General features: G+C 39.4%; 4 protein-coding genes and 1 long non-coding RNA gene across 8 annotated transcripts; 1 reads left to right on the top strand and 4 right to left on the bottom strand.

Annotated features, from left to right (window-relative positions):
• Positions 1 to 11837: 11837 nt before the first annotated feature.
• Positions 11838 to 35280, bottom strand: nt5c1aa (5'-nucleotidase, cytosolic IAa). Its single transcript, XM_067611504.1, has 7 exons — positions 34637 to 35280; positions 29679 to 29723; positions 23842 to 24009; positions 23597 to 23726; positions 18832 to 18954; positions 15263 to 15447; positions 11838 to 14384 (listed from the first exon to the last, which is right to left on the bottom strand). The coding sequence occupies exons 1-7, from the start codon at positions 34790 to 34792 to the stop codon at positions 14028 to 14030; spliced, it is 1164 nt and encodes a 387-aa protein (XP_067467605.1). The 5' UTR covers positions 34793 to 35280; the 3' UTR covers positions 11838 to 14027.
• A 3794-nt stretch (positions 35281 to 39074) lies between these two features.
• On the bottom strand, positions 39075 to 62659 carry LOC137197958 (hippocalcin-like protein 4). 2 transcript variants are annotated; one of them, XM_067611506.1, is made up of 4 exons: positions 62579 to 62659; positions 47601 to 47776; positions 45906 to 46121; positions 39075 to 45768 (listed from the first exon to the last, which is right to left on the bottom strand). In XM_067611506.1, exons 2-4 carry the CDS (start codon positions 47760 to 47762, stop codon positions 45571 to 45573), a joined length of 576 nt encoding a protein of 191 aa, XP_067467607.1. In that variant the 5' UTR covers positions 47763 to 47776; positions 62579 to 62659; the 3' UTR covers positions 39075 to 45570. The 2 variants fall into 2 exon arrangements, with proteins under 2 accessions (XP_067467607.1, XP_067467606.1); XM_067611505.1 differs by having other exon boundaries at positions 62439 to 62627.
• A 1567-nt stretch (positions 62660 to 64226) lies between these two features.
• LOC137198326 (uncharacterized) lies at positions 64227 to 75405 on the bottom strand. The gene is made up of 3 exons (XR_010931623.1): positions 75150 to 75405; positions 72011 to 72131; positions 64227 to 66750 (listed from the first exon to the last, which is right to left on the bottom strand). It is a non-coding gene; the product is annotated as an uncharacterized lncRNA (long non-coding RNA).
• Positions 75406 to 79085: 3680 nt separating this feature from the next.
• LOC137197959 (heat shock factor-binding protein 1-like protein 1) lies at positions 79086 to 81864 on the bottom strand. Its single transcript, XM_067611507.1, has 3 exons — positions 81621 to 81864; positions 81475 to 81541; positions 79086 to 80299 (listed from the first exon to the last, which is right to left on the bottom strand). Exons 1-3 carry the CDS (start codon positions 81663 to 81665, stop codon positions 80205 to 80207), a joined length of 207 nt encoding a protein of 68 aa, XP_067467608.1. The 5' UTR covers positions 81666 to 81864; the 3' UTR covers positions 79086 to 80204.
• Positions 81865 to 83778: 1914 nt separating this feature from the next.
• Positions 83779 to 118577, top strand: LOC137197960 (solute carrier family 66 member 2). Of its 3 annotated transcripts, none has more exons than XM_067611508.1 (6): positions 83779 to 84113; positions 84262 to 84511; positions 86412 to 86545; positions 89560 to 89610; positions 99736 to 99952; positions 115252 to 118577. In XM_067611508.1, exons 2-6 carry the CDS (start codon positions 84309 to 84311, stop codon positions 115460 to 115462), a joined length of 816 nt encoding a protein of 271 aa, XP_067467609.1. In that variant the 5' UTR covers positions 83779 to 84113; positions 84262 to 84308; the 3' UTR covers positions 115463 to 118577. The 3 variants fall into 3 exon arrangements, with proteins under 3 accessions (XP_067467609.1, XP_067467610.1, XP_067467611.1); XM_067611509.1 differs by having other exon boundaries at positions 83779 to 84035; XM_067611510.1 differs by lacking the exon at positions 89560 to 89610 and having other exon boundaries at positions 83782 to 84511.
• The last annotated feature ends 723 nt before the right edge of the window (positions 118578 to 119300 follow it).

The following is a 119300-nucleotide window of genomic DNA, read 5'->3' on the forward strand; positions in this document are numbered from 1 at the left end:
AAAAAATACATTTCTAACATTTGCACATATGTCCTATTTACAACTTTTGTGTCTGGCTTTTCAGTTAACATCTATGTGAGGAAGCTTAGCCAGAGCATCACAGAAGGTGATAGGAGGCAGACTCAGAGACTTGTTGAATGGCTTAAAGAAAAGTGATTTATTCGAACCTGTTTATCCACACAAACACATTTCTCCAAAAAAAAAAAAAGAAAAGAAAACAAACCAAACTTATCTTAACTCAGGAAAACTCAACAAACGTAGGCGTACTCACATGCATACAGCTGCAGAGACATCCCCTTGTTTCTCCTCTCCCAAACTAACAGCTCTCCCCTTAAATGGGCCCTCCAATCTGTGTTAGCAGAACCATATTTCTCTCATCATCCACAGCATACTCCTCACCATAAGCCAAAATAAGTACAAATTACATAATACTAAATATTTAACTCAACACAATTAATCCCCTCCATACTTGGTCCAACCCATGACATCACGAGTGATGTCAGCAAGAGCTTAAAAACAGGAAGTGGCTGGGTGACCCCTTTTATCTACTGGGAAGCATGGTGGATATGATAAGTAACAGAACAAACTAATATATAACTCAAGAAACTTTGCACATAAAATTAATAAATAACTGAACTTAAACAATACTTGTCTGGAATGTAGATGTACAACAAAACAATGCTAAACACTTGTGATTGCCAAACATGGCTTTCCTGAAGCAATGAAGCCTTGCAGCCAGTTGTATCACCAAAAGATTCATTACTTTAAGTCTCATTTAACAGTGTTCACTAGTGACATCTACTGGTTAAAATTAATTAAGAGCAGCCAAATTATAAATAGCTGCTGCTATTATTGACATGTTGCTGCACTTCATGCATCTTCTTACATCTCTTTATACTTTATTATTACTTGGTATTACTACTAGAAATGCACTTTTTGGCTTCATATTTCTCATTATGATGGATGGATGGATGGATGGATGGAGTATAAAGTTATGTGTATTTGAATGACTATGTTGTAGGTTTGGGGGACAACAGGAGATTGAAATAGTTAATTTAGGAAAGTGCTTATGTGACTGGGGATTGAGAGTGCTTGTGTAACAAAGAGGAAAGGGAAACTTTCATTGATTTTTATTTAGAAACAGAACATGATGTAAAAAAACCTCCACCTCCACCAACTACTCAATATTTAAATTCAGCACACTGTCAAGCTCTTGGCACTTTCCACAAAGCAACCACCTCATGGGACATACACCTACGAAAGATTCAGGTTTCACAATCCTTATATCAAAAAATCAAATCTCAAACTGAAACTTCACCTGCATCTGCCGAAACCAAGGCCTCGTTCGTCATAAGTCACATGATTCTCTGAAAATTAAACAAGCCTCGGTATGAGGCATCAGCGGAAACTGTCAGACGCACTGAACACACGCTTCAGAGCCTCAGTATCAAAAGTAATATCACTACTAAACACAAACAAAACCCAGGGTAGTGTGTGAAAGCAATGGCTAAACAAACAAATTACAAGTATGGTAAGAAATACATTAGAGTGTAACCGGGACAAATGGTGTGGTCACAATCTACATAAAGAAATGTAAAAATTGTAAAATTGAGGGAAGATTGATTGACCTGAAATTGTCAGTCCTCACAATGATAGAAAAACAAACGTGTGTCAGTGTGTCTATGGGTGTATGCATGTGTCACACAGTGCTGAATGGCTGTGTCGTCTTATTGCTAAAACAGGAAATCCATTCTGGCAGTCTCCCTAATTGTCAGGCTTCACACACACACACACACACACACAGACACACACGGAGTACAGGCTTACAAAACTGCGTAAATTGCCATGTAAAAAACAGACACATCTACAATACTGTTGTGTGCCCCTGTGTACACGCACACATACACACACACACACACACACACACACACACATATAGATCTCTTTGGCTAATTTGTGCACATTAAGGCCATTAGAAGCAACATCATCTCTTTGATCAGTGATGATAGCAGCCATATACCAGAGCTGTGGTGAGGCCTTTTACAAATTCAGAGTGCTTTAGATCATCTGAGGGCAGCTGACCTTTTTCACTACCATTAGAGGAAAAGTTTTGATTTAATTGACAATACACTGAACGAGCAAGGAAATCCATTGCTCTCTAAAACCCAGCACAGACAGTGAAAAGCAAAGTCGCACTACCCACTTAAGCTTAATTAGCCCGACTTATATGGCAACGTTTCAGCAGACAACACCAGATGGTAAATTTCTTTTTTTTTTCACACAGTTGAAGGTGTTGATTGACTCCATACCATGTTATCCTACTCATTTCTCCAAAGGGTTCTCAGCCCTTAACACTGAGCATTTTTTCTACATTGCTATAATTTCTGATATCCAACTTTTGGAGGTTCAAACCTGGAGGGCTGAAACCCTTATGTTTTTGTGATGGTTTATTATTATTTTTCTTCAGAAATGTTCATGCAAATTCCACTGAGATGGTAAATGGTGGAGACATGAGATTTTGCCCATTGATTGGAAATTGTGGGTAAGTGCTGCCCAAGAATCAGCCAGATGGTGGCGCTATAACAGCAAGCTTTACACTCTGGCCTATAACTTTTGAACTGTAAGTCTCACAAACAATTTTTTTTCCCCTTGGATTCTGTTGGTCCAGACGAATCTATTCTTATAAGCCATGGCCATTTCCATCATTATTGGACCAAGCTTCTTAAAAGTTACGTAAAGCTTGTTGATATATTATTATTTTTTTTTATAAGACATTGACCAATGAACTTCAAAAGGGCATGGTTCAGCACATAAATAGACCAAAGTCAACAACTGTCGGGCCAATCATCACAAAACTTGGAGGATATGTCCACATAAACATACCCTGAACGTTTAATTCAAATCAACCACTAGGGACACTACAAATGCAAAAAATGCGCGTGGCATTACACAAATTAGACTATAAATCAGTGTAAAACTATTTTGAAATTGCTCAATAGGGGGCGCCACCAGTTACAAACACAGGCATCGGCCTGGTGCAAATTTGGCCATAAATCAATGACAGTTTGTCCAAGCATCACCAAACTCAGTAAGTATTTTTAATTAAGCTGTAGAATCTTTCAGTCTTTCAGCCAACAGTTTATGTTGGCTTGAAACCCTGGAATAGCCACTTGTGGCTATATTTTAGAATTTGTAGCTTAAATTACAAATATGGCTGCAATGAACAAGGATTTACTTGAGCCACTTTAGGTTCATCCCATTTAACCAGATTAATTTGTGGGGTTGCTATGGCAATTTGGAGGAGAATTTCAGTGCACAAAGTGATAAACCAAAATGTCAGAGTGAACTATACAGTAGTAATAAACAAATTAATATGTGTTCAAATGACATAACAAAATGTACAGTATGGAAGCAATCATTTTCTCTCCACTGACAAGTCAGAGGAAGAATGCAAACACAAACTGTAGCCTCCTCCATAAAAACTTTATTACAGCATGTATAAAATATAACACATACTGTGACATTGAGGTACATTAGTGATACTCATGGTATTACAGATAAAGTCAAAAGTCTAATAGCAGCATTATTTGGCCATGTTGTCATAAGGCTGGGGTAAAATTAATGAGAGAGGTAGAGAGTGGACCCAGACAGAAACACACCACAGAGGCTTTTTGTTTAGAAATGCATTTCTTCGCATATCAATCATGCTGGTAGCAAAAAGGTGATGGATTGAGCTCCTTTGCTTGCTGTGGGTCTAAAAGGTGGTAAATCTATGTATTAGAGGAGGTCTGGGTCTGTATTTACCTATTTCCTTTTTCCAGGCAAAACCTTTGAGATTAAAAGTATCACATGTATCTCCTTTATGATATAAGAATACAAGGTATGTTTTAAAATTATTTGTGTATGTCCAGTTTGGTGCTTTGTAATGAAAACCCAACCTTAGATTTTTCTTTTAGCTTTTAGTCTTTCTTAGTATTTCAGTTGTGGCAGAAAGATTGTAATTAGCTGCTCTTTCTATTTGTTTTCCAACACAAATTACATGCAAATGATGGAGAAAAAAAGATTAGTGTTGATTCACAGGTACTCCCCCAGACCTATGAAAATACTTTGCTTTGAATAATTTGTGTCTCATGTGTTTTTTCCACAAAACAAGTTCAATTCCCTTGTTGAAATTCTGAAAATAACATCTACTGATGTCACAAATCATACTCGTTGGTACACCCCTTTCGGAAAACACAGACTTTCCTTCTTCGGTAGGTGAATGTGAAAACAGCCTTTTGGTGACAAACTCTGCACATACATCAATCTGCACAGTGAAGCTCAAACATCTAACTGAAATAACAATAAGCAAAACACAGAGGATTATTAGTTGTAGATTAGTAGTATTTGAGATGCTTGTTGTTCCTATATTCATTCTGTGTGACAAAAACATGCTTTAACTGAACGCACTGCTTTAAACACCATGCTAAAACTCATTTGAATTTGCATGATAGGTTAAAACTGATGTTAAAGGGGACATCCAAAGAAAATATTGCTTACTGCTAGTGAACTGCTTTCAAGTTCAATTGTCAAGCTTATCTCTGTCTGGCTAATTACTGTAGCTGTTGGGTGCAAAAAGCCTTCTATTTATGTCCTGAAGTCACATGTTGCATCAGAGGTTTTGATGCAACATCCTGGCATGAAACAAAGGCGCAGGGAAAAACGATACTTGATTCTGATGTATGACTCACAATTGCCTCAAACTATCAGCTATTCAGTGTTATACTCCAAATTGCTTTCAAAAACTTGTACTTGTCAAGCCCTATGGTCTTTATACATCCTGATAGAAGAAAATGAAACATAACAATCACACACCTGAAAGTGTGGTGCACATTCCATCTTACAGTGGTTGATGAAATTCTTACGCTGAGACAGCCAGAGGCCTTTCTTCCTTACATTTCAATGAATATTCTTCAAATCTGTCATCAGCTATGGCTTTGGCTGCTGGTATAGTGGAGAGGTGTCTAAAGATAGACCAGAGTTTGTCACTTTTTCCAATCACTTTTCTTCACTGAGTCTCAGTGAAGGCTCTGGTTAAAAAAAAACTTTCTATTACTGTGAGTCAGTTCACACATTACCATTATCACCCCCTGCTGCCTCCACAGTGGCTCTGGACATACTGTTCATCTGGAAAACCTCCAGTCTCTCATATTGTCAATGCTTTAAATTTAACCATTAAGTATAATCCACACTTCTCTACAACTTCTTCTGCAAGAATGTACTGAAACAGAGGCCAAACATGGTTAGTAGTTACTACTGAAAATTGGAATCTTGGATTTCTTTTTCCCTGTGCAATGTTTGCCTGTTACTACATCTTGAGTCAAAGTTTCCCAACACAGCTACAGTACAACTGCTGCCGTCACAGCCATATAAAGTCATGTAATGTATAGTAATTAGGAAAGTGACTGCTGTGCTGCACACATACATCACACTGTAATTTATTCATGTTTCATTCATTTATCAAAGACATTGAATCATGAATATCTAGCTCTGCTTGGCTCACTCGTGTTCTACTCCAACGCCTTTGAAGTCTGACAAATATAGCTATTATAACTGAAGAAATTGCGGTCTGATACTGTGCATGTGGAACACTGCTCCTTTCTTTGAGTGGACTTTTTCTGCTGTTACCAGCACCTCTGTGATTCAGCTTTACTCAGAGCACACATTAATAAGAGGACACATTCCTTTTTCAGTTCTGCTATGCATAATGCATGCACAGTTGGAGAGTAAAGCAATAATTATAATGCATATACAAATGACACTATTTTCACTTCCAGGTGGTCACATTTAATTTGCTTTGTGTGCATCAGAGAGGAATAATAAAGAACCATATTGTTAATATGTCTTTGTATTCATGACATCCGCTTATTTAATTATAACTGGTCATTACTGTTTGTTCCATATACAGTTAATGTCACTGTAGCCTCTTTGTTCACCTTGTCGGCCTATTTATAGTTTCAAGGAATAGAAAATAGGCATATTTGCTTCTTTGCTGATGGTTATATGACAAGACAGAAACAACTCTCTTTCTCTGTACGTGAAATAATGGAGCTGGACCAGGCAGATGATTAGCTTAGCTTAGCATAAAGTTGAAACAGGAAAACAGCTAGCCTGGCTCACTCCAAAGCTAAAAAAATAAGACAACCACAGTACCTCTAAAGCTCACTAAATGAGATGTTGTATCTCATTTATTAAAACTGCGATTTGTGATTTGTGGTTTCAGGAAGTGTGTGCGAGAAGTAGGCTTGTAAAACCACAACTTTTCATTTTTACATTTTGGTTTGTGTACAGATTAAACAAACAAGATTAAACAATCAAGATACGAAATAAGAGAGCTTTAGAGGTGCTGGTGAGTGCATTTTTTAAACCTTTAGTCAAGCTAGCTGTCTCCCTCTGCTTCCAGTCTTTGTGCTAAGCAAGGCTAGTTTTCACCACTAGCTCCTTAATCCACAGACATAAGTGGCATTGATAACTCTCAACAAAACAGTGAACATGCTTATTTACCAAAATGCCAAACTACATTCCATGAATAATTTTTATGTTTTTTTTGGTCATTTGTAGAATGGTTGTGCTCTTTATTTGTGTTAATAAGTTGGTATAAAATTTACATCCAGCAAATGTTGAAATAGCTTTCTGAAACCTTGAATGTGAGTTTTTGCGAATGGCATTTACGCAGTCTTACCCAGTCCAATTCAGACTACAATACAGAGCTGATCTAGTGGAGTTATATGGATATTGTTTAAGCTGGTTTAGCTAAACTCTCTTCATATGTTGAGTTAGAGAAAATCAATCCATCTGATGAAGCCCTGTGAAGTAAAACAGCTTTGCCAGCCGTCTGCTCACTGTCTCACTTTCCAACTGTCTTTCTTTCCTTCATCTCTTCAGTCCCTCTTTTTGCCCACACTTCGATCTCCTTTATCTCTGAGGATCTTCCCGTGCTTAGCAACATGCCTCACCACTCTCTTAGTGACGTGTTCCCTACTGGATATGTGTGTGTGTGTGTAAGGGCACACACACTTTATGTCACACTTCTGTTGTATGCACTGTGTTGTATGTTTGAATTGCCTCAAGTGGGTGCAGGCAGTCTTGCGAATGCCTTAAATCTACATTTATTGTACTGTAAATCAATGCTTCTTCTTAATTTGTACTTTTTCCTTCCTTTTGTATTCTTATTCTACTCCTCTTGATATTTTCTCTCCTCTGTACCCTTTCCCCTTTTCTTGCTTTCCTCTACCCTCCTCTGTCTTCTTCCTTTCCCCTTTTCACCTCCATGTATACATTCATCCTCTTTCCCTCCTTTCTCCACATCCTGGAAAAGGTAGCCATGGAAACACAGTTGAAGTGTGTTGGTGACAAAATAGATTTTGAAAAGGCCAATCCATGGATTACTTACCTACCTGAGACACACACAAACTAGAACTTTTGAGCTTCCAGCTCTCCTCTTATCTCTCTCGAAGGATAACCTTAATCTGTTGCTATGGATACCGGCATAAGGGCTAAATCCTTCTAGAATCAACTATGAAGCACTTAAAGGAAGATAAGTATGACAGAGTGAACATTTATAGGAAATTGTCCTGTACCCGTTCATTCAGTTAACCTATCACTATTAGTATTTACTGTCAGACTGAGGAGCTCCTGCATGCATTACTGCAGGTTTGTGTAACAATCCAATACACACAATTCAGAGACATACTGCTGCACTGACCAACAGACCCAGTTATTTTAAAAGACATGCTGTAGATTTGCTAAGGTTACTGTACAAAGCCTGAGGCATGGCAGCAGCAATCATATCAAAAGCAGTTCGACCTTGACAGTGCTGAATGTGAAAAGGTCAATACACAACTGCAGCCATATAAGTATTATATATGGAGATAGGTGTTGTTTGGTACCAGGTGGTATACTATGATTTTTAAAATGGGACAGGAGGCATTTACAAATTAGGGATTATGGGTTGTTTTGTTTTTTTTTGCCTGGATGTGTGTATGTTTCTATCTTCATGATTAGTCTATAGAGCCAGGTGTTCCCTCAGTTTAACAGTAGGGATTTGATTAAAATGCCTAAAATAAAGTCTGAAGTTGGTTTCTAGAGTTTTTATGTGCCTTAATAAAGAAAAAAAACAGTTAATGGCACACTGTTTTAGAAAATGCTCTATCCTCTGGTGGGTTTTGTCAATAAATCCTATCATTCCATTGTTTTCAATTTAATGATACTGAATCCAGCTGCAATCACAACTCAGTTTATCAATTTATTTTGACGGTGTAGCAGTTTCATTTATGAATATTATCTTAAGTAATGACAAAAAAGAAAAAGATAGAAGAAAATACTGCAAGTCTGCAGTTCAGTTCTAACTGACTTTGTTGAATGTCAAACCTCTTTCTCTACCCTTGTTTCCTGTCTGTCTGCACTTACAGCTGTCAGATAAAAACAAAAATAATCTTAAAAATCCTCCCAAAACATTAAAACATATCATGAGCTTTGTGTAAAGGAAAAGCCTGGCAATGGGATTTGTCAACAACTCCTATGAAAGGATCAAAACCAACTATATATGTCAGTTTGTCTCTCAATTCTTTTCATCTTCCCACCCTGTCTGTGGCACTAAGCCTCAAGCCCTTTGGTTCCTACTGAAGAAAAAATCCTTAAAATCCAGTTATAAATATACAGTATACTTTGATTTTGAAAGGACGCTGAGTAATTACTTTAAAAAAACTGGATGGACACGTGTTGTTGTTTTTTTGTTTTTTGTTATGACTAAATATGCATTTGGTGGAGTCTAAAAAGAAACCACAGTGCCCATGTTCATCATAATAACAGAGTGCAACGGTTTGGCTCACTTATTATGTTATTAGTAGTTTTTGGACAATGATGGAGCTCTATGTGCACAGAGAAATAAGTGATCAGGCTTTGGATAAACAGGAAATACTTTTGGTCATTTAATAGCATTTATTGACAAGAAGGAAAATATAGAATATCATCAGATAGAGTCCTGGAAGATATAAATGAAATACAATATTTGCGTTCCAAGAATTTATTTCACAATACAATATTGTTTTTCTTTCACTTCAGATTGAGGTCAGTTTATTAGGCCCATAATTTCCTTGGAGGTCAGCCGTGAAAAACGTCTAATAATGAACTGATTTAGGGTTCCCCTAAAGGAATATACCTATCTTTATGACCAGCTTTCATCACATAAAGCATCTTGAACTGCAGAAATGAAAGCGCCAGACAGAGAATCGTCTCTACTAAGGAGAGAATTGGACTGGATACAATTTGGCTTAATATATCTGGTGCCTCCAAGAACCCAAACCACCAATATGAAATTTTGTGGTAGGGCTTACCTGACTCCTGTGATGAGACATAAGATGAGACTAACACTCAACCAATATTGAACCATCTGCAACCATGGAACATTGGGATAATTTTTGGATTCTGTTTGGAGGTTTTCAGGAGTACATTTTGGACAAAAGTGGTCAGCACTGTCTCCCAACTGACAAACACGCACTTTCCAATGGACCCTGCTTTACATTAGCTCAATGATGACTTATTATGATGTTCTTCTGTAATAAAGTTATGAAGTTACGAAGTTCAATAAAAAAATGAGTGATAAAAAATTAGATATATCACCAGAGCTTTCATCAACTGCAGCTGTTATTTTTCGCTTGATACGATAATGGAAATGTATTTCTTGCTTGTGATAACGCCAGTTATGTTTCTGTCAGGTATAGGATGATAAGATAACAATCCAGACACCACTGACATAGAATCATAGAACAAACAAACACAGACACAGATACACACTTGTTTGTGAGATGAAATTGGTATTTTTACTCATCTCAACTGTACAATGCTATGCTTGATGAACTCTCACACACAGGTTATATTCCCAATCCCAGCTGCTTCTCAACCAGGCAACTGCAGAATCTCCGTAAAACTGCCTGTGATGAATTCATGGATACTCACTTACTGAGGCCAAATACTTCTACACACACAGATGCACGTTTTGAAGCAGCTGTGTATTGATTTCACAGAGGATACTGCACATTACAAATCTGATAGAGAGTTCAGCAAATTAGCTCAACATCCACGAGCCAGATTATTAACTCCACTGACCTCCTTTTCATTTTGATAAAGTAACACTGTACAAAGAGACCTTTCTAAAAGCTGTCCTAAGCTCAGTTCCTAATTAAATTCTTTGCAAGGAGCAGAGTGTGTCGACTTTAAGAAGTCAAAAGACTACAAAGTGTAGCAGATAAAAAGTGTGCTGGAACAGATCGAAAACATTTTGTGGATTGGCCTCCCACTGCAGGGTTGCAGACTCCCTGTAAGTCTGACCAGCAATCTCTGCCAAGACAGAGTGAGTCACCCATCTTTTCCCTCCATGGGTGCCACTCTGCTTTGTGACCTAGCAGAAGGAAAACAACGCTCTTCACATCTGTGTCTTTGGGGCAAGTGCTGCTTTCATCTCTCCATCTGTCTCTCTCTTTATCCTGATCTTTTTTTCTCGCTGTCTTTCTTGCAGTGTATTGTGTTGTTATCCGGTGCCGATAAAGGCAGACTGCACCCCCCCCCCACTTCACCACCCCACCACCCAGCTCAGACTCTCCTCTGTAGGTCACATCTGGCAGTGAAACAGCTTATGGTCTGCTATGTAATGTCCCGCGTTTGGTCATCAATTGCAGTCAGTGGAATGTATAACTAATCTATAGAATAACTCCACTTCCCACCATGTTCTATTTCTTTTCTTTGCACTTGTGTCATTGTCCTCCTATCACAGGAGTGCTCAACCAAACTATGATCTCTGCCACCCTAATTTTCAAAGAAAATCCCCAGCTATAACACCTGAAATGAGAATCTATCACAACAAAAATCAACTTGATCCACAATTTATTTTTTCACTACTTCACACTTCATGCCTTCAAGCATTTATCTATTAAGCAGGATGGTGGGATATTGTGGTCATTTCTGTCCCTAGGCACCATCTCATTTTGGCATAGTGAAGCACAGAGCCATCGTGTTGCACTCTTCTCCATTCATACTGATAGTTATTGTCTGTTTATGGATACAGCTGGCAGCCTGCGTATGTGTGCCATTATGTGCACAGGGTTTGTAGAGTTCACCAGCTGGCCATATCTTATCTATCTAGCCTTTGCTCTCTATGTTGCTAGCAAATCTACATGAATGTCAATCCATCAGCATTTACCAGCAGGGCCGTCCCTGTGGTGTTATTAGCAATATGGCGCCAGATAGACCAGTGCTGGATGTTTGCGCTTTCTGGCTTTTATCACACAGACTCTGCTAGGAAGATCCAATTCAGCTGGGAATGATTGGGAATATTAACACATTTATCAAAGAAATGTGAAGGGGGTGAGGAGGGCTGAAGTGTAGGTAGTAATATGATATTGCTCATTCTGAAGAGTGACAAATTAGAGTAAAGGGGGGATTAAGATGAGAAGATGTGTGACACAAGAAGGAAATAGAGAGACATTAGGAGGGCAGGAGAGAAGAGAAGAGGCTAAGCTAAACCTTTGCAACATCAAAGTTTAATTTACTCTGAGTTTTTAAATCAGTGTCAAGTGATATTTTTTTCATCCCAAATAAAAACAAAATGTGATGAATGAAGACCACATGCTGCAGAAGATCATTTATCATTCCAGTGCTGCCACTCCATGGTTGACTGAAGGAGTGCATCACTGACTGTGTAAGAGTTACAATATGTGGTGGTTTTGCAGGTCTTCTTCTCACTGTATGTTAGTCTATGGCTGGTTTCACTGCAGTAATGTATTTAATGACTAAGACAAGTATGATAATTTACATCTTTATTTATTGTTCATGTACATTTTCTTTGCAAAGCCATTAAAATCAAAGATCAATAAAGTCATCATGAACTGATGAAATTAAAATAGTCCAACCTTCCCTGAATGGCACCTTGCAGATTAGCTCATCCTGTTTAAACTTTTTTGTCTTATAACTCAACCATCATTTTAGGGCTAATATCTGCCAAAAGAAACATCTGTTTAATTATGTGTTCTGTGAAATTATTGGGGGATTGCTTGTCATCTTTGGGGCCCTCAGAAGGCTGATGAGCTGTAATGAACCATCGCTAAATATAGGTGGAAGATATCTGAAGACTTGCCGGTGGAGACAAAGTGATGTGAAGTGGATTGGCATTTTCAAAAGGCCACTGCGGCCTTTTTGTCAGTGAAAGACAGATTCAGGTTTTTCAATCAAACATAATTCATAACTTAAATAAGGTATTCAGTGCCAATTAGGTATTGATTGCCAGACAGTTCAATTGGTAACATTTTAAAATATCAATCAGTGCCACCTAGCATTTGTACTAGCCTTGATGTACAGGAGATGGCAGTAAAATCAAGATAGCTGCTTATTGCACATCAGTTTATGTGACTTCACTTCAGGAGCCACAACACCTTCAGCCAGCAGGTTGACTTACAAACAAGACTAGCCATGCTAGCTAGCAGCCCTGTGAGACTATAATCATTTAGAAAGCTTAATTGTTGGATGGATTAAAAATAGCTAAAAAAAGAGCTAAAACATGACAGTTTTTATATTCATACCACTAATGCGGCAAAACATGTAGCCTAACATTTGACCTCATTGAGGCACAGCCATGTTTTTTTACTGTACATCAAACAGCCATTTTACGTAATCTCAGACCAACATGTGAGACTTAGCTTTCATGCCAATTCCACCTTCACTGCCATGAACCTAAGTTTTGTACAATTTTGACCTGTTCCTGGTGGTACATGAAAAGTAATGGACACCAAATTCCAAATTATCAACATATTGAGATAGTTTCAATGAATACACTATTTACAGCCATGCTAGCAGCATGGCCATAAATAGTGTATTCATTGAAACTAAAGGCACCCACTGAAATGTTTGGCTGTCTATATTTGTTTTGGACTGACATAAGAGTAAAATAAGATGCTATCTTCATAAATATGAAATACATTTAACATGCTAATAGAAGAATATGTAGCATATTAATGGTATTGTGTACAGCTTAGGCTAGGGGGGGTTTGGCCATTAACTTTAGCTTTAGAGATGTGAAGCTACATGAAAAGTGAGGGAGCACAGAAATGCATTAGGTTTCATTCTCTGTATTGAATTTTATGGTAATTTATCCAATAATTGCCAAAATATTTCACTCTGGACAAAGAGTTGGGGCAACCACACTGCTATCATGGCTAAAACAGTGTATTCATTGAAACTAAGGCACAAACTGAAACTTATAGCTTTCTATTATTTGTTTTGGACTAACAGAATAATAAAATAATATTATGTTGTTATCTTCAGTAATATGAAATACATTTAGTATACTAGCAAACAAACAGTTTTACATTCCTGTGAAGTCAAACTGATTGACATATAATTTCAATTATAACTCTCTACAATACATCACTATAACTTTTACCTTATTATGTCTCTACATTGTGCTTATGGCTCATTTATTGACGACATACAGTGTAGTCTCTGTGCTTTACTTAAAACAGAAATCAGTGAGACCATTCATTCGGTATCCTCAAGCATTTGCTAAAGAGGTGTCTTCTTAATCAACACGAGTAGTGGTGAGAGTTATAGAGTCAGGTCACCATGGAAACCAAGCACCTTTAAAGTCCCATACAAAGCGAAATTTGATAAAAACACTTTAGTATTCAGTAGATTGTGGCATCCAGGTCATCTTGGGTTCCAGACCTCTACTTGACCTCTACCCAGACCTGTATCTAACCCCTAACATGATAGCATTAAGCTGAGACAGTTTACATTGTGATAAAACAAACTTATAATAGAATTGCTACAATATGGAAATGATGCATTTCCACATACTTTACAGTACAAGTTCATCTTTCCTCGCTTCCTGAAACCCCTCTTTTCACAACTTGTTCCTCTCCAAGATGTTTCTGCATCCCCCTTCTCCTGCTGTGTTTCTTTCTGGATGTCTGTGCCATTAGCATCTGAAGTCCTTCCGTCTACTTCCCCACACTAGTACTCTGTTTGGGGTTATGTTTCTGTGCAATGCCGTAGGGCACATGGGCAGCAATGGTACCCATCTCTGCCGCTCCCTCCACATGAAACATCTGATCGTCAAAGTAGATGTGAGGTCTTATCTTTTCAAGCATGGGGCCCTTTGCTGCCCCTGCTAGGAACAAGGCCTCGTCGATCTCCAAACCCCAGGCCCTAAGTGTCTTCAGTGCCCGAATCCCGGAGCTGGCTGCGCTACGAGCTGTAACCAAGTAGGTCCGGATTGGACAATTCAGGCGCTGGCCTTTAGCGTAGAACTTTTTCTGGAGCTTCCCAAGTGCCTCCAGGAAGCCCTTCAGGGGACCCTGCAAGACAGGAAGAGGAGAGATTGTGATAGAACGAGGAGGCAGAAAAGGTGAGACTGTGTTTTCATGGGCTTCATTGTTTTGTCTTGTGTATATTATGCCTTGAATTATCAATTGTTGTTGCCTTGTCATGCCACATCTTAATGTGTATGCAGAAACACACATTATTGAAGTAGCACCATTTTACTTTAATGTAGCACAGTTAGAAGCAAGCACAGCTTACCGCTAATTTTTATAAATTGTCGGCTGTCTGAAATAATGCACCAATTGATAGTCTGAATCCTGGTGCCTTTTGAAACCATTAATCACATCATTTTGCATAATTTATTCATAGAATAATCACTTAATCAAATGCATTTAATATCGAGAACATCTGCATAATAATTTACAGGTGATTAGGGCTGCATGGAAATGATGGAAATGGCAGCATAATGTTACAAAAGGATATGAGGGTAAATTTTGTTGCCTCAGTTTCTGTTATAGGCAGGCTTTTTTCTGTTTATTTACAAATGACACAAAAACCAAACCTTACCCATTCTGTGATGCACTGAAATGCACTGATTCCATCCTTTAGCCTTGGGTATTAAAATATGAGATATTAAGAGGATATGAGACATCCAACCACACATTTCTGTGCTTTCCTTTGAAAACCACGTCAAATATCTCCAATATGTCAAGAAAAACAGCACTGATGTACAATACATTTTTCAGATGATCCAATGAGTTTTAAATGTCTTATTTAGCTGAAGAAGTCGAATAATTCCTTCAGTTTATCTGAAAATGTCAAAATCACAAAAATTGGAGATACATGGTTTTCACTGGACGACGACGGTTTGTTGCTAAAGTGAAAATGTACAGATTTTGTGAAAACTACATACATGATCCAGTAGTGTGTCCTCATGTTCCCTCTCATGTTCAAAGAACTTGTCCAGCCCATGGGCCTTGAAGATGCGCTCGGACTCATCAGAGAAGAGAACAGCATCACCATCGAACGCCACCCTCAGCTGGGACTCTGATACCTCCGTCATCTTCTCTGGCATGAACATCGTGGCTGCTGCAATGCCTGAACACAAACACAGACAGAGAAACCAATAATAATTGGTTCATTAATGCATGAGTCCAAGGCAGTTAAAGACAGTATGTGGTTGTACAACCCCAAGAACTCCAAAGGAAACCTAATTTAATTGTGCTTCACTTCTCTTCACTTCGTTTTATTTCATTTGACTTCACTTCACTTCATCTCACTTAATTTTACTGTACTTCACTCACTATTTTACTTTACTTCGCTTAACTTCATTCATTTCACTTTCACTTGACTTCATTTGACTTCACTTTATTCAACTTTGACTCTTCTTTACTTTATTTCACTTCACTTTACTTCACTTTATTTGACTCAGCTTCATTCACTTCATTTGACTTGACTTCATTCATTTCATTTCACTTCACTTAAACTAACTGATACTTTGATACCCGCAGAATCAAGAATACAAAGATATTACTTTGTCTTTTTTTTTTTTTTTTTACCAGTTTACCACTTAATTTGCTTTCATCTTGAAGAAACAGAAAAATAACCAATCAAGAAGGTTTTGATCAAAAATGTTACAGCTGTAGTGCTAATAGAAACACTCTCAGACAAGACACTTGTCTCAGCTTACAAGAAGTATTAACAAATGGCTATAAATGGCTAATTAAAACCCTTCAAGTAAAATGTCAAGGACACTTGTGTTGCGTGTGTGTATGTGTGCGTTTGTGTGTGTGGGAGTGGGCTTGTTGGTGTGTGTGGGCTTCCAATAGCGTCACTGCATTAGTGACATTAAGCCTGTAAGTCACATGAGGACTGTCCCAGGGGTCACGTTGAGAGGTATGTGGCTGCGATCAGTCAGCATTGCAGTTAATTTTCCCTCAGACCTCTACCCACAGAGATGGCGAGACAGTCACGGTATTGTTTTCTGCTTCTGATCACTTGAAAATGAAGATTGAGGGAATCTCAAACATTCTGCATCAAGTAAGTTAATTCAAATCTTGTCTTAAAAGCAGTTTGAAACTAGTTTTACCTTCCATCATGTTTTCATACATATGGCTCTGGATGAGTTTAGGTTCACCCCTCTCTGTCTCGCATTGGTCTGCTCTATTTTCGTATGTGTTCTCCCCCTTTGACAGCAATGATAACACAGCATGACATGTGCTGCGCTGAACAAATTTAAACCTTCAGAGGGGGTTATCACCTCGGGTCCCACAAATTTCACATCAATATGTTCCGTTTTCAGCTCCTTGTCAGCACAGCATATTACTGTACCAATTTATATTTATTTGGCAGAGACTGGTGTGTATTTTCAAATACTGATATTTATTCAGAGCCACGCGGTTGCCGCCTGCCGGTAATCCCTTCAGTGTAAGTCTTGATATGCTATGACACGCAGGAATCCATGAAGGAAATACAAAGAGAGGAAATAATCAATATGCTGATTTATGGTAATGTCACTACAGCACTGGAGAAGATGTCAGTCATTGCTACTCATTATGCAAACGGCACAGAAAAAAAATCAGAACATATTCTCGCAACTCAGCATTCTCTGTATGTGTGTGTAAGCGTGTAAGAATTTCAGTAGCTTCATTAATTTTTCATTTAAATTGAACTTTAAAGGCAGAACTAAGTTTCTGCAAGTTTAATTCCATTTATTAGAACTCACATCCCAAGAAATCATTCTTCACAGCTGCACTCATAAGTACAATGACAACAATAAAAACCAAACACGCACTATGTTTCGAGTCTCTGCAGATAGATTTTTTTGCTATGATAAAAGGAGTCAAAATCCATGTGTGCCTGGAAGGTAGAAAAGACATTTAAAACTGGCCAGCAGTAATGTCAAGTGTATGTGTAGTAAATGGACCAAAGCATGTAAAACACTGTATGTTTAGATGCACACTAATACAATGGTTATATTTAGGTTTGTGTCAAACACACACCTGCACCACCACAGATATCCAGAAGCCCATGTATGTATCAAACTGTTAAGAAATTCATTTTTGACTTAAGTGACATATAAAAGTAAGAGTGAGGTGCTCTTATTTGCAAACCTAATAATAAAAGCTATTTATCAAAATTCTCTTGACATGAAAATAAAAAGAGGTTTCTTGTTTGGTTAAGAGCAGCCTGTCAGGGTCTCACTGTAGATGGATGAAGTACAGAGAAAGAGGCAAACACACACCTTCTCAGACATTTTTGGCATCACTGTACAATAGATCTTTCTTTAGATAGAAGCTTCTTCATTGTCTGCACTTGTCATTGTGATACTAAATTCCCCTTATTATATGTTCAGATGTAGAAGCAGATTTTCCTCCCTGCTACAGTTTCCATTTAATTTAACTTCTTATTATTTCACCTCTATTCATATACCATTACTATATATGTTGTAAATATATAGTTGTTTATTTATGGTTGTGTCTGTGTGTTAATTGCATGATATTAAAGATAAAATAAACATGGAAATGATCTAATTCCTTCTCTTGCTGCTCACTTCTCCTGCAGTGAATTTGTATTCAGAGATGTAATGTGTCACAATGTTGTTTGCACTAATGCACATCTAGGCTAGTTTTGTGACTGACAATAATCAACAGACATTAAGAAGATTAAATTCATGTCATGTTGGATTTACTCTTCTTAATGACACTGATAAAAAATAATAGCATATATTGCCAACTTAAATATTAAATATCATATCCTTTCATACATTTCTTCCTTAAAAATGTTACCAGACATAAACCACTCAAAATGTAAATCATGAATTATCTACCCTCTTGGCTCCTGAATGTCTGTCTTTTACTGTAACCTAAATGTAACTGTAACACTGCATGATTGATCCTACTTATTTGTTCACTATGTGGAAATTAAATAAAACTAATAAGACATCTGAGCTCGACTGAGCCATGTATTTGCATAGCCTCATTAATCGAGCATCTCCCAGTGATCTCTGATAACCATTGGCTCAATATCGCGACATACTGCCTGTGTCTGATTGGTATCATTTACAGTATGTGATCAATCATATGATCATCTTAGAGGTTCCTCCAACACTTTGCTGTAAGCAGTAAGTTGATTCATATATATGTCAACATTTTCTTCACTTTTAGCAAAGAACGTTTTTACTCCTAAATTGGCTCTTTCAGGTATTCTCAAGTGTAATTCTTAGAAGTCTGATAAATACGAGCCGTATGACGAGATGAATGACATGTATCTTGTGTTCCATATAAATGTTGTATCTTATATATGATAAAAAAAACATCATGATTCTGGGTTTGTTTTTTTGCATTTATACTGTCTGATGATGTGGCTTTCTTGTTCCATACTATACATCTTTCATTCTGTGGCAAAAGATATCCAAAACTACTCTTTACCCTAGTGTGTGTGTGTGTGTGTGTGTGTGTGTGTGTGTGTGTATTTGCGCACCTTCAGACAGCGCCTCCCTGACCTTTTCGGCGTCAGCAGACAGGTAGAGGTCAGTGAGCCAGGCCTTCAGGTAGCCGATAGGACTGCTTCCCCCTGTCATACAAAACCTCTCGATGAACAAGTCTGGGGGCAAAGGGAACAAACAGCAACAAGAGATTTAGTTTCAGTGTTGAACATCAACATACAGCACTTTAGCCGCGTTACAGATCCATTGCAGTAATGTTATGAGCATACATTTTTCATGCTCACGGTGGTGCTGTGGCTTTGAATCTGTCATGGGGCTTATGATTAGAAATGTGGGGAGTCATGGGAGGTGAAGTGGAGGGGACATGGGGGTAGGAACGGGGTGAGAGGATAAACTTACAAATGCTTAAAAGATGGAGAGGGTTCCAAAGAGGGGATTATAGAAGGGAGACACAGGAGGCCAGGGGAAGTAGGGAGGATGAGACAGAGAATGAATTAAGACTGGTGGGAAAGTTTCTGTTTGCATTTTGGCTGAGGGAGGCTCTGGCCTGATCCGAAGAGCAGAGGAGAGATGCTAAATGGAGAACGAAAGGAGGCTGATATAAGGTAATTAGATCCATGATTACAGAGCTGTGGATCATATCTGTTCCTTCAGGTAAAATAGCTGATATTATGAGGGAAGAGAGAAAAGAGGAGGCGAGGGAGCTTTAGAAAGGGCACACGAGTAATGTAATAGACGAATGTTGGAAGGAGATGTGATAAAATGAGTTTGAATTGAAGGTTATAGTACAATGAGAACGGGCGGATGACACCCAAGATAGATGGAGATATAGTAAAAGTGAAGGTTAGTGTGGATGGGAGAGTGATAATGTGGGGAGAGACTTCAATGTTATGGCATTTATTTAAAGCTGCACCAGGCAAAACAAACTTATCTTGTCTCAGGCGACATCAACATTAAAGTGGCACTGCAGCAATTTCTTACTTTTATACAGTTTGGTGACTCATAAGCGATAAAAAAACAGCATCTTTTCATCAGACCCTCCCTCCCTGGTAAGCATCCTCTCAACTGTGCACTTCCAATTTGTAATGCAAACTTTCTGTCATAAATTTCTTGTGTCCACACCCAAGTTGAGGTAACCCTGATGACATCACTATGACACCACCATAGTTATTTTCTTCTTACAAAGCTCCGCCAGAGCCACTGAAGACATTATACAAATGTGTTTTCTTCCCACACAAGAAGACCCTGAAGATTCACACCACCTGTCCAAATGAAATTCTTAAGTCAGTGATTAAACAAGATGAGAAATTTGTGGAATGTGTAGAAAAATAATAAAGTTGATAATAACTCATATTTAAAGTCTAAAATCATTTATGAAATTTTTCTCAACACAAAAGTCTGCCATTTTTTCTGCAGATACTACACAGAAGTGCTTTAGCCTATGATTAATTGTTGTTTTGGCCACTTAACAGCATAAAGGAATAGTTTTGGATAAAACAAAATAGATACATGTTAATTAGTGAGCTTTAAAGTGCTGGTAGGTGGATTTTGTTACATTAACTATGTTCAGACAGAATGTGAAGTGAATATTAGAGGCGGTGCAACAGCATACACAGTCAATGGAAAGACACAGTTAGAGTCATGAGTTGGTGTTTCAACTTGAGCAAAAAATTGCACATATCCTGGAGCTTTATCAATCTGCCACATAAACATAGAGAGGCAAGAGGAAAAAATCTGAGACTGGAGGGAAATACCAGAAAGATCTGGAGTTTCTGAGTTCAGGCAGAGGCTGAGCTGAACACAAACACACAGAAACATTTCCACAGAAAAAGTCAGTTTGTCCAACGGTAGCTAGCTTGTAGCTAATGCAGAGTTGGTTCATTGGCTGTTTGATTTGAATAAATACAAAGAGTCCAGTAGTCACATTTGTGTGAATGACACAAGGTAAAAATTCTCTTTACTTTCTGTCTGAACACACAGTAAGACAGAAGCTTGCTGTTTACAGTCTTTGTGCCAATCCAAGCTAACTGGCTGCAGCGGGAGCCTTATATTTACCAGACAGACATGAGAGTGACTCTTTGCAAGAAAGCAAATAAGTGTATTTCCCAAACGTTTCCTGTAATTAAATGCAAGAAAACCCCGGGCCGTTAACAAATCATTTGGAGTAACACAGCCACCATGGAGGAACAGACAAAACAAAAGAGTGCCATCATCAAAAACTCAAACTTCATCAAACACACACAAGTCAGAAAGTATTCTGAGAACATGAACACAATGAACATTGAGTACGAGTCTCACCACACACGCACACGAAAATAACTGTGATCATGTGCAGTGGTTCCCAACCTCTTCAGCTGATGAACTATGAGAATGACACAACGTCCACTTGTGATCCCTTGTCATATGTTGAGTATGTCTATGAGTTGTAAGCAGTTCAACCAAACCTCTCAGACTGTTTCATTTGAATAACTGTTAGTGGTCTGAAGAAGTTAAACAACCTAATATTTTACAAGGAAAAAGCAAAGATTTGAGAAAATCTGTACAAATCTGAATTTGAAAAGTAGAATAATATTGGTGTTCCTGTCCCATTAATCAACTTATGAGTCCTCAGATTTATCCAAAGTAGCATAAGTTAGTGCCCCATCAAGAAGTCAAACAATTCATACTGTTGACTCTTGCTTGTAGCTGTGTAGTGCAGTTTTAAAGAAGAAGACAGTGAAACACATGGAAACAATACTCATAAACAGGCCGAAGGCAGATGGAGACAGAAACTAAATGAAACAGGGGGGCAGTGTTGCTTTAAGCCCCCTGAGTGATCTCTCCACCATTCAAAGAACCAACTGTCCTCAACACATTTCCTAACTGGTTTATTTAGCTTTGTAGTCGGGCCCTGGTGAGTTCGACCGGCACTATGCTGTAACTCATCATTTCAAACTTCCCAAGCTTTCCCTGCCTTTAAGACCGGTGCCGAGGAGTGGGAGTCACTGGAGGGAACATGTCCTTACCATTGATGTCTTTTTTTTTTTGCCCCCTTGCATAAATATTATTTTATAATCTATCTCTGTATGATGTATTTGCTTGTTCAGAAGATCTGAAACATGGTAATAGGAAAGCAGGAAATCAGCGGGACTGCAAGGATGCTGTTTTCACATCAAAGAATGAGCGGCTTCATTGTGCAGTTGAACATTTTACTCTCATATCGGCAAGGTGTATGTCCATGCAGGATATGTTATGCATGTTGCATGCATATATGAGGTCCTGTAATGGCTTCAGTTCTCATTTCCATAAAGAATGATAATGTCATCGTAAGAAATCTCAATTTGCTGCATATAGATCACAAGGATCTGCCAGTCAACTTGGCCCTTGGGTCCTACGATGCCCTTGGGTCCTGTCAGGCAAAGTAGTTGCATGAAATTGCTGACGGGCACCTATGCTTGTCACTCACAGCTATGTGTTAACTGTATAGTTGTCCCCAGTCATCCAAATGCAAGGAGTGAAACTTTATACTTCATCCTGCAGCTGTTCAAAATAGCTGCAGTGTTAGCAGATGATAAGGCATAAATAAGTGTTTAAATGTTTCATGAGGTGTCCATATTCAGTTTCAAATGTTACATGCTCAGGAACAAATAAATGTTTGTGACTTAATCATTTGTTAAAACTGTGTTACCCATGGCGACCTGCAGGTATGATGTTCAACAAATTCTTATCTCTGTGACATCAGATAAACTGTAGGAAAGGTCAGAGTTCAGGGGACTGTTTGAATGCATTGGGCCCCTCATGCAGAGGGCCACCAGAGAGATCTAACATGTACATGCTGTGTGTTGCTTTGGTGGCTCCGCTCAGGCTTGTTTTTGTTTCGGACTTCTTGGATTATTCTTGCATCCCACAGGACGTAATCTTGAACTCTTGAATCTTGAAGCTCTGAGAATTTGACAAACGTTTGAAGCACTGAGCAGGAAGTGGTCTGTGATGAAAATGTCATTACAGGGTCGCAGATTTTCCTGGGAAGGGATACTATCAGTCAGCTGTTCATACACTTTGTTGTTTGTGTCTCAGCTGAGCTTGCATCAGCTTCAGTGTCCTGACCGACCGGGATTATCTCATCCCATCAACTCTTGCGTCTTAAAAAGTTATTTATTCTACTATTTTTTTCCTTAAAGCTACATGCGGACACATTACATAACACCTCATTAATTGACCATGGGAAATGCTGAGCTCACAATACAAAACAGCGATGAAGAACTGCTCCATTAAGAAAAAGCTGGATTCACTGGAAATGAGCTTGCTGTCACAAGTTCGTTTTCCTTTTTGGCATTCCACCACTTCGGTCTGACAGACCATATCTGAACAAGTACAATATGAATTGCCATGAAAGTCTGTAAAGACATTCACGGTCCCCGGAGGATACATCCTAATGACTTTAATGATTCGTTGACCTTTCCTTTAGTGCCACAATGTGGTTGACATTTGTTGTTTTAGGTGAAATATCTTGGCAACCATTGGATGGATTATCTTTCAATAAAATACCACTTGATTGCTGTAGACTCTTGTCTTTAGAGTCTTGTTAACCTATCAATGGACTGTCCCATTGATATGGCCCATAGGAGAAGGTATTTAAAGTCACTATTGCTGTATACTACATTGTTTTGTTTGTTATTTTATATAAGGGGTGCCATAGTTGGAAGTTCTAAAGTATGATTTAACAAGTATTTCCCAATACTCCCAACCAAAGCCTGCATTTTCTCTACTGGGAGCAACTGAAGCTCATCTACTTTTTAATTAGATCTTGATGAGACTTACTGTGATGGTTGATGGTGTTGATGAGCCGGATCCCTACGTGCGCATGGTTGTATGTCACCAAAACAATGTCGAACAGTTCTTCACTTTGTGGATACAGCTCCCGCAGGCGAGTGTTGACCGCCTCCAGAGCCTGTCAGGATAAAAAGGGTTAGGTAAAAACATGTACCATGCAAGTCTACAAGTGCTGCACTGGATTTGCTCTGTCTGTAAGTCTGTGTTTGCATGCATTATGGGGTGACTTTGACCTTGACAAAGGCGAATGCGGGTCCAGGGGCAAAGGGTTCGTTCTCATGTTCGATTTGGTATCTCAGATACTCCTCCACGCCTTGCTGCTCGAACACCCTCTGCTCCCGCTCAGTTCGAAACAGGACCCGAGAAGAAACAGCAATGGTCACTGCGTTTTCTGGCTTAGGCTGCGGACAGGGAGGGAAGGACAACACAGAATGATATAAAAGACATGAAAAGAAAAGAGGGGAGTATAAGTGAAGAAATGAACAGTGATGAGCCACTCAGGATGAATACAAGGAAAAGAGGTGAAAGGAGAGAATGATGACACTGTGGTGCCAGATTTACACCTGTTAGAAGGTTTCCTTGTAACTACTGTATACAAGTGCTGCTGTAACATCTTTTACAAGAGACTTCACAGGCAACATCGTAAAAACTTTATTTGGATGCAGTAAAGGGATATTTACAGTCTTCTCACATCACAATTCATGCTACATGCAAAAACATTTAAAACATTTCATGCCTACTTTCTGCTGTGATGTCATCACATTATCTTGCAGTTGCAACATACAGTATAAATGGGGATCTGTTATTAGTAGAATGGTGTCATGTCTAATCATAAGATAAATAGACTACGTATGTTCAGCCACATGACCATGCATTCCCAATGCTTCACTCATAGAGGCAGGAAGAATATAATAGAGTACAGCTGCAACTACAACTACCTGAGTACAATTTACAAAAGTTTGCAAGTACTTCTGGCAGTTATCTAGAAAACCATTTTTACAATACTTCATGACATGGTTTTGGTTTTGGTCATAGCCAAGCACAAGCTGTTACTTTGCAACTATTGCATATTAATGAAATGTGATTCCACTATTTTGTCAACCCCACGTGTGTCAAGTGGTGCACAGTGGACTGTGACTTATCAAGGGGACATGGAGAGGGAATGTCAGAGCCCTGACGACAGACTGATGATTTTAGAGCTCAGTGTGTGTGTGTGTGTGTGTGTGTGTGTGTGTGTGTGTGTGTGTGTGTGTGTGTGTGTGCGTGTTTGTTTGAGTGTGATTTTTATTCAAGACTCTTCCACTATGGGGTCAAATGGTTAGTACTAGATGGCACTGTGTGGCTTCATGTTGGGCTCATGTTGCCTAATGTGTCTGTTTACAGTCGGGTGCCGGTGTTTGAAGGGGGAGGGCAGCATTCCGACTGGGGCAGCCAGCATTAGTGCCCACAGTGGGCAGCTCAGATGATGCCTGGATGGTGGGATATGGGGGGAGGGAGGAGGGGGTGATGGGGCAGAAGAGGCTAACTAATTTAAAGTACAATAATGTGCTTGTTCTCAGAAACTTGCCTACAGTACGTGTGTGAATGTGCTGCATATGTAGCATATGTTCAAAAGAAACTCTATTCCATGCATGGTGTCTGTAATAATATGATGATAAAACGGATCTAATGATAATCTAATAAATTGAACTGTAGAGATAATAATCATCATTATCACTGTTAGTACAATATTAGTGCAAAGAGGAAATGTAGGCAACTTTACTGGAAAAATAAACATCTTTGTGATATAAAAGGGCAAAGGCATAAAATAATAATAAATAATGCATGCTTTCGAGTCAATATAAGTCTATATTCATGTGTGTTTGCAGTGGGGGCAAGAGTCTGTGTATTAGGACACATGCATGTTTGTATCCAAGCCCCAGTGGATATGGGTTGGTAAATAGGCCACAGGCTGACAGGAGCACTGAGCGATTGTCTCTCTATTTGGCTTAGTTTTGTTCCATCACAACATCGCTTCCTGCTGACATGTCACCTACTTACCTGTTACCAAAAACACACATAAACACACATCACCTAGTCAGGATTAATCCTTGCCCACAACAAAGTCAGATTAAAAGGAGAATTTGAAAGAATAATTCAAAATATAATCCAACCTCAACGATTTTCTCTAGAACTCAGAGTTCTCTTTTTTAAATGTCTATTGAGTTGAAGTACAATTTCACACATATAGATACATGGATACATGCCATACAACATGTGATCTTTTTCTCAGTACATATGAGACACAGTATGTGATATATGTGATACAAAAAGTCTTGAAGAATGCACAACATACTTGACCCACCTGCAGGCTTTACCTACATGCAGTATGGCAATGTACACAAATACAGGCGTGGGTAAAGGTGGTGTTTGTACCGCACACTGATGTGGACTGGTTTTATTTTGTCACCAGAGGGAAAGCTCCTCAGGGTGTGAAGGTTGCAATTTGTCATGACACAATTAAACTAACATATATGACATTCACCATTACAAGATTAATACATATTCTGAAAAAAGGGCAAATTGTTGAACTTTTTGTAACTAACCATCCGATCATCAATGGTCAGGATAGTTTGTTTTGACAACTTGCCAAAAAGAAGAAATTTTAGTTTAATTTATATTTCTGCAGCAATAGCTGGAGGGCTGATGTTAGCGGTTGCTAGTCCCATCTGTGATTTGAGCACTCTGTACATTAGTTTGTTACCCTGTACGTTACATTGTTTCATTCGAATCACCCTGTGATTCGAAACCCAGGGTAATGTTGCTGCTGTGACTCAGCAGATGTTGAAATGACAAATACGATTATGAACAAAAAGTCTAGTGGGAATCAGTGCTAGCTTCACCTTTCTGAATGGAAGCTAGTTAGCCTGGCTTTTTACCCTAGAGTGAAATGAACTTAATAGCACTTTATATTCAGTGTCAATTATATAATTATAGTGTTAATAATATAATTAATTAATTAATCCAAGATGGCAGTGCGCACAGGTGTAGTGGCTCAGTGCTGCCTGAAATGTAACTGTGTTTTGTTGTGGTTTTACTCCTTTTTTTCCTGAATTCCTCATTTTCACCACGAGTGCCTTCCGGCACTCCCATCAGATACCAGCGGAGGTAGCACGGTGGAGAGAACGGAGACAGAAGCGAGGTTGCCGGTCCATTAAGGCTAAGGAGGGCTCCTCACAGATCATCACTATCCAGCCTCTTCATCACCAATGCCAGGTCGCTTTCCAACAAAATGGATGAGCTGAGACTAGGTTTATCATTGCAGACATCCACTCGGGATAACTGCGTGATGATTATTAATGAAACTTGGCTAAATCTAGGATTCCCAGATGCAGCTATCGGGCTAGAAGGCCCTGGCTGGAGTTTCTGACATTAAACTGCAGACCCTTCCATCTGCCGTGGGAGTTCTCTGTTGTTATTGTTACAGCCGTGTATGTCCCACGAGATGCTAATGCTAACCTAGCACTTGGCTAACAGCAAACAGAATGAGTAACCTGAAGGGGTCATCATTGTTGCTGGAGATTTTAATCACGCCAATCTGTGCTTCGAAAATTTAGACCAAAATGGTAAATGTGCAACTAGGGTGGACTATCTACTCAAACATCACCAAAGGATACAGAGCCTCACCCCCTCACATCTTCAACGATCTGATCACCTATCACTATCCCCAACCTTACAGTACTATTATGCCACCACCAGAACTGTTAAAACTTGACCTTAGAGCATCTCTACAACTGCAGGACTGTTCCAATGCACCTACTAAGACCTGTTCTCTGATCAAGATGTAGAGGGATATACCTCAACAGTAGTCTTCTACATCAGGAACTGTGCTGAAAATGTTACCATCAACAAACAGGAAACCATGGTTGACAAAGGAGGTCTAGATCCTTTTGAAGGACCGGAACGCAGCCTTAAGATCTGGTGACAGAGAACAGTAGAGCACTGCCAGACCCAACCCGAAGAAAGGTATCAAATGTGCCAAGGCCACATTCAAGAAAAAGATTGAGGACCACTTCACCAACAAGGATCCAACATGTATGTGGCAGGGCATCCAGAACATCACCATTGCCTTGCTGGCAGAGAAACTTCTTTGCCCGATTTTAAACAAAAGAGTTAGACAATGTAGCTACGCCCCCACCAGTTACCACCAATCACATACTTACCATATAGACACAGGAGGTGATGCAAATTCTCAGCACTGTGAATGTTAAGAAGCAATTGAGACCAACTGTTTAGTAAGGTAATAAATCAAGTGAGAAGTAGGATCATTTTCTCATAGAGTTCCATATAATCAAACTTCTTTTTGGAGCCAGTGGAGTCACCCCCTGCTGGCCATTAGAGAGAATACAGGTTTAAGTCACTTCCGCATTAGCTTTACTTTTCAGAACCGGAGCTACCCACTTGGTGCATGTGGATCAAGGACTTTCTATCCAACTGCCAACAGACAGTCAGACTCAGTCCCCACCTCTCCCCAAGCCTGACCCTCGACACCACAAGGCTGCATGCTGTGTGCATATACATGAGACGGCATCCTCACATGCCCCACGAACACTATCATCAAATTTGCAGATAACACAACAGTGGTGGGACTGATCTCAATCAGGGACAAGAGAGCCTACTGAGATGAAGTCTGCAAACTGACAGGATGGTGTACAGAAAGCAATCTATAACTGAACATCAAAAACAAGAGAACTCATCATAGACTTTAGGAGACACTGTGAGGACTTCTGTGAAGAGGGTTTCCATCTTCAAGGAACCTACATCACAGAGGACCTCACATGGACAATCGACCTCCTCTACTTTGGCAAAAAAGGTCAACAGCAGCTCTACTTTCTAATGACACTTAGGAAAAGCAACCTGTCTGTGAAGCTGCTCGTGTCCTTCTACCACTGCTCTATAGAGAGTATACTGACCTACTGTATTACAGTATGGTATGCCAACTGTTCAGCAGTGGACAGGGGAGCTCTCCAGAGTTATAAACACAGCCCAGAAAATAATTGGAATCCCCCTGCCCTCACTGGAAGACACCTTCCGATTACACTGCCTCTGCAGAGCCAGCGGAATTCTGAGGGATGCAACTCACCCCTATTATCAGCCATGAAGACCCGCATTTCCAGGCTCAAAAACAGCTTTTACACCAGAGCCATCACTGAACTGAACTCCACAAAACACTTTCCCCCTACCACCAACCCCCCAACATCATTGTAACACTCCAAACCAAAGAACTAACAACTCCATACAATTGAGGAAATGTGCAATAACATCTGTAAATATTTGTATAAAACATGCAATAATATTTTTATAAGGTGCAATAGCATTTGGTACAATGTACAGTAGTATTATTTTTATTAATATATTTTTATTTTTACTACTTTTTTGATGTGATCTCTATATTGTTATTATTTGTCTGTACGGGGAGGTGCACATATGTATGTATGTGTATGTGTGCATGTGTGGAATGTTAAACTGTTTTTCGTTCTATGACAATGTGCAATGACAATAAAGGCATTCTATTCTATTCTAAGAACAGATGTATATAGCCAATGCTATGTGGGCTTGTTGGCAAACAGGGAGAAGACATCAACATTCATAGGCTATAAAGGGCTATGAGGCAATGTCATTATAGTTTTTCCTCACACAAAAGCAAGGAGAATTAAAATTTTCGTTCAACTTTAATTTTTGAGTTGGGCCTCTGAGGCCATGTAATCTGTCAAGTGACATTAAAACTCAAAAATTAGAAGCATGAGTTAACATATCAAAGGGCAGCTCAGTTTAACTGTTTAGTAATTAGAACACCACATACTGAGGTTCATCAGCTCAGTTCAGGCACAGAAATCCAATCCAATATGAATCAACATAACAGCACAATGCATTGAGTCAGGTGGTTGATTAGTAGAGTGGGTGTGTCCAGGATCATGCAGGCACATAAACAGCCATCACGGGGGAGGTTAAAAGAAGGTGAAAGGGCAGAGGTGATGGCCGTAGCCATGGACACAACCTTTGACCTCACATGATGAAGGGACATACTTACGAAGAACACGCCTCCCTCCACCTTCCGGGCTCGTCTTCCTGTCACCTTAGCAGAATGACATTTTGTTTTTATTCATCAGAAAGAAATCTAGTACAGATGGTAAAAGGAAGCAATCTGGTTTCAACTATTTTTAGGGTGTTTTCAAACCTATAGTTTGTTTACTCTGGTCCAAATCACCGGATGAGTTGGTAAACTGTGTGCTTTCCCCTGGTTTGGATTGTTTTCACACAGAAAAACTTCAAGCGAATCAAAATGCAAAATGCTAAAAGCTACATGAGAACATTCAGTCTGCTCATTGGTCAGATATTTCTGGTGCAGGGGTGAGAACATAAACACCAGAAGAAGCAGGTCAAATTGCCCAAATATCAATCAAAGCAACATATTTTGTTGTGCTAGTTCAGGTCGGACCATGATTTATTCTCCAGCTAGCTGCTAGCAACTGATGATTTCACTTATTCGCATCTCAGTATGCAAAGCACACCTTGTTACAGGATCTATTTAGCTCAAACTTGTAAAGTACACCTTGTAGTTGGGTCAGATCGAGGTTGAATTATGCTCCGACCACAAGATAAGTGCTGATGAGGTTGTTCTGATCCGCACCCAAATACGATTACTGTGTTCAGATCTGCCCAAATGAATTGTAACAAGGGGGAAAGCAAACCAGAGTCTGTTTCAGCCAGATTTAACATTGCAGGTTTGAAAATGCCCTTAAAGACTATAAGTAACCTTTTAAGATATGTTTGCAATGCCTGGCCCATACATAAAGTTTCCATACATTCCTTAAGCTCTATGAAGACACAGTTGTATACACACAGTAGGTCAAACTACGTTTAATGTACTCTGTAGTTAACAGTGGAAAACATGGTGCTCTTTCAAATGCTGCTCAAAGATGTACGAGACCTTTGGTGCAGCTTATCCATTAGAGTCAGTTTACTCTATGAACAAAATGTCACACAGCCTGGAAGTAATCCAAATGCAGGAGTCCAGTTCTTTGCAGTGATCTGATACTGGTAGTGTTAACAGCTTGCCCTCTCAGTAGGCCTCCTATCCACTGGGAATGCCTTGGTCACAAGGTTGCTCAGCACAGGACCCCACACTATTTGTAATCACCCCCTACCTATTGATTAGTGTACTGTGGAAAAGGCAAATGAATATAATTAAACCTGCTGGGAATGAAACCTAAACATTAATTTGCTTTTAATTTAAATTGTACTTGTCCTGTAGGAAATACAGCACCCATTGTTGCCCTGTAAAGCACAAAAATGTTGCTGAAACTCCCCCCACCCCCCTCTTCCAAACACTATATATTAATCCTTTTAGAGCTCTGCCAGGTCAGCAGTACTGGTGTCTGTGCATAACCCAGATCCAAGAGTCATCTGTTATTTACATATTGAAGCTGTGAGACATCCCTTCCACACGTCTGAGAATGAAAATAGGAGAGGTGGAAGGGATTTCCAGACAACAGATGCAGAAAGAATAGAGGGGGAGCAGTGGGAAAAATAAAGAGGTGTGAGTGTGAGCAGAAAGTGACTGGGTTGGGGGTGAGCAGCAGTGGGGGGCTGATATTTATAGATACGTAAAAGGCCAGTGATGATGCATGGCCTTGGCAGATATGGTAGCACAAGAGTGTGACTGCACAGACACCCAGTTACAGCAATGCTAATATACTGGTTTGTCTGAAATCAGGCCAATGTTGGCCTTTTGTTAAAAATCACATATGAGCAAGAGAGTGACATAGACCTCTGATATGATGTTGTTTGATTATATGTTCAGTGTATACAATATTTGATAAGTGCTATTTGTCTACATAATTACTTATTATTAGTGTCTCTGAGTCTAAATGTTGTTTCAGACATACTTCCATCATTGTGTTTCTGAGAGAGGCATTTATAAAGCCCAAATTTATTGGTATAAACATTCAAAGACCTGAAATCAGTTGACCCTTCCTCATCATTCCATGAAGGATTGACAGTGTTAATAATGTAATTAATCATTAATTAATTAATGACAGCAGTAACAGAATTAAGGCTAAATTACAGTGAAGTGGATGTGCAAATTTTGTACAGTACAGCTCAAGTTTTGTTTGAAGAACGAAAACAACTGTTTCAACTTTCCCTTTGCTGTAATGACAACTGTTGCTATTTTTTTCAGTTGAGACTAGCTAGCTAATCAAGCTAACATTAATCCATATATAAGACATGTAAATAAACAGTTTTGATCTTGTAGAGCTAGTAAGTCCCAGTAAGTATCCATCACACTCTCTCTCTTTCATTCTAACACAACCCTGTTTGGCTGCCGGCTTAACATTAGCTTACATACTTGGATAATCAAGACAGGGGTTAGAATGGTTGGGATGAAGACTAATTGTTTAGTTTGGCAAAAGATAAGCTATCTCAAATAGCAACTTAAGCTGGAGTTGCTAGAGTGTAAACTTCCCCACATCCAAGAAAAAAGAGAGCCGCTAAGTCATAGTATCCAGGACCAGCTTCCACACAGTAGAGAAGTACAACACAGTGGATTTGCTAATCAAGAACAAGAAGTAACGTTGGGTTACAACATTGTTTCTTATTGCTCTAGGTACTGAAGGAAGCTAGTTAGCCTGACATGTTAACTTTTACAGTTTATGTTAGAGCAGATAACCATACCACACACTTCTATTTTTCCCGCTCCAATCATTCTTTTTATTTTTTAATCAAACTCTCTCTCTCTCTCAAGACTTAATATTTATATACATTATCCAAAACTCTATTTCAAACAGCCCCTAAGTCATTTTCCTCTCTTGGTCTTTGACCGCAGATTGAAGTAGATGAGAAGTGGCTTTAATCTAATATGAATGCTACTTAATTACACTAGCCCCGCCATTTAATTGGAATTAAAATTATATTACTGACATTATATGAAACAAGTATTGAATAAGTTCCTCATTTCGTTTTCATTAATGAGGCTCACATTGTTGAGTAAAAGGTCCCATTACACAAAAAAGTCACACCTTTGAGCCGTATCCATTATGTACTCTTTTCTATTCATTCATGTGGGTAACCAGGTACGCATAAGGGAGATGTCATCCATGAAGAGGTATAGTATGAATATAAAAAATGCATTATTCCCTTTTATGAAAAGACACTTCACATTTTATACAGTGATATTTATTATTTGTTAATAACAAGCACGCAAACATTCTTGTAATAATTCTACTTTTTTCTGAAAAAATTATTCCCTGATGAGTTGTAGTTCTTATTCTCCTTGACATCATTGCCGTAACATAACTCTACTCAATTACAATACTACCATCTAATGTAAAGAGATATTCGTTTAAATGAAAGCTTTATAATCTGTGCGGTCCATTACTCATGATGAATAATCACATGTGCACTAATGCTGTTATGTGTCTTCAAAATCTAAATATTGTAGATTGAACATGTGAGCATGCAACAGTCGGTCAAGTGAAGGCAGGGGTGTATCCATTAAGCCAGATTCATACTTTTATAATGCAATGCAGTAATACGTGGATTGATATTGGAGTAGTATCACTGCTGCTACATAGTAATGGATGCTTACAGTCTGAAAATACACCTCTGTGGCCGAACTAATCCTCAACCAGCAGAGATTATGCGGCTTTTAGCTACTTTTAGCTCCTGTGTACTTTCCCTTTCCTTGCCAGTGTTTCTCTTACTCTTTGTTGTTGTGTTTTCTGTTTGTACCTCCCTCTCTCTTCTTCTTTGTTTCTTGTTTCTGTGCCACTCAAATACTCCATATATTTTCATTTTGTGCTGAAGTTCTCCATTTCAAAGTCATTCATTCTAGGTCAGGAATCTGTCCCCTGATTCTCTGAAAATGCTGCTGTGTCCTGTGCAGTATGTTCATGTCCTGCAACGCTATAAACAGCACTAAACCCTGCCAGTGAGTGTGTCTAGTTCTCTTTTAAATGCCTGCTCACATTCATGTTAAACTTTTGCAAACTGGAGTTTCACTTCTCTGAACATTTTGGAAATGCAAAGTTGCTTTGGGCACAGAACTATGGACCTACTGGTTGACGTTGGTTACGCCAAGTAGCATTCACTTTTATTGAGCATGAAATCTTCTGTGTCTATTGTCAAAATATCCACTACTACTGGTAATACTGGTACTTTCAGTTCACTCAAAAAGAAAAGTAACATAATGGAAGCTCTAATTACTGCCTTGTCACATCATCTGGTTCTATACAACACTGCGGCAGTTATTCATTTACAGTTAGTCATTTACATTTATATTTACCAAGTCTTTTAGATGTATCATTTAAATTGTTGTATAAATTAACTAGGAGCTTAGTTTCATACACAAATATTGGAATACAAACTATGTCACACATAGTGTCTTATCCTTTATTGTCATATACGGTGAACATACTTACAGTAATTTGACAAAATCATGCCTGAGTCCAGTGAGAAAGATGAGTGATAACTACAAAAATGTTATCTAGACAATATTATGTAAGTTAAATTGTTACCCCAACCTCCAAAATCATGAATGCCATTGTCATATTTTTTGGTCTTGTGCATCTGTTAATAAAATGCATGTGCATAGATTGAATGAAGGGTGCCACAGGAGTTTGTCATCAAACTCTGTGGCCTCAGAAGCAGATGCACTGTGTCTCATCTTGCCTGACCAGCCTCCCATTTACGAGCTATGCTTTGAAGCTGTGTGTGACGTGAGCGATGTAAACATCCGACTCTAAGTAATAAACTGGCAAGGGTGGCAACAGGGCAGATGAGGAGAGAAGTGGACAGAGGAATGATGGGAGGAAAGTTGTCGTCCACAGTTTAAGTATCCAGTGATGCCCTTAACATTATTTCAGAAGCCTTTGCTTTGCTGATAATCTGGAAATTCAAAAATCCAGATCTAACAAACACAGACACGCTGACAGATGGATGCAGATGTCAACATGACATAAAAAGTTATGAACGGTTGGTCAGACTTACTGATTTTGGCTTGGCGGTGAGGCCCAGGTGGTCTTGATCAAACTCTTCTTTTACTTCCCATGATCCTCTGCTGTCCCCGTTGGAAGACGGGGAAACTTTGAGCTCCTTGACCTGGCCACTCATCACCTGTACGGGGTCCAGACTCATCTTCACCATAGAGAATCCCCCTTCCGTGCTCCCAATGATGCCCTCTGAAATGCCCTGACTGCTCTATCTGTTATAAACACACAAGTCTCTTCTTGGGTCAAACACTGCAACCAGATGAACAAAATGTCCTGCTACAGTTTGTAGCATTTATCGAGATACTCCTATCATGATAACAGGCTCACTACAGTAGCTTGGAGGGCTTGCACCTGCCCTGTGAAAGCAGCAGAAGTGTGAAGAGTAAAAGTGCTCACTCTTCTGTGTCCCTCTTTTCCTCAAGAGGATTACTGCTCACCGCACTAAATTCCAGAGGACATGAAAGACGCTCGCTGTTACACCCTCACTCATTCACAACCATTATCCTACATGCAGCGTCCCTGTTATGCACGCATACACACACACTGTCACACATACAGTCTATCCCTTGTAAATGTGTTGCAGGCTCTAGTCCATCTGCTGCTATCTCTCTGTCTCTCTCTCCCAACGCACTCCCCCCCTGTCCCATTCAATCACTCTCTCAGCTCCCTGGCTTCATTCCCCTCTGTCCTCCCGCTGACCAATCACAGCCCTGCTTCCTTATTCAGCGTGGCCCCGCCCCCTCCTGCTGTGCCTTGTTGACGGTGCAATTTGCCCAGGAGGCTCATGGGACTATCACACACTAAGTACACAGCAAAAAATAGCCATCATGCTAAACCATTTAATCTCCAACTAAATCAAAACATTTTTTTTTCTTTTTTTAGTGTGAGATGAAGCAAGATATTTTGCTTTTCTGCTAATGCTAATCTGGAAAAAAAGTTTCTTATACAAGGTACTGGTATAAAATTTATAACACATCAATCTCATTGGAAACGACATGAACGATCTCACCTCATATTGGCAAATTGTTTCTGTATTCTAACACTAATCCCATACTGCTTTCAAATAATGTTATTAGTCATTTTTAATGATTAAAATATACCTAAAGGGAAACATAACAGGCAGAGGAAAGTTAAAAAAAAAGGTGTCAGTTGGGAAGGATAGTAGCTGATAACTCTGGAAAAGAATGAGTGGGAGGGAGGAGATCAGGCTATGGGAGTTAAATTAGCCTAAAGGTAGCAGATAATGGATGTAACCTCCATCTCAAACCAAGGTTGTACACCGAGTTAAACACAGTGCCATTAGTGTCCTCATGCATGCTGAACTCAGCAGAGTGTCAGGGCTTAAAACAACCAGAGGCCTCTGTGGTTTGTTGCCATGTTTTATACAAATTCATTTCTATTTTAATCACAAGGAAACTGATGCACGTTTTTATCCCTCGATGGCGACTGTCACCTGATCACCTCATTATGATGTACTAGTGACTTTGTCTAAACTGGTGCCACCAGATTCAAAAAAGTAAAGAGAATGTATGGTACTGTCCCCCCATGCTAACTTCACTTGTCTGCTTACATGTGCAGTTAAGGATTCATATTTACTTTATTATCTTTACAGCACAATCAATACGGTCAATACCCAAGGCTGAAAACACTGGTGGAGCTCCTTACTCTTCGGTTTTAATTATTCAGTGCATTTGTTCATTAATATTTGATTATATTTGCATGTACATTTATTGTTCACTCTTAGTTGTAATGACACTTTGGAAATGCTTCATAAGGTATCTTTAGCCACGCTAGCAGCACTTTGGTCAACGCTATAATATCTCAACACCTACTGGATGTATTGTCATGAGATTTTGACATTCATAGTACCCAGAGGATGAATCCTAATGACTTTGGTGATTTTTCCTCTATAGTGCCACCACCAGGTCAAAGCTTTCACTTATCCTGTGAAACATCTCAACATCTGCTACATGGATTGGTACAAAATCTTACAGAGACTTTGATGATCCATTGACTTCTCCTGTTGAGCCACCATGAATTTCAAAGTTGCGGTTCTTTGTGAAATATCTCAATAACAATGGGATGGATTGCCATGAAATTTTGTTTAGACATTAATGTCACCCTAAGAATGAAATGTGATAAATTTGTTGATCCCTCAACTTTTTATCTGGCAATATGATCATTTTATTTATTCCAATATTTTGAGTTATGACCAAATACCTACAAAACTAATGACATCAGCCTCAGCTATTATTTGTGTCATTTTCAAATATCATGCTAAGATGCTAAACTAGCTAAGTAGGCTAAGTAGCCAAGCTAACTAAGATGGTGAACTTGGTCAACATTACACTTGCTAAACATTATGTTTTCATTGTCATTATGTTAGCATGCTGACATCACAGTATTGCATTGAGCTCATTTCTCAATAAGTATTTGGGTCAATAACCACCAACTCTGATAAGTTTTCAAAGTAAGAAAGTTTTGTGACATCGATGAATATTGGCTTCGGTTCACTGCCGATGCCACTACAGTTAAAGACTGAACTGAGTTAAAGACAGTTAAAGACTGATTTCAAACTTTTACTGAATATCTATCCAAATAAATATCATATTTTCTGTCAAATGAATGTAATGCAATTTGGGACTTACTGCCATAGCCTCAAGTCTGATTTCTTCATACTCAAGGCTTAAGGCTGATGGAGTTTCCAACATAGTGGAACACCATGGTTTTCATTTGTCTTTTAGTATGCGATTAGCCAATTTTCAATTTTCATTCTTGTATTTGTAGTATTGTAATATTAGTATGGAAATATTAGTGTTTTATTGTAAGTAGTAGTATGTAGTGTGTGAGCAGTTGTCCCAGTAGAGGCGGCAGCACTACTACTATTGAATTTTTGTGTTAGATTTAACCACAAAGTTGAATAGGAGTAGCAGTAGATTACTGGAATAAAAGAAGAATTGTACTAGTAGCAGGATTATTAGTGCTAATAGTAGCAGTATTAGTAGTCATAGTAGTAGTAGTAGTGGGGGTTTTCCTCTTTCCTCTGCTCATTCATTACACTCTCCTTGTCCTCACAGACTTTAAGTGCTTGTCCACTGGACATTCACACAGTGAGGGAGGGTTGCTTAGCAGCCATGTCTATCTGCCTGGCTATTGGCTAGTGTTATAGTGACTGAGTGTGGTCAGTTGTGTTGTTTCGTAGTTGAATGCCTTTGCCAAGTGTCTCTACGCTAATGCTAAACTCTTCACACTATTTTCACCCAACAATTTAAAGTGAGTTTAAAGTTGTTGTTTCATTTTGCTTTTACATGCCCACATGAATGTTGTAAGAGCACTTTATATCTGACCCTTACCTGGTCTTTGCAAGGCTTTTACAGTTAAAAGGCCAGTAGCATGATGTTGTGATATAGTACAGGGACCTCTGAGTGAGACTGAGCATACAGCCCCACACTGTGGCAGCTCTGCAAACTGCATGTCTTTAAAATGACCTCTATTGCTGCAGTGTGATTCACTGTTGTAAGCTTTCTCTCTTTCAGCCTCTGTGCACGCAAATGTGATGTTTGGTTTTCCACTGAGCTGAAGCCTGATACAGCGAGGCTCAGAATAGATTTATATTGATCCGTGGTGAACAGCTAGAGAAGGGGCATAGGGAAAAAATGGGTTTAGCCGAACACAGTTTAAACAGGAAACCAAGAAGCTAAGACCCAAAAATGAGGTGTAAAATCTGGATTTTATGATAAAGGTCAGTTGTAAACCTTCAAATAAACCTATGAAGTATTCAGTGTTTCTGGGGTGTCCTATGGTACCAACTTTTTGATGTTCATAAATATTGGCTGAGTCACACCAGAAAAAACAAAACATCAACTCATATGAGAGCTTAAACTGAGTGGTATTTTCCTTTGACAAATAATGTTTTTTCTGCACAAAATGTGTCTGATAGTTTCCATCTCTCATGAGAGGGCATTGTCTAAAAGTGAATGCCCATATTGATCCATAAAGTCAAAGCTCAATCTTCATGAGTCATTTCATTGTGTTCAATTATTTCTCCATCATTGTCCAGCTGAGTAAATGAGAGTCCGCAGATACCAGAGGCAAAATTAATTTCCGCAGTCATTAAATTTCCCTGTGGATTATGACTGTGTGTGTGTGTGTGTGTGTGTGCATGCTTATGTATAAATGTGTGTAGCTATGTAAGTGTGTGTATATGTTTATGTCCGAGTCTCCCTGCCTTGTGGCCTCAGCATGGTTACCATGAGAACAGCATGGTGACATCACTGCAGTAATGTGACATCATTGCTAGACGGTGACTCATAATCTTGGCTCACTCACTGTGTGTGTGTGTGTGTGTGTGTGTGTGTGTGTGGGGTTTGACTGTGTGAAGACGCTATCAGAGGAAACACAGGGACTAGAAGCAAAACGACAACAACAGTCACTCCTGACATCCATGTGTTTTATTCTATGTAACAAAAATAATTACATTGTCTTTGTTCTAAGAGCCTAACAATATTGAAATCAAAAAAACAAAAAAAACCAAACAAAAAAAAAGCAAAATCATAAGACGGGACAAATAGACATTTACATGAATATCATAGAGAAATGTTGAAGAATAGAATTATATTGCACAACCGAGCACAAATGATTCCCTGTCCCAAAAAAACAACAACAAAAAAAAAACAGAATATCCATGTTCATATTCATGTATTCATGTCACCCAGCTCAGTGCATCTGTCCAGAGCTTTCTGAAGACTGACGGCTGATGAACTGCATGATCAACACAGCATCACTTCATGTTCAGCTCAACCTGATACATCCATAGCAATCAAACATTTTAGGTTCCACACGTAACACAATCCTGTCTTTGGCACATAAAATCTACAGAGTAAATGTTAAATTCTGCCTATGTAATTTTGAATTGGATACAGTATAAAGAAAACATCACATGACAAAGCAATCCAAACAACAAAACAAAAACCATTTGTGTCTGGTATCTTGGGGAGCAAAGTCAAAGAGGCTCTTTTGTCTAAGCCGGCGCTAATTAGGATGGACACAATCTAATCAGCAGAGGAGTGTGGAGATCAACACATTGTGGAGCCACTTTGTGAGCCAATCTGTTCTAATCAAACTGTCTTACTGCATACCGCCCAGTATTATGATTAACCAAGCCTATGACAATATTATATTGAGTCAAAACAAGTGGCAACAAAACACATGGGGCTGTAAAATGTGACTGTTTGCACATAATTTACATGATCTCAACTCCCAGTCTTGATCATATCTCTTAGTTTTTCTTAATATAAGAGCAAAATGTCTGCTAGTGAAGTGAGATAACTGTACTGTACAAAAAGACAATTACCCCAAAGCCCCTGTGTGTAGATTTTCTTATGTTTATATGCATCTTTGAAAATACTCTGATTCTGGAGTAAGTTTTTGTTTTGACAAAAATGAGACAATCCCAGTCCAATTCAAAGTTGTTCTGGTGAATGTGTTAGCAAACAATTGCCTATTTACACATCTAGCAGACAAGGTCTTATTTGTGGCCATATGACAAATTTAAGTCCAATACTACTTTTAGCTCTGTTCTGGTCTCCAAACTTTTCTGAGGGAAATTCTTAGCTTGCTATTGTGCCAATATGTTCACCAGCTAGTGGCTAACTTTGTCTGTCTTGTGTTTGGTGCAGAGCAGGTGGTGTTGGTGGGTTCATCAGAGCTCTCTGATTGATAACACCTGCTTGCTGCGGCTGGAAATGGAGCAAGCAGCTCCGTTTCCAGAGTGGAGTTATGGGCCGTAAAACCAAAACAATGCACGAAAAAAGGCTAAAAGCTCTGTAGAGCTGAGGGGGAAAACAGCATTAGGTGATAATGCTCTGTTGTCTCAGTTTGTCAAACAAAGTCATTTGATAAATTATTGTAAAAAAAAAAAAAAAAAGAAAGAAAAAAAACAGTTTTACATATTTTGGTTTATTCCAATAGTTCACTTAATAACATAACAAAACCTGCAGAAAACAGTTTGTTGAAAGTGACCAAGATGTCAAACACATTGAAGGCTTTTGTTTTTACTCCAAGATGCTGTTCTTCCTTAAATTTCGCTTTCACATCTCTATTTCAGCTTTCTGTACATTTATTCCAGTAACTTCAAGATAATATTAGTCATAATATTACTTGATTCAAGAAAATCAATGAAACAAGCTCATTTACTCTAAAAAGTGAACATTTTCTCACACCACTTTCAGATCCTAGCACTTTTTTTTTGAGAAACGTAAGACTGTAAGACTGTAAGACTTTCCTGATCAAGTCATTTGCATCCTATAATGTTGTCAGTTTTGATCTCCAGGCATGTTCATTACAGAAAGAACAAAAGGGAGCTGTACAGTAGTTGAGTTGTTGTGAGGTGTGACATTATGTTTCCATCCACTGGGTGACACTGTGACATAGGACAGCTGTTTTTCTTCTTTCTTTTTTTTTTTTATATAATTTTCATCACTGACACCCTTCTACTCACACCTCAGACTTCCCCTGCCAACAACCTCTCAACATCAACCTCCATTTCAAAAGTCCCCCTCGCTGGCTACTGAGCTGAACTGTCAACTCTGCCATTTTGTGAAAGCTAACCTCTATATGTGAGTATTACTTGTAGAACTGCAACAGTAGGCTACAGCAAACGAAACGACACGTCCCATATTGGAGACAGTACATACCGTATACCAGCGGACCACAAAAGCAAGTGTATGTGTGGGTAATAACACTCAGTGCTTCGGTGTGAGGGTTTACACTCAAATTTTACAAAGTTAAACTAGACTGAGGCATCTCCTGTTACACAAATGATACAAATACAAAACACATGTGAACACTAGCAAAAGTGTCCAGACATACAGCACACACTGACCTTTCACAAGCACTCACACTTATTCAGGCTCCACTCTCTCTCTCTCTCTCGCAAACACACACACACACACATACATACACACACACACACACACTAGCTGTGTCATCATATGAAATTAGGTCTAAGCTAGTGGTACATTTACATTTACATAATATATTTGTTTATATCCATAAATACGATTACAGTCGTATTATAATGTACATACAGTTTTATCGTTACATTATCGCACAAAGGAGGCTCGTTCTGTAGCTTTTAGGGAGGGAGCATGTTCATTGGCTGAGTGAGAAGAAGGATATTAATCTGATTCGCTGACAGGGGAGGAGCCACATGTTTTCTGCTGCTTTGAAGTCAGAAATTGATCTGTTGTGAAAAATGCAATGGTCTGGCTCCATTTGTCAGAATTCCTAATGCAAGTCTTGTGAGATAGAGTAAAAAGTATTTTCCTCACTGAGGTAAATTAACTAAAAGTATGTAGCAACTTATAAACTTATTAAAATGCTAATGAGGTGCTAAATTCTCAAGGACAATAAAGGTGCTTCATTGCCTCCTTTTCTAAATCCTAAATCCTTTTACCTATAGTACACAAGTACATTCTTCACAAAAGAAAGGAGATCTCATTATCCCTTACTCTAAAACATCATACACAGTCAAGGCTTTGCCGCCTGACAGTGCGTGATTATGCAACCTCTTGTACTGTAACTTTAGCCAGATTCTCTTTGCACAGCAGTTATCTTGTAAATTCTCCATCATTTCTTTCCTTGACCTATCAATTTTTACCATCCAGGTCAAGAAAAAGCAGTTTCTGAACATTTCTGAACCAGTCAGATGACTAGGTCTGTCCATTGTTCATTACCTTCTCCTGTACTCATAGTCAGAACATGACTGCAAGCAGAAAAAAAGTATTTTTTCAGTAAACACTGGGTTTATTTGAAACTTTTTTGCAGGCTAATAAAGGCAACATTCAAGACTGACGATGATTACAGTGAAATGGATGAAACTTCCATTAAAATGAATGTTTCGGCATTGTGGTAAAGGCATGTATTCACCTTTTTGCTGAGAGTTGAAGTCTCATATCTGTCAGTTTAATATCAAGCTAGAGCTAGGAGACATTTTGCTTAGCACAAAGACTGGAAACAGCTAGCCTGGTTCTGTCCAAAGGGGGGAAAAATCCACCTACCAGTACCTCTACAGGTCACTAATTAACTTGTTACATCTGGTTTGTTTAATTCGTACAGCTTCCTGTCTTTGTGCTAAGCTAAGCTTACCATAAGTGAATTAACATATTTCCTAAAATGACAAATTATTCCTTTAAACACTGCATGATTATGAAATACCTGTGGCTAATGTTAAATATCTAAATTTGCAATGACATCTTACAAGCAACATTTACCTACATTTAATGAAAACTATAACTGACACAAATGTCAGTGCAATATTTTATGAATTTTGTTCACCGTGATTGTTCATACTGATCTTCAGGAACACACAGAGGTTGTGATTCTAATATAAAAGTTGGGGACTTCTGACTTTTTTACTGTAATGTACAGGTGGGCTTCCACTTGCCAGTTATCTGCTTTCATTCACATTCACCAACAGGTGAGCGCACGTATATGCACACACGCCACCTGGGCTTCCTCTTCAACCTTTTGCTCTTTTTCGCATTGATTTTTAGATCTGAGCTGAGTTCAGCAAAGTTCCTCTCCCTCCACCTATTATCAAAGCGCTTCCTCTCTGACATTTAGGAAGGAAGAAGACAAAAAGGGGCGAGAGCAGGACAGTGGGAGAGGAAGAAGAGCGATGGCTATTTCAGCTTTTCATGTGAAACAACAATGAATCATAGAGGCAGGTTTGGCCTTTCCAAGCAATACCGTTTCTGTCATATGGTCTGTCATTACTGTTCTGAATATCCGCACTCCACACTGTTCTTGTGACTCCTTCTGTTGCTCAAATTGCTGGTCTTTGAGAAGCCAGAACACATTTTATATTATTGTGTATGTTTGCCCTATTTTTGATTTGATTCTGCTTAAATCACATACTACCAAAGCCAAGACTTGAATTGACTTGTGAAACGGCACAATTATAATAACTTTTGGTTAAATTTGGTTAAAATTTCCTTTGAAATTTAAGCTGTTAATTAAATAAATTCCCAGCATATCTAATAGCATAATTTTAGTAACCACTATTTGTTAAAACCATTAGATGTGATCTATTAGAGCAAATTTATTTCATGCAGTAAGTACTAATGGTAAAACTACTTGTTAGTGGTTGCATTAATATCAAGTCATATTGATGATGATCATTAATTACAAAGGTAACATCTCTAATATATTAAAGCCACTATGTGTAGGATTTTAAAAACCATCTTTGGCGCCCCCTGGGGGGAGGAAACATACAGACCAAAGCAATACTGACAGACAGCAATGCAAAACACATAGCCTGCCACTGCCACTCATGCCATTATAAGCATTTGAAAGCTAATATAATCAAATAAAATTATACACACAGTGGCTTTGATTGTGGCCAAGTTGATGTAGTGATTCTAAGCTACTCTTCTTTATCAAATTATTGTCATGTACTATCAGTAATGTGATGCTTTCTGTTGAATTTCCACATTATCTGTTGCTTCAGACTACTGAATGCATGCAAATGTTACTTTATACAATCACTAAGACAGCCATGCAGGGAGCACATTCACCTGCTGGAGAAGATCCAGATTACATTATGTGGAGGACAAGGCTCAGTTCAAACTTAATTACATGTCCTTTTAATAAAACACATGTAATCATTTTGATGAGATATTGATTTTGTTATTGATTTAGTATATGTGGAAAAAGCTTTAGGCGCAGCCTGAAGTCATTGAGCAGCCTCTGTGGTTCAGTATGCTTCACTATGCCGCCGCCTAACACGCTCATCACCTGCCTGCCTCATACCTGGAGAGTAAAGCATGTGGACATCAGGCTGTAATCTATTGGAAATGTTCTGTTTAAGTGCCGTATAACTGGGTGGGGATTTGGCTGAGGATAAACTAATAAGTACAACAGTACATACGCACAAACAAACACATGCAGAGGGGGCAGTGTATTAAATGTGTTTTCCCATTTCCACACACACACATTCTCACATTCATACCCACACAAACTCACACACACACACGTCATGGTATTGTTCATTTACATAATTCTGTCTCATAACATTTGCTTCTCTCTCATCTCTCTAAATGGGCCATGTGGACCACACAGCAGCCCCTTGGTTGGTTTGATGTCATTCCTTTTTTCAAACTATCCCACAGTGCACAGAAAACTACTGCTGGGTTTGTTAAGAAATCGTCTTTCTGTGGTGGAGATATCTAGTGATTGTGCATGTTATATATTTTTTAAGAACCACTGAAATCAGGGATTCCATGTTAACTTACATAAATTGGAAAGAACCTGCTTTGCAATTACCGCTTATTTCAAGATCATGGAGAATGTGAACAAGTCATACTATATTATGCAAATAAGAAAGTTGGGTAAGATACACGTAAGAAGAATGTAAAAGCAATCTAGAAAGATAGCAGATGTTTGTACCCTGCAGGCTTTACAATCTCACATGCTAGGCACAGAGTCTGACAGTGTAAAAGTGCAAGTGACACATCTCATATTTCCTCTGTAAATCCCCACAATTTTTTTTTTTTTTTGGTCTGTGCCAAAGGAGGTGGAGCGATTTCCACTTCTTACACATGATCAGACAGGATTTATAAAGACACCCTGCTACGCTGAGGCAGAAATGCTGCAGGAGTGTACTGTACAGCAGGGCTGCCTGGAAGAAAAGAATGGCATCAATCAGGGGTCCTGTGTGTTCCAAACATGGCTCATTCCCAGTCATCACTGCCTCAAAGAGAAAAAAAGAGACAAAGCTTCTCTACCTCTCTTCTCCTCCTCCTCCTCCTAACAGCATCCCTCCCTTTCTTCCCCTGCCTTTCTTTTCTCTCATCCTCCTCCCTTCTCTAGTTTCAGTTCATCTCTTCCCCCATCCCTCCCCTCCCTCCCTCTGTCTCCACCCACCGCTCTCTACTTCTGCATGTCACACTGCAGCAGTAGGACGATGGAGGGGTCAGACTTGGCGGCCTCTTTAAACTCTTCCAGGGTGATCTCGTCGTTGTGGTCCTTGTCCATCTTGGAGAAGATCTTGTCCACGCGCTGCTGAGGGGTCAGCCCGTCCTCGTTCATACGCATCATGATCACGGTGCCGACCATTTTGTAGATGGCCTGCAGAGGGAAAAAGGAAAAAAAATGTTAGATCTTGTTATAAAAATGTATATTAACATGAATCATTTCTATTTTCACAAGATGACTCCTTGGGCACACGCTGCTCTTTCTGACTCACTGCCGGCTCACAAACACACCTCGATGATCTCCAGCATCTCCATGCGTGTGATCTTGCCATCCCCGTCCAGATCATACATGTTGAAGGCCCAGTTGAGTTTCTGCTCGAAGCTGCCCCTGGAGGTGATGGACAGGGCGCAGATGAACTCCCTGAAGTCGATGGTCCCGTCACCATTCTTGTCAAATGTCCGAAACGCATGCTGGGCGAACTTGGAGGCATCACCATATGGGAAAAACTGGAAGATTAAAACATAAGTTGGCATAAACAATGCATCAGTTGCATCTTGCATCACTTCCTTCTTTGAAATGTTGGTAAACAGAGGACAAAGACCAAGATGGTTGATCATGTCTACATTTGATGACAGCAGTAGCAGTGAATCAATTACCTGCAAAGTACAAAGTGGAATTGTTGTTAATTTCCTGCATTTACTTACTATTTTGTATTATAATTGTATAATTTTATATACATTTTTGCATTTACATTGTGATGTAACATTACATTTTTGTAACTGTATTATTAACTGTTTAGCCCTAATGTTCGGTATTAATTGTGTGAGATTGATTCCCATTTTTAACCCTTTAACGTATACCTCTCTTCTATTTCACAAATTCCTGGTGTCAAAATTATTCTTTTTCTGTTTCTAATGTTTTTCTACATAAGTTTATAGGGTCTCAAAGTATCATAGTTATCATAGCATAGCAATATCAGATAATGTTTTCTTTTTTTGCCTCATTTTTTGTCACTGATTATATGAATTAACACAGACTCGAGGATGAAGAAGCTTCTTTATGTTAATTTTCTGTCACAGTAACATAATGGTGCAGAATTTGTGTCAGTTTCACCGCGAGGAAGAACATTCTGTGATATGGGAAGGCTGTGGTGACAATAACACATAATTATGACAGTGCTAGCTCAGAGGACATCAGCTTGACAGCAAAACAGTGGACTGCTACATGCAGCGCACACAGCCATCTTGCAGTGATCACAACACAGTGACTCATACTTGTGATAACTGTGCTGACTAATGTCTGTTTGGTTAGTACCAGTCAATGAGAAGTAAGTCTGTGTGTGTGTAAAACAATACAATATGTATATAAATATGAAATATGATGGGCTCTGTTGAAAGACATCAATAATTGCTGAAAACATTTTTTGGCATTGAAAAAAAACAAACAGCAAATATGTGTTATCAGATTATCAGTGTCAATACCATGTTCTGAAAAGTTCATAACAATGTTATTTTAATTTGCAGTTTAATCTGTGTTACAAACAGTAACTATTTACGTAGGTGGAACTTTTAAAAGTAAAATAAAAGTTTACAAAGCTCAGTCAGCCTCTCTCTGGACCTGTATGGCCTCTGAATGTTCTGATGGAGTTTCAGGCAGTAACAGAGACGCTGGCTTTATTAGAGGCTTCAACTCCTCTCAGTGCCCTAATAATAGGACTATTAGTCAGCCACAGTAACATAAGCTTTCTACATAACAGCTCAATAATGTTGTGAATGAGTCATTAAAGAGGTAACTTTTTATTTTATGTAACTATGGAAAACTATAGAGTACATTTTCAACTGTATGCAATCCAAGAAATGGAGATGAGAAAGATTATTTTATCCATGTCAGTAGACCCTACTCCTCCTCACTACTGCAAAATCAGTTGCCCACTGCACCTAAAGCTACCATTCGCTTTCTCCTGCCTTTCCTGTGCGCCACCTCACCTTAACATAGAGCTGCTGAAACTCCTCCAGGTTGAGGATGCCTGAGGGACAGTCTTTGAGGAAGCCTTTGTACCACTGCTTGAGCTCCGCCTCGTTGAATTCAGTGTTCTTGGTCAGATCATCCAGGACCTCTGGGGCCAGCTTGCTGTTGTGTTTCCCCATGATACTTCACCTCTCTGGGAGGGGGGGGGGGGGGGGGGGGGGGGGGGGGACAATACAGAGAGAGAGAGAAAGAGAGAGAGAGACAGGGTGAACACTTAGGTGAGGAGGTGCTAGACAAAAAACAGCAGCAGCAGTAATGTCCTTGTGTTGTTGAAATAGCACAGGTCTCTGAGGACTGATGCAAACAAGGAATTACCTGCACATTTAAACACACAGACGCAAGCTGCATTGACTTTGAGTGTCTAAATATACAGTATACTAATGACAGCTACTGTTGTTGTTACAGTAGCTGCTAATGATGATCTAAATTAACAAACAAACAATTCTTCACAATTGTAGTGACATACTTTATCCCAGTAATTACAAACATATTTAGATTTTTTTTTGGTATTGCTGAAGTATTTTAAAAATGTATTTATATTCCATCATCACTAATTATCATCTTAATTTCAAATTTATTTTGGATCCAATTTTTTCCCCAACTACTGCACTTACAATTCAGTAATGATATCTTCTCTGCATCAGATAATAGTAATCTCACAGAAGCAATATTTATTGATCTCACTAAAACATTTAATCTACTGGATCACTGTCCAGTGTCCTCACCTTTTTTTAGATAAGCTACATGCTGTTGGCTTTTCCCATTATACACTGTAACCAACCAGTATACCTTCATAACAGAAAGCAATGTGTTGTTAGCCATGGGTGTAAATCAGATTTGTTAACTCAACAAAAAGGTGTGCCTCAAGGTCCCACTTTAGGACCACTTCTGTTTTCTATTTTATTAATGATCTCTCTTTAATTTCTTCTGATTGTTGTGTTCAATTAAATGCAGATGATACTATTATACATACACCAAAACTTTATTCATCATAAATTTAAGAGGCAAGTGCAAGTGCGTGGAAGAGGACCCGCTCTTTTTGTAAGGTAATGAAAACACAACGATTCTTATTTTCAGGTGATTATACACTATTTAAAACATAATTTATATATCATATTCCATTTCTGCCAAGTCCAATCCACTAGATGTCACTAAATTCTACATACTACACCTTTAATATCAGAAAGAGACTTTGAGAAATTTGACTACAGTTGTAGTCCAATGTGCGACTTATTTTACTGTGATTTATTTTACTGGTAAGGTGAAATAATAATGCCTTAATTCAAACTCACAATAGTGTAGACACAAGTGTAAAATATTTAAACAGATTAAAGCTGTTAAGCAGCACTGAACAAGTGGGATCTCCGAGTTAAATGAGTGGATGAAATGAATAGTTTTACCTTTGTCCATTCATTATAGATAAAATGTCCACACCACAAAAGACTTTTCCATTTCCACGATGACTCATATCATTCTACCTCCATAATCACTATCTATAAGTAAAACCCCTGATAGCATTTGCTGCTATTTTGGCCATAAAATGGGCCATTACCCTGACTGATAAGCCAGTGACCTCACCACACACATATTCACATAGCTGAGGACCACTGCAGTGCCTTCGTGACGCCATCCCTGACTCATAGCCCCGTCTCACAGCTTTCGCACTTTGACACCAGGATACAGCCAACACATCTGAGCCAAGCGGCCACAAATCCTCCTCTGAATTGCAGGGAGAGTGTGGGGACAGTTTAGTGGCTGAAATATCATCCTGTCCAGCTTTATGGCGAGTGAGTCATGTAGAAAGAGCCAACAAAACCTGAAGTCACTGCAAACAGCACAAATATTCTAGACTTTGTATTCCCATGACAAGGGGAAGGCACTGTAGGAGACCCAAGAGCTTAGAGGAAGAGCAATAAAGGATATCAATAGGAGACAGGCCATTCTAGCATTAACTTGCTTTGAAAAGGTCACCAGTGATCTTATCAAGTTGAAACACGAAAATGAATGTTTTCCCTTCTCAGAGAAGAGAAAGGGCACTGTTCAGGAAGAAAATGAAAAGAAATGTGCTTGTAAGATAGAAAAAAAATAAAAGCAACTACTATCAAAGTGTCAATGCTTTAACTCTCAGCGGGTCAGCTGGATGTTCATCTGTTCACTGCAGTCCTGTTACAACACAATTCAAACATATTTAACTTCTTTCAGTTGCTGCCGGAAAATAGCGTTAGCATGTTTATAATAGAACCCAGCATGTGTCAGCCATAAAAGACCAATTGTACGTGTTTCATTTCCACAAAAGTGTATTTGTGCGGCAACACAAATGAATCCATTCAGAAGTGACTCAGGGTTTTTGAGGTTAGAATGGCGTCTCGTGCTTTGAGTGGCACACCACAATTTTTCGAAACCTTTTAAAGGTGAACCTAACGCATTATTCAGACAAACAAGCAATTGTCTTGGCACAGGCACAAATACGTGCTTAGGCACATGCACACACAGTCTCACAAGGTTAACTGCTACATGATGGATGCAGACAGATGCTAAGAACAACAGTGTGGAGAACGAGCACATAAGGGGAGTCTTGTTGTGGCAGCAACACCTCTAGCGCCATTTCCCCCTGAGGGGGAGAAGGTCAGTTTGGAGAGACCACCATTAAACAGAGATTTTAGACTCATAAATCTCCCCTCTCTTTCATTTGCCCATTCTTAAATCCATATGTCTCAAAGCACTGCACTGCAAGCAGACATTTAGAGTGAGAGTTTAACTAATCTCTGAATTATTGACAGTGTCAACTCATGGAGCTCTGTAAATCCCTGACTCTATCAACTAACACTCCACAAACACATCAACTTGTGCCACAAACATTGAGTTTACCTCCGCTTCTACCCTCCTGGACACACACACATAAACACAAACTCCACAGAGTTGTAACGTTTCCTGCCTCCGACTGAGGCAGATGAGATTTTATCCCTCTGTTAGGGAAGCAAATCTAGCAGATAATGGAGTTTCCTGTGGAAGACAGTCAGAGGCGCAACTAGCCAAGCGAGCAAACACATCAGAAACTTATCCCATCTAAAGGAATCAAAATAAACACCCCTCACCCCAGCAAGATGGGCAACCTGTAGGTTAATTGTAATGGTTCCCGGGTCGGATGCTGTCTTCCAGTCAGGTGCTCAGGTCTCTGCCAGCACGTTTTACTGAGGCAGAAATCTGTTGTAATATTCAGATGTTGGAGGTAATCTGTAGATAACCTCCAACCTCCTTGCTGTTTCTTTTCTCTTTCTCTCTCTCTAAGATGTCTTTCAGAGCTAATAAGTCAAATCTCTGTGGAATAAATGAGATGGTTTCAATACCGTAATACAGATGAACCAGCTTCTATGCAATTTTCTCATTTTGGTTTCCTTTGAGAAAGGTGATGCTTATCTGAGTGTATGCACATGTGCATTTATGTGCTCATGTATGTGAACAGATGTCAACTTCCTGCACCTAAGCCAGAAAAATAGTGATAGAAAAGTGTGTGGATGTGATCGTCGCAGCTGTACAGCTTGTTGCCAGTCAACTTACAACAGAAATAGCAACTCTAAAACTGCACTAATCAATATTTCTTATTAACAATTGATAAATTGACCATGTGTAATGTGAAGGGAGTCGCTCATATGCGCAAACATACAGAGAATTACCTGAATCTGCAGTTCTCATCAGCATCCAGCACCAACCACAGACAGGCAATGTTAGAAACTGGTTTGAATATAGTGTATTGCTCTGTGTTTGACGATTGTGTAAAAAGGCAACTTTTTGCTAACAAATTAGCCACTTTACACAAGGATAATCTATCAGTGTTGTGTTTTAAGCTTGTTTCACAGCCCCATGTCAAATCAATAAGTGCCGCTTTAAATTGCATTTCTTAAATTGTCATAAAAAATGTGAACTGCTCCTAGCAACCGCTCTGACTTATGTCACTTGCTACTGATTTGTTAGTGCAAAACAAAACAACATGACCCCTTCTCCCAGACAGAAATTAGCCAACATGAGCATGATGTGAGGCTGAATAAATGAAGATCTCTAGAGATAGTGATGAGTTTGGAATGAAGAGAAGAAGAATTTGGTTAGCAGGACAAGAAAATGGACAAAGAAAATAGTTCCACCTTCAGAAACTCAGAAAAGGAGGCCACGGTGTCACTCACATGGTTTCACACACACACACACCATTCAAACAACAAATACAAATATCAGTTGTGGCTTCCAGAAACCCTTAACAGCCTAACAAAGATCCCAAGAGGCACCCATTTATGTGCTGTAATCCCAGCGCATTTAAAATCACTCCCTCTGGTGCTAATATGAATAGCTTTATTCCCAAAATGCTGCAATTTCTCCCAAATTTACAGCCGTGAACACCTGCTCTGAACATCACGCCAAAGGGATCAATTGGTCTGACAGTGGCAACATGCTGTTGCTGTGCACGATGACGTCTTTGACAGTCCGTTCACGTCAACACACGATGGAGGCCTCAGCACACGCATTCAGACACACACACAAACATGCTGGCTTCAACCAGCATATTAGTCCTATCACAAACAGGCTGTCTCTGACATTCTTACACATATAGACACTTATACACTGAGATGAAAATGATTTTTTTTTTTAAAAGAGGAGGAAGCAGCAGGACAAGGTGAACAAGCTGTGTGTAGAAGAAAATAAAGAAGAATAAAAGAGGGAGGATGACTCAATCTGGATTCACACGTCTGAAGGGGAAGACAAACAGACAGGGAGTGAAAAGGCGATGAAGATGGAAGGATGAGGAAAGATGGGAGGTGGCGGGCAGATAAGGAGATCTTGTAGAAAAATTGCCCCAACAGGCGTTCAATAGAGAAAGACGTGTATCTTACCAAGTCTGAAGGGGCCTTAATGCATGTTCATTCCAGCTGTCAGACTGATAGTAAACACAAAGTCTAATCTGAGTTGTGGATGCGTGGGAGACTGTGTGGATGTGCGTGTGTGTGTGTTTGCCAACCCAGCTTGATCTAGCTGATTGAATAAGCTAATTAAACATGTTTGCATGCCAGAGTCAGCTGTAATAAAGCTTACATTTTGATGGCCGATTTCACAAACTCACGGCACTTGTTATTAGGCTGATGGATGGCATGGGTGTTACACATCAAAGGCAGTGGTTCTAATGACAGGATCTGAGGACCAACAAATACCAATTTGATTTCACTCTTATTTTACTCTCTTCAAGCTGGCACAATGCATGACATGTACACTACTTCATCACAGCAACAAGGTGAGAAATGAAACCACTTGTTTGTTCTTTAAAGGCCCTCAAAACAATAATTTATCAATCAACCTCTTACTATGATTGATGGTTCCTACATTCCTACATTCATTAGTTCACATTAGGGATTTCTTTACTGCTTTTTTTTCTGTGCTCCTCTCACTGGTTTTAGTGGGCGGGGCTCTGTTGGAAAAAGGCGATGTGGTGCACGTACTCCAGTGCACTAATCAGGATTCAGCAATCTGATGACGCTTAATGTGGGTTGCTGGTCCCTATCAATCAAAACAAACAGTCTTGACGAAGCAGATTGGCTAAGAGTTTGATAGTTAAACTCATGATGAATAAAAGGATGTAGTTTTAACTTTTATTTAGTCATGAATATTGAATGTTATGGAAAAGTACATATAGGTCCTTTAAATTGTGTCACATTCAGTATATATTCTTTGGTAATACTGTGAAATGTTTTCTGCTGATCATGGACACTGCTGATGGTGGTGACAGCTGTGCTGTTGTTATATTCATACTCACAGAAAAGTAAAAAATAAATAGTTGAAGACTAAATCAAAGGTAAGAGAAACATTTATTAACACATTTATGAATCAATTAATTACTGGTCATTTATTTGCAAAAATGCAAAACATTTGCTGATTCTGGCTTCTCAAGTGTGAAGATTTGTGATACTTCTATATTTTTGTCATAAATTACATCTAGAAATGAATAAAGAGAGAAATGAGATGCAAGAGACTAAACGGCCTGCATTAATTACCACATTATTGAGTGATCTTCTGTACCAACTGCTTTAAAGTTTGGCTCCTTCACATACATAAGACATTGTACTGGTGTACTCCCCCAACTTTACTGGAAGCATACTCAAACTAATATTTAAACAGATAATTCAAAGGACATTATAATATGATAAAACTGTAAAACAATATAGTTATGTAACACAATCAGTGAATTCAGGATAGACATATCCTGTACCATATTTCTGGCATAAAAATACATTGTTCCTTTATGGAGAGCTACTGTGAAAGGAGGAAAATGAGGTCTGAAAGCAGTGGGCTTCCACTGTCATTATTATGAGGCTCAGGAACTCTGGCTTGAACTGAACGTAGCCTGAAGGGGAAAATGTGTTGGTGTCCCCGTGACTGAAAATGATAAGCTGGCAAAAGCTGTAATTGAGTTGGAAAGAGCGCAAAAATGGGAAGCTGGGCCACCCATACAGTAGTCATTTCCTGTGTGCGTGCGTGTGTGTGTGCGTGAGTGTGTGTTGTGTGTTTGCAGTGGCAATAACCTTTGTGAGAGTGGAAAAAGTACAATGGACTGTAGCAGCAATAGGGGAACAATCAATAGGATACCAGTCCAATACCAGCCCTCTCCATGAACTACAATGTGAAGTGTGTGTGTGTGTGTGTGTTTGTGTGTTAGATAGGGAAAGAACAGAGTATAAGAAGGTAGAGTTAATCTGATGAAAGGTATGAATGATAAACCAAACCCTGAATGGTCTCCATGGCAGCTCACCAAACCATCAAAAGTGAAATAGAACAATACATCGTCTTGACAACAGTTGCCCGGCACACTGCCAAAAAGCAATAGGGAAGGGGATGACGCTTTTAGCCAATCGAAACAGTCCCTCTGCCAACTGGGCCTGACCAATTGGCTGACTGATATATGAGCTTGGTGTCTGGGTTTTATTGGAAATCTAAATATCGGCTAGTGTCTCTCTCATCCTACACGATGCCATGTTTTTGATGAGATATTTATTGTTGAATTTAACAGTAGACTATTACACTTGTTGCCTGTTAGAAACCTGCAATTTAATTCAATTGTAATGCAATTTCCACAAGCACAAGCATGCTTAATGTTATTGCTTTATTGCTTTATTGCTTTATTGCGTTATTTTATAGCTGGAATATTTAACTATTAGACTTGTTCAATAAAAGGTCTCAGTGGTCGCAATTATTTAAAACCAATTACCGCAGCCTTGAGAGGATGCTGTCTCATTCTAATAGTCAGTGTAATAGTGCACGACCGGAAAGACATGATTTGATTCGTAAACGATTCTTGATACAAGATCTAGGGGAATTTTGTACTGAACAATTCACTCATGTTTTTAGTCCATGAAATGCAACATGAAACCGACAGAAGGAAAAAACAGAAAGAAAAAAGTTGAGTTAGCAGTAATTTGGAAGCATGTTTGCAGTCTTCTGCATGTATCAGAAAAAAGAAATTAAAGTGTAATTTAATGATCAGCACCACTGGCTAAATGTCTATTGCAAAGCATTAGCTCTGTGGAAAAAAAAGACAGTGCTCTGCCGTGCTGTTACTGTAAGAGCCTTTCTGCAGCAACACTAGTCTCAGGGAACACCATCACTGTTCACAACGCTGTAGAGGTCTTGAATTATTGTCCTTTTTCCATTATTAAGATTTATTAAAGGTTATTAAATCCAAACTGCGCTCCACCGCTTGTCTTTTTGGAAGAATAACTTGCCCTTTTCTTTCTGTAGTCTATCAGCTCTCACACACAGTCAGCACTAAAGGTAAATTATATTAATATTAAATAAATATGTTTCGATTAAGCCATCATCATCAGGTACTTTGTTCCTTTGTTGAAAAAATTGATTTTTGGAATCTGTGAACAGATTCACAGTCTTAGAATATAAGAATCAAAATGTTTATGTGAACAGGTTTTTTTCCTATTCATGCTGTTATGGACTTGAGAATTGACTTGGCCCAAAAGACTTCAACAGTTCTGTCTAATGCTGCACATCATGAGCAGTGCTACCAGAAAAACATTATAATATTAGTATCATGATATCAATTTCAACCATAACACCTAGCAGTAAGTTGGTAGTAACAGTTCTAATTGAGTAGTAGAAGCCTATTAACAGAAACAGTATTAGCAGTATTGATCATGATCTGAATGCTCAAATTCTTTGACAAGGACAAAATGTAATTTATCAAAGCTTCAATCCAAAAATGTCAGTATATATACAGTGAAAGCCGAGTTAATACGAGGATGGTTATGTACATACTTACTCTACTGAGTTCTTACAGTACATGTTGGTGCTGAGGTGTTGATTCCTATCAGGGTGATCTCCATATTATTCTAATCTACATAAATCTCTCCAGTGACTGGAACAGAAAGGATGCATCGCTATAGAAACGCAGCTCACCTCGGTGCAGTTCAAACTCTAATTTAAGACCAGGCAGCATGTCGAGCCCGGGGAGAAACACGGGGGACAAACTGTGTGTGTATGTGCCCTTAGGAGCTAAATTTTATCTCCCATATCTCCAAAACATGATTTATTCACCTCAGTATTCGTTAATTGCCACAATTGTTACACATTTACTGAAGTCTGGCTGACTCATGTCTGAGTGCTGCTCTAATTGTCAGCTATTGTTTCCGTTTGCGCCCTATCAAACCTGCACAGCCTTGTACAATGTGGCTAATAATATTCCAGTGACACCTTTAAACGCAGGCAGAAGGGGAAAGATGCCAGCATGAGCACATACACACACACGCTCATATGTACAAACACACAAAAAACACACCTTCCTATATTACATAAGCCCTGGTGGAGAGTTGTTTGGTTGTAAGGCTCAGGTGTTTCAGCACCACACAAAAACAGTTTCAAGAACAAATATACCCATGTCCCGTAAACGCACGCGCACACACACACACACACACAAATGTATGGTGTTGAAAGGAGTGTAAGGGAACAAGGGGAAGCAGAGCATGGGATTAATGCCTGCAGCACTTAGCCTTGTTCCTGTACTGAAAGCTATCCTCTCATCACCATCCTTTGTTGACATGAACATAATGTGTTCTGAAACAAAGACTTGTGGCAGGTACTAATATGTTAAATGAATCATTTATAATTCCAACATTAACACCACCATATGTTTGCAATAGTGTCTGTAATACATAAAAAATATGCATGATGCTGTGTATGAAATATGTGTACAAAGCACTATTTAATAAACTGTACTCTAGACAAACTACATGTTATATGTGCATTAAGTGGATGAATGTTAATAGAACTGTAGCACTTGGTGGATTACAGCTTTTTGAAATTACAGACCCTTCAAGCATTATTTTCATATTCAAAAACTCACATTTTTGGTGTCTACAGCCTTGAGTTGGGACTGTTTTGCTAGTCTTGGCTGTGTATCTTGTTTTGGATTTGGTTTTAACACTGATTTGACAGATATTGGCCCTGACTTAATTGGATTTCAACTTATCTGATTAAAAAAATGGTAATTTCAAATTTCTCAGCATAACACTGGCAGGAATGGATCAGCACAGAAATGTGACACTATTTAACACTTTTCAACTGCTGCAGCTGACTTCTCATGCAATGGATGCCTACGGTTTACAGACGCGTATGTTGTGATGGTTTAGGTCGTAATGAACAAAGGTGTTTGTGCCAAATGCAATGGAGAAAAAAACTGGAGGCACATGATATTTTCAAAGAATGAAAATATGAAAAAACTAGGGCTGCTACTAACGATTATTTTAATTATCATTTAATCTGTTGATTATTTTCTTGATTCATTGATTAGTTTTTTGGTCCATAAAATGTCAGAAGATGGTGAAAAATGTCCATCACTGTTTCTCAAAGCCCCAGTGTGACGTCCTCATATGTCTAGTTTTATCCCGACCAACAGTCCACAACCCAAAGATATTCAGTCATAAACAAATCAAAAGAAACACACATAGAACAAAAGACAAAATTGGCCCCCATACATACAGCATACAGACAAGCCTGAGGATGAGCGCTGAGCTCAAAACACTGCTTAATGTTTAAAAAGGCAATTGTTTGCTACCACGTAAGTCATACAAGTTTGTTTTGGAGTCTTTCTATCTCCTAGTCAATAATCACTTAATGCACTTAAAGGACCAGTGTATACGATTTAGGGGGATCTATTGCCAGAAATATTAGCAGAAATGGAATATAATATTCATAAGTATGTTTTAATTAGTATATAATAACCTAGAAATAAGAATCGTTTTTTTGTTACCTGAGAATGAGCCCTTTATATTTACATGTGGAGCGGGTCCTCTTCCACGGAGCCTGCCATGTTGCACCACCACGTTTCTACAGTAGCCCAGAATGGACAAACCAAACACTGGTTCTAGAGAGGGCCTTTCGCATTTTTCGCAGGTTTCGTGGCCACTATAGGTTCTCCTACATGCTTGGGAGGGGAGGGTGAGGGGAGGGGTATTCAGTTGGTTGTAATCTGCAATCTCACTGCTGCCACTAAATCCTACACACTGCACCTTCAAAAGGAAAAAAAATACGTTATTGCACAAAATGATAAAGTTCCAACTTTTTTGTACCATCACACAGAACAAACTGCTTCACTCATGTGAAAAAGTGGCAAAAATTACACCAGATTTAGAACCATTTCAAACCTGTTAAATACCTATACTAAGCACAGCTTGTTGCAACTAGTCAATCTTTACTCGAAAGCTTGTGCTGTGAAGCACGGGTTGAGTTTCCATTACCAGCATACAGACAATGGAAACATGGTCATCTACAGGCACGTGCTTTTTGACAACTGTTGCTTGGTACAGGCTACGGTCCTATTCCAATGGGTTGATATGCACCTACTGGTAGGTGAAACAGGCCTTTTCTAATCCATATCTATAAGGCTGATGACAACTGATAACGCCCATTCAATCAAGTGATAACATGCAAAATAGGTGGGTAAACAAGGAAACTCCAGTATACAAATAAATATCTGAATTACTGTAAAAATGAAATACTGCAAATTATCTACATCCCTTGTTCCATTTGCTCTGCCTCAATCTCTCTGTATCATACATTCATCCCATTCTCTGGAAAGAACACTTATCCTACGCAGGGGAAGCTGGAGCCTATCCCAGAATGCACTGGGTGAGATGCAGGGTACACCGGTTAGGTGTGATAGACTTATAAGTTGCAAGTCTATCACATGGCTGACACATATAGTATAGACCGACCAACACGGTCACACTTACATTCACACCTATGGACAATTTTACAGTCACTGGTTCACCTAACTTGCACGTCTTTGGAGTGTAGGAGGAAACTGAAGCCCATGACCTTCCTGCTGTGAGGTGACAGTGCTAACCACTAAACCACTGTATTGTAAAGGGGAAAAAAAGGATTTGGCTTGAGAGGTTTCTCCTATAAAACTGGCCTATATGAGACAGAATAAATACCAAAATAACACTTTTTTCCCTAGTTCTAAGTTCTGAGATCAGTACCCACCCACAGCTGTTAGTGTGTGTTACCTCCTCATTGTACTAAAATTGTATCCATCAAGACACTCTGTCAATGGCGTCTACTGATAACTGTGGGTGTTCATTAGTTATCCACCAGTGATGCCAAACTCCTTCACTCAACATTCCTTTGTTGCTGCTCTACCACTCTCAAAGCTCCACACACACACACACACACACACCTTTATATTCCAACATGTCTCCCTGTGAAATAAAGCATGTGACAGGAATGGATGAATCAATCAGCAAAGAGAGACACACATGCAGCCGCTCATGCGAGCCGCCCCTCTTGCAAACAGAAATACACACACACACACACGCGCGCGCGCGTGGGCACACGCTCACAATGAGCCAGTGATGCGTGAGACAGATGTATAGTACACCTGGCCACAGGCTTAAGACAAAATGGAAGTGATACAAAGGGAGAGATAGAAAAGTGTGCGCTGGTTGTCGCTCTCATAGCATCATTCGTCTATTCCTGCTAACAGAAAAAAAAAAAGGAAAAAAGAAGAAACCGGAAAAATAAACAACACACACGCACACACACACACACATGCACAGAGACAGACAGGAAATTGTAGCCCAACACGCTGTTCCAAGCTGATATTATTGTACTCAACAGAATATGGATCAATAGGTCTTTCCAGAGCAGAGGAAGTAACTATAATCATGTGCTCTCCCATCCACTGATCTGTCAGTGAGCTGTTATGTGTAACTACAGTGTCTTTCCACCACCTATTGTAAATAACAGGGATACACTCGCATCATTGCAGAGACCAAGCTATCAACTTATTGCACCCTTAGGAAATAACCTGTTGCTGATCCTGCGAGTGAAATATCTGCAGGTGCCTTGTGTGGATTGTTGGCTTCAGGCGCGAACTCAAAATGGGGAAAATGACAATCTGTAGCAGCTCTTAATCTAAACAATAGACAGCACAGTCCAGCAGTTTTGTAAATGCTGCTAAGATTTATTGGAAATAATACAATGGCAATGGCAGAGTGTGTTCATATAAAAGCTTAGTTACTTTTCTCAATAAGAAAACACTAAAACATTTCAGTGAAAGCGCAGTCTTCTTTATTTACAGTTATCATTCAACAGAGCACTAGAGCTGACAATCAGGGATGATTATGCGGTCTACGCTCTCAACACTTAAGAGGCACAATCCCTGATTCAAGTGTAAACGAAGCGTCTCTCCACCACCAAAATTCAAAGCACAGGATTGAAACATTACATCGCTCCCAAACAGACTGACAGGTTTTTAATATATGGACTCAAACTATGAGATAATGACAACAGAAAGTCTCAGTTAAGAATGTTTTGATGCTGTAAAAGGTTTACTTACATCAGTATTTTTAGGTTAACCCCAACTACATACAGTATGTGACGACTCCTGAAAACAACTGTTCAAAGGTATTACAATAGAATATATTAAAATAGCAGAAGATACTATATTGTGATGGTTTCGGGGATATTTTGGAAGAGCGGGTGGTACTAAATGCTACTTATTGACAGTGTAATAATAGTTCCTTTGTGTGATGTTCAGCACCACTTGAAACACTTTTTCCTTTTTCTTTCTCATCTCATTAATACTTGATGCTTTAGCAATACTGTCTTTGTTGCATTCATGCCAATAAACCGTACTGAATTGAAAATCGAATTGAAATTGACAGGCTGACTCTTGAGAAGTACACACTCAGAGAGTAAAAGTGGGTTGCAGTAGCAGTGAAGCAACAACTCTAAACTTTTGTGGATTTATGCTTGATAAAAAGGCAAAAACTATGGATGACAAAGCAGCTCATCATACTGCTACAATTCTATTTGATCGATAACAGGAACACAAAACACAGACTTGGCTTCGAAAAGATAAAAAAAAAAGAGTGACACAATACCCAATGTTTACCCCTCGGCTCAGAGAGCCTCCATGGACTAAAGAGCTGCTCCTGTTCAGTTAAAGCCTGGCAGCCAAAGGGCTACAGAGCCAAACCGAGCCGTCATCAGCTTGTCTGTCATGGATGTGCCCATCATACGTGTGCGTTTGAATTTGCGAGTTTAGTGTATGTTTTTACAGAACACTGCTATGCTGCTTTGTACCGTATATGAACACAATCAATGAACAGTATATCACATATAGACCCAGCAAGGCATACAAGTACATTACTCTGACGCAATAACTCATCTGATACAACCCCTTTGATGCACAGTCGCATGAAGGCCACCAATAATGTGCTCGCCCACAGCACACATGCAGCACATTTCAAAGCTGGTCCTATTGATTGTGCAGGTCCTGGTGTCATCCACAGAGGACTGGATTATGCAGATGGAACTAAACCACTTGTCCAGGCTGCAGTCTGTATTCTTCTGTCCGTCTCTCCTTCTCTCTTTACTCACACAGGTCAACTTGAAATGACTTTGAAGGTAAAACAGTGAGAGTTGCAGCTATAGGTTTCTTTTGCAAACTCTTCATCTATATGCACTTGTGAGGCCACTCAGAGCTTTCAACTGTATTTGCTTTCAAGATACAGACGTTTGTGTGTTTTGTAATAAACATGCACAAATATCCACATTTCTTCGGTTGACTTTGCATGCTCAAATAACGCTGATTTGTTCTCTGCATGTGCAAGAGACAGAGTTGTAATTTCATTGGTGCGACACATAGGTAGTCTCATTGTGTTCAACCGTTAATTGCTCCCAGAGCATGAAGGACATTCTAGCACTGGCTTCCCCCGGCTGCATTTTCAGATCCATGCGGAAGCAAACAGTTAACGCCTGCTTAATCCATCCAAGATGTTCAGAGCATTCACTGAAAATGACTCACCAAATGTAACACATACCAGCACAACACAAGCAGGATTATGTTTACTGACACCATGGCAGATACATGGTCACCAATGTGCCTCTTTTCTTTAAACAGGGAACCATGGTACCAGTTTCAATTGCCTCTACAGCCCCAAGTGTCCTTGAGCAAGACCCCACCTGCTCGGTATAAGTGAAACCTTGCGTTGCCTCATTTGTACAGGTGTAACACACTATTACTGACAGGGTTAAAGGTTCAGTTCCCTCTTCTTGGTGCAACACCTTGGATAACAGACTAGTGAAATAATGTCCCTGGCTTTCACTCTCATTACTTATTGCTTCAGTTAGTTATGAATTAAAGATAAGTGAGGAAATATTTGACACACTGTGACAAACACTTGTACACATTAACATTATGGTGAAAGAGTCCATTTGCAAATAAAACAAAGCTCTCCTCCACCTACCTTGTAATGTTTGGTAGAAGAATGAGCTCCTTTCAGCTATAAAACAGAAGCTTCTTCTTTGCTTTCCAGCTATTCTCACGGCTGTGTTTTGGTCCAAAACAGTTCCTCCCTCATGTAAAATAACCTTCGCGTTAACTCACCTCTCTCTGGAAGAAGATGAATGAACCGCTGCGTCTCCCTTGCCAACACATTTGCATAAAGACCGCCCCCCTCGCGCGACGATTAGCCAGGATGCTGTTGAAAGGTGGACCCTCTTCATCTGATTCGACGGAGCCGCTTGTCAATAAAAAGCTCCAGCTCTGAACGCGCGCGCCTGTGCCCTCGCGTCCTCTGTGGCGCCGCCGTCCGCGCGCGCTGGAGAGAGACAGCGGGAGAGTGGGAGAGAGAGAGAGAGAGAGCGCGAGGGCGTCAGTGTAGTAAAAAGCTAAATAGGAAAATAACAACCGCAGTAAAAACTGAACAATACATATAATAATTGACAAATGTAAGATCTTTTTTTCTCGGTGCCATCGACCTTCCGCCTTCAAATTCATCTGATTTATATGTAAGATAGTTTGATAGTCTCCTGGAGATGTTATGACTTCAGTCTTTTGCTTATTTACATGCCAGAACTAGCTTATTTAACAGAACTAAACTGATTTAATTGACTTTTAACTTTTACAGAGAGATAGTTTTGTGTAAGAGCTCTGAACTATAAAGAGCATTACTGGATAAACCTTCTAGAGGGTCTTGGGGCTCCCTTACACATTTCAAATAGGCTACATTTCGAATATGAATCATATAACAATAAAACTGAGATAATGAGGATCTTAAAACTTGATCAGCTACAGAATGGTTAAGGTCAGAGACTTTTTATGGCAAATAACCTCCAATCAAAGAGAGTTGCTTAGGGAGGGGTTCTTCGATGTTGTTCAGCCATCCAACAAGCACTTTGATTGGGACATACAGTACAGTACATACATACAGTGCTCACTACTTCCTGCATTGACACTGAATGTTGGCAGTGGATGTAATTCATTAAGTGTGGGATCCTCCAATATGAATGTAATTCCTAGGATACAGTGATGCATTAATTTTTGCTGTAGTGATGAATATTTGTTGTTAACATCATACTGACTTTTTCTGATGTGTAGGCTACTTGGTTCCAGTGCGTTGATTTATCTGATTCTGGATTATCAAAAGAGAGTGTGAAAAATATATTACATGGATGAACAAATACACTGTTGCATGAATGCTGATTGCATGAGTTATTAGCAACTTCACATTAAAGACTGTTAACCTGCAGGGAAGTTAGGAATTATTTGATAAAAAAAAAAAAAAAAGAAAGAATGCTCTAGACTTTATGACCATAGCTTCAAAATCAATATTTGCTTGCACCTTAGGTTAAACTGACTCAGCCTCACTGTCTGCTGTCCTACAGTGAATTCACTGAAGTCAAGCATACCCGCTCCAGGTGCTACCGAGAGACAAACAACATTGTCGGTTATTCTGCAAAATATGTCTCTTAATGGCACACGTACCATTATAAGGGAGAAATGTTTTGTACTTTTTGTCTTAAATGAGGGCAGACATCTCCAATAATGTCCCACATAGTTATGTAATGTTTTCAGCTGCAGTGCATGTATTGATTTCTTTTGCTAACATTGTTTTACAGTGGTGTTATTTGCAGAATCCATTGATTGCAGCAGCAATTATTATTTTATTATCTGAGTTTATAATCATAGCAATAAAGCAGATATGACTTGATTTACGTGTTGTCAACCCACTATTTGCACTCCTAAACAACGCTGAGATAACAAAGACAGTTTTATTATTGTCCTTATTTAACAATGCATGGTCAAGTCAATACTTAGGCTACTCATACCAATAAACTGCGAGAGAGTAAAAACAGAGTTATTGCATACATTGCATTTATCCTGTCTTCACACTTTTCAATCAGACAGGAAAAAAAGAAATCCTGCCCTCAGAGTTATCTGTCTCTGCAGCAGTCAGACATACAATATATGTTAGTGTATACTGAGTTATAACAGAAATATAACCTTTGTTTAGTGTTAAATGGCATAAAAAGAGGAAACATGTGTTACAGTCTGATCATTCAAGGTCAGCCAGAGCCTCTCGTTGGGAGTGACATAACCTTTAGCACAAGGTAAACATCCATCACCCTGCAGGACCATTGCAACACATATTTACTGTAGTCTATGGTGTGTGTGTGTCCTTCAATCCAAGGGAAGCATTACTCACTTTGAAAGAGACTCCGATAACCCGATAAAACAGCCTGAATATATAGAATTACACCGCAATACGAGAAGTGAATGGTTTTGAAATCATGGAGGATACAATGATTCTTTCATTTTAAGTAATAATAGAAAAATCCCTTCCTCCTCCTCTCTCCAATCCATCTTTCTGTCTCTCCTCCTTCTAATTCAAATATGTATTATTGAAACGGCATTAATTGATATAAAATGAACCCCTCGCCCTCTAATTGAAATATGCTTTATTGAAAATGGCATGAATATAGTATGAATCTCTCTCCTTTTTACTTCTATGAATATTCATGGGTGTGTGTGTGCGTGTGTGTGTGTGTGCGTCCATTGGCAACACAGGGTTGCCACGGGAGACAACCCATCGAGCCTGCCCTCATCCTCTCATCCCTCTCTTCTCTCTTTCATCTCTCCTGTCCTCTGTCACCATCTGACCATTTATCCCCTCACTCTGGAGCTGTTCTGTGTTTTACTTTCCTCTTTTCCACTTTTGTTTTGATTCATTTTGCACCAAAAACAAATGCAATGATCACTTCACTTTAGTTTTTGTAACATGAATGAATAAAGAAATAATTTGAGACTTGTTAATGTGGATATTTTTTCACAGTGCACTCTTATAATAATAAGGGCAGACTGTGTGTGTGGATCACCACACCTAGCTGTGATTTCAGGCCTATTCCCTCAGCGAGAAGTGATACAATCTTATTCATGCTAATTGATGGGCAAGTTGGCAGCTTGGTAATGAAATTCAAACCCCCATTCATGTCTGTGTGTGTGTGTGTGTGTGCGTGCGCGTGCGTGTGTGTGTATGTGTGTGTGTTTGTGCGTGTGGTGTGTAATTCTGCGCGATGGCGGCCTGTAAACTGTCTAATTGACCTTTCCACGCTCCACAAAGGACGGCTCCTCTGCCCGCCTCCTTCCGGGTGCTGTTCCCTCCCTTCTCCTCTTTCCTCCATCCTCATTTTCCTTCTTTCTCCCCTGATGCTTCCGCTCCCCCTGTCCTTCAGTTTCTCCTCTTCATTTTTACCCATCTTTGTCATTCATTTCTTTGTCATCACATACAGTATGTCTGACATCACTGATCTGATCTTAAGTTTAGAAATGTTGCGTGTAACTTCTTCTTTGGGAAACGTGTGTGTCTTTATTTAAGAGGTTCTAGGCTACATGTTTTGTTTATTTGTTTTTCTGTTCATTAGTCCATATTAATACAACTTTGGAGGGTCATGTTTTCAGTGGCATTTCTAAAGCCACTATGTGTAGAAATGTTATTTTTTAAATTATTTGTGCTCATGTTTGGTTGTCATGTCGTGTTATGTTATGTAATGTCATAAAATAGTGCTGGAGATGACAGGAAAAAAAGGAGAGAGAGTCAGATTCAAACAGGGGATGTTGCAGTTCACAGTCAGCATCTTAACCCCTAAGCCATAATTATGTAGATAATTATAGCATCTTTCAAATTACTCAGATGGCATACGTTTTTTTGTTTGCAGAAACATGAGACAATACCGTCATAACTTGGATAACTCCACCACAGAAGCCGTTTTTGAAACTACCACTGGGTGGCGCCATAGTCTGAAATTTTTGAATTCTCCACAGGGGCTTTAATGTTTTAAAATTTAACTTGTGAACATGACAAAGTGAGTAAATTACCTCTCAAAGACTTCTGGGATAGCAGGTGATGCGGGACTGACCAGCAACATGACAAAAAGCTTGAAAGTTGAAAATCTGTACATTTCTGTAAATGAGGGTAAAACTGTCCGATATGTCTCCTGATGATATGCCAAAAAATTGATTTTAACTTAAGAAAGTGATGCAGTGAGAGTTTAGTATTTACCAGATGTGGATAAAATTCTGTGGAGGAGAATATCTGGTAAGTCCATTTCCTAGATAAAAACTAAACCAAAGTGTTGCTTGGAAGTCATGTAGATTCTTGGAGAAATTCTTGAGGAAAGTTTGCCTCCTGTCTTCATCTTTATGGAGGAGGTCGAGGTGGAGAGTTGGTGTACAAAACATCTGACTTTGATACTCAAGGTCACAGTTGCATCCCAAACCTATGGCCAGACAAAAACATTCATATTGGATGATTCTACAAAACCCCAGATTACATTCAATCACAATGTCTTTTAAAGTCTGGTTTTCTAAAATATCTGCACAAAGCAACTACAGTATGGTCAACAATAGTTAACAGTTGTGGTTATTGGTTAATAAATATAAAAACGTTAATTGTAAGTTTGTAACATGATGTGAACTGCAGTTTTATGGACTACACACCCACCCACCACCCTGACTTCCATATCTTTCCACTTTCTCCACATAGGGAACCCTTAGTCCTGCATTTGGCACTGGACATAAATCAGGAGGTACACAATCATCCAATGTGTACTGTTTTGGAAAACAAGCATTTTGTTCCTTGTAGTTGTGTTCCCTCCATATTTGGTCCATATTCCTTACTCTTCTTCTCTGTTCTTCCTCTCTGCCTCTCCTCCCTTCCTTCTCCTCTCTTCATTTCCCTTCTCACTGGCTGTCAAGGGTAGTGAAGTGTGTGTGAGAGAGAGAAATGATGAGTGAGTGTCTAGGAGACAGGAATGTTGTCCTAGCAGCTAATTAACAGCACTGATGACTAAACACAGTGAACACTGTGTGTGTGTGTGTGTGTGTGTGTTTGTTTCAGTTTTGTCGATCGATCTGGTCATAAGGCTCAATCACTCTACTGTACACAATCAGTGTAAGACAACTTTTACTGTCACCTTTTCAGCTTTCTATCCTGCCTCTGACTGAAATGCAGTGACCTTTCAAAGAAGACTGATCAGATTCCTCTCATCTCTCCTTTTGATTGTAATGATTGTTCTTCTCTCCTCTTTTTACTCCTCCTCTCCTCCGTCTATAGCGATGTAATGAGATTAAGGAAAATGTCTTGTGATGACCTTGTCATCACAGGTCAACATCTGCCATTTAGTTTGATGGCACAGATTGAAACTGGAAGTCAGGCAGTGTGAGTCCAACCAGAAGAATCCAGAGTTTATATGCGTCATGAACTGACAAGCATGTGTCATGGGCATAATGGGTGTTTACTCATGATCATTTTACTCTGATTGAATTCAATGTTCTCGTTCCAGAAAGGCAGGGGGACAGGAGCAGTCATTTCACATAGATTAGCTGACAGAAAAGCTTGAGATAGAAAATTGGTTTGCTGATAAGAGAAACCATTCCTGAGTAGAAGTGTTTTTCTCAGTCTGCCAGATTTTAAAATCTGCAGTGAAACCTGCTTAAAGGAACTCATAATGTACTAAAGCCTGGGACACACAAGAGGATAATGAGGACAATTTTGTGCTCTTCCCTTTGTTCAACACATGTAATATTTATGTAGAGTGGAAAAACTCTCTCTTATATCCAAAGCATGTGAAAGACCAGTAACCAGTGTTCTGGGTGAAGTTCAGTCTTGTTCAAATCTTCTTGTGTGTGTGACAGGAAGGATGTGTGATGATGTCGTTCAAAGGAAGAGCTGACGAAGTTCTTATTTTGTAGACGTTTATTAGACGATGGCCATCGGGTCCATTCCATGTATAAAGATGGTCTGGGCAACGTACCACTGTCGGTGCATAGCTTATATGGGGTTACACATCTGTATCTTATCACATGAATAACATGTTTTCCATGGGTACTAATTCAGTTGGGAGCCCTCCAATCAAGTGGTTGACAGCTACCTCACAACATATTATGTATCATTACATACCACATCTGGAACAGTTCCAAACTTGACCATAAACCCATTATTTGTATTTAAAGGTCCCCCAAGAAGGGCTATATCATATTACCTAAAATGACATGCAAATTATGGAATATTTAGGTCCCATGTCCAACATCCAAAATCAGTAAGATACATAGGGTCAGATAAAAGTCATACTAACAGTGTGTTTTATTCAAAATAGACAAAAAGCTGTGCAACTGGTCTTTGTCTGGTGTTAACTATGGGTCTCACATTTTTAACCCTGAGTCCTCTACTGTGTGCCAAGAGGTGTGTGCCATAATACAACCGATAACATCATTTTGTTAGATAAATTCATATGCCTTTCAAGCTCCACACCCGCATTTTGTAACACAGGCTTTCTGCCTTTAGTCTCTAAGCCCCACCCCATCAATGGAGCACCCCTTTAAATCCATAAACATGTTAAGCTCATAATGTGTCCTTGAGAGCTCTGGATGTGACACCACAGTTGGACCTGTTTGTTCTGGTTCTCTTCTCATGTCACCAACCATGCACCGGGCTCTACATTGGTTTCAGTTCATTTAGGTCAATAAATAGACGCAGACAGAAACTAAAACAAAATACTTCAGAGATGATGGTCATTGTTCATTATCCATCACAATTATCAGTATTCCTCTGACAGGCTCATATAAGGTGAGACCAGGGATCTGTTTTACTAGAAGCAATTTTTGAGTACTGCTTGCAACCATACAAAAAAAAAACAACCTGTTCGACAACCTGTAACAGTCACAATCAGCACTGACAAAAATGCTAACAGCACCTGCTTGTTGTTTGAAAAGGTGTCATCTAGGTTGTGTGTGATATTCTCACTGTGAGAAGAGAAGGTTATAGGCACTTTGTCTCATCATCATCATCACCATTATTAAAGAGATGTTTCCATCATCATCATCATCATCATCATCATCATCATCATCATCATCATCATCATCATCATCGCCCCATCATTATCATCATCATCAGCAGCAGCAGCGCTACTGTTACTGCACTAAGCAGCACCAGTCTGCTGGCAGCAGGTACCTCTACCTGTTCACTTTATGCATTTCTTCAGTTTTGTATTTCTCTACCCTTGTTGAATAAATGTGTTTAATCTTTGTTATGAAACCTGCTACGCTGCACCTGCTACATCTTTCCTGGGGGCTTACTGACACACACAGATAAGTGGTCTTTTTGTTTATAAGTTATGTTTGGTTGTTTTTTGGCAGGGCATAAAGTAGTCAGGTGAGGCCCTGGACTTTTATGGACCATGAGCAAGTTCTCTACTGCATAAAAATCAAAGCTAAACATGTCATGAGTACAAAATACAGAATATTGGCAGCTTCAGTCGAAACATATTGACATCAGTACTAACCTAAAAATGCCATATTACCATAGACTTTCTTTGCTGGTTATTAATTTTACAGTTTGAACTTTTTTCTTTTTTCTTCTTTTCTTTTTTCCAGACAACTATCGACTCTCACCTCTCTGTAGATGGAGTTTGCTGGTGGTAATGACCCTGTCTTTAAGCAGACCAATGGATGTACCACCTTGGGCACTGAACCACTTAATCATGTGGGGGACAAAAAAAGGGAGCAGACAGGGAAGAGATAAAGTGTGGGGAGGCAGGGAGGGGGCGGGTTAGGCAACCATGACGATCACCTCGAATTGGACAATGATTCCACTCCAGTGTCTTCACATGGAAAAGGAAGAAGGGGGTGATAAGAGAAAAAAAGAGGAAAGGAGGGAGAGGAGAAGAAGGTAGTCTGACAGATCCTTAATTAGCTGTGGTAATGAGAAAGAGAGGAGAGGGGGAGGGAGGAAGGAGGGAAGAGATGAGGGGAAAAAGTGAGGAAACAGTAGGATCCTTAACATCTTACTGCATCCGCAAAACTTCATTATACATGATTCAAGCAGAGGTCATGTGTGCAATAACTGACCATTCACTAATCCCAGCCCACCTTAGCTGCTACACCTGTCAATTTGCAATGATCACAGTGGTATCAAAAATGTAACAAACAATTTTGTAACAATGTCTTCTTGATTTCAGACAGAGGTAGACCAAAGCAAGCTTCTCATTTTTAGAAAAACAATTGTCAATTTTGTCAGCTGAAATGGTAACTGTCACTGGCAGATTTTAGCAGCGGTGGCTAGCTGATTAACAAACACTCCATGTAGAAGACAGTGAAATAAAGAAACAACATTGTTTTTCTATTGCAGTGTAAAGCTACTTAGTCCTACTGTCATAAATGTGATAAGGAATAATATAAGACCACACTGTTGTTTTGTTCTAACATAAGCCTGTTTCACTGCTGAGCTTAAATACTTGTTCATATTTTCAAACACTGTGTTTTCACACTTAACATTACGAGAGTAGGGTTAGAACTGAACTATGTGTTTGGCACACGTACAATAACATTATCTCAATTCTCGCTGGCTGTAGCTGCTAGAGTGTAAAAGAGTGTAAAGCATTGGGCTCCCATACAGTGGGGAAATAATGGGTTTTTTTTGTAATGTTGTTTGTTTTTATGCAAACTGTAACTGTTAGTTAAAGCCCCCCTGTGCTCAAAAATACATTTTTCTTCTTGTTCCTACAATTGGATGTTTGAGCTTCACTGTGCAGAATGATATATGTGCAGAGTTTGTTTTCACATTCAGCTACTGAAAGTGGAAAGTTTCTCTGTTGAGAGTGTATTGAAAATATGATTTTTAGGGGCGGGCCTACAAGCAGGATTTGTGACATCACAACTAGTTTGGAAGCCGATCGTGGTCCAGTATTCAACTTAAACAAGTGTGATGTGGAAACGTGATCTTTAATGATCTGCTGCTTGGCCCTGGAAGTAAAACTTGGGTGTTAGCCAACTGTAAGGTAGTAAGATAGTTATCTGGACATGCTAACAATTGCACGTTAGCATGTCTCTGCCACTTACAGCACACACTTATGTTCTTGTGTTTTTGGTTTTAGAAAGGCTAAAAAAAGACATTACCCTCAAAACATTTGTGATACGGAGCATCGCTCATACTTCAGCTCCATGCACACTGCTTCAGAATGTAGACATAGCCAAAACATGACAGACATGTTTTGCCTAGTTTCAGATAATCACTGTTTAGGGGAGGGATTTAGCAAACAGTCATTTACAGATGTTGCTTTCATTCAGGTAACTAATGTAACATTATTATAATGTCAATATTATCAATATAATGCAGGATTATGGCAGTGTCAACACAGTATATCGATTATTTTTTCATTGCTTTTATAGGGCAATATTATTATAATGACATTATTCACATGTCACCATTATAGTCACAGTAATGTGATGCCATATGATGACAATATCCTAAAAAAGTATTATATTATAAGGTAACATGTTCCTGTCTCATGGATTTACACATGAACACAAAACGCGCACACACCTGTTCACACACTTGCTTTCCATCTCCCTGGCTTGTCTATTTCCAGAATGCCCCCAACCTGCACACACATGTCACTGACACACACACACACACACACACACACACATATAAACCTATCTCATACTCAAACGCATGTGAGCACACTGGCACACACATACCTGTCACAGGAGAACACGTACATTTCACTGCCATGACTACCATGAAGCTGACCCAGTTTCCATGGCGACAGAGTCAGGGTTGGTTGCTGGCTGCTGATCCCCAGGACACACCCATGTTTCACTAATACACAGAGAGAGAGAGAGAGAGAGAGAGAGAGAGAGAGAGAGAGAGAGAGAGAGAGAGAGAGAGAGAGAGAGAGATGGGAAGTGAGACAGAAAGGTGCAGACAGAGGAATGGAGCGATGAAAGAGTTGGAGAGAGGCAAATGGAGAGAGGATGAGGGATGGAGAGAGAGTCATCAAAGTGTTTTTATGTGGTGAAGAAAAATAATCAGGTCATCCACTCATGAGTGGAGGGAGAAGTGCCCAGTAGCAGTACACCATTAAAAGTAAAAATCCTGTGTTTTCAGTGAACTGTATCTAAAATAAAATTACTTATTTAGACAAGTGGTTTCTAAAGCACCCTTAAAACTCCCCATGTCACCAACATTTGTATAAAACTCCCTTCTTAACCTAACCATGCAAAAGCTCCTGACATCTCAATATATTTGCATGAAAATTGCTCATGTCAAGTGGCAATTTGTTTGTTTTTGTGCAAATGCATGGTGGAACTCCCAAAGCTCCCAAGGTAACAGTATAATTGCATTAAAAACTCCCTACATCACCACACATTTGCATAAAAAATACCCAGTGTGACCACAATTAACTCTAGTTATCATCTACCTCAACACATTTGCATATAAGATAAAACAGCAAATGTGTGGTTACAGGGGAAGTCTGTGTGCAAGTATTTATGACATCTGGAGTTTTACTGTAAAGCAGATTTCAATAAATTCAGGGATTCACCAATCTGATTGGACGGATCAGTGCAGGCGCACATATTGATCCTTTATTGATCCTTTTAAGCGCATCAGGTTTACAATAGTGATCTGTATTCAATAAACTTTCCTCATATATGTCGTTATAAAATTCAATGTCTCTGCTCTGCTGAGTTATATATATATTCAGACAGTTTTAGTGCCACAGCAACGCCTGGCCTCATGCAACTTTACATTAAAAGAATTCCACTGAGTTCCAAACGGTGAGATATACAGATTTTACTGAAAAGGTTGGACACCATATTGGACACATTACATTAGAACAACCAGAGAAAAAGCTGCTCTTTCATTTTCTTAAAAAAATTAAATGTGTTCCTTCCTGTGTCACAGCTCATAAGCCTGGTCTAATAATAATGTGATATGTTTTCAGCAACTCGCCACATTTTACATTAATGTTTTTTAAATTACATTATTATTTTCAAGGAGTACATATTTATTTGGTTTTCAGCGATCAGCCAATAATCAATTTGCAGAAACCTACAATATATGTTGTCACAATGTTTAAATTAATTGACTTGACTTAATATTGGCTCATAATCATGCATGACAGCTTGACTAGCAAACTAAACAAAATGTATAACTTCCTATAAGTAATTCATTCCGTACAAAGAGTGAAAGAAATCTATTCCAGTCATTTCCTCTTTACCCAAACGTCTGTCTGCTCTTTTCTACTACAGCCATGAAACGGCTTCAGTGGCAGAACAAAGTTGGAAATCATTTTCTATTCTTGTAGATATAAATGTATTACAGCAGACAGAAGGTGATCTATGTTACAAAGGCCCTAAAATAACTGCTGGGGTAAAATTAGGCACAGATCGCCGCTGGCACCGTAGAATAGAACAGAATATATGAATGAGAGCGGGGCTCTCGGATGAGCAGCCAGTCTGCATTGACTATGACAAAGATAACAGGTGGTGGTCATTTGTGGTTTGTTTATGTGTGTGTGTGTGTGTGTGTGTGGATGGAGAGTGAATGAGAGAGAGCGAGAGGCGAAGGTGACAGGGATTTTCACTTCAAAGGCAGGCAGGAGCGCAGCACAGATTAAAGCACACCAGGAATCAAAGAGCCTCGGGTGGTAGGCAACACACAGGTGTCCCCCATATGTATGTGTGTGTGTTTGTGTGCGTGTGCATGATTGTGTGTTGTAGAAGTCTGTCTATTTTTACCACTTATCTCTCCCAACACCTCTGTTGGTTCTTGCTCTCCTCGCTTTGTGTGCGATTCAGGACTTTCAATGTGGAGCTGCTGTCGTCTGAGATGAAGGAATATCTCCCACAGACGAGAGCAGCTCTTTGTGTGTTTGACCTTGTAGATGTCCACAGGAGGAACAACAATTGAAGAACTCTTTACAGTGTGCAGCATCCTTTTGTGCACAAAGAAACACTACTGCCACTACTGGTGCTCACAGTCCAACTACTAGTACTATTACTCCCACTCCACTGGTAGAAGAAGTCTTAAGATCCTTTACTTAAGTCAAAGTACCAACACAGCAATACTTTAAAATGCTTTATCTGCAAGTTATTACAGTAATGCATTTGAAATAAAAATACTTCCTGATGAATTTAGATTCCATGTTTTCATTCTCAAATTATGTCCTTTGTAAAAAATGTGTCTAACCGCAAAAAACTGGTTTGCTTTCATCCACAAATGATGCAAAGTGAGGATATTTTTTTTCATTATGTCTTGTTGTTGATGCCATTATGTCATCATGTACTTTACAACTGGGTGAAAAGAGGGTGAAGAGAGAGATAGAGAGAGAGAGAGACAGAGAAGATTACAAGGAGTTTGAGATGAGGGGAAGATAAATATGGGGAGGAAAAAAATGTGAAAGGATGAAGGAGAGGCAGAGAGTCCTTAAACAACACACGTTTCAAATCAGTATTTTTCTCCACTCGCTCCTGACAGAGCTGACACGTCTCCTGCTGCAGTATGTGAATGTGTGTTTTCACACCAAGATAGAGATGTGGTGCGAAGGAGGGGACACCTCTAACACACAGTCAGACACAGATAGATAGATAGATAGATAGATAGATAGATAGATAGATAGATAGATAGATAGATAGATAGATAGACAGTGCAAGGATCCATGGGTAATGACAGAAGAGAGGAAGCCACTTTAGACTATTGACATTTACTTTGTGTTTCACCTGGTAAGTGAAGTGTGCAAAAGTAGCATTAGGGTGAGGGAGAAATAGGGCGGACAAGTGTACACACCCACGTGCAATCACACACACACACGTACGCACACACACTCATACGCACTCTCTGAAGTGCTTCCACCTATCCAGTGCAGAGTGGTAACCATGCAGACAGCCATTAGAGTCCCTCTGTCCCTCCCAGTGGAGAGTGCCCGGGCGTGGGCCACAGGGCTGAACCTCTCAGCCTCCCCTCACTGTCGGCCACGGCTCTCCACACACCCACTCACCACTCCACCGCCGGGAGAAGAGTGTGTGAACTCCATTTACTGCCCCAACTGCTAAAGTAGTATCATGCAATGCTAAAAGTGTCCCCGTCGCTCACACTCACAAGGTGCTTGGCACTTGCCCCACCCCCTACTCCATCATCACCCCACCCTCCCTGTATTTCCCCCTTCTTGACTGTCTTTCAAGTATGCACACACATAGCCACACACACGGGTAAACACACACACACACACACACACACACACGCACACACATAAATACACTTACGCAAGCTGACAAGTGTCTGCTCCAGCACAGGTTGCTATAGCAACACGGTCAGCAGCGTTCTTGCTCTTTGGCTTCGCTGAGCATGATAGTGAGACTAGTCAGTGTTTGAAGGACACACTCACACATGCACACATGTATTCCCTCCCGACACACACACACACACACACACACGAAATGGTGCACATTCAGTGCATGTTTCACCTCACACAAATACAAGAAAACTGTTTTCTCATGCACATGTGACATGTATGATGGTGTGAGTTTCATTCATTCACTTATAATATTTCTGGTGGTCTCAGAGGTGATTTGGTGGCTGTAAATTGTTTTACCATGATGAGAGACCAGCAGTGCAAAATATCCCATTGATACATACTGACATCTACAGCACAAACACTGTAAATGCATCAACAACCTCAATGACTTCTTAACATGTGCATTATATGACCATAAGTATGTGGACACCTGAATGTAAACCCATTGAAATACTGTGCAAAGGTTTTAGGCACTTTAGATGTTTAGATTCTTATCAATTATACAATACTATCGGTGAGTCATACAGAACTATCAGTAAGAAGAAGAATAAGGAGTCCTGCAACAGATGGTTGGCCCCCACAGCCTAAACATTTTGCACACTACTGTATGTGATTGAGTGTCTCATTCCGAGTCAAGTTCTTCCACATCAAACACAGACAAACATTTCTTTATGAACATCGCTTTGTGCATTGAGGCATTTTCATATTGAAGAAAAAGAAAGGAGCTTCTCCAAACTGTTGGAAGCACACTATTGTCTGAAACAGGGGTCAGCAATTAGGTCCTACCATGGGCCAGTTTTTCTCAGCACTGGCCGACCTTGTACAGACATGGGGCAAACAGCCAAATATGTTTTTAATATGTTAATCTGTTTTGCTTCTTTATTTCTTTTAATTCATTCACAGATCCAATTAATTTCATAAAACAGTTTTAGGGGTTTTATCTGACAACAGATGGCATAATTCCCATTAGTAAATGAGAGCTAACAGAGTTACAGCAGCTTATGTTAATACTCATTTGGCAAAAAAATGACTCATAAACATGAACATACATGAGATGAGACATGTAACTGAAACAGTGTCCTGTTTCATTTAGAGTTGGAGCAAAGGGATTTACATGAGCTTTGTGTTTATCTACCTGTTAAAGATGTAATTTAATCCATAGAAGGGAAAACTTCTATGGCCCGAGGGTCATAGAAGGGCCACTATTTGCCTACCATCGATCTAAAATATCATTGTATTTTGTAGCATTAAGATTTAGCTTAATTGGAAATAAGGTGTGTAGCCCAAACCATGAAAAACAGCTCCAGACCAAAAGTACACAAAAGTATGAGCGTAAAATCCAAATTCTTTTGGCCTGTAGCAACTCTTTCTTGATTTTATCTATACTACATAAAAAATTAATGAATATTTAATTTACGCACATGAAAAGAAGATGTGTGTAAGTTGTACATGCACACACAGTCCCAGAGCAAAGAAAATTCAGCACCATGGTCAGCGACAGGCACACTCACTGTAATGAGCACATGTCACCACTAGAGGGAGATACAGCTTTATGTCAGAAGCACTATGACCATCAAGAAGTCTTCTCACAGTGGACATATTTTCTGTGTATTTTCATGTATCGTAGCATCTGCAGCTGACTCTGACCTCTGACAACAGTTAGGCCTCCCTATGAAGATAAATAAAATGTCACATGGAGATGAAGAAGGAATAAAAAAAAAACGCTTTCAGTCACTGAATCGTCAAATACATGTTTACATTTTCCCATAACGCACCTCATACATGAGTGACAGGCCTCAGTTTCAGGCACCCTTGTGAGCTGAGTAGTGATCAATAACACACTGTAGGCTCAATGCTTAAAAATGAGAAATTAAATCCACATTTTCTCATGTGAAATTCACAATAAGTTGGCAGGTTGGTTGGATTTCTTCTCTTCTGATGTCCTCTGTCATGTGATGTATGCTTACTGGGTGATTCATGTACCGTTGATGCTGCCAGAGCACTGAGCTTGAGAAGTGTTTTAACTAGCTGCCAGTCTGAGCCTATTTTTGTCTTCTTTATCCCTCTTAATGCCTGCACCTGTGAAATACATTGGGTAGAATCCAGTGTTTTTGTACAGTCTGTTTCTTTTGTTGACCATAAAACGTATTATAATTCAAGATTTCCCAAGTGTTAAATCAGCCAAACAAATGTTTGCAGGAGCAAGGATCCTGTAAATGAAGGCTGACCACCTGATGAAGTGAGAGAATCGGGGAACTTGCCAGTCACTGCTAACACTTTTCAGTTTTTGGCACATGGCTGTGTTAATAATATTAATACGATGAAAGTGATAATTCTGTTTCCTTTGCCTACCGCCTCCTTTCTCAGCTTGATATGACTTAGCACTGCAGTCCATATTGCAGTAACATGTGCTCATTTTCATTCTGCTTAACATGCACCACATTTGTAAGGAGGGAGGATGTGTTTAACTGTCTTTGTATTTTCTTTGTGACTTTGACTTGTCTGATGGTCAAAACTATGTCAATTATATTGATTTTTTTTCAGCAAGAGATGCAAACCCATCAAGACATTATTTTATGAGCAACTTTTTAAGCTGTTCCATCGAGCCTGAACACATGGATGTAGTATGATGTACCAGATCAGGTAATGTAAGAAAAGAAAAACATCCTGAGAAAAATAAAAATTCAAGATGATGGATTTTAATGGTTCATGAAACAACTCTTAGATGAGAGTGGATTACTACCAGTCTTAAAGGAAGCCTGTCCTCTTTTCTTTGGCTACTTACTGTATATCAAACTTTCCTTGACCATTGATCTTTGTATTGTGAAACATTTCACACAGGAACAAAAGACCTGCTGCAACACGAACATCCATAAAAACATCTGAGATATTGACACCACCTTGGCAATGTGTAGCTCACAAAAATCATAAATTATATATTCTTTGTGTTAGTGTGAGTATGTTTCAGTCAATAACAACAAACACTCGACTCCAACATGTGATAACAAAGTCAAGATGAACTGTTCCATCACATATTGTATTATAGGAAACTACATCTGTGAAAAATCAAACCCATTTTCAATGAACAACAAGACATACATTATAAATAGAAGTATCTGAAGAAAACCAGAGAGCTCCAACAGAGGCTGGAGTGAAGACATATCCTCAGGTTTTCAGCTAAAACTAGCACACAAGTACAACATTTATTGAATAAAATGTCAATTTACTTTACATTTATCTCAAACCTTTGTTACACTGAACTTAAAAACTTTGTCCAAAAGACCTTAGACAAACAAAGATTATGTCATTATGAGGTAAACTGATATAAAACTTAAGTGACTAAGTTCATTTTGTAAGTAAAAACAACAAAAAATTGTGGGAAACAAGAATACAATGTTGTCACCATGCAAATAGTAATGGAAAAGTAATCATTTTGCTGAAATACTGTGCAATTTGTGCTCCATGGAAAACTCAACTTGTTTAAAAAAATCTTTATTTGGCTTAACTTTGGTGCACAGTGATAAACTGATAATCTGGCAGACAGTGGTTACACAGGTAAAAAGAAGGAAGACATACATGATATACAGTTGTACATTATATGATATACAGTAGTATTACACTTACAAATAAACTGCATAGATTTTATCAACAATATTCTCCCAGATATGAAGACAGAATAAATTCATCAATCAAATAATGAGATAATATAATCCTTCAGTTAGCATCTTTCTCAAGAGTATTTCAACCTTTAAATCCCCTGATAGTTCACTTTATACTTCATTTTTAAACTGCTGACTGCCACATGATATGCCATACTTTGTCTTTGGTGGGAAGATTTTATATCGCCCTTTTTCCATGTTTAAAGGTGTCCTGTGGAGTGTTTGACCACCGGTGGCGCTGTAGAGCAACAATGTTCTGACGAGCAGGTCCGTGTATTATTTGCATCAGTTGCTCAACCAGGGCCACATGATGTGCACATATGGACATGCACATCGACAGTCGGTGGTGGTAAAAATTAGGAATGTGACAGTAAAAGTAAAAGACCACAACATGTAAACAAGGTTTCAAAAAAGGCCTGGAAAATGTTATATGAGGTAGTAAATGCATTCAATAGGTTTGTTAAGCCTTTGATACAAATAGGTTTTGGTAGAAAACATTGAATGTAAAGAAAACCAAGTTTGTTTACAACAAAAACTCCACAAGGTACCTTTAAGCTTCTTGGTCAGCTGTAATCTGACTGTACATGCTTCCAAAACAAACAGTTCTCTTTTTTGCTGTGACAAAAAATAGACATATATATATATTTCTATCAAAATAAATAATGTGTTAACTGTGATCCAAAGCCTCTCAGAGAGATTCAGGCATCAAGGAAAGAGCATCCACACGTTTGTTATCATATGGTAGCACCTTGGAAAAAGCAGACATTTGGCTAAAACTTTAAAGCGATATAAACTTGACGGGTACACTGATGTCAACACAGAAATCCCATTTGAAGATGTTTGATGAAAGTGTAGTGTGGAACTCTGGCAAAGCACCAGCAAGCCACAGTTTTTGGAGATTACATGGACAGAGCTCATCTGACAGTTGGCCTGCTGTCACTTTGAAATGGCCTGCTCCTCCATACCAGCTTGTGTCATGAGCTCAGCCACATTCTTCTCGAGGCCATCAATGCGTGTTCCCATCTCATCTAGTGTGAAAGTGAAGGAAACAACCTGCACATGTTGTCCAGTTAGAGCCAGACAGTGACAACAACAGAATGCAGAAACTGAGAAAATAATAGCACTACAGCTGTTTGGAGAAACTGGGCGGGCTTTTTTTTGTGGTTTTCACAGCTGTAAGAAGTACAATAGTAATATCACCAGTTAGCATGTATGCTAGGAGGGAACTACAGAGTTGAATTAACTGAGGTTTCAGCTGTCTTACTGACTTCAGTAGTAGATACAATTCTTAAATTGGGGGGTGTATTATCTAAGCAAAATTATTTATATCATTATTCTGTTTTGACCAATAATGTGATAACTTAAAGTCCCCCTCCTCTCAAAAATGTGTTTTGCTTATTATTGTTTCACTTGGATGTTTGACTGTGAGCAGAGTTTGACACTAAAAGGCTGTTTTCACATTGATCTCCTGAAGGAAGAATGTTTCTCGTGCTCACCTTAATTCTGAGTTTCACATGAGTACATACCAGCAGGATTTATGACATCACAGCTTGTTAGGAGCCAATCACGGTTCACTATGTAACTTAAACAAGTGTGATGTGGAGACTTAAAACCTCCAGTGCACATACACACTGAGAATGGACTTTTCAGTGAAGTCAGAGACATCTTGTGTCCAGCTGTTAAACTTATTTACTTTGAAATTTTCATATTCATAGTTTCTGGATTTTTTTTAATGATGGCGAGGGAATATAGGTAATTTGAAGGGTTTTTTGACTAGGTACTTCAACTGTTTTGTAGAAACCCCATATCACATACACGTTATTATTCCAGCTAAGTGTTTTTACATGTCCTAAAACATGTCTGCAGGGGGTATTTAATATGGAATATACAAATGGACAGCTGTATGTGTTTTACCATATTCCTGGTAAAGACAAAGCACTGTTAAACTATATCATTATGTCGAAGGGCCCCAGTAACAAGTGTATTGTAGTATTCAGTCTCGCCCTTTAAACAATTTTTGATTTTTTTTTCTTTTTTGGTTGCAGCTCACAACCAACTGAATTAACTGGATAGTTTAAGCAGATATCTGCTCTACAAAAATACCTTAGTTTAACCAAAATGCTGTCACTAAGCTTGTGTCATTTCCTATCACCACATAGGACAGGGTTTTAACTGTTACATGAGCAGCACAGTTATAAAAGGATATATTTTGTCTCCAGCTGTCCAGAGATTTCCTGGAATCTTCCTTGAAGTCGCTGCATTGTTTCCTCCATCTGTAAAGACAGGAAAACATCATAAAGTATCCAGTCTAATGTTCACTTTAACGTCACAGCTCACATTAAACCAACTTACCGCCTCTGTCATATCTTTAGCTGCCTTGCAGTCTGTTTTTGACATCGTTTATCCAACAATACACAAACCTCTGACGTCTGTCAGTCTGGGATATAAAGCTCCACCTCACAACCCGTCTATAGGTGAGTGAGAGAGAAAGTCAGTTATCTTTTTAACTCATCTAAATCCCAACTCTATTTCTCCCTTCACGACAGCTGGCTATGACTTCAATATAACTTTGCAGTAAGTTGAGTTAATGACTAAAAATAGCACGACTTCCGCCTGTAGTATTCTTCATTTCAAAATAAAGGTGACTGTACTTGCTACATATTATTTCATCTTTCACATAGAGAATAATAGAGCTTTGAAAAGTATTCAGTCCCCAGTTAAAAAACTGTGGTGGCTGCTGCTGAAAATAAACTCACTTAATATTCATATATTCACATGACATACAAAAAATTTTCAATTTGTATGTGCGGCCCTTGTAATCTCATCTTTTTTTTAAAAAAAAGTAGTTTAATTTGTTTATTTAACAGTGACTATACAGATAAACATTGTTACATACAGATCAGAAATGCAACAGATATAATGTATACAGCATCGATGTATTAGGTGTCTAGTTGAAGCTGATTCGCAGCCTTAAGTCTTGGAACTGTCTGATAAATGTTTGTCTACAATGCAAATGTGAAGTTCCCTTAACCAGACAGTCCACCAGGCAGTGGCAATGATGACAGAATTGTCTGTAGTTACCCATTTGAGCCCACATGTTGCCCTACGCTTTTATTATGAAGGTACATTTTTCTGAATTTCCGGTCTCATGCCTGACGTTGACATCCGTAGTGATTTGCATGCATGGTCGCATATGGGAAGGGCATTGTTGTTAACCCTTTGTGATCTGGTTTAGCCTGTCAGACAGCTCACTGTGTGTTCAGTGAGATGAGCAGGAACACACTGAAGCTCTGCTCTTTATATAAGAGATTATCCTGCTTCACAGTGACAGATGACAGATGAGGAGCTGTCTGCCACGCTGCTTATATAACTTTCATTAAACCCTTACAAATCTTTATAATCTGGATTTTGCGACTGTGACGGTCACCGTTCATTCCTGCTGAATCTTTTGTGCACTGTGTGTATCATTAGAGATGGCCCTGCAAAATGCACTATGACACCCAGTTCAAAAAATACTGATGTGTATTACCAGTGAATCGGATAAAATTAACCAAGGAAAGGAAAAAGGAAGGTTTGGCATATTGCCAAACTACTTTGTCATTAAACAAATGACTACAAAATCATTTCCAGGGCCTTCTGGGCACCTGAGGGTCAGGTGGGTCAGTTGCCCACTTTTCCTGGTTGGTGATCTAGCTTTGGTCTACCAAAGCCTTTACCATTACCTTTTATTTTTAATAAAGCACTATCATTTTAAACTTTGAGCCACTGGAAAGTTTTAGTCAACACAGACAGAAACACTTTGCCTTGTCATAGTAGGAAAAGCACAGTGTGAATAACATTAACAATGGCTCTGTTGTATTCAAGTTACCAGCAACAAATGACAGCGTGACAGTGGACCCTGAAACTCTAGAAGCTAAATGGAATTCAGTCTTCATTCATTTAATCATTTAGACCTGTGCTTTTCCTACATGTCAAAATCTCTTCAAATTAAAAGGCATATTTTCGGCAGGATCACGTGGATCAGTGGAGATAACTGCACTCAGGCGATGCTGAGATGCTATTGTCACTCCGGTTACACAAGTACAATCGTGTTAAATGTTTTTGCTGGGAGGCTCCATTGCAATAAAAACAGTAAATAAATATATATAAAAACACATATAAAATATAATAACATATAAAAAGCAATATTTTTTAAAATATATATATAAAAGACAGAATTTAAACCTTATATAAAGTTATTATGCAGACATTTAGCTTACTATAAGAACATTATTTATGCACAAATTCAATAATACGATGTGTATCGCTGGTAATATATTATTCTTCAAACATAAAGCTAAAAACTAAGCATACTCTTCAAAACTGTTGACAGAAGCTGCAGAGCTATTAAACAGGCCGTATTAGGTAGTGTGTGTGTGTGTGTGTGTGTGTGTGTGTGTGTGTGTGTGTGTGTGTGTGTGTGTGTGTGTGTGTGTGAACTATCTTGACTGAGTCAAACAGCTTTGTTTTAACACGTGACGTCTGACGTTTCAGGAAATTTGGGCTAGCTAAACTGTAGAAATACACAAATATGGGCCGGTTAGTGGAGGGGGAAGTGTAAAACATAGAGACCTTGTGCTTCTCTTCTTTGTTTAATTTTTCTTGTCAATTTCAAGGGCTTTTTTTTAATACTAACGTTACTTCTGGAGTCTTGGGAGTTTCCGCTTTTGAGATAAGTGCAGCCTCCGCGCTAGCATCAACAGAAGTGTTGAATCAGAGAAATGGGAGGTAATGAACAGATTATCAGCTACAGACGGCTTCTCCGTTGCGAACACCACCGCTGCTTTTAGCTGCACAGTCGATACGGTGACTCATATATTCATGTTGTCTGTTGTTCTGAACTATAAAAGTAACGTTATCTCCCTGGCTGGTCGCTTGTGATGGCGTGGCATTAGCTGCTGCCTCTTTGTTTGTGATTACTACAAGAAATGTTACTCTGTTCACACTCTGAAAGTCATCACAAGGAAACCGAGGAGGATAAACAGCGTATAACAGCTCAACATGGAAGATGAAGTGTTTGACCAGATTGTGACCGTGGTCAACTCGCTGGTGTCGTGGGTGGCTGCTGGTGCCATGGTGTTTGGTGGGGTGGTGCCCTACATCCCCCAGTACAGAGACATCCGCCGCTCGCAGAATGCAGAGGGCTTCTCCACCTATGTGTGCCTGGTCCTCCTGGTGGCAAACATCCTGAGGATACTCTTCAGGTAACAAACTACTGTATTCACTGTCTGTGCTTTCACACTAGATCAGCTTCTGCTGTGTAGTGACCGAACTCCATTCAAAAATCTGCTCATTTAATGCTTTTCTCACTTTTCAGTCATAGTATGTACTTTGTAGGACAAGACTAGGATGTTATAATAATTAATGGGATATTATCTGAAATTCGGCTGAAATGACAAACCACTTTAAAGGATAGGTTCACAATTTTTCTAGTCTGTCTTAAAACAACAGTCAGGTGCCCAAATGAAGAGTGAAAGGTTTTCTTTGCTATAATCATTCCCCCTGTTCATACTGACTTTTAAAAGATCTTCAAATGTGCTTTCAATAAGTGATGGAGGCCAAAATCCACAGTGTGCCCTCATAGTCATTTAAAAGTGAATCTGAACCTTATAAGGCTTCAGCAGTCTTGAGTTAGTCATATCAAGTGGATATCTGCCATGTTTACAATCTTTTAGCATCAAATTCCCTCTTTGTGTTTCCTGGTTGAGCTGTGGTGGAATTATGGGAACAAAAAGAGGGACTTTGGCACTAAAAAGACTGTAATGTTGAAAGATATCTACTTGATTTGACTCATTTGGATGACTGAAGCTTCATATTAGCTTCAGATAAACTTTTAAATACATTTCAGCACAGAAGGAGGACTGTTGATTTTGGTCCCCATCACTAACATTGTAAATGCATTATGAAGGGATCTTCTAATGGTCAGTATGACCATTAGTGGTGCAACAGATCACCGAACTCACGATTTGGATCGTTTCACAGTTTTTGTGTCATGGATTGGATCATTTTTTGGATCAGCAAAAAAAAAAAAGGAGACAAATATGACTTTGCTTTCCTTATCCCATGATCTTAAATGAAAACAACATTCAAGATGTCCAATGTTTTAATAAAATCTTGTATATAAAATATTAAATACTCCATTGTTAAATTAAAGTGCAATATGAGGTATGATACCTTCTTCCTTTGAACATGGTAGTAAGTGAAACAACAGTCTGTGTCCACATCATCAAAACTTGAAGGTAAGTTACAAGCATGAACACACGTCTTGTCCTGCAGCTGAGCTTGTTGAACGAGCCAAACAAACATTCACCAGGGAAAAGTGCACCGCTAACGTCAGTTAGATGCTGGTTTGGTCGTTGCTCTTCAAAATCCCTGTTAGTGACGTGCTGTCCGCCCATGACTTGTAGCTACAGCAGTTTGTTTACTTTGTCTCCAATGAATTAAATTTCGCAATAAATCCGCAGTTCACATGCGTGCCAAACCGTGGGGGGGGTGATCCATTGGGATCACCGATCAACTAGGAATGATTATAGCAGAAGAAAAACCTATTTAGTTGTTTATTTGGACTGTTGTCTTAAGACAGATTTGAAAAATGGTGAACCTGTCATTTAAGAGCTTCCAAAGGATTAAAACTTCAAATTTGGTTCTCATTACTTGCTGCTGCCTACTGTTGTGAATTGGATTATGAAGCAGGTATGCAATGGCTCGTGAGTCCCTGACAAAAAAGGAGTCTGAATAGCTGTTGCTGAAGTGTAGATTCTCTTAAACCAAGCTGCATCCTTCAGCTGTTTTTAAAGATTTTTACTATTGCTGGCAGTTGGTGGGTGCTTCAGAGAACAGAGGCACAATGGAACTCATGTTGGCCTTGGTGATCCTACTGGGATGATCCTGGCAGGGGTAAACAAAGAGTAATATTGTCTTAGAGGTTAAAAAACAAGACAGCCATCACAGCTAAGTACCATCATTTTACTGAGGCTGTGAGATAACTGGAAAAGCCAGCGCATGCAGTGTTCCTGGAGGCAAAGCTGTGACTGTATTTCATCAAATCATCACTGTGACACGTTACACAGTAAATTCACGCATTCTTCTGTTTTTCTCCGTCAGATTTGGCCGCTACTTCGAGACGCTGCTGCTGTGGCAGAGCATCATCATGATCGCCACCATGCTGATCATGCTCAACCTGTGCACCAACGTCCGCATGGCCACTGAACTCAACACCAAAAGACGCTCCTTCATAGGTCAGAAACCCTGTGCGGGGGCCTCTTTACAGATAAAGCCTAGTTACAACACTGTGTGTGTGTGTGTGTGTTGGCTTCAAGTGTAGTGTAGATCTGTGTGTGAAAGAATGAGTGTATGTGAGCAACAGACAGTGCATGATAGAGATATGATGTGTTCATGAGAGTATGAAAATATCCGAGGGAGTGTGAGTGAATGTGTGTAGGCGATCCAGTGCATGTGTGAATGTGTGTGAGCAAGGTGTGTGCAAATACGAGTGATGACAGAGCCACTCCTTATGTTTGCAATGTTTGAACACTTGAGTTAAACCTGCGTCAGTGCTTGAACAACTGTAAAGCATAATCAGAAGTGGAGCTTTGTCAGTTAACCACACTGAAGATTGTTGTCTGTGACAGCGTGTGCAGACTATTAATAGATCATTCAGAACGAACTCGTAAACTTCTGTCTTCTAAAGAAAAAACATGATCATATCCATCTGAAGTCGAAGGCTGAAAGTATCAACATTTTCCCTATTAAAAAAAAAAAAGTTAAATTATTTTCAATTAGCTGACAGCTAACTGTCTGATATTTAATATGATAAATGCCAAGTATTAGCCCACTATTAATATTGATCATCAAACTTATCATAATACTAGAAGTCTTAAGGTTAGTAGGTTAAATATACTGTTATAAGTAGCAGAGCAGGTGGACCGGAACGCAGAGACCAAAAAGCAGGGCTGAAGAAAACTATTTCTGAGACTGGGCAGGCAAAAAACAAAAGCTGAGCAGAACTGAACACAAGACACAACTGAATGTGCTGAGCAGAGCAAACTCGACATAATAGAACAAAGGATCCAACAAAACTGAACTGCAAACCAAGACTTAAATACAAACTGAACCAATCAAACAGCAAGGAACAGGTGGCAAGACACAAGGGCAGGCTAGGAGCTAATAGGCTGAGGGAAACACTGAGAGCAGGGCAGGACTAAGGAACATGATTCAGGGCAGGTATGGAGGGAAAAACGGACTGGGGAGGAGTTCAGGAACACAGGAGGGAAAAATACAACCCAGCATACATTAAACTGTCCGAGAATACACATGAACGCAAACCCACGTACACACCACCACAAGCTAACCGAGAATGCAAGAAAGTCCTTCAAACCAACAACCCAAATAATGTAAGCAAGCAAAACCAAACGACCAAAAGAACTGAACAACAGAAGTATAACACAGGAAACCAAGAGAACAAACCAAACATGACACGACATATACAATGAGTTGTTAAACAGTATAGCTATTGATAATAGATCCTGAATGTCTTTCACTGGTGGCTCCTTGTGTAGCTTATCAGATAAGAATCAGCTGAGAGAGAAACAAACATCTCCTCAGTTTAAAACATATTCCGCTTGCAATGAAGTTACTGAAACCATTGTGTCTTTACAGCCTCATAAAGTTACTCAGTAGCCTACATGTTGAAATGTTAGACCTTTTATATTCAATGTACACAACTGATTGAGGAACACGAGGGTGTGTCATGCGTCTGAACCCTTCATCACGTGTTGTGTGCAGCGCCGGAGTTTCCCGTCTTTGCGTACAGCGTAATCCTCCTGCAGGACTGGATGCTGAGCTGTGTCTGAGGAGAGGAGAGGGGGGGAAAGCTGGACACTTGAATAATAGGCACTAATGTCCAGCAGCTTAAAGTTAAATGACAAGCTAAAGCTAAATAAACCACAGAATATAAAGTGCTTTCTATTTGCAAACAACCAAACTCGGAGCCTTCTCGTGACTCAGGAAAAAGTTCCAGACAGCTCTCATGTACCCTACAAATTTCTGAATGTATTAATACTGTTTTTCCACAAGCCCCGTTTAGCTCGCTTTAACCACACCGTGTTGCATCAAGCTGTGAACACATGCGTTTCCACTGTGTCCTCACAGCAGGGGAAACTGAGTCTAGTGCCAAACTGACTCTGAAAGTCATGTGTGGCCTTACTGGCGACTGGCCTTGTTTTTTTTAAAAACTCTTTCTGTGCTCAGCTCTCAGCACTTTTTTGTAACTTGCAACTGAAACTCGGACTTTATGAGTATAGTTTCACTCCTGTCTTCCTGTTTGGATTTCCAGATAACAGCCGTACTTAACAGCCGTTTAACCATGTTGTCAGCCGAATCAGAGCATTTCCTGTTGCTGCTGTCTTGATGTTGAAAGTTTTTAGCTGTTTGATTTGAGGAAGCAATAAGAAACGCAATGTCTTCATCGCTGATTTAGTGGCGCTTTGTTAGCGGTGCTACTATTTAGTAAAAAGGAGACTATAAACAACAAGACACATTCATTAGTTCAGGCTCTGCAGCAGTGTGTCAGCACCAACACATCAGCAATGCATTTACCTTGTCACGCTGTAGAAATAAACCCTACTTCATGAAGTCGCTCGCATATCAGATCTACTGAAAAACAGCATTATATTCAGTTGCATAAACTGTGTTCACTTTTTACAAAACTGGTGTACTGTACGGCTGCACGAGTGAATCTCTACAGCATCAAGTAGCAATGCACAGAAATTTCAAAACTGTGTGAAACTGACTTTAAAACCCTTTATGTGTCAAGTTTATGTGATGTGATGGAAAAAAATAATTGGATAGTTCTGATCCGAAATGTTCAAATCCTACACACAGTACACATAGTGGCTTTAATATAGACTCTCATAAAGATTGAGGATGTTGCTCAAATGTGTTGTGAAAGCTCAATGAGATGCTGTGCCAATATAATTGAATAACCTCTGCCAGGGGAAACAACCTCCAATGGTCTTTGTGCTCTGTAATCGGTGATAAATACTAACCAAGGGGATCAGTAGTTTTACAGTATCACTAATTATTTGATACAGAATCTGTCACACCCAAGTTCATAAACCTGACAGATCAGGGGTCACCTCTGGCTAAGAAAACCAAAACCAAGCTCTTTTTTTTTTCTTTCCCTGTCCCTGTTTTTTTTGCCCCCCTTTCCCCCCCCTTTTTTTTTTTTTAAATTTATTTATTTCGTCTGTAGCAACAGACAGTAAGGACGAGGAGGTCAGAATCCCTAAGAGGCTCTTTCTGGGTATGTACAGAACTTCATGTGTCTGTCATGAAACATCAGTCGTAGTTCATCTGCCTCTCCCGCTCCCATCTCTGTGTCTCGTGCATGATGATGACCCATTGTGGCTCTCTCCCTGTGCAGACGACTAACATCATTCACAACACGTTTGGATGAAGCATGAACCCATTTCACTCGCATGTAATCCTATTGTTACGTCCATGTTTGATTCACGGGACACATTCACTGTCCCGTCCGTTGTAGCCTCTGCTCTGATGCTTTCAATGCATGTTAAACTGCACCTCCTTAGTACAGATGAAGGATAAGATTTCATTTAAAAACTTGTGTGAATGTAATTTTTTTGGCATGTGTTTGTGCATAAATCTGTCATTTAAATGAAATGATAGTCAGTAGTTAATAGTGATTTACAGCAGACTAACCTGTATTGACTTTATTTAATTAGCCTGATAGTCTAATTTAAGCCACTTACTGACCTCTTGTAGTTTTCTTTGTTTCTAACTTTACGCTGATGTTTTTTTGCAGTTTGAGATGACATAATTATTTGATATTATCTCTCACTTCAGATGTGTTTTAGTGTGTGTTTAATGACTTTTTAAAGCGGTGCATGTTCATCTAATCTGCTTGTTTTTTTCTACAGGCCTGAAATGTACCTAAATGTTAAGCATCTTGCTGCTTTTGGCTGATTTATGCAAATGATTATGCTAATGACTTTTTGTCCTCTAACTGGCTTTTTGAAATTGTTCTCTGAACTACACTTTGTTTCGATGTAACAGCCCTTTTGTAGTTGATATGTTGAGAAATGTGTGGTGTGTGTGTTGCTGTGCATGAAGGCAGATTTTGTTCATCAATACTTTGAGCCTCTTGGAATTATCACCGCTTTGTTAAAAAATGAGAACGTACAGTATAATAAGCTTTAAACATAACATTTTCTGGCGCACAATTTAATGCAACATGCAGACTGTAAACGAGTGTATCACACGGGCTCACTATGGTTCCGAACTGTGAATCTTGTCACGCTCCTGTGGCTGCAGTGACGTCACAGCAGGTGCAGCTGTAAAAGACCAAATATCAGCTATGACATTGCTCATTGAGGTATGGCCTGAAGTGCAGCGCTCCGGAAAGTTTTATCATGTAAAAAGACTTGCTCTGTAATCTTGGTGAATACCAAAGTGTTCAATATTAGATAAATAATTAAGACATTGTGAAATTTAATGATCACATAAATAAGTATAAAATATATAACCTCGAAATTGTATGATCCAATATATATTTTTAAAACTCAGCTCATCATTATGAAAGGTTATTTCATCCTTCTTTTTTATTTTTATTCCAGCAGATTTTATTTGAAAATGTCCCCTTTTCTCTTTTCTTTTTTATTTCACAGTGTTATTTTCCCCAATGACTGTTTTATATCACTTTCCATCACAGTCACTGTCTGTGAGTCAGTACAAATGGGCCAGATTGGCCGGTCATGTAACTGACTGCCCATCAGCCAGATCTGCCCTTAAAAAGATATTAGAATATTTCACAGTGCCATGGTTATACTACATATTTTGTCTGTTTATTCATATAATTATTTATTTCATAATGCCCTATATTTATTATTTATGTATTTACATAATATTGAACACTTTAGGTCTCCATATTTGAGAGTCTTTGTCACTTGTAGAGAAAGATGAAACCTCTGTAAGACTACATATTAAACCTAATTGCTCCTGTTTTACAGCTGCTAGGCATCACATGACCTGAATGACCAAAAGCACAGACGCCAAACTAAGACGAAAGAATACTTGATGTCAAACTTGACTAAATGCTAAGCAGGTTTGGAGCATGTAGTGAGTTCACTCTGGCAAAGTACTGAAGTACATAAGTTTGCTCAAAAAGACAGCATGCATGCAAAAAAAAATTTTTTTTGAATGTGCTGTTTATGTACACTATTGTCCCACAATGCAATGCAAAGGAAACATAGGCAGTACTTAACAGCTGCACAAAATAATTAAAATGTGCTTTTTTGTGAAGTTTAATTGACAGTAGTGTTCTAAAGTTAGTATGAAAGTGAAGTATATTGATTTCTTGTATTCTAACTGCTAAAACAGTATACTTGAAAGATCAATATATACCGTATTACATACTGTGTACAATGAATATGTGATATAGAACTTGGACATTGTATTAGTGAAGAATGGGCTGTCATTCCCCCATATGGACACTAGATGGCAGTAGAAAACAACATTTGCGTGATGTGAAATGGGACAGAATAATACAAAATTCTCCTCTTAGGTGTAATTAATGCACACTAGATAATAGTGTTTTTAAAAAAATTATTTTCATACTTTAAGAAAAACGTGCAGAAAAACAGTTGTCATTAATCTGTCTGGTGTGTCTGTGGAGCAGGACATTTGCTCGTCTTCAGTGCCCAGGTGTGGTTCTGCTGGCTCAGTGTGCCCACATGTCGTAGCTGACTCCACAGCACCAGAGGCTCAAACTTCTATGAATGCTCATCGATCAGTGAGCTCTGCTAAGCATCATTAGAACTGACAGAAAGCCATGTTCTTTGATTGCATCTTTGCTGGTCTGAGCCTGCCCATTGATCTGCTAGTGGAAATATCAAAGGTAAACATGTTTTAGTGCACTGTTAAAGAAAGTGTGAACACCCGGGTAGAGAAATGAAAAAACGAAGCGGATCTGTGGATTGGTTAGACACGCAGCTTCACTCTGAGACCCAAAGCATCTTTGGTCAATGTCAGGGCTGTGAGATGGATAAAGGATCAGAGATGCTGCAAAGCTCACTGACATTATAACATCAAGTACCAAACAGGTTTCAGTGTGCAGCCATCAGGTGGAACAGCTTCATATTGTAGCTCTCTGCAGTGACTCACCAGGGTGGTGTTTAATCAGCAGGACACATTCTCAACCTGTACATTTCTCTGGTTGTTCATTTTGTTCCCTTTATGTTCTCTAAGCCTTAATCATAGCACATATTTGTTGTCATAGCAGCACGGAGTCATTATCACACCAGGCACTTCCATCAAACAGCTGGACATTTGTACCGAGAAAGAAAAACTGAATGTAGCTGACTCTTTATACAACTTCCTCGAATGTCCGTATAAGGCTTTGTTATCATAAATAAGACTAGCTGTGATCATAATTGGTACCTGAGATGACCTCTCAGGTACCTTAACCACAATCACACAACTGGCCACATCTGTGCAGTCTTTTGTTGCAGGCAGGGTGAGAAATAAACTTTTTTGTCCACTGACCCAACTGCCAGATGAATGTTCAAATTTTACCAGCCACTCAATAGATAACCATTGTTTTTTTGGCTAGTGAGTGAAGCAAATCTATCAGCCACTTGCATATTTTACCAGCATTTGGCTGGTGGCGAGTGTTAATTTTGTGCTCTAGTTGTAGGCTTCATAGGTTTAGTTTTCAGACTGTGGAGGAATCTGGGTGTCATAGCAGCTCAGTGTGATTTATATGGAAGAGTGCCTGCTGAAATCCTTTAAGGAGATTAAAAGATCAAATCATTTGGCTGTGTCAGAATCAGAAATGTTGGTGATCACTCACGTGGAGGTAAAAGGGTTTGGAAGGGAAAAAGTAAGATTGAAATATTAGTCGAAAAAGTTCAGACGGTCACAATGGGGAAAGTTGTGTTCTTTCGCTGATGGGTGTGCATGAGTCAAGCTGTTACTTTTAGTGATTTTTGAGGACCTAAAAGAGGAAACCTTGATTGGATTTATTCAGAATATTTTCAACATGAATTTAGGTCATCAAGCAAACAAGCAACAAAGGCTCTGCTCCATGATTGTAAATCCTATATGCAAATTTTAAGGCCTCTGTGGTTTCTGGATGTTTGGGTAGCTCCTCTGTTTGTTCCCAGATGCAGCAGCTTTGTTCATCACATCCAAATTCTCATTCACCTTCAGCTCAGTTCAGACTTAAAATTAGTTTGTGATATTTCAGCTGTAAAGGGTGTACATGGAAATCTCTGAATTTTTTGCATTTATTCCAGCCAGCACATCAATGGCGCTTATGAAGTAGGGACATGGAGACATGGAGGAAAGAATTTTCAATGGGAGTAGAAAAAACAGTTCTACTTCAGTGGGATCTTGCAAAATGTCACTTTACTCTATATATAATGACTAGGTTCGGTTGTTCTTCTACAAGCAGGGCAGTTGTTAATAGTAACGTTAGCTTATAGCCACGATAACATAATTTTTTTCAGTACACAGACAGCAATTGTGGACAAGCTAAGTCACACACCAAGATGCTGTGTTGCTACCCTGTTGTAATTTAATAATGTTTGGGTGTAAAACATGCTCAAAATTGGATGCAAAAACTAAGCTGAATGAATTTTCAGCCCACTTTGTCTCTTTGCATGTCGACAGTGTCCTCTTCTGGGACTCTCTCGACCTCAAGAACTGTTGCAGTTTCTCCTCCATGACACGTCTTAATAGACTTGGATATAGCTAAACGTTAGCGTTTTATTCTATTGTCATCAAAAACAATGCATAATGATAGACGCCAAGCTCAGAATAAAATGATGAAATGCTCCTGTGGTTATGTCTGCACCATTGCTGTTTTCCAAATGGCCAAGTGGCTTGGAAGTAAATTGAACTAAGCAAAAGTTTTGTGCAAATTGTTCCTTTACTGTATGTCTCTTCCTAGGCTTGGTAGCAAATTTGTATGGCTGACTGCACCCTGAAGATGATCACAATTCGCAGACGTGAAGTACAACAGATTATTTGAAACCACACATTCAAGAACAAACACTTTTTGATAGCTGTCCCAGAAAACTGTGTAGTGAAATACGCTATCCCTGTGCTTGCCGTGGCTTGCTCAAAAACAAATCAGGAAGAATTTAATAAATTTTGCAATTATCTTGATTATGTCACAATGACTGAGTGATCCTGCACCACAGAGATGTTGGACTAACGATGTTAGAGAGGTACATGGCAATACAAGAGATTTCCATTTCTTTCCATTGTCTGGTTATGGCTCATTGCTCATTCTGGTCCCAGGGAGACTGTGGGGTACCTGTAGGTTCATTGGGTTTGGCAGCTTCGAATATATCACCTCATCCTGTAGGTGCAGTTATACCCTCCCTAAGGGCAGGTAGAGGCCTAACTTTCAAGCTCAGTTCTTTTTATATAAGCGACATAGCATTTAGTTTAGGTGGCAGTGCAGAAATGTTGATGTGCTTTGGCTTGGCAGTGAACGCCTATTAGTCATTGTGGAAAAAGGTCTCAATTTCAGAAAATGAAACTCGTTGAAATCCGTGGTTCAATTTCTCGGGCCGTTATAACTGTCTTTTATAATAACGTTCCTGCTTCTCCCACGGGTGCTTCTGAGTGACAGCGAGCCATTATTTCAACTACCCCCGTGGACTTTTCCAGGGCCAGAGCTGAATCTGGCAGTCAGTAAACAAGCGACTGAAATCGCCTAACTTTGACCCATGTCTTCCTACACATGTACCGCAACTCTGTGGGACTTCAAACAGAGCTGTGCACAAGATGTTTGGGAGTCCGCAGGGAGTCTATTGTTATGCAGTTCCAGTTTGTTCCCACACAGTGCCACCACAGCTGCCACTCAGCACAGGGATTAAAGAGGAAGAGGAGAATGCCCCGGGGTGCACAAGCGGCACAGCAAGAGAGGGTGTATGGCAGGGTATGGCTGAGGTACACTGCTGTGATAAATATACTGTAGTGGTCAGTGTGAAATGGTGCTCTTGTCGTACCTCTGTGTGACACTTCTCTGCCTACAAGGTATTGTTTTTACATGTGTTGCTGTCCAGTGTTGCAGGTAGATTTGTGTCTGCACATACATAAATAAGCAATGATGACAGTATAGCACTGGCATGAAGAAGTGTAATCACTGAGACAAATAACTGTAAAGCAGGTCATAATCACATGTTGCTTTTTTTTGTTAGAGCCAAAGGTGTTACTGTTCTTTGCAGAATCCCTGGTCACCAAATTAAGTTGCAGAGTGGAGAAAAATATCTTTAATTTCTCCCCAGAGGAAATTTCATGCTTTGGCTCTCCTCTTAGTCCCCTTGACAGCAGTGACTGGGAGGAAAATTAAGAAAAGGATTTTAACCTTTTTATTTGAAGAACTAAAAAAGAAATTTGGCAGATAATGCTGTGCTAGGACTGGGCGATATGGATCAAATCCAATATCATGATATTTTTGACCAAATATCTCAATATCGATATTGCGACAATATTGTAGAGATGACTGTTGCTTACACAAAATATTCACACAATGAGATTTTTGATAAATAATCTTTAGTAAAGTGGATACAATGACTAAGTGGGTAAAGACAAATACTAGAACAGCTAGAACGGTTTGTTAAGGTCAGAAAATTACATCACTTGTATCACGAAATCGAATTAATATTGATATATTGCCCAGCCCTATGCTTTGCTCATGTATGGTATTACTGTATGGTATCATTAGTGCTATCATGGAGGTTCAGCTGAGATCAGACCATTCTTGAATTAATTTAAATCAAAGCCATATGAGAAATTAAAGGGAGATATCAAAAGTTTGGTGCCGTTTCAGTTCAGTAATGTATAGATAGAAGAGTGAGTGAGGTGGAACAAATTAGCAGTCATATACTTCAAAGGCTGGACATTTTTCGTGACTTTAAATTTTTATTCCACTGCATTTCTGTGGGGAAACGGCACACTTGTCACCCTACTGCCTCTGTCTGACAGCTGTAGTTACAGTAGTAACTCACAAATTAAGGTTTTACAAGCAGAACATATAAGCTAAATTATGCATTGTTTTTTTAACTAGCTAATGTTATATGTAGTGACCAGACCACATGCAACATTTTAACGTTAATAATTTAACTTTCTGAAGGAAACCAGTTTTAACAGTAATGACTTGTTTTGTACATTTGGTTCCAAATGTACAAAACAGGGTCTTTTACTTTTGGAGTGGTTTTCCATTATGATATCACAAATGTTAGCTGCATTTTTTAGCCACATAGGGGCAGACCAAGTACATAACAAGATAACAGACATATTATCACCTTAAACAGTTGTTTCGGCTCACATCTCAGCAAACAAATACTTATTTACATGTTCAGTAGAAACAGCAACATTAGCATTTATTGAGAGTCGTATTTTTCGCCACCTGATGTGTGTATGTATAATATACGCCCAACCTGACTCCTAGTCGTATCATCACTTGCAGCCATTCATCATGTATCGTGTGTTCAGTTCTGTGTTTAGGGTGAAGCTGTGCATGCCTTTAGCGGCCAGGTTGGCAGTGAACACTGCACTATTGCCCCTGATTGCTTCCCTGTATGTTTGGCTTTTATCAGGCAGCACCAGCCTGGTGCTAGTTGGCCCAGATTCACAGTCCTCTGGCTGTGTTGCCAGCAGGGCTGCACAGCACCACCAGGCATCTGGAGCTGTAACACCTACGGAACAAACAATGCTATAGAGTACACACAGCAGCTCTCAAAGGATATTCTTAGTGTTGATTATACTCAGAACAGAGAGACATGACCCATTACCCTGTTTTTAAGAACTCCTGCCTACATGTCTTATGTTTATCATTGCACAACACACTGTGTTGCCATCCTACATGAATGGTTTTGCAGTGGTAAATCTTGGTGTAGGGGCTGTGTGGAGGGCTCACAGAAGGCTATGACCTGGTTTGAATGGCTCTTTGAGACTGATTCGGTTACCTTTATTGGATTTGTTTAATTTGTCTGTCACAAAGGAACAATTGGATTGGCTCAGTATTGGAAAGCCAGGGTACATTGCTCACATACAGGCCGGCCATGTGTATTCATGTAGAAATGCCATCTAAATGTCAGAATGGGTCATTGTTAATTCTCTAATGAAACAATATTTCATTCAATCATGAACTCAAATGTCATAAACGGTGGTATTTCTTCACTTCTGGTTTGCCAAGCCTCACAAAACAGCAGGGCTGTTTAATTTAGATGGTGAAGTTAAGCCAAGCAGTGCCTCATGTTTTCCTTATTTTTTTGTTTTCATCCCTCATCTACTGTACAGTATACAGTAAACCTCCTTAGAGTGTTTACATGTGAATTTTAGATAAGGAGAGTCTCATTTAAACATAATTAAACAAATCGGCTTTATTGCATTTGAGGCTTGTAGAAATCCCATTTAAGATACAGCAGTGCAGCAACATCATTCACTCTCAGCCATGATTACATTTTGATGATTAACTCTTTCAATCTCCTCTGCTAGCACATTAAAGCAGCAGCTACGTATGTATTGTTTAACAGATCTAATTTTATTATGTCGGATGTGTTTTAGCATTGTAGAAAGAAGATGACATAGTATTGCTTATTGTAGCTTTTCCCTCATCAACTACAGTCGAACTAGCACCCGAGGCAATGGACACTGTGTAGCCTTGAGATACTATCACAGTATGATTAGTATTGGCTGTGCTGCTTATTACAGAAAGCCGGTGTTGTTGTGCTCAGAATCTTTATCTAATCATTTCCTTGGAGAAAGGAAGCACATGAGAGGTGCTAGGGCAGAAGACAGGGTTTAAATCATTCATCAGTGTCCAGATTCCCACCCAGTCCATTACTACTGTGTGGACAATACTATAGGCTTGGCTGACTCCCACCCTCCCCTCAAGGCTTTTCACAAAGTATCCTCCCTGAAGACTCTCAAAAGCTTCTGTTTTACAAGACTCTGAATGAGAGCAAGTCCAGATCATGCGCAATTGAAACATCCTATTTGTGGCTATGACATATAGTTTTTTTTTTTTCCTGAATACGAGAAAGGGATTGTGGGAGTCGTGTGAAAATTCGCAGCACAAGTGTGAAGTTAGTTCAATTTTTCACAATAAATGAGTTTTTGCTTCCTTTTTTATTAACTAGATATGGCTCAAAAAAGAACAGACAGAATTGGTAGATAATTATTTCCTCCAGTGCTGAAAAACGAGAAGTGAGGAAAGGGAGGAAAACTGATTGCACTCATGTACAAAGGAGGGAAGAAGTGTCTCACAACTGAATAAGCTGACTCAAATTAATTGTTTGGTGTTAAAAGACCCCTTCAGTCCTTGAATCTCAGTCTCACTCACAGGATAAACAACCACAGTTTACAAGGTGAAAGTAGAAGAGTTTCAGTCACTATTAGACTAACAGGTAGTACCAAAATGTTAAGTCTTTACTGAATGGTACTGATGTAGCATCATGATCTTTTCATACAAAAAACATCTTTGATGACATCAAAAGATTTTTGCAAAATCTGGAGTTGTGGAGTTAGAGAGAAGTGAGGCTGCCAGACCTCTGCAGCCTGCTCTTCATCTCTGCTTGAGATCAGCAGCTCCATTGTGAATCCACCAGTGTTCTAGGAGTTCGACACTAAATTCTCTTCTCTCTTCTCTTTTAAGGCTCCAAAGAGATATTCCAGTGATTTAGTATTATACTGCCGTGAGGTTGGGGAACTCAAGAGGAATGGTTAAAATTTAGATGAGTTATCCTGACTTTTAGTCCCTATGGGTAAACACTAGCTCATTTTTATATTTCCCATAATGAAACCAGCGGTATCATTTGGTTTGACCCTAATTACCTGGATAACACCCACATCTTTCAAACTCTATGCTTCCTGTTGGTAACAAAGGCTTTCTGTTATAAATTTTTAGCTTCCAAACTTTAGAAAGCTCTGACTTTTGTGGTTCTGGAAGGAGCTTTCTAAAGACATTATACAGCTGTTTTCACTGGCTGAATAGTACTCACCATGACCCCTAAACTGTCTTTGCTATGTTGTTTGTCTTTTGGGACAACAGCACTTTTAATATTTTGGGATGTAATGAACATTGAATCATCTTGAGGTCACTGTTGATATTTTTGACTCTTGTTTTCCCCTGAATGCTATCGGGATTTAAACTCAAAAAGTTTTTTTTTTTTGACTCAACCAGGAGCAGCATTAGTGTGGCTTGTCTCTTCTTTCAACAACTTTGCTTTACTGTCTTTATGTTTACAGGAACCATGCACATCAATTAATGTTTCTATTAATGTGCCAGTTGCTTCAGTTTTCAGCTGCACTCCCTTGTGTGTCTTGTTGTTAAAAAAAAAAACATTCATTTCTGTGGACTCATTTCTGTTTTCCCTGTATTGTGCACCTTTAGACTTTGACTGGAACTACTTTTGGTCGTGGAGTTACTTCACGGACTACGTGCAGTGCGTGATGGCCTTCACGCTGGTGGCAGCCTACGTCACCTACCTCCTCCTGGACTCTGCATTGTTCGTGGAGTCCCTGGGCTTCCTGGCTGTTTTCACTGAAGCAATGCTGGGCACACCGCAGCTCTACTGCAATTATCAGAACAAGTCCACAGAGGGCATGAGGTACGGATGCAATACTGAACATCCTAAATGGTCACATTTACAAGCACATAGAATTCTGTTCTTTTTTTGGTATTTTGCTTTTATTGGGTAGGTCACAGTAGAGACAGACAGAAGAGATGTTTTGGAATGGGGAGGGGGTGAAATTGATTTTGCAGTTAAACGGTACTTACCTTAGCTGACTGGGCTTTTAGAATAATCTGTTTCACTCACATGCTAAATGGGTTATCATTGCATTGAGACACTTTCCTTTTCCCACCTTCACTTTTAGTTTTCATCATCTCAAACACAGACTCACGCAGCTCTGTGGGAGTATTTTGATGTCAAGAAACCCAGAAAGCAGTCCTTAATATTTAGATCTTTCCTTTTTCCTCATATCAGAAGCAACCTAACAATGCTCATTCAAAGAGCAAACTCATATAATTATTGGTTCCTCACAAGATAAGTCATATTTATAGCCATTAAAGCAGTTATAATCAATATTTTTATATTAACAGTCAATTAAATGACTGTGTGTATGAAAAGGGATTCTTATAGTAATGAACCTAAGAATTATCACCTGAATCTGCAGTTCCCCTCATCTCTACAGTGTTTTTAGCGTCTTTCAGCTAATTGTTTTGGTTTTACAGCCTACAGTAGAGTGAATATTGCATATATTGAGAGTGCATACAGAAAGTTTTCAGACCTTTTCAGGTTTTCCACATTTTGTTATGTTTCAGACTCATCTTAAAATGGATTTTGTTTCTCTTCAGTCTATGCACAATACTCTACAATGACAAAGCAAAAACAGGTTTTTATAAATCTATTAAAAATTATAGGACTGAAATATCCCATTTACATAAGTATTCAGACCCTTTGTTATGACACTCACAATTGAGCTGTGGTCCATCCTACTTCTATCAATCGTCCTTGAGATGCTTCTACAACTTGACTGGAGTCCACCTGTGCTTTATTGAATTCATTGGACATAACTAGGAAAGGCACACACCTCTCTATATAAGGTTCACAGTTGATGGTGTATGTCAGAGTGAAAAGCGAGCCATGAGGTTGAGAGAATTGTCTTTAGACTTGGGTGACAGGATTGTGTCAAGGCATAGATGTGGGGAAGGATACAATACAGAAAATTTCTGCAGCATTGAAAGTGCCCAAGGGCACGGTAGCCTCCATCATTCTCAAATGGAAGATGTTTGGAACCACCAACAGTCTTCTTAGATCTGGCTGCACATGACAGCCTGCTGGGAGTTTGCCAAAAGGCACCTGAACAACTCTCAGACCATGAGAAGTAGAATCCTCTGGTGTGATGAAACGAACATTGAACTATTGGCCACAATTCCCAGCAGCATGTTTGGGGAAACCAGGCACTGAGCATCGCCTCATTAATACTATCCCTACAGTCAAACACGGTGGTTGCAGTGTCATGCTGTGAGGATGTTCTTCTGCCACAGCAGAAAAATATAGAACAATCCTGAGTGAAAACTTTTCCAGAGTGCTCAGGATCTCAGACTGGGGTGAAAGTTTACATTTAAACAAGACGACCCAAAGCATTCCACCAAGAAAACACAGGAGTGGCATTGGAAAAACTCTGTGAAAGTCCTGGAGCGGCCCAGCCAGAGTCCGGATCTGAACCCAATAGAGCATTTCTCTACAGATCTGAATGTGGTTGTGCACCGACGCCGCCCCCATCCAACCTAATTGAGCTTGAACAATTCTGCCAAGAAGAATGGGAGAAACTTCCAAAAGGAAGGTGTGCCAAGCTTGTAGCATCATTTCCAAGAAGACTCAAAGCTGTCATTGCTGCCAAAGGTGTTTTCAACAAGTACTAAGTGAAGGGTCTGAATACTTATGTAAATGGAATATTGGAGTCTTTTATTTTTAATAAATTTACAAAACACTCCAAAAACCTGTTTTGCTTTGTTATTGTGGAGTATTGTGTGTAGATTGATGAGGGGAAAAAATGAATCGAATCCATTTTAAGATGAGTCTGAAACAAACAAAATGTGGAAAGCTTGAAAGGATCTGGAAACTTTCTGTATGCACTGTACATTTAGTCTGCATTTTCCTGCACTTAATTCCTGGCACTTTATTAAATTCTCTTTCCTTTTGTTAATTTTGGGGTTCTTGCGTTAAAGCCCCTGAAACTGTGGTCTCATATTGTACATATCTTAACAAAAATATTTATAACTAAATAAGTTACAATCAAAGTTAAAGTTCAGAAAAAGATCTTTAGGTGTAATTTACTGGGAGTAAAACACTCAAAAACTCTTGAGCAATCAACCCCACAGCTGTCAGATTCTGATTCAAATATATTTCCTCAACTACCTGCACCTTAAGTATAATTTACCAAGAGTCAGTCACATGGAATTCAAAACAAAGCTTGTTGTATCCTTGATTAATGATGATGTCTTTATCCTGATGAGTACTGTTTTATGTATGAGTTCCACTTCCATCAGAGGCAGCTCTGAGGTTGTGTTATACTGTAGCACACCCTTGTGAGTAATGGCTCTAGATTATATTGTCTCACATACGATCATTAACACTGACATGTGCTTATTAAGTATTCCTGGCACCTGTCGAGCAGGAAGTAAGGACAGGGCTCCCGACAACTATTCATTATGCTAACATAACAATTGCCCCTCTGAAGTTTCTCCTAAAATCAATATGGTAATGAGGCATTCTGTCTTGCTGTATCTATTGCTAATGTATCATTTTGGCTCATTAATGTTGATTTGCATCAAGTCTGTAATTAAAGTCCTTGACGTAAAATAGATTTCTGAAAGCATATACTGTTTCAAGATCAATCCGTGTAGCTTTCCAACGCTGTACCTAAGCCACGGAAATGGCTTTTCCAAATGTATGCACAACTTTAATTCTGCAGCACTTTTAAACAGTTTAAAACAGTCAATGAAAAGCAATGACGCATACACGGATTTAAAAAAGAACCATAGAGCACCACACGATTAGCAGACAACAGATATCAGTATGTGAGAGAAATATTCAGGTTGTAAAAAAAGTAATTGAAAAGATGAAACTGATAATTTATCTATTAAAAGACTAGCAAGTTTGAGATGACCGCAGAGCACACAGGCCTGATAAAAAGCTTTCTCCCAGTGTGTGTCCTGCCTCAGAGCAGTATGTGCTCCTCTCTCTGCTGGTTGGCTTTCTGCAGCAGACAGATAACAGAGCTCCAGCAGGGCTGCCTGTCCACTTAACCGGCCATGACAGCTCCCACGCTGGGCTTCTCCATACTCTCTCTGTCCCATGCCTTATTTATTTTTGATTTTTTTTTTTTTTTTCATTTTGTACTTGCTACCCACCCTACATTTTGGGTACATCGCAAATCTAATTGCATCCACGTTTCCCTCACTTGCGTCTTCTCATTGCGTCTTAGTCCCTCCCACCCGGGATGCATAGAGAGACACTAGGAAATATGTTTTTAAAGAAATTAGGTAAATGAGGACACTTTCCTCTGAAGTGTCACATGAAGCGACGTCCGTTTCCGATAGTGGCTGCAGCTGATCACAGTTGGATCAGCTGTCAGTCGGCTTTAACAGCTCTAGAGACTTTTGATGGAGTTTGTGTCTGCACACGTACACTGTGCTAATACTAATAAAGGCGCACACTTATCACTGTCAGAGCAGCTGTTTTCTCTCTGCTGCCTGTTACCTGTCTGACAAACACCTGTAAATGAATAAAAACCTGCACTCTGTAATGCCATGTACTGTGTCCTGCTCAGAGGCGCATGAACCATTTCTACTGACAGAATGCGTTTATATTATTTATTCATTATTTGCGTCCGTATTTATTCTGATTGTGAATTTATTATTTAATAACCCAGAATATGGTTAGTGTTCTTTTGAACACTGGAAATGATCTATCAGCCTAAATGTTTCAGGGAAAATGGAAATTATGTAACTCATATCAAATCCGACGTTCTGGAACTTTCAGCCTCACATGTGACTGAATGGAAACGACGATAAATAATGTAAAATATAAATGTATTTAAAATGTGTTTCTTGATGACAGACAGACTATCCCCGACTTTCATTTGAATTTGATTTTCCATAGTAAAAGTTAACAGGGGAAATAACAGATCATGAAAAGAAGAAACTTTCTAATAACTGAAGAAAGTTGTTTGTGGTTCTTATGTTGATCAGACCTTCAGTTAACATAGATTTACACTATTTTTAACTAGATGGTGAATCAGAAAACAATTAAAATATAAAACTTGGGAGTGAGACACTAGAGTTGAATTTGTTATTTGTCTCCACTCAGTGATGTATCGGATGTATCTGATCAGCCGCAGCATCCAGTCAATAAGTGCTTTCCAATAAGGAAGCGTGTCGGCTCGTAAAAGACTTCCATGAAGGCTGCTCTTGTGTATCCTCGCTCATGGCTCCTCAGAGATTTCCTCAGAACTGAAATAAGAGCTTTGAGATGGCCTAAAAAATGGCGGACCAGAACAACTTCTGGTTCAAGCGAGGATGGACGAAATGTGTCTACCAGTGTCTACCACCCTCACTGTCCACCAAGCAGTCTATGTGCTTACAAGAGGAATCCATGCATGGTTTCTATTTTGCTGATTCATCTCAAAAGTGTAGTGTATCTTTTTGGCCACAGTCTTCTCAGTCAGTTCTTCTTATATCTTTTCTCAGAATGCATTTCAACAAACCACCAGAGAATGCTTATAGACATGCTTTCAGTCAGGGTGCATTAATATAGCTAACAGACCAACTAGTTTGAGAGCGTGTGAGAATGTGTGTGATGACAGCTTTGCCCTCAAATTTCTAAATGCTTTCCTGTGGCTGCAATGCACTCTGGTCAGTTTCCAGTTATTGTGGATGCACAGATTGGTACATGTGCCACTTCCTCCTCCTTGTTGAAAGTTGAAGCAAAATGGAGTCTAGAAAAAAGCTTTTATTCTAAAGGCCTGAAAATAAAACCCAATGATTAGCAGTAGGAAGTATCATGTTGTCTACATTTGACCAACTAACAGTGGGGATAAAATACATCTACAAATTGTATAATGGATGCAGAGATGCAAGGCACGTTGCCAACAGCTTTTTTTAATGTACAGTGTGTTTTTGTGTGGATTATTTTTTTTTCAGTTGCTTAGGCCCAGATTCAGAGTTCCAATGTGCAAAACCTTTGATGTTTAGACCAAAGATTCACAATGAAACGGTTTTAGAACATTGCAGGGAAAAGTTGCAATGGTATAAACTGGCCCGTCTCAGCTTGACTCAAGCAGAGTCGCAGGTGTCTTCCTGGGCAATGCCTGCGACTCGTCAACTCTGCTTGTCAAGTCGCCAGCGGCTGCACTTTGCACTTTAAGGTACCTTCACATTGGGTTCAGCCTCAAGCCGTGGTAGTTGCCGCTTAGAGTAGACTTACAAGTGATTGAAATATGTAATGTTTTTGGTGTCCCGTGAACTGGTGCAGGGAAGTAGGGTTATGATCATCATTTTGTCTTGTATGAATGTACAGTAGGATTAAGTGTGGTGCATCATCTTAAATTCAACAAATAAAACATGAAAGTCATTCTGACTTTACATAACTTCAAATACAGACTTCTGCATAAATTGCGCATTTTTCTCTCATTGCTATTTGATTAGAATTTGTTCCTGTTTAATGACAGATCAAATTGAAATACTGATAAACTATAATTGAAAAAAATGTTTTCATGAACAAATTATTTTGAGGCCAAAATTACGACAACAGCGCTTTGCATTAGCAGTTCTGCTAAATGAAACTGTTGTGAAAAAGCCAAATCAGTTGTAAAATACTCGACCCAAGGCTGTTCGTTTCGTGACTTTTGCTCGCCACGTCTTTTGTCTCACCCTGAAACATGCTGTGCCAGCCATCAGTCAGTGCAGATAAAGCTGCCATAGAAGACAGAGGACATTGTTATTTCCAGTTCTGTTTATTGTTTGTGTCCTCTCATCCCTCTGTGCACAACCTGTTGAGTCTAGCAGGCTGTTGCTAGGTTACTTTACCTCAGCGCTCCATTCAAGGCTTCTATGTATGTATGTGTGTGTGTGTGTGTGTGTGTGTGTGTGTGTGTGCAGGAGATAGCAAGATATGCAAAAAAGTGAGGACATTTAGCTTCCCTAGTCCTATTTCAGGGTTACAACTTGGGTGTAGGGTTAAAATCAGGTTAGTGTTTGTGTTGAGGCTGTTTCGATGTGCAGAAGTGAGAGTTAAGTGGGAATGAATGAATGTGTGTACGTGTGAATGAATAAGTGTGCTAAAGCATTCTGCAGAGACAAAAACAAACAGACAGGAGTGGTAAAGCAGAGTGCCCTTTCCTGTAAGTGCCTAGAATAGAAAAAAACAATCAAATCCCAGCACGTCCGTGTGGAAAAAACATCACGCTGACTTCCTCTCAATTAATGGCCCAGCGAGTTTGCCCCCCCGCTCCAACTGGAGTAACATTTTAGGAGTCAGACTACTTCCAGTATTTGCATATTCAGGCTCAGCTCACATTAGGAAGCTTCATCACTTTATTCATCCTCCCAACGAGTCAGGAGAGGGAGTCAGAGCAGGGTAAAAGTTAGAATGAATCACATTGGATGTCCCCTGCGTGTATGCCCAGTACCGCTGCACCATCACACGCTGTCAGACAGGCAGTAGCAGACCCGTTTTTAGTAATGAAATATGGATGGAGCCAGCATTTGTCCCATGAGGACCTCCTTGAAGGCGTTTGCTATTTGTCTGATGTTAACTCAGCCCCAGGTGTTCTATTAACCTGGCTAATGCTGCTTGACAGCAGTAACTGCTCTGTTAACATAATGGATCCTTAGAGGTTTGGATTAATGCCGTCCATACATTGTGTATGTTATAATAGTGCTATTTTCCATCCCATCCAACCCTCTATATTCGACCTCAGTGTCATTTTTACCACTCTTTCTCCTTAACTTGCTACACCTGTCCAGCTTTCCAATTTCGCACTTCATGCATGCAGTTTACAATGATACCATGGATGTGTCAGTCCTGAAGAGGGTTTTTCCTAATGTATAGTAAACAGTAAATCATATTTTAGAACCAGATAACACAGTTAAATCAGTTCTGTACACATTTAGTCTTGTGTTTTTAGTTTCAGAAACACAATAAATGACAAACCACTCTTCAAATACTTAGCATTTCTCTCACTACAACCTCATGCACACCACTCCAACATATGAAGAAATATAAAGCTTGACAAGCCCGCTGCTAAATATCATTGGTAATGATATTTAGAGGATGTTGTGAATGTACCCCATTCTCCTTCTTAGCCTAAGCCTGTTTGTGTACTCTTTGGCTTAGGATAAAGCTGTTTGATTTTGTTTATTGTCTTTTCACTCCTTCCACCAGTTGCAATCACCACAAACTCAAAATTGCAGCCTAGTTGGACTGGAGGAATGGTACCCTCCATCCTTTTTGTGCCATAAAGCAATCCAGCTCTTCTGTTTTGTTCATCTACCCAAGCGCTGTCTCCTACTCACAGACTGCTCTGGTTATCACCAGGGTCCGAAATTGACACCCGCCAAGCGCCAAATGCATGTCGATTTTCTGTGTGGCGAGTAAGTCTCGGAAGGCTATCTGCCACACTGGCGGGTAAATGTTTGTACCAAAATAGTCATGTAATGAAATATCTCACATGATGGCTCAGAGGAGGAGGAAATTACTCATGTTCATCCTTATACAGTGTTTACACGAGCAACATATGTGTTTTTTATGCATGTCTAAACTGTAGGAGCACTCGAGACGGTCTGAGCGCCAGCCACAGAGTTATCAAGCTCAAACAGTTCCCGTACAGTGACTGGCAGCTCAGACCTCTCATTTTATAGCTCATCCAATCCTCAAGAAATGGAAAAATGGGCACAGTGGAACCTTTAAAAGAGCAAGGGTCATAGAGATACTCAAAGATCATAAATTATAGCTTGATAAAGCTACAGTAGCTGGTGGTAAAAAAATATCAAATGCAGCTTAGAGGCCCAGAGAAGCTGCCAGTCTTGCTTGGAAAAGGGTTGTTTGCCTCCCATGATTAGCTGTAGTAATTTGTCTCAAACATTAACTTAACTTTTAAGAAGAAATGAAGCATGACACTTAATATGAGAATTTTCTTGAATCTTGGAACCAGTTGAAACTGGATTTGGCACCAAGTAGAAAGATCTCAGCCAGTGCTACTGTAAATGAAGACAGATACTCTTTGTGTGTGTGTGTGTGTGTGTGTGTGTGTGTGTGTGTGTGTGTGTGTGTGTGTGTGTGTGTGATGGGGGGGATGAGAGGGTGTTGAAGTTTTTGTGTTAATAGTTTTCAGGCTGCTGCTATTATTAGATGGTCCTGAGCCTGCAGAGCCAGAGGTACATTCTGATACTTACCAGCCTGCCATAAAACAACTAAATTACAACAACACAAAGACCACACACACACACACACCACACTCACATTCACATTCACATCCACACACAAACACAAAACAGAGGAGATGGGACATCCAGGAGGCCAACTGCAGCCTTATAAGGCTTGTGGTCTTGAGCTGCATCCCAGCATGCTAGATAACAGTGCCAGAGCCTTATTTAGCCTGCAGGCTGCTGTCTACACACACACACACACACACACACACACACACACACACACACACACACATTCACAGGGGCAAAAGCAGCCACGACAAAGGCAGACTACTGATGCTGCCAGGCCGTCACCCGCGTGGCCGGGTGCTTGGTGCTGCTGTGTACAGGGCTGTAGGACAGAACAGCTCTGGCTCCCTGCAGCTGGAGACCCTTTAGATCATCTGTCCAACCCGTCACCCTCCATCTGCTCACATCACTCAGGGGGCTGCTTTTTCTTTTCTGGGCTAGATGAAAATGAGTTAATTTGTTTTTCAGTCCTTCAGGGCGACAATCCTGTCGGGATGGAAGTGAAGTCTTATTTTGTGAGGCAGCTGTCTTTGCATTTGTATGCTGTTTATTTTGGCACAACGCCAATTACACATAATTTAGATGACAAAGAACTGCAAAACGAGCTTCAAAATAGTGGTACCTACTGTCTTATAAAGACAGAGACAAAAATATTAAGTTTCTTGTTATTAGAATCTCACTGCAAGTGCAGCTGAAGTGCTTCGTAGACGAAATGATAATACCTTTACAGCCCAGATCCTTTATATTTGAAGAAAATTGAATTTGAGCGAAGGTATAGCAAGAGTTTCAAACCTCAGAACTCAGCAAATATTTCTACAATGACTCACAGTTTTCCCTCAGTATCACCAGTGCTGTGTGAAATGATGGGGACGATCATGATAACCCCTTTTAAAACATCCACATCTTTAAGTTTGGAGAAATCATCTTATTCCACACACAGTATATAATATATGTGTTCTGTATCAACTATGTATCAAAAAACATTTTAAAAGAATAAAATAAAACTGAAGATGAAACAAAATGCTCATCTGAAATAAGCAGAATAAACCGAAGCATAAAAACTTCCAGTGCAGTTAAAAAGTGTTTTTATATTCGCCTCTTCTTTCATTTTGTATTCCTCTTCACAGTTCAACACTTTCTCCCCAAAACTGATTCCCCACTGAGCTCCACAATAATTGCCTTGGTTATACTTTGTGATGATTTAGTTCTGGACTGATACTTGAAGCCAGACTCCCTCTTATGTCTGCATGTTCTCACTGCTGTCTCATAGTAGTGGTTTAGAAGCGAGCAGAATCCTCAGAGATAAACTGAAAGCATAAACGCTGGAGAGAAACGATCAGATAAAGAGAATTTAAAACATTATAGTGTCAGACTTCTCTGTCTGTTTAGATTACACATGAAGAAGTGACTCTTTATTCAATTAAATATTTATATACCAGATACCCACTATTTAATGAAGTAAATACTGGGTCCAAAGTTGGTGTTGGCTCTGTAGCAGTTCATCCAAAATGGCTGAGTGGCTACTGTGTCACTTCAAACATCTGTACAGCACTGTAGAAACCGTGTCAACAGCTACAGCTCCACTTGTCCTCTCTTGTCAGTATCTCTCTGTCAAATTCATTTTTGTACCGTGAAGTTCGAAAATGCCTGTAGTTCTTCACCCATTCGTTCATCTTGGCGTAAAATCACCCATAAATAAATGAGAAAATATGTTCTTTAAAGCTGCAAGGCAGAACTTTTGTCTCCCCCTTCTGGCAGCGAGAATAATTACAAAAACACTGTCAACACATCAATATGTGCTTACGTCATAGGCTTCGCTGCAGCCTACTCAGTCGCTGCAGCTGTAAAACAGTGGAGAAATTGCTGCGAGTCTCACACAACCCCCTACGAAATGACTCATTTCACTATCAGAATTTGATCCATTCTATCTGATAACATTTGTTAAGTCTAGAGGAGCCGTATGATTAAATTATTTGATCCCCGTTCAAGTCAGCAGAGAGCTAACCAGAACTTAGCCGGCCAGAGTCCCTCCCGACATGAGATTTAAAAACTGTGTATACTGTGAAATACAGAGAGATTAATCTGGCCGTGATAGGTTTAATCAGCATTTTGTGAACTTGTTTGGCAAGGGCTTGAATGTAATGGGCGTTCATTTATATGTAAACTGCAGGTTTAACCTTTTTAATGTGTCTTTTTTTTATATTCAAAGCCATTGTTGCTATACAGATCCCCCTGCAGCTCATTGTAGTAAGGGTCCAGTACAGCTCTACTTCACCATCGCTGCCATTTCAGCCTGGATCTCAGCATGCTTTCTCTCTCCCTCCCTCTATACATATATATATGTCTCGGGGAAGGTGACAAATAAGTAGCCAGACATGTTCTCACCGTGTTCCCGGCCCTCCCTTGTTACCTCTTATTAGGGAGCCAGCGGAGGAATTGATCAAACACAATTCCTGCCTCTCTCATCATTACCTGCAGGTACACATCGTCATAACTCAGACAGCAGTCACCGAGGAACCAGGGGGGAGGAGGAGAGGGAGAGTAAGGGGAGGAGGAAGGGTCTCTTTCCACAGAGCTAACAAGCTCCTTACTCAGAGAGAAGAGGGCGAGGACGGAAGGCGGGGGGGGGGGGGCAAATGTAAACAGGTATAGAGAGGCGAGATGGTGGGAAGATCAATGGACGAGGAGGAAGAGAGAAGTGCTGTAGAGAGCGGGCTTAAGAAAAGGGAAACGTAGAATGGAAGCCAGCGGGGACATTCAGACAGGCTGCAGGGAAAGAGCAGCTAAAAAGTAAGAGGGAAGTATGAGGAAAATAGCTAGGTTTGCACAAATTGGTTTTACAAATGTAAAGGGCTAAGGTGAAGTTGGGGGCATGAATAATGCAAAAGGAGATTTCGCTGCAAAGCTTTGCACCAACGAGACAGACAGACAGTTGGGGTTAGACTCAGCCCAGCTGGGGAGGGAGAGACACTAGACTACCTCTTACTCTCTCCATCCTTTACATCTGTTAAGAGGCTTACAGAAAGGCAGGGAATCTGCTAACACAAAGGCTCTTGCTTTATCCTGTTTCCTTTATTGGCACATTACCATGTTCCACCTGCTGCTTGAATCAAAGCTTCACTCCATGACGTGTTTGTTTCAGTTCATCACAGAGCCAGTGACAGTTTTTACTTGTGAATTCGAAGGCGGTACTTGACCCTGTCGTGGATTAATGGTTATGAACCTATTATGAGATTACAGCTGTATATTGATCTCTGTTACATCAGTGGGATGTTGAGTTGAAAACATCAGATGTGATGAAATATGTCACAAACATCAGCTTCATGTCAAATGTCACTCTCAATCAATTTATTGGACATTTTATAAATACACCGCTGTTGAGAAAAATGGATTTGATGGGTTTTTGCATCACTTTATCACTCATCCTGTTAATTCTTGTTCCTAAAGGGTCAAAACAAATATATTTTCTCAGATTAGTGGTATCTGGTCATGCATATACACTGCGTAGCATAACTAAAGGTAGGTGGACACCTAAATATTATGTAATTATTAAAATGCCAGGCTCTAGTCTTCAGCTTTCCACCACATTTTGGCACTCGGCTGCAGGTATTCGCTCCCATTCAGCCACAACAGCATCAGTGATGTTGCCACTAATGAAGGCCGATAAGGTCTGTCTCACAGTTGGCGTTCCAATTCATCCAAAACACGTTGGATGGGGTTGAGGACGGTCATGCAAGTCGAGGCCTGTCACACCAAATACAGAAAACCATTTTTTATGCACTTGGTTTTGTACGAGTTGGCATTGTCATGTTGTAAGAGGAAAGAGCTTTACTCCAAACTGTTTCTACAAAACTAGAAGCACACTATTGTCCAAAAAAAACCTTTGTTTGCTGTTGCATTGAGAGTTTCCTTAATTGGAACTAAAAAACAAATCCCAAAACCATGAAAACGACAGTTTCGCTTTGGTTTCATCTGTGGAGGTTTTACATATCTGTCTGAGATATTCGCCTAAAACCCACCTCCTGTTTCATCTGTGGTGCTCACAGATTTGAAATATTCAGTATAAAACATTGTATAATGATGTGTTTTTTTCCAGAAATGGTGTCCCAGTTACTTTTTAAGTTCCTGTAATTTTCTTCTTTCTTAGAACCACAAATGAAATGTCATTTGTCTCCATTGCAGCATATTACAATGGAGGCGCACCTCACCTCCATTAACCTCAGATGGAATTATTACATTTTTATGAAAAATGTTATATTAGGTTTACTAAGCTTTAGAAAAAAAGAAACACACAGTCTACTACTACATCCAAGACCAGGTATTTCATGAGTGGGGCGATTGTTCATCTAGTAACTACATTGATAGCAAGATAAGACGTGTCAGGATCTATCTGATTCAGCTCAGTGGGTAACAGCGACTGATCAATCACTCCACACATGTGCTTCACAGTAATCAATCAGAGCAAGTTGCAATGGAGGGAAGTTTTTGCAAGTTACAAACAGCCCAGTCAGTCACAATCAGGTGCTGATGAATGAGAAAAAAGCAAGCATTGGATTTGGGTGGAGGTAAAACTTAGACAAATAAAAGCAAAACTATTTGCATGGCTGCATACCACCAGCGAACCAACCCTTTAAATTCAGTGTAGCACTTAAATCTCACTCCTGCAATCCTTATTTAAATAGTGCTGACCGACCAAAGCGACACGCTTGAGTGAAAGGATTTCAAATGTCCCAGCATGCATTTGTTTGTATTGTTGTAGGCAGGTTGCTTTAGGAAGCACATCTGAAGAGTCGCTTCCGTGTGTGTATGTGTGAACATGAGTGCATTGTAGACACATTGCTGGCTCAGTCCTGTCTTTGTCAGCATTGTGTGTGTGTGTATTCCTGCCTCCAGCAAAAAAAAAAAAAAAAAAGTTTATGAAAAAAAGGAAAACCAAGTGAGCTCTGCAGAAGTTGATAGTTGTGTTGATGCTGTTGTAAGCTGGTGTGAAAAAACACTCATAACCACCACCAGCAGCACTTTTAATGGAACCTTGAAAAACTTTTAGAGGCGATGTCCCCACGTTCACAGCTTGTAGTTGTATCATTTTGAGAATATGACCTGTATATGAATGAGTTATTTGTTTGGACCCAGGGGCTTGGTTCTTTTCCTGTTTTTTTCCCTTCCTTTTCCATCTCATTAGTTGAGTTCACAGTGCTTCCCAGTGCCACAACGACAAACCTCACGCTTCAAGGAACTCTGCCATCTCAAATCACATGGGTGCTTTCCTCCAGTCTCTTCTAAAACAACAACTCTTTTATTTTAGTGTAACTCATCCTCTGGATTCTCTCATGAGCACCCTGTGGACAGCCAGCTAGCTCAGTGTGTACTGAAAACATTTACGAGTTTTATGGTTAGAAAAGTGCCACAGGATGTAGAGTTGATGAGAAACTTGCACCCTGAGAAGATTGTTTCAACTTTCCATGGTTGTTATTGTGGCAAATTTACTCTTCCCTTTCTTGCCTTAACTGATGTTGCATTTCTCTGACCCCTTCCGTCACTATTATCATGCACTCGTGGTGACCAAACTGAATTTAGACACAGTAAAAATATATCTAGGGGTAAATGAATCCAAGGTGCTTGGAAGTTCTGATTAACCACAGTCTGGTGACAAGATGTTAATGCTAAGTTAAAATGTACGGAGCCCCAAAGTATAATCACACAGCCCCTGCCTATCTTAGCTAATAAACAGCTACTAAATTTAGCCAGCTAGCTCTTGTTTGCTACATCAACAATGTCAAAGTAATTCAGAATAAACCAACTAAAGGCTGCTGCTGTGAATAAACACAGTACACAGAAACTAAACTATCCTGTAATTTAGCTTAACAGCTAACTGCTAAATTGGCTCTTCACTTTGACGCTGAGTAATGATGCAAACTCACAAGCCAGCCAAGCTAGTTAGCTGGCAAAGTAAGTAGCAGTAGGTAAGTAACTATTTTAAAGGACAGGTTCACAATTTTTCAAGTCTGTCTTAAAACAACAGTCAGGTGCCCAAATGAACGGTGAAATAGGTTTTTCTTATTGTAATCATTCCTCCTGTTCATAATGGCCATTAGAAGATCCCTTCATAATGCACTTACAATGTAAGTGATGGGGGCCAAAATTCACAATCCACAGTGCAAAAATTTGTTTAAAAATTTATCTGAAGCTACTATGAATCTTCAGCCATCCAAATTAGTCAAATCAAGTAGATATCTTTCAACGTTAGTTTTTTTAGTGCCAAAGTCCCTCTTATTGTTACCATACTTCCACCACAGCTCAACGAGAAACACTGCCTGAGGAAACAAAGAGGGAATTTGATGCTAAAAAGACTGTAAATGTGGCAGACATCCACTTGATATGACTAACTCAGACTGCTGAAGCCTCATATAAGCTTCAGATACACTTTTACATGTACATGATATGGGCATCTGACTGTTGTTTTGAGACAGACTTGAAAAATTTTGAATCTATCTTTTAATTTCCAGCATTGTTGCTCTAACCAACAGGAGCTAGCTGGCTAAAATTTGTAGCCGTCATGTGATTGGTTGAAAAGTGAGGGGTCATTGACTGGTGACAACACTACTGTCATGAAAAGTGACATGAAATCAAAAGGGTCATTGAAATTTAGAATTTTTGTATAATGAAATAAAAATGAACTACATTAAAACTCACTGGAGATAACATTTAATAATAATGAGTTTTGGTGATTTGACAAATATTTGGTTCATTTAGATATTACACTATTTATTGATGATTAATTTCATGTCTTTTTTTATTTATTTAATATTGAACATTGGGGTTCCTTAGGAAATGGGGTCTAAGAGCAAAAAAATTCATTTGTCTCTTGTATTCATCACTCTTTCTCTTACTCTTTCCTTCCAGTATCAAGATGGTGTTGATGTGGACCAGCGGTGACACCTTTAAAACAGGCTACTTTCTGCTCACCCAGGCACCCGTGCAGTTCTGGACATGCGGCCTGCTGCAGGTCGGCGTGGACTTTGCCATCCTGTTCCAGGTTTATTACTACAGCCGCTACCCACAGAAACCCCTGTCCCACACCGTCTCCCACACCACTAGTGCCAAAGCCCTCTGAAAGCCTCTGCAAGCTCTCAGTGGAAATGTCAACACTCAAAAGACACCAGTGAGGAAGCAATTTAACAGGAGCTGTGGACATGTATAAGCATACATGAGTACCAAAGCACCTTGAGATGATGCAGGCTGCTCACCCTCACTGCTATGTATACATAAAGACGCATACACACTCATAAATAAGGCATGAACATACATGGACACTCTGTATTGTTGGTGTCTGCGCCAATGCCTCAAGAACACTTGTTACAAAGAAACTTGACCTTTCTCTTTTATTTATTATCCTACTGACTTATTCTCAATGCGACAGTATGCTTGTCTTGAAATGCAGACTTCTCAGAGAATATATCCTTGAATCAATTTGTGCATGCAGAAATATGCACTGAAATCTGTGCTCAAGGAAACGTGGACTAGATTTTGTTGTCCGCATACGCTGATTGTTGCATGGACCCTCTGCCTTAAAACACACTTTCAAACATGGCTTTGCTGCATTACCAGCAATACAAATGTATGAATCAATCAAAAATCATAGTATACATTACTGAATGTACAAAATGGCATTTGTTATTTTGTTGTTTTTTCCCAACACAGTGGAGAAATGCTGGTCTGCTACTTGTTGGGCAGATGGTCACCATGTGCTGTGACACACAGGCTCAATGTTGTAGGGTAATAAAGGAGTTGAACTGTAAGAGGCAATCAAATGTTACCAAAAGAAGAAAAATCCCAAAGGTTTGGAGATGCAGTGCGTTGGCTTTTAAAAAAAACAACCGGTCATAAACATTTTTGGCCTTGAGACTAACAGAGTGATGAGAAAATCCAGAATTGTAAAAAGACATGAGTAGTTTTAGTTGTACGTGTGAAGCCAGTTTTGCTGGAAGAGAAAGTGACACATCATGAAATACTGACACGATGAGATATTTTCAGCCTGTATGGTTGTTGAAGGCCAATGCCAAGATTTTTGTACTGAAGCTATAATGACATTTTGTATATTATTTTGATCATTTTCATGCAACAAATTCCAAAAATCTTAAAAGAATCAGTTTATCCCCCAGATCCTAGTATTCTTATGTTGTGTTCAGACTGAAAGTGAAGCACATTTTTTTATACAGAGCAATCACACACAAAGTTAATGACACAAGTGGGCTGCAAATTTGCTCAGGGCAGTGCAAAGTGAGGCGCTGATATGTTGGCACATGTTTGAAATCTTATTATATCTTATATTGAGGGATCATGAAACTGCTTCATAAACATACAGACTGGAGGAAAATTACTGAAGTTAGTTACTGATGAGTTCTGAGATCAGTCAGATGCTGACCTGACTCACAAACACAACGTACTCGGTCAATGCTTACATTGCTAGATAGCTACGACAACATTCCAATGGTCAACACCAGATGAAATTTTCTTTTACCTTCAGTTTGAACAAACCTTTTGGATGAAAACAGCATTTATACCCATGATCATCATCGAATTGATTAAGCTAGGTTTGCAGCTCCTTAAAAGAGAACTCTGGTTTATTACAACTTGATGCTGCATACGTGCAATTCCAGCAGAATGGGGAAAAACCTCCCAATTTGGGAGTGTTTATGTATTGGTTTTCCCCCACTGTTAGCCTTCTAGTCACAAGATTTAAAAAAACAAAGACAAAACTAAATTAGCTACTTTTGTTGTGTTGTGTATTTATAGCACTTCACTAACTAGTGAAACCGGAAAGATGTATCTCCTAATAAGTTAATATAAGTTGTTTGGAGGCTTTGCAGCAATTTTGCCACCAGTTTGTCGACACTTCTGTATTGCAGCTGTCAGAAACTCCAGATATCTTTAACTGGGTAATTATAACTAGGAGGCTGACATGAACATTTTTTCCCACTTGGCTGTTCAGAATTATTGTCTAAACAATATGGCGTGAATGCAGCATTATTTTTGTTTTAGCCATCATTCCTATCCATAAAAATGACATTATAGTCACCAAATTACAGGTAATTGCTTATTACCAATAAGAATGATAGCAGAAGACCCAAATTGTAATGAACTGAAATAATTATTTATTGTAGGTTCACTGCAGGTTTTACAGACTGATACTTCTGAATATTCTCAGTAAAATCATATCTTCACCTCCATCATGTTGTCAGTGGGTAACACTGACCGGCCAGTTTATTATTTTATATCACAAATCCAATAACATCCCCTGATATCCCCACTCATGACTCCACATCACTGTGTGGTACTGCTTTGAGCAGGCTGTACTCATCTCCATTTGTCTTGTGAAATTAATTTCCTGTTTAGGAGGAGTATGAGCCATTTAATGTACCCACAGTGAATCTTTTCTTTGTTATTGTTGCTGTTTTGTAATTTTTCTCTGGGGAGGGAGGAATGCCAAACTGCGAGGTGTACGACTGTCAGCCCTTCACTGAACTGTGTACCCGAGCAGACCTGATTCTGTCCTCCTCTTCTAAGCCTCAAGAAGTGGAAACCTCCCTTTTGTTGCAGTGGGACAGGCCAATAGTTTTCTATGAATATTTCTTTCACTGCTCTTAAGTACTAAAAATTTTGGAAAATGACTCTTTGGCTTCTTAGTAGTGGAGGTGGACTGTTTGTGTTCAAACCTGTTTAGCAGCCCAATGAATATTTATTTTGTTATCCTTATTATTTCTTCTATTCAAATGCCAGTGTGGGATAGTGTGTGTCTGTTCTTTATTCAGGCAGTGGTGAGGGTGGCTGTGTTGTATGGATAATGTGAGATACCTGACAGGTTCTTGTTACGCTCAACAGGATCAAAATGACCTCAGAGTTACACTTTGTTCACTGTTTCATTCCGTGTACCTGATTTTACTTCACTTTATGTAACATGTTTTGTATTACTTGTTCATTTATTTTGCTATGTGATGGTATTTTTCTGTTAAATGCCAAGTTTTGCATCGTCTTATCTGTGAAACACCTACTTTATGTACCAAAAATATCATTACCAGTATGTTTTTTATGTTGTGGTTTTATGTTATTTTTCTATTAAAGCACCAGTTATCCACCTCTGTCACTACTGTAATGACATCAATTAACAAAGTATTGGTAAATATCTATCATGGCATTGTTACCCAATAAAGAGGACACAGAGAGACTCATCTATCATGTTTTGTTTTGATGGAGATGTTTGTGTCAGTTATATTTCTTGTGGAGATATCTGCCATTTTCCCATCAGTAGTGGCGCTCTGGCAGACATCAGTTGTCAAAGGCATATATCATCTAAAGCAGTAATTAGCACATAAATTGTAATGTGCTGAGCTTTCACATCAAGCTCCCCACAGGTACTGTACAGAGAGGGGACAATGCACAAATAATAGATGTACCAGCCCAAAAACGGGGTAAAAGGATCAATGTCAATTCAACGGATTCATAATTTTCTGCTTTTTGATTCTTTCACAGCTCCGTTAACAAAGACATGTCTGTCTCTCAAAGATAAGGCCTGAATAAAATTTTGCACTGGTTTTTCATTTTTGCTGATGTAAATAATTTCATCACAATAATCTGTTAAACAAAATCATAAGATAATGAGAAAATCTGCACCAAACACAGAATACTGTGTGAAATGCATTCAACCAGATGGACCCTCACTAACAGACTTGTGTTCTTTATCTCTAATTTAAACTCTGGGTTAGGAGTTTTATAAAGTTCCTTAGAGTTGAGAGCTTCAGTTCCCTGCATGATAAATACTGTAAATGTCTGGTACCAGCTTTTCAAATCCTCCAGTGCCTTCTGCTGTGCACATATTAGTGATGTCAACTGAAAGTTCTTCAAATGTGCAATGCTGCATTGAGTCAGATGTGACGGTATAGATTACTGCACTC

Source organism: Thunnus thynnus, chromosome 15, assembly GCF_963924715.1.
Source record: "Thunnus thynnus chromosome 15, fThuThy2.1, whole genome shotgun sequence".
Classification (NCBI taxonomy): Eukaryota; Metazoa; Chordata; class Actinopteri; order Scombriformes; family Scombridae; genus Thunnus; species Thunnus thynnus.

Bases quoted from the DNA above. Each gene is read 5' to 3' on its own strand.
- nt5c1aa (XM_067611504.1), bottom strand. From the start codon at position 34,792: ATGGTGAAGATGAGTCTGGACCCCGTACAGGTGATGAGTGGCCAGGTC. The intron at 24,010-29,678 runs GTAAGTATGTCC...CCCTGTCCGCAG, and splicing joins TGGAGGGAGGCGTGTTCTTC to CCTAAGCCAGAAAACGCAGT. The intron at 14,385-15,262 runs GTATGTAGTTTT...CCTGTCTTGCAG, and splicing joins AGGACACACTACTGGATCAT to GGTCCCCTGAAGGGCTTCCT.
- LOC137197958 (XM_067611506.1), bottom strand. From the start codon at position 47,762: ATGGGGAAACACAACAGCAAGCTGGCCCCAGAGGTCCTGGATGATCTG. The intron at 46,122-47,600 runs GTGAGGTGGCGC...TTAATCTTCCAG, and splicing joins TTCAGCAGCTCTATGTTAAG to TTTTTCCCATATGGTGATGC. The intron at 45,769-45,905 runs GTGTGTTTGTGA...TTCCCTCTGCAG, and splicing joins AGATGCTGGAGATCATCGAG to GCCATCTACAAAATGGTCGG.
- LOC137197959 (XM_067611507.1), bottom strand. From the start codon at position 81,665: ATGTCAAAAACAGACTGCAAGGCAGCTAAAGATATGACAGAGGCG. The intron at 81,542-81,620 runs GTAAGTTGGTTT...CTGTCTTTACAG, and splicing joins CTAAAGATATGACAGAGGCG to ATGGAGGAAACAATGCAGCG. The intron at 80,300-81,474 runs ATATCCTTTTAT...TCACTTTCACAC, and splicing joins TGGACAGCTGGAGACAAAAT to TAGATGAGATGGGAACACGC.
- LOC137197960 (XM_067611508.1), top strand. From the start codon at position 84,309: ATGGAAGATGAAGTGTTTGACCAGATTGTGACCGTGGTCAACTCGCTG. The intron at 84,512-86,411 runs GTAACAAACTAC...TTTCTCCGTCAG, and splicing joins ATCCTGAGGATACTCTTCAG to ATTTGGCCGCTACTTCGAGA. The intron at 99,953-115,251 runs GTACGGATGCAA...CTTTCCTTCCAG, and splicing joins AAGTCCACAGAGGGCATGAG to TATCAAGATGGTGTTGATGT.